This window comes from Scyliorhinus canicula, chromosome 17 (genome assembly GCF_902713615.1).
Source record: "Scyliorhinus canicula chromosome 17, sScyCan1.1, whole genome shotgun sequence".
NCBI lineage: Eukaryota > Metazoa > Chordata > Chondrichthyes > Carcharhiniformes > Scyliorhinidae > Scyliorhinus > Scyliorhinus canicula.
The window spans coordinates 41941541-42085719 of record NC_052162.1 but is presented as its reverse complement, the minus strand read 5'-3'; the positions used below and the strand labels follow the sequence as shown (position 1 = coordinate 42085719).

Sequence of the window (144179 nt, the reverse complement as noted above, 5' to 3'; positions counted from 1 at the left end):
GACTTCCCCTTTTTATGATGAGCTGCAGTCCTTCAGGCCTTGCTAAATTTTGCTTTTCTCGCGCAAGTGTTCTGCAAGCTATTTTTGTGCCTGGAGGTTATTTCTAGCTCAAAAAGAGAGGCGTGGGAAGAATGGCTTTGTCAAACATGATTTCCCTTTCATAAACTATGTTGACTGTACTTGAAGGTCCAGAACTATGTGCCCCAGGTCGCACTTTAGCTTGGGACAGCTACCGCCAAGATGGGGAAAGGCCGCTCTGTAAGGCCTTTCAACCAATGTACAACGAGAGGTTGGTAACTGTGTAAAACCCCTCAACTGTGCGTTTAACCCTAACCAGATGTAACTGTATTAGAAACATAGAACAGTACAGCACAGAACAGGCCCTTCGGCCCTCAATGTTGTGCCGAGCCATGATCACCCTACTCAAACCCAAGTATCCACCCTATACCCGTAACCCAACAACCCCCCCCCCCTTAACCTTACTTTTATTAGGACACTACGGGCAATTTAGCATGGCCAATCCACCTAACCTGCACATCTTTGGACTGTGGGAGGAAACCGGAGCACCCGGAGGAAACCCACGCACACAGAGGGAGGACGTGCAGACTCCACACAGACAGTGACCCAGCCGGGAATCGAACCTGGGACCCTGGAGCTGTGAAGCATTTATGCTAACCACCATGCTACCCTAAATTAAAACACCCCTGTATTAAAACACCTCTGACTAATGTATATAGGTTGAACAGAATTGTACTCTCTAACAAAAATATTGAGATGTTCTCATTGAATTGAAGCAGCTCAGAGTGCATCTTGATCTCTGGAGAAAGTAGATAAAGTCGCCATAGCCCCAGATGCCTATACACTGCTTTCCTCTTTGAGAGGGAGTGTGGGAGAGCTGACTGGTGGTGATTTAACCTGAGAATCATGAGGGGTAAGGTGGAGCCTTCATCAGCCAGTTCAGGAATTGAACCCGCACTGTTAGCTTTGAATCACAAACCAGCCGTCCAGCCAACTGAGCCAACATCACAGACGTTCACCAATTTTGCTTGAATTGCCAATTGCAACTCTTTGAGAGTTCATGGTAAATAAAAATTCATGCTCAGGACACATCTTCAGCAAGAAAAGACCATTGATATTATGACTGTCAACCCAGTTTTCCTCAGTAACCCCTTCCGATACCTGCTGATCTGAACCAACACCTACACTGAAGTCACTAAGAACGCGGAGCTTGTCTGACTTTGGCATGAGTAATCAAGGAGTGGAGGTCATTATAGAATTTATCCCTTCATCCCTGTCTCATCTGATGAAGGAGCTGCGCTCCGAAAGCTAGTGACGCCAAACAAACCTGTTGGACTTTAACCTGGTGTTGTAAGACATCTTACTGTTCATCAGGGGTGGTCATGGGAGGGGCAGCATGGTGGTACAGTGGCACCGAGGTCCCAGGTTCGATCCCGGCTCTGGGTCATTGCCCGTTCGAAGTTTGCACATTCTCCCCCAATTTGCGTGGGTTTCGTCCCCACAACCCAAAGATGTGCAGGGTAGATCAATTGGCCACGCTAAATTGCCCCTTAATTGGAAAAAGTGAATTGGGTACTCTAAATTTATAAAAAACAAGGGATGGTCGTGGTAGAGGTGTACACACTGATGAGAGTACTTGCCTGCAGTACATGGGGAGCGTAAGAACCATCAGCCAATCATTATCACCCTTGTCCATGTTACAAGCCCCAATGATGTCTAATGAGCTTGAACTAGGAGTGTGTTGATGGAATTCTGCCAGCTGTGGCCTGCTGACCAGGCACGTGAAGCAGACAATGTTTTGGCCATCTTTTCTAGCCTCTTTCTCATAGGTGGTGAGCATCGTGGTCCTGAAAAGGTTGCTGAGTCACTCAAGGAACTGCCAAGTTCCATTTCTGCTTTTGTCCAGTGAGGACATAATAATAATAATACTTGGTTAAATGATCATTACTCTTCATGAGTAAAAGCGAAAGTTTTTTTTTTTCTTAAAATTTAGATTACCCAATTATTTTTTCCAATTAAGGGGCAATTTAGCATGGCCAATCCACCTACTCTGCACATTTTTGGGTTGTGGGGGCGAAACCCACGCAGACACGGGGAGAATGTGCAAACTCCACACGGACAGTTACCCAGAGCCGGGATCAAACCTGGGACCTCAGCGCCGTGAGGCGGTTGTGCTAACCACTAGGCCACCATGCTGCCCTGTAAAAGCGAAAGTTAATATTAGTTGTCGCACTAGAGGAGTGAAGCAGCAGGGCTGTTATGTATTGTAACCAATGCCTCTCCGCTTATTATGTCACATGATTATGTGGTGACATCATCAGAGGCACTTGGGAGGTTTCCCCTCTCTTCCATTTAGACTGTGAGCAAGCAACACCTCGGTGAATAAAGTCTGACGATTTGGTTAAGGAAACCCACTGTGTGCCATCCTTTTCACTAGTTACAGGTTGCCAACCTGAAAAAGGTACATTTATCCCTGCTATCTGCTTTCTGTTAGCTCACCAATCCTTTGTCCATGTTAATGTTACCCCCACTACTATACCCCTTATTATAGTGAGGAAGAGTTGCAGATCATCAGGCTTACTCTCATCCTGAACCATTATGGAGCATTGAAGAGTCTAGGCAGCTGGAGATTCAGATGCAGTAGGTTACCAGGATTTCTTCTGTTTTTCATCGAATTCTACGTATTTTGCAACAGTGCTGACCCACTAGACCTTTAGATTGGCCTCATCTGTCCAGTCCACCAGAATCAGTCTTCACATGCGAGGATAGACAAATCCATAAGCCGCCAATTATAGGAGATCCAAAAGTTATCATCTGGCTTTGCCTGCCCAAAGTGGTTCACCTTGTGTGGCCATTGTCAAATGCTAACAGTTCAAAGATGTGAAGGTTAAGTTGATTGACCATACTAAAATTAACCATACTAAAATTGCTCCTTAGTGTCCAAAGATGTGGAGGTTAGGTGAGGTTATGGGATAGGGTGTGGGCCTAGGTAGGGTGCTCTTTGAGGGCCGATGCAAACTCGATGGGCCGAATGGCCTCCTTTTAGCGATTCTTTGGACTCTAGCTACTTGAAGCCACAGGTTAGAGTTGGGTGAAGGAGAGGACCAATGCAGGATGAGGCACTCCAAAGAGTACAGAAGGTCCACTTGTGAGAAGGTCTACCTCTCCCCCTTATGCCCCATTATTTGGTTTGATGAAGTAATCCAGAAGATACTGGAGGAGAAGCATCACCTTTTACAGAATTTTCCCCAATGAGAGGCATCATTTATCCAAGTTAGATGCCTACAAGAACATCCACAGGACTGCCTAATCCAAGCTCTGGGAGATGCAAGATGGCTGGATCAGAAAGCAGACGAAGTTCAGTCATTGCGGAGGGGGGGGGGGGGGGGGGGGGGGGCAGTGGCATTGTCACTGGACTAGTTAACAAGAGACCCAGGGTTATGCTCTAGGGACCAGGGTTCAAATTCCACCACTGCAGATGGTGAATTTTGAATTCAATAAAAATCTAATGATGACCATGACACCTTGTTGATTGCTGTAAAAACCCAACTGGTTCACGATTATCCTTTAGGGAAGGAGATCTGTCGTCCTTACCTGGTCACCTGGTGTGACTCCAGACCCAGAGCAATATGGTTGACTCTTAACTGCCCCCTCAAGGGCATCAATTAGGGACGGGGTACAGCCTGTGATGCCCACATCCCATGAATGGAAATATAATATGCAGATCTCAAAGACCAGAAGAGATTCTACGATGTTCTCACATAAGTCTATGGGCCACAGTCTATTAGTTCATTGCCAATTCCTTTATTAATAAATTTAGAGTGCTCAATTATTTATTTTTACAATTAAGGGGCAATTTAGCATGGCCAATCCATCTAACCTGCTCATCTTTGGGTTGTGGGGTGAAACCCATGCAGACACTGGGAGAATGTACAAACTTCACTAAGACCAGAATCAAACCCGGGTCCTCAGCAATATAGGCAGCAGTGCTAACCACTGCACCACCATGCCACCCAGTTCATTGCCAATTTTTGGCACTGATGGGTCAACACTGCCCAAATTCTAGGAAGGTGGACAGAGCAATCAGCTTTCATCCATCAAGAAGCAATCAACAGGTTGCATCAACTGCTCTCGTTATCATCCTCCCAGTCTATTTGAATAAATGGAGATTGCAAGGTGAGGAACCCCAAACCTCCATTTCATTCAAACCTCAATTGGCTATGGGATCCTGTCCCATTTGCAACAGAACCTTCCAGGTATAGGTCAGCATTAGCCGTCATCTACATACCCACTGGAATCTACCAAACACCCAGATGACGAACGTGGTCTTCTTCAGCTCAAAGGACGACTAAGCAAAGCAAAGCAAAGCAGAATTCCATCAAAGGCATGTGAATTTGTTTGAGGCACTCTGATGTTAGAATAATCAGTGTGAAATGCAGCAAGCAGTACATAGAATATTGCAAGTGTCACAGTGACACTTATTGCCAGGCACAAAAAACAATCAGGGGTCAACAATCTGCAGCAGGAGCTCCATGTAGTAGATTCTAGAGATAGAGAAATGTTGAACATGCAAATCACTGCAACATAAATTTGGCCAAATCCCTGAACTGCTTTAATGATTGTACCCCAAATCCCTTTGCTCCTCTAGACTGGTAGTTCTCAAACCTATTTGCTGCAATCAGATCCCCAAATTAGAATGTTCCATGATACTCATAATATGAAAGAACTGCATGTAAAGAGCGTTTTATAACGTGCATCTAATCATTGCCATGAAGATGGTTGTGCCTGCCTCTTGCTGCAGTGCAGTACTGTCATGGGAGTGTCCCTTTAAGAAAGGTTTTTGTTTTATCACATGGCTTCAGTGATGCCATTGTGTGGGTGGAGCTGGGCTGTGGCTCTGAGTTTTACTTCCACTTTGTGTTCGGACTGGTTTGGTTGAAAGAAGTGTCTCTCTACCTTCGTTTTAAAAGCTGTTTCCAGACTGCTCGATAACTTAAAAGAGATAATTGCTTTCTGTAAGGAATTCAAACCTGCTGTTTGAAAAGGGAAACAGAGTATCAATAACAAGTCTTATAACAATAAGGATGCCGTGTGCTGGCTGGGCCACACCTTTGAAAAGGGGTTTCTGGTTTTACTTGGATTTTGTTACTGGAAAAGTTAAGAGGGAATTCATTAAGGGTTATACAGAGATTACTGTAGCTGTGTGGGTTCTTTGTGTTTGTAGTTGATAAAAATTCTTACGGTGTGTGTTTATACAAATATTAACTAAGTTCTTAGAATAAAGCTTGTTTGTTTGATTTGAAGTGCCTAAGAAGTCCGTTGAATAACAACTGAAAGGCAGACTCTTGCGCTCACCGTCGTCCAAATCAATAAACAGTAATAGGTCAGGTGAACTCCATACTATACTTGGGTTTTCTGAACTCTAGCCTAAAACAGTATTTAAAAATAGTTTAAAACTAGAGAAAAAAGGCAGAGTTCACCTGGTGCCACCACCAGCCTCAATAACTGCCGGTCTACCCGGTGATGCTCTCAATGTGGTCTTCCCTCCAAAGGGAGACAGGCAGCCTCTGCCAAGTTACACATGTAGCAGCCACATACTGCTCCCATTGCCCAGCTCAGATCAAATCCGGCTGGCCTCCTGCTCAATTATTTTGAGGAACCCCGAGAAAAACCCAGCTCAGGCCACGCACAATTATGCATCTGCTCAATTATTTTGCAGACTTTTTAAAAGAAATTTAGGAGTGCACAATTTTTTTTCCAATTAAGGGGCAATTTAGCATGGTCAATTCACCTACCCCGCACATCTTTTTTTTGGGTTGTGGGGATGAGACCCACACAGGCACGGGGAGAGTGTGAAAACGCCACATGGACAGTGACCCGGGTCCAGGGTCGAACCCGGGTGCTCAGCGCCATGGGTATTTTCCATTCCTTTAGGTGTAAAAAACAGACCCACAGAATTCCTTGTACTCCAGTTTGAGAACTTCTTCTGCATTCCATTTAGACTCTTGATGAGTTAACCTTAGTTTTAGAAAATATTTTTGGTGTGCAAGCTGTTTGTGTGAAAAATTCCAGGTAGTTCCCTTGAGATGCTGAACTCAAGGAAGGCGCCATTTTGTCTTTGAGTTTCAGAACTATTGTATAATTTCCTGTTTCAAAATTGGATTTAAATGCAATACTTTCAATTTCTATTATTCATGTGTGTATAAATACAACTTATTGTGTACAAAACTGGAGGAAATGGCTAGCAGAGAACATTCAGTCCACTCCAGGCACAATTTGTGCACAGCTTTTGTTAATGCTTTCTTTCCTGAAGATACGGATTAGCTGGAGTATGAGTGTTGACAGTCCTCGAGTATGTCATCTGCCTGTTCTTCATGAGTCAGGCTAGACAGGCGGTGCTTGCCGCCTACTCAAATGAGAAATGGGATCACAGCCAACCCCAGTTCTTTCCTTAACTGACCTTCATATGCTGGCAACACATTGACGAGAGGGCCCAGGAAAGCAATCAGGAGTTGAAACATTCCCCTAAGCACTGAAGCCACCCTAGTTAACGCAGCACACAACAGGCAGAACTTAAATACACGAGAACATTAGAAATAGGAGAAGTAGGCCATTCGGCCCCTTGCAACTATTCTAGCATTCAAATAAGATCATGGCTGATCTGATCACGGCCTCAAACCCGCTTTCCTACCTCCCTCCCAGAATTCTCATTTCAGATTGTAGATTAATATTTGTCTAATACAGCCTTACAGTCTCCATTGTTTGGTGTGGTAGAAAATGTCCATAGATTAATTACCCTCAGATAAATAATCATCCTCATCTCAGTTTTAAATGGAAGACCCTTTATTCAGAAAATGTGGCCCCTGCTTCTGGATCCGCAGGAGAAGAAACATAGATAATAGAAGCAGGAGGAGGCCATTTGGCCCTTCGAGCCTGCTCCACCATTCATTCTGATCATGGCTGATCATCAAGTTCAGTATCCTGATCCCGCCTTCCCCCCATATCCCTGGATCTCTTTAGCCCAAGAGCTATATCCAATTCCTGCTTGAATTTACACAAGGTTTTTGGCCTGAAATACATTGTGGTAGCAAATTCCACAGATTCACAACTCTCTGGATGAAGAAATTTCTCCTCACCTCCTTTCTAAACCCTTGTCCTCAAACTATGATTCCTAATTCTGGACTTTCCGACCATCGGGAACATTCTTTCTGAATGTACCCCGTCTATAATCCTGTCAGAATTTTGTAAGTTTCTATGAGATCCCTTCTCACTCTTCGGAACTCCCGTGTCTGCCTGGGTTTCCTCCGGGTATTCCGGTTTCCTCCCACAGTGCCGTGACGTGCAGGTTAGGTGGATTGGCCATGATAAATTGCCCTTAGTGACCAAAAAAAGGTTAGGTGGGGTTATTGGGTTACGGGGATAGGGTGGAAGTGAGGGCTTAAGTGGGTCAGTGCAGACCCGATGGGCCGAATGGGCTCCTTCTGCACTATGTTCTATCCTCCCTCAGATAATGACACCAAAACTGCACTCAATACTCCAGGTGTGGCCTCACTAGTGCCCTATGCAATTGCAGTAAAACATCTCTATCCCTATACTCGAATCCTCTCGTTATGAAGGACAACATACCATTTGCCTTCTTTACTACATTCTGTACCTGCGCACTTACTTTCAACAACTGATGCACGAGGACACCAAGGCCTTGCTAAGACCTGAGACATCCTGTTAGCATCGATCCTTTCAACTTCCCTCAGAATGTTACATGTCTGAATGAGATCATCTCTCATTCTGTAAACTTCAATCTGCTCAGCCTTTCCTCAAACCAGTCCCTTCAGAGAAATCAGTCAGGTGAACCTTCTGTGAACTGCCTCTAATGCAAGTATATCCCTCCTTAAATAAAGAGGCCAAAGTTCTATGCCATCCTCTAGGGGCAGAATTCTTCCATCGGAGATTAGGTCCCGTGGTTAGGGCATGGAGTGTGGAGTGGTTTCCACTGCAAAGGTTGATGGGAAACCATGTAATATCTTCGGCTCCTAACCTCAGTAATTATGCATCAGTGCGTTTTGCACTATATTCAGTGGTGGGGCAAGCTTGATTGCTCACACCCTACCACCATATTTGGGTGTGATATTTAAAAAGCATCCAACATCACTGACACACTACTGAAGAAAGAAGGTGGTGTACCTCCTAAAGAATTAAGATGGATCGCCAGGAGCACGGTGGTTGGAAGATGGACCTCCTCGATGACACTGAAGCTGGAAAATCCAAGTGATAGATGCTCCCCCTGCCTGCTGATGTGGCGTTCCTGGATCAGAAGCAGCCCCTGACATTCTGCAGGTAAGGCCAGACTTCTACACGCCACGTTGTTCTAGATATGTTCCGGATTGGCATATTTTCCTGCTGGCATCGCGGAGAATCTGGCATGGGAGGGTTGGGGGGGGGAGAGGAGGGGAAGAGGAGGAGGAGGAAGAGATTCCAGGCGGCCCTTCATTTGCATCAGCCACTAGCAGCTTTCCTGATCCTCCATGGCAGGAACCAGTGGAAGATCCCAAGGGAACTTCACACTGGTGTAAAACCGATTTTGTGGTCCCCTATCAAATTCCCCGCCCACCCGCCACTGAACATGCCAGCAGGGGACTGGGAGAATTCCCACCTAGGTGTGGGTTCACCCACAGCACGTACAGGACATTTGTAATCTTTATAATCCACCCGGTTTACAATTAGGAGCACAACAATTACTTGCTGTGCCTGCATGCTAACTGTGATTCATGTACGAGGACACCCTTTGTGCTATCGCATTGTGCAGTCTCTCTCCAATTAAATAATATTCTACTTTTAAGAATTTAGGATCGGGAGTAGGTCATTCGACATTTTGGGCCTACTCAGTCACTCAATAAAAACATGGCTGACCCGGTTATGGTGACTGCCCTATCTCCACATTCCCTCTCCTCCCATATGTCTATATAAAATGCCACCCCGACAGTTGGTGGAATTTGAATTCCATTCACAAGATCTCAAATATAATGTTAGTCGCTGTAATAGTGACAATGAAGGTATCACCGATCATTTTGAGGAAGGAAATCGGACACCCTTGCCTGGCCTGGCCTGGCCTGGCCTACATGTGACTCCAGGTCCACAGCAATGCCTTCTGAATTGCCTTCTAAAATGATCGAATCAAGCAGCTCAGTTCTGGCCTTCTGAACAACACCCACACGTTATGAAAAGAACAAGATTGTGGAAGTGGCTATGATTTTTCCAAAATTCCTTCGATTCCAAAATGATCCTATTGAACTGGAGGCTGGCAAAAGTTTTCTTGGTTTCTTGCAAAGCAACGCGAGAAAAACATTGAAATACAGGCAAGTGATCCATTGTGGGGAAAATGCAGGAATCTATTATTGAGGAATGCACTTGGAAAGGCATGGGATGATGAGAGCATGTCAACATGGTTTAACCAAGGGGGAAGTCTGGTTAGACAAAGTTAGAATTTTTTGAAGATATAATTTGTAGGGCAGATAAGGGAAACAATAGATGTAGTATACCTGTATTTTTAAAAGGCATTTGATAATGTGCCACATGAAAGGCTAATATGCAAGATAAGGGTTCATGGAGTTGGGGATAATATTGTAACATGGGTAGGGGATCGGTTATTGGTAGAAAGTAGAGTGGGTATAAATGGGGCATTTTCCAAGTTGGCAGGCAAAAGTAGCGTGTGCTGCAGGGATCAGTGCTGGGGACTCAGCTATTTACAAATTATACTAATGACTAAGATGACGAGACAGAGATAAATATATGAAAGTTTGCTGATGATACAAAGCAAGATGGAAAGGTAAACTGTGGGGAGGACAGAAGCTGTAAAAGTGATATAGACAGATTAAGTGAGTAACAAGATGGCAAATAAATGTGGGGAAATGTGAAGTTAGTCACGTTGGTTGCAAGAATAAAAAAACAATGTTTCTTTTAAAACAGGTGAGAAGCAAGTGTAAATATTCAAAGAAACTTGGATGTGCTCGTACAAGGAAGTTAGCATGGAGATACAGGAAGAAATTAGGAAAGGCAAATTACATGTTAGCCTTTATTGCAAGAGGATTGGAGAAGAATAAAGAAATCTTGCAACAGTATTACAGGGTTTTGGTGAGATCACATCTGGAATACGGTGCGCAGTTCTGGTCTCCAAATTAAAAGGGACATACTCACATTGGAGGCGGCGCAGAGGAAGTTCACAAGATTGATCCCTGGATGTGGGGGGGGGGGGGGGGGGGGGGGGGGTTGTCATAATGACAGGCCAAGTAAATGGGCTCATATTATCTGGAGTTTAGAAGATTGAGGCAATCACATTGAAACCTTCAAAGTTCTGTAGGGACTGGATTGGTTGGAGGCAAGAGAGATCGTTTCTGCTCGTCAGGGAATCTAAAACTCGAGGGCAGTCTCGGGATAAGGGGCCACTCATTTAGGACTCAGATGAGAAATTGCTTCCCTCAAAGGGTTGTGTATTTTTGGAATTCTCTGCTCCAGAGAGTTGTGGATGCTACATTGTGGAATACATTTAAGACTGGCAGACAAATCTTCCTATCCCCAGCCTTAAATGTATTCCAGGAATTAAGCGATGTTGGGGGGAAAATGGAGTTGAAACTCAAGGTCAGCCATGATCTTATTGAATAGCACAACAGGTTCAATGGGCCACATGGTTTATCTACTCCTGCTCCTTCAATGGTGCTTCCAAGAAAAATTACATTGTAGGAGACCAAGACTGCACCTGGTCCTCCAGATGTGCTCTCACAAAGACCCTGTACAGCTGCAGTAAAAAAAACTTCCCTATTTTTATATTCCAATCCCCTTCCAATAAAATGCCAATATTCCAGTTACTTTCCTTTTTTTTTAAATTCTTTTTCCCAACTAAGGGGCAATTTAGCATGGCCAATTGACCTACTCTGCACATTTTTGAGTTGTAACAAAATCTACGTTTCCCACATTATTCTTTATCTGCCAAAACTTTTGCCCACTCACTTTATCGATCTACTCCTTTGTAGATCATCTCCTCTTGATCTGCCTATCCATGGGTGCCATTGGCAAATTTAGTGACTACGCATTTGGCCCTTCATCCAAGCCATTGATTTCATAGAATTTTCAGTGCAGAAGGAGGTCACTCGGCCCATTGAGTCTACACCGGCTCTTGGAAAGAGCACCCTACCCAAGGTCAACACCACCACCCTATCCCCATAACCCAGTAACCCCACCCAACACTAAGGGCAATTTTGGACACTAAGGGCAATTTATCAGGGCCTATCTACCAAACCTGCACATCTTTGGACTGTGGGAGGAAACCGGAGCACCCGGAGGAAACCCACGCACACACGGGGAGGATGTGCAGACTCCGCACAGACAGTGACCCAAGCCGGAATCGAACCTGGAGCTGTGAAGCAGTTGTGCTATCCACAATGCTACCGTGCTGCCCGGATTTGGATGGATATTGATATTCTTCCTACCAAAGTGCCCAACAATTCCTACATTATAGTCTCTTTGCCAAACTTTTGCCCATCAATATACCTTTGCTGACTCTTCACAACTTCCCACTGATTTCTCAATGGTAGTTTATCCCAACTTTTCCTGCAAATTAGCCAATACTCCACCCATGCCCAATGTATTACCTCCAATGGAATTAGCTGGGGTCATTAGTGTGTTGCTTCTTGTGGGGGTTTGCTGTGCACAAATTGATTATTAGCGATGAGGAAAGACTGAATAAACTGGGATTGTTCTCCCTAGAAAGACGGAGGCTGACCTTATAAAAGTTTATAAAATTATGAGGGGTATAGATAGGGTGAACAGTTGGAGGCTTTCCCAGGGCGGAAATGACAAGTTCAAGATGAGGGGGGGGGATAGGTTCAGTGGAGATGTATAGGGAAGTTTTTTTGTTTTTACACAGAGGTTGGTGGTGGCCTGGAATGCACTGCCAGGTGAGGTGGTTGAGGCAGATATGTTAGTGACCATTAGGACTTATCTGGATAGACACATAAACAGACGGGTATAGAAGGAAACAGCCTGTTGGTCTAGATGGGACACGTGATCAGCACAGGCTGGGAGGGCCGAAGGGCCTGTTCCTGTGCTGTACTGTTCTTTGTTCTTAATTCCTACACAGTACAACAGTGATTACACTTCAAATGCACGGAATTGGTTGTAAAGCATTTGGGACATCATCTGGCACTAATTAAATACAAACCTTTTTCTTATTTACACTTGCTGACCAGTTTTGACCAGAGTCTTATAACCCACTAACAGACTGCAGCCCTGAGAACATCCAGGTGGAGAGTGGCTGTCAAAGGAATCTGTTTAATTGCAGAACAAAGATTTCACTTTTTCAGATTGTGCATTAATGTGCTGAAGTAGTGGGCAGCACGGTGGCACAGTGGTAGCACTGCAGTCTCACGGCGCCGAGGTCCCAGGTTCGATCCCGGCTCTGGATCACTGTCAGTGTGCAGTTTGCAGTTTGCACATTCTCCTCGTGTTTACGTGGGTTTCGCCCCATAACCCAAAGATGTGCAGAGTAGGTGGATTGAACATGCTAAATTGCCCCTTAATTGGAAAAAATGAATTAGGTAATAAATTTTTTTTTTTTTAAATTAATGTGCTTAAGTAAGCAGGTTAACAACTAATTTTAACAACGCACAATTAAATTTTATGCAACTGTGTTAACCATTTTGCTACCAGCAGACATCAAAGTTCCAATATGTTTGAAGCAGTGACGCATTCACTACATTTAACAATGTGAAAACTATTCCCAGTCATTACTCTTCTTACCACATGATGGCGATAACTAGCAACCTTCGCTTTCACAATGTGTTCTTTATGTAAGAGTGTGTTTGAGAAATGTGAACTGCAGGAATTACCAAACCAAAAAAATAGACCAAATGCCCACCTATTCCTTCTGTTAGCCACATAAATACAATCATAATGGAGCTGCTGACTGATGATAACAATTAGAGTCAGAGTCAGAGTCATTACAGCACAGAAAGAAACCATTCAGCCCATCGAGTCAATGATTTCTTGCTGTAGAGCAATCCAGCCAGTTCTATTCCTGTTCTAACCCCGTAGCAAGTTTATTCCCTCATTATTAATCTCTATCAATCAATCAACAACAGACAAATGCACAAATAAACTTTCCTTTCCCCCCCAGGGACCCACTTTTACCCACTGACTGACCTGCGTGACCCACCATTATTGCTTACCTTTAAAGCAACAGGTGAGCCTGTTTAGTCCTCATAATCTCACTGGCTTTGTCAGACAATGTTACATTTCTGCTAAGGACTTCAGCTGATGATTTAAGTTATTGCTGCATCCTTTGAAAACAAATCAAGAGGTTTGTCCTCAAACTTGCCGTGCTTAGTCTTCAAATGCTTTTGTCATTTTTGAGGGTTTTAAACTTTCATTTGCCAGTACTTCTCTACATATAACACACATGGGCCTTGCATCCTGATTTGCATTGGCAAAATTAATTCCATGTTTCAGGAAATCTTTATAATGCTTTGCTCCCGATTTCAGTTTCTTCTCAATAGGTGTTCATCAGAGGCCCTGGAGCTCTGATTGCAGCTCACACCAGCACTGCTTTGTCCTGCCGTGGACCTTCTATAGAAGCTCTATTCAGCAGATTCAATGGGGAGATTCTAGCCTGTTTGTATCTCTGGCCCTCTCTTCCTTTATTACAAAATTATCCATCATCAGTTCTTCACACAGTCCCATAGCTTGCTTGCTTGCAACTACAAAATGGAAGACTCTCTCCTCTGTGATTTCACGCCCAGAGCATGTGACGTCAGTGTATATGGCACGCAGCCTGCTCTCGCTCCTGGTGGGAAGACTCCATCAATTTTTTAAAAAATCTGGTCCTGGGACAGGACACAGACGTCAGGAGGAGATGGTCTGCCCCACTGGGGTCAGGGCCTGTGCACTGCTAGATCCAGCTGAGGCGGCACGCATGTGCAGGGTGGCCGGCATTCTTGAAAGTCGATCGCAGCTGGCGGGCACTTCTTCCTGCGATCGGGACCATCACGACCGATTGCTCCATGACCCTCCCGCCATCCACCCATGGGCTGTGACTGAGTTCAAAAATGACTGGCTTAGGAAATATTAATCCAAAGTCACCTATTCCTCCCAGACATATATACTTAACATGTGTTAGATTACTCGTATGCTGGATCCCCAAATGTTATTTTGTGATGAAATTTGTCTAATTTACATGTGACTAAATTTATGAATCATAACTTCCGACCAGCACTCCCACAACCCAAAAGGATGTGCGGTGTAGTTCAATTGGCAATGCTAAATTGCCCCTTCATTAAAAAAGAATTGGGTCCTCAAATTTATATTCTTAAAAACTTCCAACTAGCATCAGAAAGCAATGGCCGCAGGAATTGAAGACTTTAATGCGCAATTGCCTGGTCTTGACAACTGCACCAAAGTGCCGGAGCTCCTTGGGGTCGGCATCAAAAATGCTCCTGCCAGCCCCAGTGCAGTCCAGCTCAGGCGGATTCAAGGAGGCCATGCCCCCTTTCTTACTGCATTGGTTCCCGTAAAGAGGCTAAAAGGCCCAAAGAAATTGCCAGGCCAGTGAGAAGTGCCCCAGGCAAGTGGGTGTGATTTGGATGAGAGGGTGGGTCGGAGGTCGGGTCAGGAGTTCAGTGTGGGTCCTTATGATAGTTACCCAGAAGAGCGCATTTTCAGCAGTAACTACAAGCATAACCCTGACAGGACTATCCAAAGTTAATATAAAATCCCATTTTGGTTGGTTCCCAGCACAGAGCAAAATCAATCAGAGGAAGAGCTTGGACTTCTGGGTAATTGCTGTGCAAAACCTGTAAAGATCCATGGGGAATTCCATCTTTGGGGAATTCCATCTTTGGGGCACACAAGAGGGAGAATTGCAGAAGTGCTGGGGGAGAAAGGTAGAACTAAATGAGCCCAGACCTCAGGATGGGGGTCCCCAAGTGGTTTTACCCAATTCCTTTAGCTCAAAATCCGGAGACTAATTATATATTTGTTTTCATATTGAGCCATCATTGGGTCATATCTCAGACAAGAAAGGTCTTTCTTTTAAAACAAGATTATGTATCACGAAACATCATAAAACTGAACCCCACAGAAACACCACTGTTATTCGTCCAACTCTAGCTTAGAATGTGCACAGAACACTTCCTGCGCCACTGATTTGGTCTTTTTACGGTTTCCTCTCTTCCCCGCCCCGCCCCACCCTCTCACACCAATTTAGTCTGCTCCCCTGCCCTTTCCCTCATTCTCCCATTCACATTGCAGGGGGGTAAAAAGTATTGGAGGTGATCTTGGAACAATCAGGAAGAGCAGGTGGATAGGTAGGACAGGAAACACTCAAAACTCTTGGAATAGGGAAAAGCTCTGACAGAAGGCAAGTAGGCAAACTGTGAAGAATTGGAGACATGTCTTTCATCACTCTAAAAATCCTGTCCCACCCTCCCCCGCACTGTGGGAATACCCTCAACACACACTGAGTGCAGCGGTTCAAGGTGGCAGTTTACTGCCCACGAGGGCAACAAATGGCCTTTCCAGCAATTTTCCTTCAACTTGTGCAATCTGGCACTACAACTGCACCAGCACTATAACCCAGTATGATAGTTACATCACATCATACACTGATTTGGGATTTGTTCTATTGCAAAGGTCAGCTGTGAAATTGCCCTAATCAGTTGCCAAGTAGCATGGAAACCTGTTGTACATTTGTGTGGGAGTCCGGGTGTGTTGGAGGGGACGAAAATTGGGAGTCAAGTCTGCAATCAGATCAACCATGTTCTTGCTGAACAGAACAGGCTTTGAGCAGCTAAATAAATGGCCTGCTCCTAATTCACAGGTTTGTTCTGTTCATGAAATCATCAATGGCTGCAGCTGTGAAGAAAAAATGGAGGACAGAAGCCAGCAATCATCTGAACAATTGAAACATGTGTTTGTTGTTGAAACAGGTTGGTGCTGTGGTAGAAAGACAGTAGAACTGTGGGACCATAAACATTAGCGAGATTCTCCAATGACCAACAGTGAAATCACGATTGGACGGAGAATCAGTTCCGATGCGGAAATAGTGGAGGGCGCCGATTTGATGCCAAATCACAATTCTTCGTCACCTCGACAGCGGCGCCTATGCATACCTGAACGCACGTACTGTAAACACTGTTTGCAGGTCATTTGTGAGCCTGACGCAGTATTATCTGTGGCCACCGTGATTCTCCTCCTCTGATAGGCTGAGTTCCCGATGGCGATGTTCACTCGTGCTTTTAAAATATAGTGACAATGGCTGCTGAGGGTAGGGTGGGGGGTGGAAAGAGAGATACAGAAAGTGTCCAACACCACCATAGGTCGCTGACAGTTGTGCCGCTGGCTGGAAGGCTTCTGCCAGGGCCAGGTGGGGGGAGGGGGGGTGTAATAGCAAGCAGAAGGGGCTGGTTTAGCTCACTCAGCTAAATCGCTGGCTTTTAAAGCAGACCAAGCAGGCCAACAGCACGGTTCGATTCCCGTACCAGCCTCCCCGGACAGGCGCCGGAATGTGGCGACTAGGGGCTTTTCACAGTAACTTCATTGAAGCCTACTCGTGACAATAAGCGATTTTCATTTTCAGAAGGTTGACCAAGAGGTGAGCTGTGGGGTCAGGGACACAATTGCCACTGACTATCCACTGTGAACTTAGGGTTATGGGTCATGTAGGTGTCCCACCCCCTCAGGGCACCACCATGGGTGCCCTCTGGCCCCAGCTGACCCATCAGCCGAATGGCTGCACTCCAGCACCATCTTGGTGGCTGGAATGTGTGCGTGGGGGAGTGTAATGTGCATGTACGGCTGCAGCTGCTCAGCCACCCAAGTGTCAATCATGGACCCGGCGAATCCCGCACCGCTTTTCATTGGAATCGATTGTGTTCCATACGGCGCCGATGCTTGCCCCTCAACGGTAATGGAATTAGTGCAGATACGGTGCTTTTCTCCTTAAAGTCCACGAATTCTGCGTTGGTGTCAACACACAAGTCTCAGAAATTGAGAATTCCGCCCTAGAATTTAACTAGCATTTGAATCCTGATGAACATGGTTTAAAAAAAAAATCTTGAATGAAACTCAACTAATATGTACTTACAAAAATTTGAACTCATCATGGTACGAGCATAGTAGACCTCATTTATTACAGCAACACCCAGGACTGCCTCGATTGGGTACTTTACAAGGCACATTATACTGAAAATGTGGCTGAGGGAGTAAATGATAGGAATTGTACCGTCACTTCAGCCCGTCTCAACAGCAATTTTGCATGGATAGATTTATTTCAAACAGACGTACTCATTATGTAATTTACCCACATTATACATTCAATAATTTAGATTTCTCACTTATTTTAGAATCTCAAGCTGCTGCGGAATATCTCTGCTCTTCCTAAACTGGAGGCAACTGGAGGCATTTTAGGTAATAAACAACAAAACTCGAAAAGAAGGGAGTAGGGAAAAGGCAGAATAAAAAAATGTTTAAAATCACAGATTTAATCATCTTGTTATAGAATATCCAATATCACAATGAAGGTACTCAAGAAACAGATCACTGTGTTAAAGGATTTTCACTGTTAGTGAATAGGGGTTGATAATTTTAAATTTTTAGAGCTTGCAGCTCCGAAAGATCTTGCAATCACTGAATTCAGCATTTGTGATGTCGAAATGTGTTGCAGTAAAATGAATGTTTTCAGGACGTAATGAATTTGGCGATTGTGGAAGGATTAGGGAATCATTGCAAGAGCATATAAACCAGTTCACTGCGGGGTTCTGGGAGAAACTGGGAGCGTCTATGAAAAAAACACAGACTTACTCTTCCTTAATATACAATTATTGGAGTTAACAGGGTGATGGATGTGCCTCCATCTATTTTCAGACCAAAAGCTTGCAAAGCTTTCAAAATTCAAATTAAAACCAAATTAGGAGAAAGACACTGTTCAATTTTCAGTTGATTACATTGATTATATATGGAACCCAGTGTGTGCGTTTAAACAATCAGCATATTTGAAATTTTGTTTTTTCCCTTCATTCAATTTAAAAAACGAACACCCAACTCATATTATTGCATCTCTCAACAAATACTGAAAGAGGGAAGCCTTCAAATAAAAAAGAAAAATGTATTAAAATAAAAATCAATAACTAAAAAGTGAAATAAATGCATATTTTGTCAACTACAATTTCAATTCTTGAAGGTAAAATCTGTAACCATTTCTTCTCCTCCCTCCCCCTCTCTTCTCCGCCACCCCCCCCTCCCCCAATGCAGTCCCGATCTTCTGAAACGCCTTTAGTTTTCAAGGAAATACACCTTGATTTTTGTTCACATATTCCTACCTCAGAAAATCAGAATTGAACATTTTATGGTCAATCAGTATGGGATGAAAAGCATGAAGTTGTATCCAAAAAGGAATTGTGCAAATGCAGATACTGAAACGGAGAGGGCATACGTAGCAGAAAGGGCACAGCAATCAAGAGAGAGTGAGATGAAGGTGACCTGAACAAAATCCTCGAGAATCAAAATGATTTCATAGAACACATGTTCCCAGTTCAGAGGGTGTCTAGCGTCTATATAAACAAAAAGAGCTGCTAATATATCCAAATAATTCAGTAATTGGGTTATTCCAACCCTCAGCCCCATCTTTAAAATGTAGAATGTGCTACCACAAATAGCAAAGCTGCAATTATACATAGAAACCACCATTCCTTCACTGTGGCTTGACCAAAATCCTAGAATTCCCTCCCCGACAGCTCTGTGGGATGTATCTACACCATATTGACCAGGGTTCAAGACCATATGGACCAGGGTTCAAGAAGACAGCTCACCACCACCTTCTCAAGGGCAACAAGGATTAGACAATAAATGCTGGCAGAGCCAGCACCACCCAGCCACATCCCGTAAAACAAATGAAGGGGCACTTGGATAAGCACAAGGGTGCTGAAGGTTTAGATAAAGAGGTGCGAGAGAAGACTCATGTGGAGCACAGACAATGGCAAAGGAAAGTTGAACTGCATGGCCCACGACCATGTTGTTGACTTTGTAACTACGTAGTAACTATTAAAACATTAGGAAATATAATTTTGAAAAATGTCATTCAAAAAAAAAAAACTTGTTCATACCCATGAGGTCACCATATGGATCCAGCCACTATCCTATTACTAAACATTGAAAGGGAAGCACAATCAAAGCAGCTAGAAGGATTCTTGTTCCGACATACAGTGTAACGCTTCAATGTGATGCCAGCTCAGCAAAGACATCCTACTGCTACTCACCTGAGCAACACCTTGATGTAATCCAGCACCTTCAGGACAAAAGAAAAATGGGGAAAAGTTTTTTTTTAATGCTGAAAAGTTGAAGTTTGATACTGCACATCAATCAGACATACTGTGGGAGTGCAGGCCATGACAAGCAGCTCCATGTTGCCTTGGATCCAACAAAGCAAGAGAAGCCTCAACAACTATGTCCAAGTGCAGCCCATCCCAAACCGAAAAACTGAGAAATGCACTAATCAAATCTATTCGAGATAAATCATTCTAAACTATTTTGCATATCCCTTCCCAGCCCAGCTAGGCACAGACAGCTTAAAGGCCTCGCATGCAACTTCTTGCACAAATCCTCTGCTGCTAATTAGACCATTCGGATTGGGGACCATAGTAGCAGTAGATCTGCATCACCTCTAGAAGCCATTTATTTATGATTTTTTTCTCTGCAAATACTACGTTCTGTTACCAACGGCTGGATTCGCCGGTCCCCCAGCCATGTGTCTGGGCCACACGCCATTCGCTGGTGGCAGGATTCTATCTTCTTGCTGCTTGCCACGCGTTCACTGGCAGTGGGATTCTATTTTCCTGCCGCTTGCCAATTGGATTTCCCACTGTAACCACCAAGCTGCCAATGGACCTGCAAGGAAGTGGGGTGCGCTGTCAGTGGGAAAAGTGAATTGCAATGACTGGAGGATCCCATCCCAAATTTTCACATCACTTTGGTGGTTTCCTCCTGCATGGTGGTCTGCCTGCTGTCCCAGGGACTCCAAGGAAGATTGAACACAACTCTCAAATGCCATCATACCCTCCGGAACAGATGATTTTACCTCTGGATAGCAAGCCAACATCAACACCACTTGCCCGAACTTCGCTGGACGTCAGCTTTGCTTCAGCCCCCAAATCTAGTTCATCTGCTCTCCTATCTATTACAATAATACTCTGACACATAGAATTTGTCCTACAGCACTTGTGACTGCAATGTTACTCTTTCCCTTCTTGGCAATGACCATGTACAGCTCAGGTAAAATGATGTGCCCACCTTACTTTGAACTCTCCCGTCCCAGCATACCTCTGAACTGCAAAGCACTTTGCAGCACCCTTTTTCACAACATCATGATCTTGAACCTTCACTGATGTCCCTGAGCTCTGACACCTCGTGTCCAAATAGCAGCTCAGCTGGGCCCTTTCCCACCATAGTGTGAGGGGTTGTTCTACACTTGGCCACATTTGTCAGGAATGCCACATTGCAATCTTTGCCTCAGCCAGAGAAATCCTTATCATTTTCTTGACAGATTGGGATCCCCACCCGTTTCTCGACAGATTGGGAAGTGGAATGACAAAACCAATTTGCCTGTGGCCATTTAAAGGCCACCCTCGGATGATAAAAGCCTGCATGCAATCGGCAATGGTCTGTGAAGTGAGCTGTGGCCCACTGTGGGAATATAGGGGGAACGGTAGACCATGCCTTGCAAACGTCATGAGTATAGGCTCTCCTGATGGAAGTGGGCCTAATGTCAACTGCTACATCCACCATGGTGCAGGCAGCAAGTGTGCTGGTTCTGGTGGACTGAATCCGATGACGAGTTGAAATCCATGAAGCAGTTTGACAAACTGCTCCACATCTTTTCTCTGTCCTGACCATCATACTTCGGTTCACAGGTTTTGCCTAACAAAAATCACTCCCAAGTGACCTTAATGAGCTAGTGTCGCCTTTTGTGGCATTATAACGTTGCAGTCTTGGAAAACACACTTCTCAATTGTGCACAGTTCATGTATGGCAATGTCAAACTTGGAATGAGCAATTCCAGTTTCCAGCTTGGATTCTGTCCATCTGTGACCTTTCTTTCAATTGCTCTTGTTGTCTTTGCTCTGGGTAGGAGCATGAAGTGCTACAAACCACATGGAACGATTCAGCTTCCTTCGCTAGTGAGGAGTGTTTGATTTTCCTTCTGTAGTCATGGCTAAAGGTGAGTGATGTTTTTCTTTGCAGCAATGTGAACCACCTTGGACTTGTACTTCTGGCATCTCAAAACCCACCTTTTGACTCTGGCACATGGTTTGGAATTGGGAAAATAAATCTTCAAAAGCTTGTGATCAGACAACAATTCCAACCCGAGGGCCTAGAATATCTCCACTCCACACCCATTAGACATCTGCTGGCATAAGCAGATTCTTGGGCCTTCAACATGCATTTGCGCTCCAGAACAGCTCTGAATCCTATTGCACAAGCATTGTTAGTTCATTGGTGCATTCCGATCTAGCATTCCAGGGTTCAAGTACTTGTCAAGTCGCCTTTCAAAAGCTTTAAAGACGGCTTTCTGTTCAAATTTCGATCGTTCATTCTTTCTAACCTCCTTCCACAATGGATCAGGATACACAGCACTCATGATAATTCACAAGACCCAGAAAACTAGAATGTATTGGTTCCCGTGTCTTGGCCATCTCTTCTCATCTTTGGCTGGATTGATTCTGCCACTCGAGGTTATGTCCAGCAAGCATTTGTACCACGTCAGACTGATGCATTCCAGCCAATAATAATTTATTGTTGCAAGTATGAAGTTGTGAAAAGCCCTGAGTCGCCACATTCCGCGCCTGTTCGGGTAAGCTGGTACAGGAATTGAACCCGCGCTGCTGGCCTTGCTCTGCATCACAAACCAGCTCTCTAGCCCACTGAGCTAAACCAGCCTTTACGTCATCTGAGATATTGGATGTTCCTGGGATCCCTTGGATCACTATGATTTTTTGTTGGTAAATCGCTGGAGCTGCATGGTGCCAATTGGCAAAGTCCACAATGAGTGGAAATAGTTATCACCTTCCTGGAATCAGGATGAAACACCAGCTGGCTGCATCTCCATTTTCTAATTTGCAAAATATCTCGTCTGTTGACACCTCTTGAAAGACTGCCAAGCTTCACACTGGTTTTCACAAAAGTCACTTTCAATCTGATGTGCAGCAACCCAAAGGCCATTTTCTCTGTTCAGGAGAAGCGCACCATTCTCCTCTATCACTATGAATCCTGCCTCTACATTTGGATCCTCAGCACTCATTCATAATGAAACATCCAACAGTTTGAGATGGAGTTTTTACATGTGTATGGCTAGAGCTTTTTGACACACTGGAGACATGCACTTGGTTCTCTTCAAGTCTTCAGTTCCTCCCACAGTGCACTTGGCTCTCTTAGTCCTCCGTTCCTCCCAGTGCCGTGTCAATAGTATTTCCGTCACAGTCTGAAACTGCAATAAGGCTCATGGTTTGCAGGTTTTGCCAAGCACCCCTCTATTCAGCTTTGCTTCTGCATTCTTTGGCAAAATGGTTTTTGCCCCTATTTTCTCTGCACACCTTTCCCTTGGTGGCAGCAGGCATGTTTCCCATACTGCCCCAGGTTACCACATTTAAACACTTTCGCTCAGACTTTTGGCTGCTTACATTTACACATACCTGGATTTTGTGCCACTCATTCTCAGCATTTGTTGTGCCTGTGGCAAACGTTGGGATCGAGGTTCATGCTGTTATCTAGCCATTGCTTCCAATGCAGCTGCTATTTTTGTAATTCACCATTGCCTGTTTTCCAGCGGCTTAAACGCGTAATGTAGAACTGATCCATTATTTAGATCTGTCACAACAGGATTGCACCAACCCAACAACGTCGGCCTCAAAGAGGCCACAAATTGGGTGACTGTTTTCCCCTCTTTCTGTCTCATCGTCAGCACACCTTTGGAATGTGGCATTTGGCATCACCACATAAATGTTTCTTCAAATCTTTCACTGCGACATACACCTGCATTGAACACCAAGGCTCCCCCCCCCCCCCCCCCCTCCCCTCACTGTGCATTCCATACCTCCAGTCAGCGCATCCAAAACCACACCGCAACTGTCAGCATTTGCTTCGAACCCCTCCAGTCACGCTTTTCATTTCACACTGACTGCGCTGAGGTCACCTACCAGATCAAATGGCTCAATTCACTGGACTGGAGACATATCAGCTCTGGAAAATGGTGCGACGTGTAGACCTATATCTCAAAATTGATCCTCACCGTCAATGTCACATCTCAGGCTGAAAGAGCAACACTCAAAGCTAAATATTTAATTGCAAGGACAACGCAATTTGATCTGTTGTGTTAACCAACTCTCTAACATCTGCTATACGACCCTCAACAAACCCCTCCCAGGTCAGGTGACCCCGTATGTACTATCTACACATCCGCTGTGACAAATATTTGGTGGGCTAGATCTCCAAATAGTGCCTCCTTGTGCTCCTCTTCATCATCCTATGATAGGAGGTTAAGGGGTTCAATGGGATGCTGTATTTGCTGCCAACAGGCCCCAGTTCAAGCTTGGTGGGGATTGGGGGGTGGAGAGAAGAGGAAGAAAGTTAAATATCTGAGCAAACTAAAAATCCGTGCAGTATGCTCCTCATGGAATCCAAATAATTAAGAGAAACTTATTTCCAAGCTTTGCAAAAATAAAAAAAAGTTTGAACTTGCATACTTTCTTAATCTAATGTACACAGGGTCCATTTACATGCAAACCCAGAAAACATGGCGTCCCTGGTTAAAAGGTGGACAGAATCTGGGATGAATAGAGCAGCTGGGAAGAGAGCAGGCTTTCATGTGATTTTCCCGTCTTAGGACATTTCCTGCATCGCTTTTGCACTCAGCAGTGAAGAAATCTTCCCAAATAACATTCGTCACTCTGCCAGCTTTGAATAAAAAGATACTTCTTACTACTACTACACACAAGCAAATGGGTTTTCAGACTGGAGTCTGAAAGGAGATAAAGTTTATTTTGTTGACCTATACATTTCTGGTCACTGTACACAAAAAAAAGCCTATTTTGCATCAATACACGGTTTCCTTTAGGATATCTAGCCAACACGGATTTGAAAGTTGAAGGATCTCCCAGTTCATATTTGTAACAACGCCCCACCCACATACACACGAAAACCACTTTCCTAAGACAAAAATTTAAAAATATATTAAAAAGGGTGAAAAAAAGCAACCAATACTAATGCAGAAATATGAAAATTTATTGGAGCCGAAAGACCACAAATTGAATACAAACCCCAAAAACAGCAAGTAGTTTGTTACCGAGATCCCATTTGTTAATTGTTAAATAGGGAGTAGATTTCACTAGTGCAGAAAAAATTTACACTGGCCAACTTTCCATTTAAATGTATTTAGAAAATATTCAAACCACTGAGAAGGAGATCAAGCAGCATTTCTCAAAAGAGCTGAAGATCCCCGTTATTATTGACCAAAATTGCCCGTTTTACAGGTCATTGCAATAGACACCATAAAAAGATCAACACTTGAACAATTCTGTCTCCTTAATATAATACTGCACAGTTCTTATAATCAATTACCCTGCAAAATACATAATGCATGGTTACATGATAGTCTGCAACCAATAATCTGGTTACAAAAAATAATTTTGCTCTTCCTACTTTGCATAGTTAAAGTTCAAAGTAACTACATCAAGTACATAATACTATTTAGAAAAAAAGCAACCAACTGCACAAAGAGTGATCTTGGTTGCAAATAAAATAGACAGACATTGTAACACTGAGATAGATTTTTTTTGGCACTTTCATTTCTATATAAAAAAAGAATACGACTTAGCATTAAATGGTAGCCCTTGGCAAGAGAGGTTCAGTTAGGAATAGGAAGCTCAAAAACAGGCTGCATTAGCAATATCTCAAGTGCTTCCGGCCTTAATGTACAGCTGGAAAGAGGATTTTAGTTAAAGTAAATCAAATTTGAAATCTTGACATAAAATTCTTCCTTACTAATTTTGTGGCACTAAGGTATATTACAAATTTGAACATTTTTCCAAACTTAAAACTATTCACATGAAATGCTACTACCCAGTGACAACCTAAAAACCTTGCAGGTGCAGTGGATACTCAAAAAGGAGAAAACCCCCTACAAGCTTAGCAATTTCTTATGAATTTAACATTTTAGTGCAATGTACTCCAGTCATAGCTGAATTCTATATATGCAGCTTGAAAAATTAGAGGCATAGCCTCACTAATTTCAGCCAACTAAGTGAAGTGTGCATATAAAATCTTTTAAAGTGGAACATAAATTACCTCAAAGGAATCCAGGGATCACCCAGACTACTGCCCAATCTTCTACAATATTCAATAAGAATTAGTTTCACAAGAATAGAGGCTTCTCCTCAGACAGATAATGGTTCAATAATCTTTGTAATGGCATAACTCAACTAATCAAAAGTCATTTGGTGTTCTGATGGTCACTTGGCAATAATCACTGACTCAGGAATAGTGAGCAGCAGCCAGATTCTCCCGACTGTGAAAACCAACCCACAGGCTAAAGTGAGACGGCAAACACAACAGTTAAGTATGACCATTCCAGGAGCCACACTTCTTGTGGTGTGGACCATTATCTAGCAACTGCGAGTAAATCTCTCTCTTTCCAACCCCTTCCCCACCCCCCACCCAAAGTTTGGATTTTAAATCCCAAAGTTTAGGAAGATTCTCATATCAAAGATTAGCCAAAATACTAAATTACTCAGAAAGAGTGTGCATAAAGGAAAAGGCTTCGAGAAGATTCTAGTTGCGTCATGGAGAAAAATGGCAATCTTTCTGAACTTCATAACCAAAGACTACATTTCTGCTACACTCTGAAACAACAATTTAATACATCTCTGTTGCTGATCTGCACAAGCTATATATTAATAAAAAAAAAAGGGTTTCTCGGCAACTCCTAATTTAAACCAAATTCATTCCCATGTAGTGGCTTACGCAGGTCACAGGAAATGGGGATTTACATGGATTCAAATTCGTCAATCCGCTGCTTGGTGTTGCCCTGTCGAATCTGTCTCAGGGTTTTGTATTTGTCTCGTCCTGCTTTCATGTTCTCTGCATGTAGCAGGTCATTCCGTGTTTTCTTGGTCTCATCGCGTGCCTGGGCCAGCTCAGAAGTCAATGCCTATGGATAAAGTACCATTTCAGTCATCAGAAAAGATTGTTGTAGGCAAGTTGCCCAGATAGAATTTCTAGCTGACCCCCAGTGCAAAATTAACGGAGCCACTCTCGGATACTTCTGACCATTGACCTCCCTGGATCAGTCTTGTGGCGAGGGAGACTTTACCCATCTACACAGCTCAGAGTCGCTGATTACAACAATAAACAAATTCAAATATTCAAGATAAAATTTATACAGAAAAATAAAATATATCCCAAATATTAAATTGGGCAGTAGCACTGGCCCAAATCTTAGATGCTCCTCCCCATTTGGGTGTGCTCAATCATGACATTTTCCTGACCAGAATTCAACACCAGTTAAGCAAGAATCCAAACAATCCACTTTGCATCTAATTCACTCATACTTGATTTCAAGCTGCCTTCATGACAATGGAGCTTTAAGCTCAAAAACACAGACTTTGGAGGAAACTCCTTGTAACATTTTCACCTACATGTGTCCAATTCAGGGCTTGGATCGATCCAAGACACTGTTCCAGTCATAGAGAGGATCATATAATCGAATAAAGATGAGGATAGGGATCAGGGCAAATAGAAATCTGCAGTTTGGTCAAAGAGGTAAAAATAAAAGCTACTGATATGCTATGCTAGCTTCATTACAAGCATATACACGTCGGAATTTATGTAGTGCCCAATTTTGGCCACCCTACCTTATAAATACATTGACTTGGGAGAATTCAGCAATGATTCACTGAAGGAACAACGATAGTGATTGGGTAAATTGGGCCATGTTCGTTAAAAGGCAAGATTCTAATTGGAGGGACTTAAAATAATAGAATGGAAAGGACAGATGGCATATTGCTTTTCCTTGTAGTAGGGCTCTCTAGAACAAAAAGGACAACCATAAATTGATCGAAAATAAAGAAAATTTTCAAACCAAAGTGGTGTGTACGCAAATATTGTACAAAAATAGGAAAACTAAAGATGCAAAATCAAGTGCTTAAAAAAGGCAAATACTTCATTGGGAAGTGCAATGAAAATGTCAGAACAGGCCAGGTAAGAACAGCCCATGATAGAATAGCCTTCTGCTGTTCTGGTGTTCATAAGAGGGTAGTGCTAATAACAATAATTTGAGCTGTTAAACTTGAATCCCAACTGTACGTCAGATTGGTAAATGTACATACCTGTAGCTGCTTCTGTACACGTTGGTTTTTCTCTGCCTCAGTCAACCTCTCTTCCTCACTGCGATCTTGAACGGTTCCCTCTGAAATGAGTTCAGCACTAGCCTCTGCACTATTCTCATCATGCTCGTCGGCATGTTCATTCTCTGCTTGCAGGATGGTCACTTGGATGGGTGGAGCTGTTGTGGCTAATTTAAGTTCCTCTTTGGTCTTTTCCAGATCTTTTTGTGCTACGGCAGCCTGCACAACAGTGCATAATTGCAATTACTACTACATCCTACTCAATGAGCTTTCATCATACCAATAATAAAGCCATAGTCACAAACATTACAATTTTGTTCTGTACAGTTTCTGATCAAAGCAATGACAAAACGCGTTTTTTTTGTGGTGGCAGGCAAGTTAATTTGCTTGATTAGGTTGCCCGAAAGCAAGAGACACTAATAAAGTGGAACGGAAAACTGAAATATTGGCCGAAAACTAGTTTTTAAGGCGCATGGACCTGACATGTTTGGTGTAAGGTGTTGAGTGGCCTTGGAATAATACAAACTTGCAAAGTGGAAGCTAAAAGCGCCAAGACTTGATCTGCAAATGGGAGTGAGATTGTGTCAGATCATGACTTTTGTGCAGTGCACATTGAAAATAGAAAATAGAAAAAGGGAGAAGGGCATCTGGCCCTTCAAACCTGCTCTGACATTCATTATGATCATGGCTGATCATCAAGTTCAATACCTGATCACACCTTTCTCTCCTCCCACCCCTCCCCACCGCCATATAGCCCAATTTCACCTCAACCACTTTGTGGTAGTGAATTCGACACATTCGTCACTCCTTGGTGAAAAGATTTCTCAAGTACTCACAGCTGTATTGTAAAAAATATACCTTAAAAAGACCACCTGTCCTGCCCAACGAGAGAAAATTAGTTGATTCATAATCCAAGTAAACTTGTGACAGCCTCCCATGAGATTCAAGCCAAAAAGACATAAGCCAGAAACAACAACTGAAGCAGTTGAGTCAGCACCATGATGCAGCCAATAAACACCCACTGAAGAAAATTGACACTAATGTTAAATGAGTTGGTATTAATAAGAATTTTCTGAAAACTCACTGGGACAAATGGAAGAGCTGATGTTTAATTGCACCATCCTCTGGCATCAATCAGCATGGCAGCAAATGGGTAGAATGTGGTGGGGCTATTGAAGAGCCCACCATCTGTTGAATCCTTTTCGTTCTCACCTCGCATCCCACATAGCCAATTCATTTCACCCTACAGTAAAATTGCATTGCATGCTCGCTGCCTCAACTGAACCATTGCCCCTCAAGGAGGGGCAGTTCCTACACTGTCAATATCCAGTTTCAGTGTGAAGACTGAAACAAAGCAACTAATCTAACAATGAATTTTTTTTTTTTGACTATGATATGCAATGAACAGTTTGCAAGGCCCAGTTTTCCAAAAGATGTGCAGGTTGATGGGGTTACAGGGATAGGGGAGTGGACAGAGGCAGTGCAGACTCATGGACCAAATGGCCTCCCTTCTGCACTGTAGGGATTCGATGGATCACTTTGTTTCAATTTCATGGTTTTAAAAGATAATATTTGGGGATTCTAGCTTTAAATTTAGAGTAAACGAAGGGTCATCCTGTTCTGAAAGCAAGCCTGGATGGTTTGATTGTTAAGAGAGCAAAAGAGGGATTTGATTTTACCGAGGAGGTGGCAAAAGGCACTTGCGAGACCGTAGCAGCAGTCCGAGTTAACCAAGAGTGCAGCCTAGTCTCCTAAAGCCCCTCGCAGTCTCTGGGTTTATAAGGAGTACAGCCTAGATGGAAAGCCCCACGTGCAGTTATAGGTATCTGGCTGTAAGCAGCTGCGCAGTACACTGTCCATTTACTTCCAACATTGAAGGGAGTTGGGATGAAAATTAGTGCATTGCTACCTGGATGCAAATTAATGTGTTTCATGCTGTCGTGGGGAGGTGGGTCAAGCCATTTGTTATTTTCAGATCAGGTTACCAGGCTTGAGGAAGGTGGTCACTTGAAGTTACTCCTCGGCAAAACAGGATGCCATTGGGAACAACTATGGTCTGCTTGCCAAAAAGACCATAATTTGCAATGGGTGAAGATCAAGTTGCCTACAAAAAGTGTGATTATTTTAATAATTTGATATAATAATATAATAACAATCTTTATTGTCACAAGTAGGCTTACTGCAGTGAAGTTACTGTGAAAAAAGGGGCAGCACGGTGGCACAGTGGTTAGCATTGCTGCCTACGACGCCGAGGACCCGGGTTCAAGGCCCTGGGTCACTCTCCGTGTGGAGTTTGCACATTCTCCCCGTGTCTGCGTGGTTTTCAGCCCCACAACCCAAAGATGTGCAGGGTAGGTGGATTGGCCCCTTAATTGGAAAAAATAATTGGGTACTCTAAGTTTATTAAAAAAACGTTACTGCACAAAGCCCCTAGTTGCCACTGTTCGGGTACACGGAGGGAGAATTCAGAACGTTCAAATTACCCAACAGCATGTCTTTCGGGACTTGTGGGAGGAAACTGGAGCACCTGGAGGAAACCCATGCAGACACGGGAGAACGTGCAGACTCCGCACAGACAGTGACCCAAGCCAGGAATCGAATGTGGGACCCTGGAGCTGTGAAGCAACAGTGCTAACCACAGTGCTACCGTGCATAGTTAAGACCCGATTAATTGGAAGTTTAAATTTCTTTCTAAACATCAACAGTCTATGGGAGGTTGTTAACAAACTATTCTAGTGAAAACAGCCCATTTACCATTGACTTTTGTAGTATTAACTTTGTAATCGCCAAATCTAGATTGCAGCTAAATTACCTTCTAGTTTGTGTTCAGGACCCCTCTCAATCACGCAGCAATTCAAGAGGCAATGTGACTATGGAGGCCTCCAAATTCACTCAAAACATTTCTCCAGCAGGGAGCATTGTATTGGGATTGGAATTGGGAGTCTTGGCTGTTACGTCCCTGCTGCTCTATTGCAAGGCTATACCCACACTGCAGTTCTAGTGCAGTTCCTGCAGGAGAGGCAGGAACATACTATTTTTCACAAAAAAGGAAATCATGTACCACTTGCAAGGACAAGGCAGGAAAGCCAAACAATCCAGAAATAGAATCACAGTCATATCCTTATAAGGGAAGAACAAATTATTGTCTTCAAGTATTCTCTCTCATAGACCCACCTGAAGGTGGCGGACCAGGTCCGTCTGAGGAAAGGGTGGGTGGGGCAGGTTTTCCACTCAGGGCTAGACTCGAAGAACCGGCGGGTGGCGATCATGGTGGGGAAGAGGGTGGCGTTCGAGGTTGTGGCTGATAGTGGCGGCAGATATGTGATGGTGAGCGGTAAGCTGCAGGGGGAGAGGGCAGTGTTGGTTAATGTGTACGCCCCAAATTGGGATGATGCTGGTTTCAAGAGGCGTATGTTGGGCCGCATTCCTGGACTGGAGGTGGGGGGGCTTGATCATTTGGGGGGGGGGGGGGGGGGGGGGGGGGGGGAGACACGACTTCAATACGGTGCTGGATCCCCTACTGGATCGTTCTAGTTCAAGGACAGGCAGGAGGCCAGCTGCGGCCAAGGTGTTGAGGGGGTTTATGGACCAGATGGGAGGAGTGGATCCCTGGAGGTTTGTGAGGCCGAGGGCTCGGGAGTACTCTTTTTTTTCTCCCATGTGCACAGGGTTTATTCCCGCATTGATTTCTTTGTTTTGAGCAGGGGACTGGTCCCAAGGGTGGAGGAGGCCGAATATTCGGCTATCGAGATTTCGGACCATGCTCCGCATTGGGTGGATCTGGAGATGGGGGAGGTGCGGGACCAGCGCCCGCTTTGGCGTCTGGACGTGGGGTTGTTGGCTGATGAGGAGGTGTGTAGGAGGGTTCGGGGATGTATTGAGAGGTACCTCGAGGTCAATGATACTGGGGAGGTCCAGGTGGGGATGGTGTGGGAGGCTCTGAAGGCAGTGATTGGGGGGAGCTGATCTCCATCCGAGCCCATAGGGAGAGGAGGGAGAGGGAGAGACTGGTGGAGTTGAGTGTGGATAGGAGGTAGGCGGAGGCCCCGGAGGAGGGATTGCTGGGGAAACGGCGTAGCTTGCAGGCCAAGTTTGATTTAGTGACCACCAGAAAGGCGGAGACACAGTGGAGGAAGGCGCAGGGAATGGTCTACGAGTATGGAGAAAAGGTGAGCAGGATGCTGGCGCACCAGCTGCGTAAGTGGGACGCGGCTAGAGAGATTGGTGGAGTGCAGGATAGAGATGGGAATGTGGTGCGGCAGGGGGCAGAGGTCAATGAGGTCTTTAGGGACTTCTATAGGGAACTGTACCGGTCGGAGCCGCCGGCGGTGGGAGGGGGAATGGAGAGTTTTTTGGACAGGCTCCGATTTCCAAGGGTGCAGGAGGAGCAGGTGGAGGGACTGGGGGCGCCGATCGAGTTGGAGGAGCTGGTCAGTGGGATTGGCCACATGCAGTTGGGGAAGGCGCCGGGACCGAATGGGTTCCCGGTTAAATTTTATAAGATATATGCGGACCTGCTGGGCCCCCTGTTGGTCAGGACCTTCAACGAGGCATTGGGGGGGGGGGGGGGGGGGGGGGGTGTTCTGCCCCCGACGATGTCTCGGGCACTAATCTCCCTGATCCTGAAGCGTGATAAGGACCCCTTGCAGTGCGGTTCATACAGGCAGATTTCACTGCTGTATGTAGACGCCAAGTTGCTGGCGAAGATCTTGGCCACTAGAATAGAGGACTGTGTGCCGGGGGTGATACATGAAGATCAGACGGGTTTTGTGAAGGGGAGGCAGCTGAACACTAACGTGCGACGGCTGCTAAATGTGATAATGATGCCGGCAGCAGAAGGAGAGGCGGAGATTGTGGTGGCATTGGATGCGGAGAAGGCCTTTGACAGGGTTGAGTGCGGGTACTTGTGGGAGGTGTTGGAGAGGTTTGGGTTTGGGGTGAGGTTCATTAAATGGGGGAGGTTGCTGTACGAGGCCCCGATGGCGAGTGTAGCGGCAAATGGGAGGAGGTCCGAGTACTTCAGGCTCCACCGTGGGACGAGGCAGGGGTGCCCCCGTCCCCCTTGCTTTTTGCGCTGGCAATAGAGCCTCTTGCCATGGCTCTCAGGGAGTCGAGGAGGTGGAGAGGTTTGGTGCGAGGTGGGGAGGAGCACCGAGTGTCACTGTATGCGGACGACTTGCTGTTGTATGTAGCAGACCCGGTGGGGGGAATGCCGGAGGTGATGGAGATTCTTGCTGAGTTCGGGAGTTTCTCGGGATATAAATTGAACCTGGGCAAGAGTGAGCTGTTTGTCGTACACTCGGGAGATCAGGAGGAGGGGATTGGTAGGCTCCCGCTAAAGAGGGCAGTGAGGAGTTTTAGGTACCTGGGGGTTCAGGTGGCTAGGAACTGGGGGACTCTGCACAAGCTCAATTTTACTAGGTTGGTGGAGCAGATGAAGTAGGAATTTAAAAGGTGGGACATGCTGCTGTCGTCGTTGGCGGGTAGAGTACAGTCCGTTAAAATGACGGTGCTCCCGAGGTTTTTGTTTTTGTTTCAGTGCCTCCCTATTTTCGTTCCAAGGGCCTTTTTTAGGAGGGTGAACAGCAGCATTCTGGGATTTGTTTGGGCGCACGGGACTCCGAGGGTAAGGAGGGTCTTTTTGGAGCGGGACAGGGATAGAGGGTGGCTGGCGCTGCCCAACCTCTCTGGCTACTATTGGGCGGCTAATGTCTTGATGGTACGCAAGTGGGTAATGGAGGGGGAGGGGACAGCATGGAAAAAGGATGGAGATGGCGTCCTGTGGAGGCACGAGCCTGAAGGCACTGGTAACGGCTCCGTTGCCGCTCCCTCCAACGAGGTACACCACGAGCCCGGTGGTGGCGGCCACCCTCAAAATTTGGGGGCAGTGGAGGCGACACGGTGGGGGGGGGCTCGGTGGAGGCCCCGCTGCGGGGGAACCACCGGTTTGTCCCAGGGAACATGGATGGTGAGTTCCTGGGGTGGCACAGGGCGGGCATTAGGGAGTTGGGAGACCTGTTTATTGACGGGAGGTTCACGAGCCTTGGTGAACTGGAGGAGAAGTTTGAGCTCCCCCCGGGGAATATGTTCAGATACCTTCAGGTCAAGGCGTTTTCTAGGCGACAGGTGGAGGGGTTCCCTTTGCTGCCCCCGCAGGGGGGTAAGGGATAGGGTGCTTTTGGGGGTGTGGGTCGGGGATGGGAAGGTGTCTGACATCTACCAGGTAATGCAGGAGGTGGGGGAGGCGTCGGTAGAGGAGCTGAAGGCTAAGTGGGAGGTGGAACTGGGGGAGCAGATTGAAGAGGGGACATGGGCGGACGCCCTGGAGAGGGTGAACTCCTCCTCTTCATGTGCGAGGCTTAGTCTCATCCAGTTCAAGGTGCTGCACCAGGCCCACATGTCCGGATCTAGGATGAGTAGGTTCTTTGGGGGCGAAGACAGGTGTGTCAGGTGTTCGGGGCATCCAGCGAACCATGCCCATATGTTCTGGGCATGCCCGGCACTGGAGGAGTTCTGGAAGGGGGTGGCGGGGACGGTGTCGAGGGTGGAGGGATCCAGGGTCAAGCCAGGCTGGAAACTCGCGATATTTGGGGTTGGGGTGGAGCCGGGAGTGCAGGAGTCGAAAGAGGCCGATGTCTTGGCCTTTGCGTCCCTAGTAGCCCGGCGGAGGATCTTGCTGCAGTGGAAAGATGCGAGACCTCAGTGTGGAGACCTGGATTAACGACATGGCGGGATTCATTAGGTTGGAGAGGGTCAAGTTCGCCCTGAGGGGGTCGGTACAAGGGTTCTTTAGGAGGTGGCAGCCTTTCCTCAACTTTCTGGCTCAACGATAAAGGTACTAGGTCAGCAGCAGCAGCAACCCGGGGGGGGGGGGGGTTTAGGGGGATAGTGTTTAATTTATTTTGTTGTTTATTGGGGTGGGGTGGGGGTTGTTATATGCGTTGTTACGGGTGCCGGGGGTGGTTATTATTTTGTTATGTTGATATATATTTTTCAAAAATTCCAATAAAAATTTTTTTTTTTTTTTTTTTAAAGTATTCTCTCTCATTTAAAATCTTTAATAGCTCACAAACCAAACCTATATTGAAGTCACAATTGGCACATAATTGGACTGACATTTAATATTAAAACTGCTCAAGCCAACATTTAAAATGGGAAACCCCTATATTAATATCACATTCCACTAACTGTTTAATGATAACTCAAAAGATGATAAAGAGGTAGGGGGAGGGGGGGAAATAAAAAAACTCAAATGGTTCCTGCTGGAAAGAACCTATGTGTAGGCATCGCAACAAGGAGATAAAAACAGTGCTGGATAAACTCAGCAGTTCTGGCAGCAGCTGTGGAGAGAGAAGCAGAGTTAACGTTTCAAATCCACATGACTCTTCACAGAGCTGAACAGGGATAGAAATGTAGTGCAACAAGATGAGATTTGGTAGCTCTGCGATACTTTCCATGGTCAATCAGCACCTGCACCCAAGAACTATGTTTGAGCATGCTCTGTTTGTTCACATGGAACGGTAACTCAGCAACAGAGAGGAATCAGGAAAAATGTACAAGCATCCGGGTATTCTGATCCCTCCATCATATAGCCTTACCTTCTGCTGCCACTCAGTGGCCTCCTCTTCCTTCTTCTTCTTGGTTTCCTCTAATAGATTTATTTTGGAAGTGAGATGTTCAAGTTCAGCAGACTACGAAGAAAAAGATAATTGCCCATCAAAATGGAAGGAGTAAACTTCATAAACCAAATTTGCTTCAGTCTTAAGATTTTTTTATTTTTATTTTTAAAAAGGAGCCCTAATGTTACATCAAAATTAGTGTTTTGGAAACTAGAAGAAAATTTAAACATCCGGGGTCGAGTTAATGCTTAGGGCTCAATCTGCAATCAGAACCCTTAAACCACTTGTTTGGAGAAAGGTTTTTTGGCCAGAGTTCCTGCTTGCTCACTCATTTGCATACCACTGAACAAAATCTGCTGAGCTAGCACATTCAGCATTTGGCAATGTAATTTTTCTTCTAGTTTGCTTTTGATATACTTAAAAGAATAGTAACCTAGAGCAATTTGATTATACAGCTGAAAAGGATTTACCACCAAAAATGTCCAGTCCAAACAGGACTCTAAATTATAGATTTTAAAATTACAAATGACTAAAAATAAGCAGCTATACACGATCATCTTCTAGTTATTATAGAATCCCTACAGTGCAGGAGACCATTTGGCCCATCACTCTGCACCGACCCTCTGAAAGAGCACCCTACATAGAGCAAAGTTTATTAAAAAGCTTTAAAAACGGCGCAGTAGTTAGCACTGCTACCTCATGGCGCCGAGGATCCGGGTTTGATCCCGGCCCCGCATCACTGTCCGTGTGGAATTTACACATTCTCCCTGCGTCTATGCGGGTCTCACCCCCACAACCCAAAGATGTGCAGGGTAGGTGGATTGGCCACGTTAAATTGTCGCTTCATTGGGAAAAAACACTTTAAAAAGTCCTTCTGCCCAAAAGATCTGGCATGCCTATAAAGACTCACAAATAGGTACAATTAGTTTGACTCCAGTGGTGTTTAATTTAATATGGGGCATGCAAATTGCAAGCATGATTATTTTTATAGTGCGAAGGTTCACAGAAGCTTGAATTGCACTGTGATTTTTTTGTGCTGGTTTTGGGAAAAGTGCACTGGAAAATCCCAGCACCATCTTGCTCCAAGCCACAATTTCATTTTTGTAATGATCAGGATCAATATTTAGCACAGAAGTCTCATGATGAAACTGGAAAAAACAAAGTCACATTGATCACAGAAGATGCTCCTTTGGTGCTGGTGGCTGAGGTACACATCAGGGTAAAATCAAACGCACATTACTCAGCATTTAACTGCTACACCTATTTTTGCAACGTTTAATAGATAGATGTTTACAGCATGGAGTACCTGAAATGGCATGTTCCATTGCATAGCATTTTTCACCTTGTTTTGGAAATAAAGTCACAGCAAAATGTTTGATCGCACAATTAACATATAAATGCAAACAAAATTCACAGTACAACAGATTTTTTTTTGTAGGGGTTAGACTCAGTTAACAGTAAAGACAAAGGCCTGGATTTGCCAAGGACTGGGAAAATCTCATCCAACGTCCATGGACCTGTGGCTGGACACAGATCTCCCCCCAATTCCCACCATGGATGGGACCCGAAAATCCCAGCCCAAAAGCAGAGTCATGGCAGCATGTTTTAGCAATCATAGAATCTACAGTGCAGGAGGCCATTTGGCCCATCGGGTCTGCACTGGCCCTTAGGAAAGAGCACCCCACTCCTCCACCCTATATCCGTAACCCCACCTAAGCTTTTTGGACACCAAGGGCAATTTATCATGGCCAATCCACCTAACCTGCACGCCTTTGGACTGTGGGAGGAAACCGGAGCACCCGGAGGAAACCCACGCAGACACGGGGAGAACATGCCGACTCTGCACAGACAGTGACCCAAGTCAGGAATCAAACCTGGGACCCAGGAGCTGTGAAGCAACTGTGCTAACCACTGTGCCACCGTGCTGCCCAAGCTGTATGCACTACACAGCAGAATAGAAATGTCAAACATAAAAATGAATCAACTTGCTTATAATGCTGCCTGCTTTGTCTAGTAAAGCATCACACTGCTGTTAACATACCAGCCGTAAAATGATAATGCCTCAACTGTGTGGTACTGCCACCTCAATAGATACAATTCCATCCAGCAAGTTCCAAACCAGCTCTGGATAGAAAAATTAATGTTGAGCCTTTGGAACACAAAGCACTTTAATGGGGCATTGTCTCTCAGTATTCATCAGTACTGGATGGCAGCACCATCATTAAAAGCTAACGGGGGGGCAGGGGGAAAAGGAGGAATAGACATGGGGATGGAATCCTTTATCAGAACTCAAAAATTAATTCCATCTGGAATTCCAAATATCCAAAAGTAGTTTCAATCCTGTATTGTTGTATGCAATTTTATTTCCAATACAGATTTTCATTTTTTGCTGAAGAATTATTGGGGAAATTTTCCAGATTCAAAAGGCAGGAGAAAGAAGTTTGAGACTGGGGATGTTACAGGTATCAGAGTCCTGCCACTTCCCACACCCAGGGCAGAGCAGTGCCTTCAACGAGAGGCTGACATGCACACTGATATTAGGCAAGGGACCAGACCTCCCATCATGTGGTTGGTCAGTTGAGTGACCATGCAGGACACCGGAGGATAAAACTACAAGCCTTCAACTTGGGACCCCCTCCGCTCCGCCCACACATTCCTTAGACTGTGGGATGATAATAAGCAAAACAAAAAAGAGCCAGAACTGTGCATGTTGGCAGAAATCGAGAGTCTAGAACCTTGAGCTATTGGACTGAAATTCCTTACTAAGCATATTTATAAAGAAATCGAAGTTCCCTTTGATAGTAGCAGTGAAACTATTTACCAGTTCCTCCTGATTTTTAATCTGATTTTTGGACTGCTCAAATAAGGCAGCCTTGGTTTCCTCTGCAGACCTACGCTCTTGTTCCAGTCGTTCAGCCTCCTCCTGGGCTGTTTTCCTCTCTTGATCCAGCTCCAGTGCTTTGCGAGTTTGTTCTTCCAGTTCTGGAAGATAACATGGAAGCAGCATGTTACAATTTTCCCAGTATAATAATTCTCGTGCTCATCAAGCATTCTGCCCACAAAAGCTGATTTTCTGCCAAGACGTTGTAAATGCTTACCCCTGCTGCTGCAGAGGGGAAGGCAGGCAAGGGGTTTGGGTCTCCTGAACCTGATGTATTACTACTGGGCGGCGAATGTGGAGAAGGTGCAGAGCTGGATCAGAGGGGTTGATTCCCAGTGGGTCAGAATAGAGGCGCGTTTGTGCAGGGGGTCGGGATTGAAAGCACTAGCAACAGCGCCGCTCCCAATAGCCCTGCGGAAATACTCAGGAGTCCGGTAATAATAGCTTCATTGAGAATTTGGAGGCAGTTTTGCCAACACTTCGGATTGGGGGCAGGGTCAAGGGAAATGCCCATTTGGGGGAAACCACAGATTTGAGCCAGGGAGGTGGGATGGAAATTTTCAGAAATGGGAGGAGAAGGGGATTAAGACATTGAAAGATGTGTTTCTTGGGGGTCGGTTTGCAGAATTGAAGGAGCTGAGAGCAAAGTATGGGCTGGAGCAGGGGGATATGTTTAGATAAATGCAGGTTCGAGATTTTCCACAAAGGTGCCTGGTGGAGCTGGCCTCCACATTGCTGGAGGAGGTGCTGACGACAGGGGGACTGGACAAGGGGATAGTGCCAGCGGTTTACAGGGATATTTTGGAAGAGGAGATACACTGGAACGATCAAAGCAAAGTGGGAGGAAGAGTTGGGCGAGGATATGGAGGAGGGGTTCTGGTGTGAGGTGCTCCGGAGAGTGAATGCCTCCAGGCGCGAGGTTGGGGCTGATACAGCTGAAGGTGGTATACATAGCGAGGATGAGCCAATTCTTTGAAGGAGTAGAAGATGTGTGAACGTTGCCGGGGGGGTGGGGTCTAATCACATTCATATGTTTTGGTCCTATCCAAAGCTAGAGGATTACTGGAAGGAGGTTTTTAGGGCAATTTCTAAAGTGATGCACGCAAAACTGGACCTCGGACCAGAGAGGCCATATTTGGGGTGTCGGACCAGCCAGGGTTGGAAACGGGTGCGGAGGCAGATGTTGTAGCCTTCGCCTCGTTGATCGCCCAAATGCAGATCCTGATAGGTTGGAGAGCAACCTCTCTACCCTGTGCCCTGGCGTGGCGGGGGTACCTGTTGGAATTCTTGACTCTTAAGAAGGTTAAGTTTGAACTGAGGGGGAAGGATGGAGGGGTTCTACAATTGATGGGCATTATTCTTTATGCACTTTCAGGAACTGGATAACATCGAACATTAGTTGGGGAAGGTGGGGGAAGGGGGACCGTGTGTATTAATGGCGACTATGGGTGATCCCCAATTCCTTTTTATCATTTCTGTTAACATGCGGGCTAATGTTTGGGGTTTGGTGAGAGGATGGGATCGTTGTTATTGATATGGGGATTGACATATTTGTTACTGATTGTTGTTTATGGTTGGTGGGTGTAAATTTGGGAGAAAATGTGAAAAAGGAGGAGAATAAAAATATTTTTTATTTTTTTTTAAAGTAAGTGCTTACCCCATCCATGTCTATAGTCACAGGCCACCAATGACCATTAGGTAGCACCCTTGCCTTCTATTAGCTTCCCTTACTCGGGAGTTAAGAGGGCAAGATTACATATTGTTGCTGACTTTTTTTTTTTAAATTGCCCCATCTTCCCCCCCCCCCCCCCCCCCCCCCCCCCCCCCCCTCCCCTCATGACTCAGCTTACCAAAAATCAGCCTTCTAGCCCCTGTGGCAACCACTTGGCCTTTCACTACTTTCTGCTTATCGAGGTGCAACTGCTCAATCAAAAATAAAATCTAACATTCATTGCCAATGCGCTATTTAAAAATCACCCTGCTCTGGCTCTGCTGCATTTTCCACCTTTCCTGCCCCACTGTTTATTTCTTGCCCATTTATATCATACCGCCCTAAATCAGCCCCACCTTTTCAAACAATGGCAGCCTTGTCAGCGATTGACCATTCAGCCTTTATTGCATTACACCGATGATCCACAAATTCATAAACAATCCAGCCCTCAGCCTGGGACACTGCAGTGTATTTCTTTTAAAAGGCAGAATAGTTCTCTTTTTAAAAAGCCACATGGCCAGCTTTCAAAAATTATTAAAAATAGAAAGTATTGCAGCCACACAAAACAAACCCCCCCCCCCCCCCCCACACATGAAAGAAAACAATGTTATTGCCTACAGCTGGACAGTTCCACTTCACTAGTTTGAAAAACAAAATTTAAAATATTTGACTGTGTGGTCTCTAACCCACCTCCCCCAATGGGGCCCTTTCTTGTGATTATTTGCCCACTCTGTTTCAGGCAGGGATGCTGAAGTCAAAGAAGATTCCCCTTCACAGCAGAAATAAATTCCAATCAGGTCTGCTGAACAGAGCAAAGTAGAAACCCTAGCCAGTTTTTAAACCTCTAATCATAGGAAGGGCAACAGCATGTCTGCAATTGCCTTGGCTGACCAGTTAACTAAGGTGCCAGAGGACCAACCTATTCAATAAGGCTCCATTACGGAGTTGCTGAGTTTCCAGAAAAGCCCCATGCAAATGTGCTCCTGGACTCATGTACAATGAAAGCTGGAGGCAAGTGGAATAGCAGAGTACATGCCCAGGGCTCTCTTTTTCCAGAAGGTCCATGACACAGTCGCTCTGTCAGCAACACCATGGAGTAACCTTCCAGTGAAGCTCTGGGAGGCCACAAGAAAGAATATTAAAGAGCAGTATAGATCACAATTTGTTTTTAAAAATAAATAAATTTAGAGTATCCAATTCTTTTTCTCTCCTCTCCCCATCCCCCCCCCCAACTCAATTAAGGGCAATTTAGCGTGGCCAATCGACCTACCCTGCACATCTTTGGGTTGGGGGGGGGGGGGGGGGGCAGCTGAGACTCACACAGACATGGGGAGAATGTGCAAACTCCACACGGACAGTGACCCGGGGCCAGGATGGAACCCAGGTCCTCGGCGCCTTCTAATCAGGTTATTAAAATAGATTTGACTAAGTGAGGAGGTTAAATGTGACTGGATGGAAGATAGGGAGGTGTTGGGACTCGAGTATAAATTCTACCCCTCCTCCCAAATTCAATATATTGACCAACTTTGTTCTCCACAAAATTTAACTTCTCCCAGGAGATCAAATTATTGGACAGGAGAAATATTGTTGCATCATGATTATTTGAGTCTTTTTCATGTTTATAAAGTATAATATTTCCCAGAAAGGCCATTCATTCCCATGTAGGGAATATGATATCCTATATAATTACAAATCAGTGCTGAAGAATAGGTTTGTCCCTCTACTAGGAATGCAATAGGATGAGAAGCTTCTTCAAGGAATACTTACGGCTCAGAGTCTTTCCTTCATTCTAACTCATTAAATAATCAACATCAAGACAACAACAGAAGCATGTTGCCCATTCAGATCAATTTGCTCCTCTATCAATCAATGTACCTCTTTGGGCTTTTTGAGTCTGTTCTTCGATCTGCTTCAGCCTCTCCATCAATTCATCCTTTTCACGTTCTATATTCTCTCTCTCTTTCTCCGCTTGCTCTCTCTTCTTTCTCTCATTTTCTAGCTGTGCTCTAGAGACAACAAACACTTTTAGAAAACAACTTTTAAAATTAAATTTTAATCAAAACGGAATGTCAAATAAAAGCAGATATCTCTTCTCTTTCCTCCCTTTCTCTATCCCTCCCCCCCACCAAAAAAAAAACCATTGGATGCCGAGAGCCACTGGCTGCCAGTGGTATCTTCCGGTCCTGCCAAAGTCTATGGGCTTTGCATGGCTCACCCGCCCCATTGCCGGGGAACCCATTGCAACGGAGTTGACTTTGGCAGGATTGGAAGATCCCAATGGTGGGAAGGGCTGGAAAATCCTGCTTATGATTTTTGAAAACCCCAGCTCTTGGTAATTGGGAAGGGAGGGGGAAGTAAATTTGTTTTTGTTTTTTTTTTTTAAATATAAATACAGTGCCTTCTTCACCAGCTTAAATGCATCAATCAGTTCTCCAGAATTAATTTATCTTGGTAGTGCAGCAAGTTATGCAGGTAGAAGTAGCAGCCATTTCAAATCATAGATATTTTATAACCATAACTCTGTTGAAGGAGTAGCAATAGCCACAATACAGCTTGCCAAAGTTCCTTGTTCCTTAATGGCATATTTTGGATCATCCGGTTAAAAAGACAGCAGGACCTTAGTTGCGTGTTTAATTTGAAGAATGGGATACATACAAGAATCTCCAAAGCACACCAAAAAATTTTGCAAAGAGTCCTGTCGCATTGCCCAATGTGGATATTGCAATGTCAGACAGTGGGAAGCTCCTCCAGAGGAATGTGCGTGCAGTCAATGAAATAGAATACACCAACATTATTTTTAACTTCCACGATTAAAGCCTACAGATTGAAAATCACTACTGCTTCAAATCAGAAAACATTCCTGACCTTTCCAGCTGTTTCTGATGTTTTTCTTCTCTAGCCTGAGCCTTCATCTGCTGGACTTCAATGGTATCTGGCTTACGTCTGCGCATATACAGTTCATGGTTCCCCATGCACAATGCCAGGATACGTTTGTTAATGCGGAGACGAGGTGCATAGAATATGAAATCCTATGAAGGTAGAATTAATTACAAAACAGACTGCATCATGCATAAATCAGAGAGCACAAACCCATATCACTACCCTCCACTTTATCCTGTGTTACTCCCCAGCCTCTCAACTAGGAAAACTGCATGAACAAAGGTAGACCTTTCAACATTTGAAGGCCTGGATTTTACATGCCCCTGCCAATCAGGTTTCCAGCAGAAGAGCACGTAAAATATAATGGCAGCCTGGCTCACCACCTTACTATACACCCTTAATTCAATCCCCATAATACACTAGATGGGCAGGCAGCCAACAGACTTTTTGAATGAATAATTGCTGTTTAGCAAGCCTATTGACCGAATAATATGATGCCCAGGCCATAATATGGTGGCGTGCACAGTCAGGAGGGAGTGGTTCATTCTTTTAAAGCCTGCAGGAAAAAAAGGCAGGAGGGAAGGAGTACCGTTCCCACTTTCCTTGTGCGCTGCCTGTCCGACAAACCCAACCCCCCACCTCTTTGTGCTTCAAGATCCCTCGCACTCTAAAACTAGCCTTTCCTAGGCAGCCATGATCCTCTTTGGGCTTCTTTCTGCAGTGCTCACTAATGAGCTCTGGCACTATTCGGATTGAGGGAGATGCTGACCAATCAGATTGGCCTGCAACGCCCGAAGGCAGGACTTCCTCCCACTGAAGGGCAGAAGTCCCACTGTTGAACAGTTTAGCCTGCCCATTGCCAAAACTGTTGCCAGTGACCGCTATTTAGAACACAATGTAATTGCCGATTGTGGCAAAAACCCACGTGGTTCACTAATGTCCTTTAGAGAAGGAAATCTGCCGTCCTTACCTGGTCTGGCCTCCATGTGTCCAGACCCACAGCAATGTGGCTGACTCTTAACTGCCCCCTCAACGGCAATAAATGCTCACCAGCCCACGACACCCACACCGCATGAACAAATAAACAAAACATCCTTGTCGGATGGCCTGATTTATATTACAAGAGCACTTGTAGCTAAAGCTATAAACAATTTATCAACATTAACTGTGGGTCAAATATATACAAAACAGATAAATAACAGTATGAACATGCACAAGCAACTGCTCTTCCAGCCCCCTCGTCCATGTGAAGTCACCTGACTAACATTCACTTACATACTATTTTTTATTTTTTTTATTTTTTTTTATAAATTTAGAATACCCAATTTTCTTTTCCCAATTAAGGGGTAATTCAGTGTGGCCAATCCACCTAACCTGCACATCTTTGGGTTGTGGGGGTGAAACCTACGCAGACACGGGGAGAATGTGCAAACTCCACACGGACAGTGACCCAGGGCCGGGATTCGAACCCGGGTCCTCAGCGCTGTAGGCAGCAATGCTAACCCTGTGCCACTGTGCTGCCTGTTCACTTACATACTAAAGAGACTCCTTGTGGTCAGTCAGTGAATTACAACACAACCATGATGCCACTGCAACAAGTACTCTTTCATTCTTGAGGGGTATTGGGTTCCATTATCAACTGAAGTCACATTTCAGCTACAGTGCTCTGGTAGGGCTACATCCAGACTCCTAAACTAAGAGCAATTGACTCCAGGATAAAGACCGATACCGTAAGCTGAAGGTGATGGGATTAGTTTGCAGGTGAAGCTCAACTGGCCTATTTTTTGATGCAACATACTTACTGGTGCTTTTTTATCAATCGGTTTGATAATAAATTTCTTGTCGTTAAACGAAATGTTTCGGATTTCACTCCATGGGAACCCAATCTTGGGTGTCAACCTTAAAAATAGAAATATTCCAGTTCAACAACCACAAAAAGGATACCCACACTTCCCAGTCCTCACAGTACATTCAAAATATTTTCCTGCCTCCATCATCTGCCCCACTTCCTTCACTGTAAACTCAGCAGCTTCCACATAGGTTAAAGCACAGCCCCAGTGTAATAAGTGTGGGCCTCACGGTAGCAGTGGGCCTCACGGTAGCATGGTGGTTAGCATCAATGCTTCACAGCTCCAGGGTCCCAGGTTCGATTCCCGGCTGGGTCACTGTCTGTGTGGAGTCTGCACGTCCTCCCCGTGTGTGCGTGGGTTTCCTCCGGGTGCTCCGGTTTCCTCCCACAGTCCAAAGATGTGCGGGTTAGGTGGATTGGCCATGCTAAATTGCCCGTAGTGTAAGGTTAATGGGGGGATTGTTGGGATACGAGTTACGTGGGTTTAAGTGGGGTGATCATTGCTCGGCACAACATCGAGGACCGAAGGGCCTGTTCTGTGCTGTACTGTTCTATGTTCTATGTTCTAAGTCATTAAGATTAGATTCTAGGCTCAATTGCTGGTTTTATGTTGCGTTAACCAATTGCAGTCAAAGCAGCAATTAGAACTTTATAATTTATTCATGGGACCTTGGAATTTGGTGCAGATGTGGGGGACTGAGAAAGGAAGAAACAAAACTCGCTGGCAAGGTTCCCGCCTTAAATTGCCATGGGTAAATGGCAGGTGAGGGCAGGATTGGTCTTGGTTGTGGTGTACAGTTCATAGGTCAATATACCAGCTAGCCACCTGTCTAAGTTAATAGATAACAAACCCCTGACCAGCCACAGGCATGACTGTGCCAACAGCTGTTTTGTCTTATGCAAAGTTTTAAAATACAGATAAACGCACTTCCATGTATACATTTACTCAAGAAACATCTACCACATGCTAAAATTTTCTGTCACTTTTCATTGAGCTCTGCAATGATTATAATCAGTGCAGCTTCCAACAGTTTGAGTGGTATTTGCTGAGATGTGGACGCACACAAGGTTTAGATTATTAGAATGCTTGGATGTTGCTTGCCCATTGCCATGATGTTCCCTGTTGGAGGTGCTTATTATGGTTAGCTTACTTACTTCTACTGATCTGGATCAGTTATTCTAATAAGTCAGGCTGAATGACTGACTGCGTCCATTACTCTTAATTAAAAAACTTCTGTGCACTGATGCTGCAGGGGGTCCATGGATCGAAATGACGATGCTCATTACTCCTAATTAAATGTGAATCCGGATTTTTAGCTAATCATTTGTGGCTAGTTTTGCAACCGCAGGGTTTAACGTCGAGGGCAGTACAGCGGCCCACGGGTGTTAAAAATGTACTTATCTGCCTCTATTTTATCACCCATTTGCTTATATTACAGACAGCATTCCACATGGAGGCATTTACCGATCATCATGTTCATAGATGTTCAATCCAAGAGCGTCGACTCCAAGCCACAGCTCCGAGCCTTTTTTGTTTTTGATGTTGAAGTAGTTAACACCGTACATTTCAAGATCTTGAGCAATCTTCAGATATTCCATCATGGCATCCTCCCTATTAATGACAGTAGGCATCAATATTAAATTCCATTAAATGTTTAAATACCAGTTTTAAAAGACAAGAGGATGAAGCGACAAAAAACATTTTTTTTTTTTAATTTTTAAAATTTGAATGCCACTGGCTTGGCCAGCTTTATTACCCATCCCCAATTGCTGTTGAGAATGTGGTAATGAGGAGTCATCTTCTTGAACCGTTGCAGTCCATGTGGTGTAGGTACACCCACCGTGCTATTAGAAAGCAGTTCCAGAATTGAAGGAACGGAAATAAAAAGGCACGATCTAATGGCCACATTACGCCCGAAAGTCAGCACTGTGCAACATGGCCACTAGATGCCGGGAGATCCCGTTCCTAGGATCTACCCGGTTATGCCTCATGAGATATAACGCGATCTCGCGAGACGTCACGATGCGAATCGCAATCACTTTTTGGCAAATCTGTATGTTAGAGCGAGACAATTAGTCTCACTTTAAAATGCAGGTTCTGGAGGGAACAGAGACATTGGTATCTAATCCCTGTGCCTCAGACCCCGGGCAAGCGCCATTCAGTACTGGACCCACAAACAGGGACCAGATAGAACGGCACTTGTGGGGGTCTCCTAGGGGATTGGAGGCCCATCAGGTGCATGCCCTTTGGACAGGATGGTACCCTGGCACTGCTGGTGCCACCCAGGCACTACCAAGGTTCCAAGCTGGCATTTTTACACTGACAGGGATCGGGCCCAGGTGTGCATGTGAGGTGGGATGAGGCGAGGTGACCCACCCACCCCCCCTCCCCACCAAAGGACCCTGGAAGGTAAGAGAGAGATTGGAAAAAATGACATCCCAATCTTGCTGCACTGAGGAATTCTGGTGAGCGGGGCTCCTCAGTGCAGGAAATGGGACAAAGTGCTGCTTTGAGTGTTGTTGGAGCTGCACCCATCCTTATGCAGGCAAGTGGGAAGTATTCCATCACAATCGGAGTCAAGAGGTGGAGTTACTCACTGCACAAATTCCCTGCCTCTGACTTGCTCTTATAGCCACAGCATTTATAGGTCTTGTGCAGTCCAGTTCCTGGTCAATGGCAAATCCCAGGATGGTGATAGCGGGAGAATTCAAAGATAGCAAAGTCATTGAATGTCCAGTGGAGGTGACACATTGTCTCTTGTTGGGAATGGGCATGTGCCACAAATTTATGGCACCAATGTTTCTTGCCATTTGCCAGCCCAGGACATTGCCAGAAGTTAAAGCTTATGGACAGGGACTGCTACAGAGAAAGAGAGTGAGAGTGTGAGTCTTTTTCCTCCTCTCTCACCTTCGCCACCACTCGCACTCCCCCCCCCCCTCAGTATTTTCTCCTCCTCCTCCCCCCGACCCTCAGCATTTTCTCCTCCACCACCCCAGTCTAATTATGTAATCTGATTCAAACCAAAACCTATAAGACAAAACATTTGCAAGTTGCTTTTTTAGTGAAATTAACAGTGGGAAACATGAACAGGACAACAGAAAATGATACTGCTGACTTAAAAGAAATCCAATGCTATGAGGACATTTCGGCTTCCTAGATATCTCCCTAGTTCTCATCATAGGATCTGCTGAAATTAATTTTTCACACAGCTCACATCTTTTCAATGAGTCTCATTGGCAATAATTATAATCCAAATTAAGCACAAAATATTTGGTTCCGTCATGAGCAACAATTTAATTTTGATTTAAATTAATTTGGCCAATATAATTTAAAGAAAGGAAGATGTATATAATAGAAACCATACTTATTTGCACTGGCTCTTATACTCACTCGGGTCCGGAGCTTGAAAAATCAAAAATTTAAACCCGTAAAAATAAAGTACACACAATATGCTTGCATTATAATGAATGCAGAATAAAATTGCCCAGAACTCATTTCAGAAGTTTAAAATGAGTGTATTGGGAAGCACAGCAGCCACAAGGAGGCGGCCAAATTACAGCTTACTAAAAACCAGAACAATGAACTGAATTAGGTTCATTTCTGTAATGGTATCAGTAATCTAAATAAAAGGCATACTTCAGCAATTTGCAAGTTTTAATGGTCTTCTCCTGACGTTGACAAATGTAACCATCATAAACATAACCACCATAAACAAGACATGGATGACGGAGTGAATACCTGGGTATTCCAAATCCAACATAGATGAAATCGATAGCTTGGACAGCCTTATTCAATGCAAAACTAATCTTGACTTTTTCCAAAAGTATTGGTTTGTGATCAACTTGGACACTATACTGGTGAAATATAGGGTGCATTTTGAAGATGGAGATGAAGGCATACAAGGCCTACATTTCCCCACTCAAAACTGCAGGGCGACCTTCTAGCACACCACACAATATGGTCCGGCCTCTTCGTCACTCTCTCCACACAATCCATCAACAAGCCAAGTTACATCTGTCACTAAAAGCAGTCACAGCATGCAAGTCAGCCATCTCTTGTGCTGCTAATACTGTGGGTGTCAATGCAAACAGTTGGTATTTTGGTCCTAAACAAAGATACACTTGACGTTGAAGAATTGCCACTCAGTCAATATTAGAATTTCAGATGGAAAGAACACCCAGTTCATTGTTGAGTGACCAAATTTGTTTTTGTAAGACTAACCGTAAATTACTCCAGTTTGGTTAAAAAGATGGAACTTCCCTACAAAAGCATTGCACTGACAACTCCTGGTATACCTGATCATCCCTCGGTGCTCTTCATGCCAGATCTGGATCCGATCCTCCCATTGCTCTTTGTTTAACTTGTGTTGTTCCAGGACACTGAAGGGAGGAAGGAATAGTTGCACCATTAAAAACCGTATAAAAACAGATTCCCAGAGGAAAGTCATCTTAAATAAGTTGGGTTATATCCATATGGATATGCCTAGTGACTGATTATTTAAAACTGAAAAAGCACCAGTGCAGCTGTATTCCTACGTTTATCTCATTACATTCGTCAGTTTAGCAGTCATACTTGGAGATCGATAGCTGCACTTTCAATTGAAGTTGTACATTTGAAAATGCAATACCACTCTGCAAATTAATAAACCAAATCTGTTCATAGGATTAGATATCAATTTTTTGAAGCATTAAGCCACTACATCAACCTGCAAAGTGTTTAGGTGATGCCAAGCTAAATGTACTTTGACTGCAAGAGGTAGGGTTAACCCCAGGCAGGTGGAGTTCCACAGTCGAAGTCTTGGGGAAAAAAAGCGGAGTGAGCAGGAGGCTCGTGCATTTATTTCAACGGAGGCAAGACTGTGGTGCGAAGGGAGTTGCGCACACTACAGGCTATCTGCAGCTTCTCCTCTGCTTTCTCCCAGGTAGAGTTTAAGCGTGGGGAGGGGGGGGGGAAAGAGAAGAGGAGGAAACAAACAATCACCCTGAACTATTTCAGCACTGCCTTGCAGCCATGTTCCAAGTATTAGAAAAACTCCCAATAAATGTTATTTGTTTCTTGAAATAGTACAGATCCTACCTGCCAGAAACAGTTTAGCAGTCATACATTTTCCAGCATTTTCTCTTTTGCTGCCAGAACCAGTACGCCTAAATTTAGGAAATGGGAGAGGTGGACTCATACAGGAGACTTTCAGTCTGAACATATTTTGTGTCCCTATAACTAGCAGGGTAAGTTTGCGCAATCTGAATTTTAGTTCTAAGCGGAAACAAAATAGGCCCTTAATTCAGCACCAAAGACCATAGGACAACCAGTCTGTGGACTAAACAAGTGGAACTGAATAGTTTGGATATGGGTCCATATATCACAAACCCCCCACTCTAACATTATAAAAACTGCCTAAATGTCTTAAGATTCTACAAAATGGCTAGTGGGGGCCAGTAATATAATGGGGAAGAAGGTGGTATTGAGATACAATAATAATAATAATCTTTATTAGTGCCACAAATAAGCTTGCATGAACTGCAATGAAATTACTGTGAAAATCCCCGAGTCGTATGCCGTCAAGACCAAAGAGAGAGTTTTATTCTGTGGGATATCGGACCTGGGAGTTTTTGGGAGACAGGAAAAAAAAAAAAGTGTTCCAGTCCCCAACACCACCCACAAACAGAAGACATAAACACAAACTAGTATATATAAAAAAACAAACTAGTAATTAAAATATCACCTGCGTCTCCAGGCACTGAAAGAAGAGTGGATATTTAACTCATTAAAAATCTACTCAACAAGATTGGATTACTAAAATATACCCAGGTTAACAATTTAATGCAAGAATTAAGACTAAAAACGGATCAGAGAAAGGCAATACAACTTGGATTGTATCTAACTGCCTGGACATTTGACTATTTTGCACGTGGGAAAGAAAGATTCATAGAACGTACAGTGCAGAAGGAGGCCATTCGGCCCATCGAGTCTGCACCAGCTCTTGGAAAGAACATCCCACACATCCCCTTGGCCCAGTAACCCCACCTAACTCAATGGCAATTTAGCATGGACAATCCACCCAACCTGCACATCTTTGGACTATGGGAGGAAACTGGAGCACCTGGAGGAAATCCACGCAGATACGGGGAGAATGTGCAGACTCCGCACAGACAGTGACCCAATCCAGGAATCGAACCTGGGACCCTGGAGCTGTGAAGCAACTGTGCTAACCATTGTACTACCGTGGTTTCTCTCCACAAGCCAGGCAATGTGATTAAGACACAGAAAATAACCAGAGACTACAATTGGGACAACCAAACCAGGCAGCCTATACAAGAGATAGAGATGACTGGCTCAGCTAAAATATACAAGTATACAATGCAGATAGTTAATAACTACCAGTCCTTTTGCTATGAAATGGGAGAGTAAAGTGGGCAAATGCAAAATGAGGAAAGTGTTCACTATGACAAAAGGCATAAGAAATAGGCCAACATCAAAATAATTCAACTTTACCAAGATGTAACTTAAATAATCTATATCTATTTCAATACGATGCATCAACATTTCCAATCGCTCTCTACCCCTGACACAGAGACCAATCACATCTCTGCCTATCATATATACCATCAGATATATATATTTCAGTATTGGTCTCGAGATTGGGATCAGGAGTAGGCCCGATCATTAATCCTTTGCTCCATCACTGCTATGGCATCAAACTTTTAACTGCTGCCCTGGCAGAGATTTAATATAGCTTCCAAAACAAAACTTAGGACCTTTGTGCCCATGGCTCTTTACTATGCCGACATTATTAAATCAGAAATTTCATTTTAGTTAATAGCCTGCAAGTTGATTGTTAAAAGTCAAATTATTAACAAAGCAAAACATTGGCCTCTCACATAGAATCCCTGAACTGTGGGGCTCATTCACCATTGAATCACATTGTGGCAATGTAAAAACTTAATTATGACATTTTTAGGTAGCTCCATTTTGGTTTGCCTACTTAATTTAATCTATCTACCTACAACTCTTCTAAACGGCTCAGGTAAAATAATTGTGGCCATTATTGTAAAGCAAAAGAAAGACATTTACCGCTGTGGAAGTAGACGGTCATTTGACAAATAGCCCACTTTGTGGGCATCTTTATTGAAATCTCCATATTTGACCTGCACAGCATAAGAAGCCAATAGTACTGCAGTCTCTGGGGGGCAGTAGATGTCATCGTTCAGAATGCCCTCTTTCACTTGCAGAAAGAAGAGGCGCTGCGTTATCTCCTGAATGAGTTCCTCAGATACATCTTCTGGAAAGAATTTTGCTCTGAACTTGAAAAGCAGTGGAGATTCTTTTCGAACATCTTGCTGAGTTACCTAAAACACACAAAATCACAACTTAATGTATCTCAAGTCTGTGCGGAAATGTAGATGATCAAAAACAAGTACCGGTACATTAGCCCAATTTGAATAATTTCACTTGGAATATTGGTCATCTACTCTGCTTCCATGCGCAGATGGACCACAAGGACTGAAGTCCTCGACAATTCTTTTAGGCAACAGGACTGAACTCGACCATGATTTTGTGCTTGGATATACGGTCCTTGAACATTAAAAAACTGCAATGATGTGACTTTGACAAAGTACAGGATGGTTGCAAGTGCCAAACTATAATCGTTTAAAAAAAAAAGTATTAGATATAAAGCCCATTAAGTTCATTTGTATTTCAGATCGAGAGCTATAACCTTCAGAAAATAAACTATATTGCACCTTCACACACCCCTGCAATAGGCCAGGTGATGCTTATTAAAGGAGGAAAAAGGTTTTAAATGGGAGCGTTTTAATGGGCTATTCTTTCAGAATTGCCAACACAGTGGGTTTAAAAAGTGATAGCAGAGGCGTCGCAGATGTGCTTCGTGACAAAAGTGGAAAAAGTTATAAAGCACATCATTGCAATGTTTCAAAAACTGTTTGCAAGAATGAATCCCTTTGTGCATGGCAAATATAGCAGCCATTCCTGGCTGGTAATGGTCCAAAAATAGCAATGAGGAGAATGAATAATAGCAAAGACAACAGGAGTACTTTCTGCTCTTATTTGAATGACATCACTGAATCTCAACTTCCACCTGAATGATCAGACAGGATCTTGGCATTAGACAGTCAGTAGCTTGATGCCCCACCAAGGTGGCGCACCTGACAAAGCAGTATTTTCAATTATTTTGTGGGATATGGGCATTGCTGGCAAGGCTAGCATTAGCTGCCCAACTCCAATTGCCCTCAAGAAGCTGGTGGAGAGCCACCTTCTGGAAGAGCTGCTGTTCATCTGGTGCAGGGTACATTGACAATGGCAATTTTTTAAAGTCATAATGGCATGGCTTAAGGTGGGGGGGGGGGGGGGGGGGGGAGGAGCTTGTACATGATGGCGTTTCCAGGGTTCTTTTTTAAATAGATATACTATGTAAACATTAAAAGTACTCGACTGACCAGATTTCAAAGGCACAAAATGATTTTGCTTTGCCCAACCTGAAAACAATATGCAAGACAGATTCAGAGTCAGAATAATGAATACACATGCTTTAAATAGCAACAGCAAGACAGTTCTTCTAACTAATTGTATTTCTTTTACTTGCTGGCTCTCAAAGCTGAGACACCAACTGCTCTTTTGCATTTCATCCAAAACATTGCACTGCCAGTCATTGCACAATGCAGGTCAGTGTGGTGTCTGCATGCCATTTTCAACTATACTAGGGCAGTATAGGATTTAATTTATTAGGTCTTGGCAAACAAGTGACTGGAGCTTGTGCAGCATAGGAACCCCCCCCCCCCCCCCCCCCAAAATGAGAAAAATGCACACAGAAGACATGCTCCAGAAACAGGCCAATCCGGTTTAGAGGAATTGCCCTCTTGACCACGAGGATTCTTCAAAGTCACTCCAATTCGGACTTAACCCTGCTGAGTGTCACATTTGCCCTACAGTTATAATATTCCTTCATTCGTGCATAAATGTGAATCATGCAAAAAGAAATTACCTACAGGTCTCATATTGATGTTGCACAGTCTCTTGTTTAGTTTAATGTACAAGCTGTCCAAAAAAATGTGTTAAGCACTTCAGCTACACAACCAGGATCAGCCAACCTAGTTTAGCTGGCAGAACAGGTCTCAAGGCGGCCAAAGTGAGTGCCAATGATAATAATGTTTCGGTGGTAGCCTGAACCGGAACGGAAAAGGCCCAGGCAACTAGGTCAATCAGAAAATAATGAGCGGGTGGGTGTCAAGTTTGGATTTTATAATTTCTAAAATCTTGTTTTGAGGAAAAGAAAGCACAAGTCAGTGTCTCAAGAGGGGTCTACAGGGAGAAAGAGGTTAAATAACCAATTTAAACATAGGCCTACTGGTAGGCCTGTGTTATCCTCACAGTGGCTCAAGTTATCTTAACAATAAATTTAAATCTGAAATCACATAGGATAGACTTTCTTCAATGCATGCAGTCTGGCTCCAAAGGACCATCTCTTAGATCTCCCTTCTTAAAATCCAATGGTGCCAGCCAACTGTCTGTTTTAACATCTAGCTCTCACGCATATTGGAAAATATTGGCCTGGATCTTGTGGCCAGTGCAAGCGAAGAGGCCTACACTGCTGACTGCATTTAAAATTACATTCTTGCTTTGTTCATAGGCTACAACAGGAACGTCTCTCCTTGCTGGAGCATGAATACACCAGTGAGGCCGAGTGACAAGGCACGCTCCAGCAAAGTCTCCTTTTGACATCGCACAAAGTGAAGACACCCCCTTTGAGGTCTGCCTTCAGCTCAATGATAACTGCTCTTAAATCATTTTAAATGTTTCCTTTAATTTCACTCTCAGTTCTAGCTGCCCTCCCCAACAGCCCAGATAGCGCTCACCGCCAGCACGCTCATTTCCCACCCAACTCTTCTTCGACAATGACAGGATGGAGGAGATGGGCGTGGAGCAGGGCCAGGAGTGGGAATGCTTTGACACGTCTCCTGGCTTCATGGGCTGTGCTCCTAGCAGCAGCCCTAAATAAATATGGAGGCAAGTACCAGGCAAACAGCCCAAGTCTCCACACTAACAAGTCCTGGCAAGACAGTCAGTATGCACTCCCCAAGAGCCCATTCTAGCAAACCACAATGTCTGGATTCAATCACAATTCAGCTTCCCAGAAGCTGCACCTCGACTGCAGCCGCAATAGCCATAAATAACTCAGTCGCCACCATTGGGGCTGCAAGATCCAGGCCACTAGGTAAATAAATGGACTTGCTGACTTTAATAACACTGACATTTTTTTTTAAAATAAAAAATAAATAAATAAATAAATAAATAAAGTAAACCACCCCCTCAGATCTTCTCCTTTGGCTCAGCACCCTATTGGTCTTTTTTTAACCTCAAGTACCAGAAGATTTATTTCAAATTTTAAAAAGCTGTTACATAAAAACATATTGTGGTGGAGTATTTTTTATTATTTTTTTATTAGTTCCTGGGATGTGGGTGTCGCTGGCTGGACCAGCATTTGTTGCCCATCCCTAATTGCCCTGGAGTGGCTTGCTACACCATTTCAGCGGAGGGTTGTTAAGAGTTAACTGCATTGCTTTGTGGGTCCGGAGTCACATGTAGGCCAGAGCAGGTAAGGACTTCAGAATTCCTTCCCTAAAAAAGAACATTGGTGAAACAGATGGGTTGTTATGACAATTGGCAATGGTTTCATGGTCATTTGACTTCCAGATTTAATTCAAATTTTACCATCTGCCATGGTGGGATTCGAACCTGGGACCCCAGAGCATTACCCTGGGTCTCTGGGGTCTAGTGACAATACCACTACGCCACCGCCTCCCCAAAATCAAAAACAAAGTGTTAAAAATGTATCCTTTACATTTACTTACAATTTACTCACTTATCCCCTGATTATTAGCAAGCAATGACAACTCTTCTATGTGGCACTTGCAAAGCATATTTAGTAACAGACCTTTTTGTTGAGTTTCAGCCAGGTAGAGAAGCCCTTTGTATCTTGATACTGAAGTCCAAAGAACCAGACCTCACGAAGCCCAATGGTCTTCACAACCTAAGGAAGAACACAAACAGGGGCATCAGAGCAAGAGAAAAAAAAAACTATTCAATCACAAGGAAAAAAATGCCTTCTTTACACAAGTACAAAAAAAGGAAACTTGGGAAATAGCAGATATTGAATAGCACTGCACTGAATGTTTGTTGCATTTTTGGGATGGTGTGGTGGTGGGACTGAGGGACAGCATTGCAGGGACAGAAAACCACCCAAAGCTATTTTGGTTCATTTTAAACAATCATAAAAAGAAATCCCCATATAGAATCCCCACAGGGCAGAAGGCGGCCATTCGTCCCATCGAGTCTGCACCGACCCTCCAAATGTGCACTTCACCAACCCTGTAACCCAACCTCCACATCTTTGGACACGAGGGGCAATTTAGCATGGGCAATCCATCCTAACTTGCACATTTTTGGACTGTGCACCTCTTTGGACTGTGGGAGAAAAAAAACCAGAGCACCCAGAGGAAACCCACGCAGACACGGGGAGAACGTACAAACTCCAGGCGCAGTGGCCCACGGCTTGAATCGAACCAAGGTTCCTGGCTCTGAGGCAGCAGTGCTACCCACTGTGGCACTGTGTACCCACCAGGTAGCTCATTCAGGATGGAAGCATTTCTTTCGATTGGTGTCACACCTAGCTAAATTAAAAACTTGGGAAAGTCGCAAGCGTTTTGCTTATGATGTTGAAATCTAGACTGTACCCACACGTCACATTTAAAACTGATATTTCACAAAATATTAAAGAGTGCTGGATTAAGTGTTGAAAATATCTGATCTCCATTTAGATCATGTAATTTACTTTTACCTTAAATTTAAACTGGATGCGTAAAATGTCTATGCAAACAAATTAATTCTGCATCAAATGTTCTCCCAAATGTTCTCCCCGTCTGCACAGGGGTTTAGTAAAACTACTACCAGCACAACCTGCTTAACCTTCCCGAGATTGATTCCAGAGATAAGGCATTATATGCATTGAACAGTTGTGGCCTATACTCTCAAGTTTAGAAGGATGAGAGGAGATCTAATCGAGGTAGACAAGATGATAAAGAGAATGACAAATAAAGAGAATGACAAATTAGACAGAGGATATTTCCTCTTGTGGGGCAATCTAAAAGAAGAGGCCATCATTTTAGGATAAGGGGTGAGGAGAAATTATTTCTTTCAAGGGCGGTAAATTTGTGGAATTCATTACCCAAGTGCGGTAGATGCCAGGATGAGTGTAAATTTGACAGATTTTTAATTAGTAATGGGTTGGAGGGATATAGAGAATGGGCAGGAAAGTAGAGTTGAAGTCAAGATGACATCAGCCATGATCTTATTGAATGGTGGAAAAGGCTTGAGGGGTTGAAATGCCTATTCCTAGTTCTCATGTTCTTAACAAAGGAATACATGCTAACAGGAGTTCAACGGTCTTTCACATGGCTAAGGCACAGATTATCACACAGCCTAAAAAGTTATGGAATATTGGGTGTAAGGAAATTGTAATTTTTAAATGTACAACAGGCACGAGAAAAGGTTGGTTTTGATAGCTTTGTCAAGTAATCTTGGAGTTGCAGGTCGAAGTTGAAATGATTCCCTGACTTCTTAAACATGTGCCTAATGTGCACAAATGATGGCTGAATAAATTGGAGCTTAGAGATAGGCTGAATAAATTGGAGCTCAGAGATAGGTGATGCAAGATCGAAGCCACTCCATCTTGTTTTCATGGTTTTGCTTTCAGACAGAGCAATTCATTATTCTGCCATTAACACTTCACTCTGGACCAACGTGTGGTTTCTTTGCTACAACCATTACCACTTCCGTTGCCTTTTGATCAAGAGGATCTTTTAATTATTTAATCAATCAGCCAGACCTTCCCCTTTTGCAGATCCACTCCCTATCAATCTCAATTTTTCTTCAGAACTGAAGGGAGAGTCATAGAAACAGAGAATCCAATGCAGAAGGAAGCCATTCGGCCCATCGAGTCCGCACCAACCCTCTGAAAGAGCACCCTGCCGAGGCCCACTCCCCGCTCTATCCCTGTAACCCCACCTAACCTACACATCCTTGCACTGTGGGAGGAAACCGGAGTACCAGGAAGAAACCCACAGACACTGGAAGAATGCGCAAACTCCAGACGGTCACCCAAGGCCGGAACGGAGCCCGGGTCCCTGGGGCTGTGTGAGGCAGCAATAATAATCATTGTGCCACTCTCACATTAGACTTAGAAACGTTAATGCTATCGCCACAGATGCTACCATGCTTGCTGAGTATTTCAAGCACATTTTCACGAGATTCCCAGCATTCACTTTTATTTTAGTGCACGCTTAGACCCAAATTGTTTTATGCTAATTTATTGTTCAGATGTATTCGAGTAAGATCCATTCGAGTTCAGCCAGCACTTCAGATATAATTAGACTTATTCCATCCCCAAGATGTCCTTAAAAAGTTAAACGATAGTATTCAGCAAACCAGTCAATGCAGACAATCGCCCAATCTGAAAATCTTCAAAAGGTTACAGCCAAGAATAGTGGGAAGATGCAAGTGTTATAATGAAGTAAACCATTAGTTTAGTTATTCATTTACAAAGAGACAATGGTCAATACAAACTCTCAGATCCTTTCTTTCGTAAACACAACCAGATTAAATAGATTAGAAAATGAAATGACAGACCATTCTTTTGTTCACAAATTAGAACATGGAAGAATTGCAAGCAGCATACGTAAATAATAGCTCCACAAATTCAGCGGAATAAAGAATGTTAGGAAATAAAGTCTAAACCACGAAAAATGCCATGCACCAGTATACAAAGTGTATTGCTATGTCATCTAAATAAACAATTCATCATGGGTGTACCAAATGCTTGTTTGGTCATGGTTTGTTTCACCATTGACAGCTACAGGATTTGTGTCCTAGTGTTCTACAGTTCAATAAAACTCGACAGACATTAATATATTTGAAAGGGTGAAAATCAAAAAACTAAGCTGCAAGACTTTTCACTGTTTCAAATGTTTAAAGATTCTTTGTACAATTAGGAAGTGTACACCCATGTTGCTTACATTTTGCTAACAATTTACAAATTGAGAGGTGCCTTTAATAAAAAGAAAAAAAGGGACAAAATACACCAGAAGACAAGTTTGTCGAATGGCCAGGAAATTTAGGGGAAAATACATTTTAATATCGACCAGTGAGACACAGAAGAATAATGGAGTCACCTGGCTCAATAGCAAGGAGTTTGAATCAGAGGGGAAAACAGTGACCTGGGGTACGGATATTAAAAATCATTTTTTTTTTTTTTTTAAATGAAGCAACACATGTTAATGAGGACACAGAAAAAGCAAACAAAGTATGTGTTCATTTTAAAAGAGGAAAGCATTGAAAAGCAGGAAAGTCATGCATAAACTGGAACTTTATAGCTCTGAAGAGCAGCCATACGAAACGTTACCCAATTTCTCTCTCCACAGATGCTGCGAGACATCCTGAGGTTTCTCAGCATGTTCTGTTTTTAATTAGATTTTGCTTTTCTCTTAAATGAACCTTGGTTAAGCTACACTCACTGAATTTTAGTCTCTGTATTATAAATAGTAAGAAGTCTTACAACACCAGGTAAAGTCCAATAGGTTTGTTTCGAACACTAGCTTATTCCGGAGCGCAGCTCCTTCATCTTTCACCCGAGGAAGGAGCTGTGCTCTGAAAGCTCGTGATTCAAAACAAACCTGTTGGGACTTTAACCTGGTGTTGCAAGACTTCTTACTGTGCCCACCCCAGTCCAACACCGGCATCTCCACATCATATTATAAAGAGGACAGAGGGGTACTGGAGAGAGGGCACAAGAACGATCTGGAGATTATTTAAACATTTTTTGGGACACTTACCATCTCAACTCCAGCTTTTCCTCCTTGTATCACCTGCACTCACAATTTAGCAATGAATATTTAATTGATGCTATTCGGTTTAAAATGGCGGCTGGAATCTCATCATCTTGGCCTGCCACCCATTTGGGAATATTTCAGGTTTGGAACCCAACTCTGCACAGCACGCCAGGCAGCTGCTCTTAAACAAAGCAAACTGGAATCCCACCTTGACCAATTTGGAGGCATGGGGCTGGGGGGAAGCAGGGTGTTATGAAAATAACACACCCAGCCTTTTAAGAAAAAGGACAGATTTCAAGTTAAAGGAATCACAAGATGGGTCAGAAGGCTCACTAGCATTCTTGGCCTGTCATGCCCACATGAATGGAGAGAGATGTGGGAAGGTTGAGCCCTGGATCTCTTGCTCTTACTTGGGAGGCCTCGCTTGAAGCAGGTGGGACTGTAAAAGGTGAGCTCACCGAGGGGAAGAGGTGATATGTACATGTGCATATCTGCATACAACTGTACATAGTTGCACCAATGTATATAACAGTACCAATGTATATAGCTAATGATCAATACATGTAGTGACAGTCATGACCTCCTGCCGTAGATGGAACCAGACACCACATGGAGACAAACATATACCGGGGGACGGACGACCCGCAGGCAGTTGGTAGCAGGACGGACAATGAGCATCGTATCTCACCGTAGCTCCTTAGTAAAAGACACAATTGGCTGTATGTAGAATTGTTGGTTACCTTTCTACGTGTCAAGAATAAATACTTCTTTCAACCATACACTCGTTCTGTGTGCGTCTCCATGATCAGGGGAGCCATAGACACAACAGAAGGGAACCACCTTTTTAAACAAGCAGCTGCAGATAGAAGTGGCTAAGAAAGCAGCAGGAGAGTGTGCTCCCTCCACCCTGGAAACAGCACATCAAGAGGGCATGGCAGGTAGAGTGGCAAAATATTCTCCGGTGACAAGGCCTACACCGACCAGCCCAGCATTCTTCGCATAGCACACCTCAGTTCAGCATACCTTGAAAGTCCACTCATTCCCCTTTCTGTAGGCATCTTGCATCCCTATCGAAGCAGCCTAAACTGGCTTACCTGCAGCTCTCACACACATGTCTCAGTCACCTCAAATATAGTGTCCTTCCCTCCTATACGCACAAAACTTACCAGTCCTCTCTGCTTCTCTCCTTAAGAGAACACACAATTTGGCAAGAGACATAGGAGAGGGAGGTAGGCCTTCCAGGCAACAGGCATATTGCCAGTCACAGCACATGTTGATGTGGTCTATTGTGGTCTTCACAGCAGAGGACCAGGGTTTGATCTGGTCTGTGGTCCTCATGGCACCTAGGACCTGGGTTCGATCGCGGCCCACTGCCCGCGTGGAGTTTTCACATTCTCCCCATGTCTGTGTGGATCTTCCCCCCCCCACCCCAAAAGATGTGCATGGCAAGTGGACTAACAACACTAAATTGCCCCTTAATTTAAAAAAAGGGGGGGAAATTTAAAAATAAACAGGGTTCAAGGCTGGAAAATCCAGGAATCAGAGCAAAGGACTACATAATTGGCATAACTACTACTATATTACCTCATGTGTTTATTGGACGGATCAAAAGGGAGTTCCCACTCACCTTCAATGCCATCCCAGGGAATCTAGAAGGGAGTGCCATGTTTGAATGTTGCCATTATGGGACTTGTCCCCAAACCTGCCTCCAACAGCCCGAGAAAATGCTGCCCTGTAATGTGATAGGACAAGCATCACCCAGTTCACAGAATACATATACCAAAAGAGGGTGTGACGCCAAATACAATCTGCAGAATTATAAATGGCTACATAGAAGACTGGAGAGTGCAAAACTAGGCCAGTGGGGTAAATGCAGATAAAGCACATTTCAATTCATGCAAGAGACTAAAACAAGAAGTCAAGGCCAGGATTCTCCAAACTCCCGGCCAGGTGTTGACGCCGGCGTAAACACTTTGAGTGGTGTACGCCGGCATCTACAGGTCTCCTGGCCCAGCAATTCACTGGTCTTCAGGGGGCCAGCACGGTGCCGAGTACTGTGAACTGCTCCGTCTCCGGGCCACCCTGCACCGGCACATGGTTGCCGTCTCCGCGCCAGCGAGGAGCAACAAGTCGGGGACCTTACAGCGGGCCGTGCGGAAGGAGGTAGGCCCCCTCCAGATCGCGGCCGCCCACCGATCGGAAGCCCTCGATCACAGGCCTGGACCCTGTGGAAGCCTCCCTCAGAGTCAGATCCCTCTTCCCCCCCTGACCTCCACCAGGACGTCCACCGCGGCCAGGGGTCTGACCACCCACTGGGTGGTACCAGGTGGAACCACGCCGGCAGGACTCGGCCCGTCGCCCGCAGATACACTGCAGGAGCCTTTTCCAGCGGCCCCCGACCAGCGGCGTGGTTGATGCAGATTCCCCGGCCGCCGGAGAATCGCGCCCCAGCGTTGGGACAAATGGAGTCACGATTATAAAGTTGGATAAAGATGCGGAAGGAAGTTCAAATGCAGCAAACACCAAACCAGTTGGGCCAAAAGAGCCAGTTTCTGTACTGCAGATTTGGTGCACACCTGCTGCAGATTTGGTGCAATGTTCTTGATATTGTACAAATCAGAATAATGAACAATTCTTTTGCTTTTTATTTCTGGTCTGGTTTCAGTGTGGAAGAAAGCCATTCAGCCCAGAGTCTGCACTTACCCTTCCCAAGAGAAGCCTACCTCAGCCCACGCCCTCGTCCTCTCCCCATAACCCCACACCCTCATCCTATCCCCATAACCCCACCTAACCTTTGAACACAAAAGGGACAATTAAGCATGGTCAATCCACCCAACCCGCACAGCTTTGGACCGTGAGAGGAAACCAGAGCACGTGGAGAAAACCCACACAGACATGGGGAGAATGTGCAAATGCCACACAGACAATCGGCAAAAGGTCAGAATGAAGCCTGGTCCCTGGTGCTGTGAGGCAGCAGTGCTAACCACTGTGCCATCATGCCAGTACTGGTGTGTGGGGGGGTTGGAGTTTAAGTTACTAAAAGAAAAAGGGAAACGCCACCAAGAATGCTGCTGGAAAACTATAGGCCCCATTGCAGCACAGCCATTTTGCATTGGGGACACATTAGCTTGCATAAGCTACCTTTTACAACTCCTTCAACCAATTTCATTTTTAGAAATGCTATGGATCTTTGGAAATCAGGAGAAAAAAAAATAAGAAACATTTCAGCTATTTATCTTGTGGGGGAAGTGAATGAAAGCTTATTGAAACTGCAATATGCACATTTCAGCTTGTACTTTATATCCAATGTTCTCTTTGTCTCCTTGCCTAACATTTACAGTTACCATCCATCCCAGCTCTATAAATTAACCAGCACGGGCAGCAACTTCATTCTTATTGAGGCCCCAATGTCCCTCCAAGCTATACATACTTCACAGCTGGTAGCATAGCGGTTAGCACAGTTGCTTCACAGCTCCAGGGTCCCAGGTTCGATTGCCCGGCAGGAGTCTGCATGCTCTCCCAGTGTCTGCGTGGGTTTTCTCCGAGTGCTCCGGTTTCCTCCCACAGTCCAAAGATGTGCGGGTTAGGTAGATTGGCCATGCTAAATTGCCCTTAGGTGTTTAAAAAATGTTAAGTGTGTGTTTACTGGGTTATGGGGATAGGGTAGATACGTGGGCTTCAGTCGGGTGCTCTTTGTAAGGGCCAGTGCAGACTTGATGGGCCGAATGGCCTCCTTCTGCACTGTAAATTCTAGGATTCTAACTGGCATACCTGCAGGTTTCCATGCCTTCATTAAGCTGCATGGTTGGTCAGCAACATGCCATACTTTTTTGATGGGCCCAAGTGGCACATGTAATTTCACGTGTAGTGGAACTGACCACAAGCACCTTTTTGTGTTTGGTGGGTCTATTTGCCACATTCCTGGTAACTAACCACCGATACATTAAACAGTCCAGCGTCTCAATGGGCTGTTGGATTGGCATGCTATAAGCTTTGGTAAGCCTCCTGTTCTTCCTCTGCCAACAAAAAGTAGACATCTTAAAAATGTTAAATTCATACCAGGATGCAGGTGCAATATTACAGGCCAGTTGAGTGAGGGAGGGGGCAGGGCACGGAAGAGGCAACAGCAATGTGCTGAAATTTATTAGCCGCCCAAAAGGAAATGTTCACACATTTTTATCTTAAAATGGTATTTACTTCTGACTTCAGATTCCACTCTCGACTCAAATATGTAAAGCATTAAATGCTCAAATTCAATAGAATGTGATAAAGTCTTGAACAGTGTAATCACATTTCGCCAATCAACCTCAGAACAGCAAGTAAGTTCACCACATACCACCCCCGCCCCACAACTTCTGCCCCACAGATCATTACATTTGCACACCCACTAATGCTTGCTGTGCTCACATAAGGCATTGAATCATTGAGCAAACTGGAGGAACTGAAAAATTAAAAAGTAACCAGTACTTAAGTGTTACTCCACTCGAAGGAGTTAATGAGCTGTGCTTTGAACACTCAAGTCTCAGGCTTTTATTTACAACAGCGTCATTCACACGGTTTCACGGCAATCTAATCAACGCCGAAATGCAATGATCTACACAAGCCTACCATCTCATTCAGACATAACACAAGAGACTGGAATGTCTGTGGTCACTTTGGCAGGACATTACTAATATTCTTGGCTGAGGTAGCCAAAATGTACACGGCCATATATGGCCACATTCAATCTTTTGGGTTTACAGCACACTCCTGAGCATAAAGGCAGGAAATGGTTAGCTGCTGTGCATGAGGGGTACTTCTTGGTTTAGTCATCTGGACAGAAAGATGCAGTGTCTCAAATGGTCTGTTAGGTACATGTTGATCTGGAGACCTGGCAACTTAATTCAACTTCAACAATCCAACACCCATGTAACAATGGAGCAAAATTGCTCTTTTCATGCTGATGACAGTGCTGGCTTAAGAACTATGACCTGCAATATATTACATAGCATGCCCAGGCTTGTGTGAAATTTGAATAAGAGTCAACCAACACAGTATATTTAGGTCACAGCTCTTTCTGCCATTTTGATCAGTAAATAAATTGTCACAAGTATCTTCCACAAGCTGGTTTTGTGACTTAGCGCACAACTGTCAATGCGCTAACTTTGAAAAACATTATGAAATGAAAGGATTTTCGAAAGAAAATAGTATAAACTATTTGAACTAGTTTAAAGGACCCTCAAGTTGCCCCATTAATAAAACATTACCACCAGAACTGAATCTACATTTGTGCCACCAGATGCTTGAAATCAGGCATTGTCAAACTTGGGGGCGCGACCCGCGGGTGGGTCGTGGAATCATCTGTTGCTGCGCTCCCGATCGTGCAAATCAGTGCGCAACAGCCGGCTTTTAATAATGGCAGCTGCAAGCGGCCTTCAAAATGGCCAGGAACAGATGAAAAAAAATATTCGGCCGCATTGCGCAGGCGTGTCCGATCATGCGCACCGATAAGTGGGCATGCAGTGCGGCCGCATTTTTTAAAAAAAACAAAAAACGGTCGCAGCCTTTTCTACCCCCCAAGTCGGGGGGCCAGAGGGACCCAAAACCATTTCCTCCATTTTTGTCAGCAACAAACAAGGCAAGAGAAAATGGTGGGTCGCGCAGGTCGGTTGGTAAAAATAGGTCCCCGGGAAAAAAGTTTGAAAAACACTTTTATGTGGTTCAAGCAGGAACTGTATAATTATATTTTATCTAGTGACACTTAGCCCAGGTGACATTTATTTTTATCTGAAACAGGATTTGGGGTGGGGTAAAGAATTTCCCACTGGGACTCTACTAAATAGTGCTTAAATGTTGCACCATGTTATTAAATAGAATCCATCTATTCCAGTATTAAGTTCACAGTGGGTAAACACTCCGCGTGAACCAATTTATTCCACCACCCCCTTCCCCCGCCCTCTTAACTTCACATCAGCATTTAAATATAGGCTGAAGTCATCAACCTACGCACGTCAGCTCAGGTTAAAAAGTGCTACTTTTTTTACCCTATGCAAAAGTAGAATTAAGGCACTCATCCTAGCAAAGTGGTTCCTGCTTCAAGCAAAAAGGCTATTCAACCTAAGCTCGGTCACACCCAACATTTTCTAGTTAGTGGTAATGTTGGGAGAATCCTGGGTATTTCTACTCCCCTTCCACACAATGTTTAAACTAGGAGTGAGGTGCACCAGCTTTACTATACCATCCTGGCCAAGATCAGCTAACTCAGCACCAAATCTAGAACCTTCATTCGGTGTGGCTTGTGACCATCTTCATTAACTGGGCAACGAAGAGGCACAAAACCAGTCACTAACAGCTCTTCAAACATCAATTATTATACACTTTGTAACGACCAAGAGGAGACATTTAGCATTTCAATAATCATTACCCATTGATAACCAAAACCCAAAATAACTGGACAATCTCAGCAGGTCTGATGGCATCTGTGGAGGGGGAAGGAAGCTAACGCTTGGAGTCTGGATGGCTCTTTGTCAAAGCTGAAGTTAATGAGAAATAGGGTCAGATTCCTGCTGTTGTTGGCCGGGGGGGGGGGGGGGGGGGGGAAAAGAGAGGGAGGGGAAAGAGAAAGAGAGCAGTGGGGCTGGAAAAAGAGGGCCAGCGATAGGTGGAGATTAACAAGAATGTTGTGGACAGAAAGAAAAAGGGAATGAAAATGGGTGTGATTAAGGCCAGGAAGAGTGCCGATTGTGGCATATTAAAAAAAAGAGATTAGAATGTGTTAATGGACAATCTGGGACAGGGAACAGATGGGCTCAAGTGGGGTGGGGAACAATGGAAGAAAAAGGAAATAAATTGGGGTGAAGGTGGAGGAGAAGAGTTCAAAGTCGGAAGTTGTTGAAAATGTTCAGTCCAGAAGGCTACAACGTGCCTAAAATTGGAAGACGAGGGGCTGTTCCTCCAGTTTGCACTGGGCTTCACCGAAATACTACCGTAGGCCCACGCCGAATGTGAACAGGCCCAGGATGGACATGTGGACTTGAGAGCAGAAGGGAGAGTTGAAATGGCAAGTGACAGGAAGCTCTGGATCCTGCTTACAGATGGACCAGAGGTGTTCTGCAATGCAGTCACCCAGTCTGTGTTTAGTCTCTCCATAGATCGCATTGGGAGCAGGAAATGCAATAGACCAGATTGAAGGAGGTGCACGTGAAGCACTGCCTCACTTGAAAATAGTGTTTAGACCCTTGGATGTGAGCATGGAGAAAGGCGCTGGTGTTATACCTTCCGTGATTGCATGGGAAGGTGCCATGGGAAGAGAGCGAGTTGTTGGAGGATGTGGAGGAGTGGACCAGGGTACCCTGGAGGGAATGGTCCCTGTGAAATGCTGACGGGGGAGTGAGCAGATGTGTTTGGTGGTGGCACCATGCTGAAATTGGCAGAGGATGATTCTTTAAATCGGGAGGTTGGTAGGGTGGAAAGAGAAAACAAGGGGGACCCTTTCCTGGCTCTGGGAGAGGGGAGCGAGGGTAGAGATACGGGAGATGGGTCAGAGACAGCTGAGAGCCCTGTCGACCACAGTGGATGGGAAACCACGACTAAAGAAGAATGAAGACATGTCAGCAGCACGGTCTTAGAAAGTGGCATCATCAGAACAGATGTGACAGAGTTGAAGGAACAGGGAGAGTGGGAATGAATTATTGATTTGTCACATGTACCAAAGTACAGTGAAAAGTATTTTTATGTGGCCAAGGGAATTTTCACAGTAGACAAAAAGAATAATCGATAACGTAAATCAACAAATAAATAATTGGTTACAGTGTGGAACAAACCAATACATGATACGCAGCCTGGGGTGCTGTGAATAGTGTTTTACAAGGGATGAAGTCCTTACAGGACGTGTATAAATTGTTAAGTGCAAGGACAAGTTCAGCCAGACGGAGGAATATGGTGGTGGATGGGGATTATTCAGGCCTCTGTTGGTGGGGAATGGAGGTATATAGAGGAATCAAGTATCCATGGTAAAGAGGCGGCGGCGGAAAGTCAGGGTTGAACTGAGCGAGTGCAGCACGCTCAGAAAGCAACACAGATTAGAGTAGATGACAGAAGCAGAGAAACTGAGACGGTCAATGTCACGCTGACAGTTCTGAATGAAAAGATCAAGAGCAGACAGTCACCCAAAGTGGGAATCGAACCCGGGTCCTTTGTAGTGACAGCCACTGTTTGATAACCACTGTCTGCAACAATTTTGTCTTTTTTTTTTAAAAAGCATGTTTTTGCAGCAGTTGACACAGTCATGGAAGAAATAAACGCTGAGAAATTAGGTACACTGCACAAGTCATATTTAGTTTGCAGGGTTCCAGCTTTGAACAGAAAAAAAGCAATTGAATGCAACTGTTAGCTTCAGTGGGGGAGTAAAATAGGCAGTATGATTAGGTGCTAACCTTTCTTTTCCTTTGAAGCTAACCTGAAACTGCTCACTTATGCCCCTTCCACTGTTAAAAGGCCTGTTGCATCAAGCCCAAATTGAGGCTTCTTGGAGAGGCGGGTACATTCAAAAGGAAAGAAAGTGAACACATTAAAAGGACAAGAGAAGTGGTGCTGTAGTGGTATCGCCACTGGACAAATAATCCAGAGGCCCAGGTCTGAATCCCACCTTGGCAGAGGGTAGAATTTGAATTCAATAAAAATCTAAAATTCAAAGTCTAATGACAAATAAGCCATTGCTTGTTTGTTCATAAAACCCCATCCAGTTCAAGGGCCATTAGGGATGAACAATTGCTGGCCTTGCCAGTGATGCCCCCAACTTTTGAAAGAATAAATTTAAAGAACATGTTACTGTGAAACAAGTAATTTTCTTTAAACTCCTTTCAAAAGGTTAAACATTCCGGTGACCTTGGGGGGAGGGGGGGGGGGGGGGGGGGGGGGGGACAACAAAGTTAGATCACTGTCACTTGCATTGCTCGTTCAGTGGCAGAATTCCCACCTGCCACGTGGGAGGCCTGGGTTTGATTATCGGCCAATGAAAGGCAACTTCTTTGGAGTTTGCACATTCTCACAGTATGCGTTTCCTCCTGGTGCTCCGGTTTCCTGTTTCCTCCCACAGTCTAAAGATGTTCAGATTAGGTGGATTGGCCATGCTAAATTTTCCCTTGGGGTTATGGGGATAGGGGAGGGGGAGAGGGGGAGAGAGAAAGTGTACAACAGGCAATTACCCCCATGGAGAAAGAGTGGACATGGTATCAGCAGAGGAAAATGTACAAGAGCTACTAACAAAATGAAGGCTTGAGGGAGGGTGCAGATAAGATTTGAAAGAATGGTTCCAGGAATGAGACTTTGAAAAAAGGTTGAGAGGGTTGAAGAGTAGATGGAAAATAAAATTGGTGGAAGCGTATAGAACCAGAGGCCACAAATTTTAAATGATTGGCAATAAACCCAAGGTGGCGTGAGGAAAAACCTGCTTCAAAAACACGGCAAGTAGTTGCAACCTGGGTGCACTACCCAAGAGTATGAGGCATTCTAAAGGAAATTGGATAAGCATCAAAAAAAATTACAGTGCTATAATGAAAAGACCATGGGAGTAGCACAAATGACTCCTGCTGAGAAACAGTACAGGCCAAACGGTGCATTACACCAGCTTTCTCACGCCACAAAACATTAAACTAACTATCAATTTCCTTCTCAAACGTACTAACTAATACCGTTATCCTGAGCAGCCTGTGCAATACGTGTCACAATTTCCAACAAAGAGACAGCCAACTTCAACAGTAAGAGCATTTCTGCAATAGAACAGCTTGTAAATTTATTTGCATGAGATCAAGAATTAGTCCGTTACTCTGCGTAACACAGTCCCAAGTATACAGGAAGTTCTCACATCCGGCCCTTGACTGAAGCACAGGGCAGGAGAAAAAACCCATTGCTGGCTTAATCGCCTTCTACATTGTCATAACATGCTGCAGCATTGTATCCGATTGAGTGCTGTATCCACAGGCTGCTGAAATGCCTTAAGGGTTTTTTGACAAGCTTTTTAAAAAATGAAAACAAAATGGCAAGCATGAAAATTGGCAGAGCGGATCATTAAAATTGTGCTGGTACCATGACTTGGGGAACGTCAACTCTAAAGAGTAACAACCCCCAATGAAGCTAGCTAATATAATTAGCACCTTTTACAAAACCCATGGCATGATAAAGATGCAAAGAAAGAATGCAGTCACAATTCAATCGTATCAAAAGAGTTGTGGTCTGCTCAAATGGCAAGAAATGCAGACCATGGGCTGCAGTCATTTTACCTACATGTTCTGCAGATGGAAGTTGCGCTGCAACAAGTATCTCACTCATAATTCAGGTCACTAGCCCTACCCAATACTGGCTACATTTAAAAAAAAATCTGGAAACTCTCCAAACAAGTTATGAACATTAAAAATCTTCTCCTCCGGATCCATATATGACCCAACATAATTCCTAATGATCAATATACCTCACCTCTGCTCCCTCTAAAAAATTAACTTGGAAGTACGATCTAATGTTAAAATATCGAGGTCTCTTTAGAACATAGAACAGTACAGCACAGAACAGGCCCTTCGGCCCTCGATGTTGTGCCGAGCAATAATCACCCTACTCAAACCCACGTATCCACACTATGCCCGTAACCCAACAACACCCCCCTTAACCTTACTTTTTAGGACACTACGGGCAATTTAGCATGGCCAATCCACCTAACCTGCACATCTTTGGAATGTGGGAGGAAACCGGAGCACCCGGAGGAAACCCACGCACACACGGGGAGGACGTGCAGACTCCACACAGACAGTGACCCAGCCGGGAATCGAACCTAGGACCCTGGAGCTGTGAAGCATTTATGCTAACCACTATGCTACCGTGCTGCCGTGTACCACTTTAGGTACCACTTTGCAATCAAATAATGCTCAGCTTACCAAGCACACTGGTTTCATATGAAAAAGAGATGTTTTGCATTTAACATAGCCCTATTTTGACTTCTGGTAATGTAATGTGGGAGCTGATGAAAGGTGGCTCCTGCTAGGGTCCTCTCTTTTTTTAAAAAACCTCTTTTGCCCATTTTTTTGGGGAGATTTTTTGTTTATACCCAACTGGCCGAACTGGGTAAGGACTAGTCAACGGAGCTATGTCAAAATATTTCATCCAAAAAGCTCACTGGAAAGAAACCCCAGACTAGTAGTCTGGTGAGGAAGGAAATCGGAGGGAGACACGATGGAGGGGGTGGCCACACCCATCACAGTAGACACGCTAGCTGTGGTGATGGAACAGGAACTAGAGAAAAGTTTGGGATGCAGATGGACAGAGTTGGATTGGCATGGAAAAGAGTTCTTCAAAAAATTGAGGCGAGATTGGACCTGATCAGAGAGTAGCTGGTTAAGACGTCGAAGGCTGTGAAGGAGTACGGCAAAATGCTGAAGGGTATGGACGCTGTATCGAGGTGCAAGGGGCAGTTCATCTCTCTGGAAGCAGAGATACTGCCTGTGGAGAGTAACAAAGTCCTGAAGGCAAATGTTAAGGACTTGGAAAACAGGTTGAGGCAATGGAATGAAATGAAAATCGCTTATTGTCACGAGTAGGCTTCAAATGAAGTTACTGTGAAAAGCCCCTAGTTGCCACATCCCGGCACCTGTTAGGGGAGGCTGTTACGGGAATCAAACCATGCTGCTGGCTTGCCCTGGTCTGCTTTCAAAGCCAGCGATTTAGCCCAGTGAGCTAAACAGCCCCTTTAAGGATGGTGGGGTTGCCGGAGCCGGTGGAGGTCTCAAGGTCAACCAAGTACTTCTTGGGAGATTATTCTGGCGTCAGAGAGTTAACACTGACATGGGGACATTGCCTCATCTGTTAGCTGGGGCTGGGATCTAGGATCTGGCAATGAATGCAGAATTCATCACGGTGGGCTGACTTGGGAAAAGGGAGGGGGGTAAAAGAGACGAGAGAGTCACTCCCGACAAGGCTAGTCACCTTGTGCAGGGCCTGAGAAAATTTAAAAGAATTTGGAGGCTGGTATGGTGCTTTTACAGGAGACCCATTTGAGAGGGCAGGACCAGACCAGGCTCTGAAGGCCTGGGTGAGCCAGGTTGCTTTGATAGCAGGCCAATTTTAATCAATAAGAGGATCTGCTTCCAGGTAGGGAAGGTTTTGGCTGATCAGAGGGGCACATTGGAAGAAAGTCGGTGGTCTCAGTAAGTGTGTATGTGAGAGTGTGTTTGTGCACCCCGGCGGTGGTGTTTTGTTTATTATCCCCCGGTACACAAGGTGTACTCAAGGATAGACTTTTGTCACGTATAGGACTCTTCACTGTTGCATATTCCGCCTTCTTCACCCTGGAGGTTATTTGTGACCATGCTCCTCATTTGGTAGATAGATGTTACGAGGCTGGCCGGACACATGGGGTGGAGGGGAGATCATATCATTTAAGGTACACATGGACAGGGAGACTAGGAAGTAGTGCCAGAACTTTGATGATGAGATCGTGGGAGTGGACCATACGCGAGCGGGTATTTTTTGTTCATTTGTTCAGCACTTCAGAGAAGGGAGCCAGGCTAGGGATACTACCTTTCCGCCTAGCTGGGTCTAGATTTTGGTATATGGGAGTCCCGGTGACTCGAGATTGGGCTCGGCAATTTGAATTATACTAGCCCAGTGAGCACGGTCAAAGTTGACCTGCAAAAAGTGGGACAGCTTCACATTGAACCATGTCCGCCAAGGACACTCAAATCAAGTGAACATCTTGCCAAGATTCTTATTTCTATTTCAGTGTCCTCTTCTACCAAAGTCCTTTTTCCAGGGGTTGGGTGGCTTATATTATGCTTCATATGGACAGGAAATACGCTGTCAAATCTGATATTTTATTATTAGGCTGCTATTGCGGAGAAGGTGTGGGGACCCAGAGTCTTCCTGTGTGCGGATGGAGTCTGGGTTATGAAGATGTCTAGTTTGGGGGCACTGCTTATCTTCCATTTCGTCCGACAACATACTTGTCAAACCCGGTGGTGGTCTCCACTTAAAAGTATGGCAGTAACACAAGGTGAACATTTCACGATGGGATAAGGGTCAAGGCTGGCCCTACCCGTGTTAGCCACCTGTTCACGCCAGCAAGGTTAGATGCTAGGTCTGGGGTGTGGGAGGGGAAAGGGCTACAGAGAGTATATGATCTATTACCGGAGGGGTGGTTGTTAGCCTGGAAGAATTGAAAGAGATTTGGACATCGTTAGGTACTTCCAAATACAAAACTTTGCTAAACAGATGTTCCCACCATTCCTGGTGGCGCCGCCATCTTCCATGCTGGACAGGGTCCGCTCTTGTTTGGGGTCGCAAGAGGGCAGTATGTCCGGCATGTATGTATGGACAGATTTTGGGGGAGGATTCAGTCTCGGTAATTGTCCGGGGGGGGGGGGGGTTGCACAGATTCGTTGATTGTTCCTTTTGGTTTACAGTTGCTGTTATTGTTTGTATTTTAGTATAAATGACAAAAGTTTAAATGTAGCCTATTATTTGTGAAATCCTGACAATATAGGAAAAAGGAAATGTATGGAAGCAATTTAACAAAAGGACTGTTGTGGTAGCTATTTTGCTGTGGCACATCCCATCAAGCATCACGTGGATCAGTCTCCTATGAGGAGTTATATTCAGATAGTCATAGATGTTTACTGCTTGAAAACAGGCCCTTCAGCCCAACTTGTCCATGCCACCCAGTTTTTAAACCACTAAGCTACTCTCAATTGCCCAAATTTGGCCCATATTCCTCTATTCCCACCTTTTCCATATAACTGTCTAAATGCTTTTTAAAAGACAAAGTTGTACCTGCCTCTACCAGCTCGTTCCAGCCTCACCACCCTCTGGGAAAAAAATTGACTCGCCTTAAACCAAGACCCTCTAATTTTAGATTCCCCTACCTTTGGGAACAGATGTTGACTATCTACCTTATCTGTGCCCCTCATTATTTTTTAGACCTCTACAAGATCACCACTAAGCCTCCTATGCTCCAGGGGGGAAAAAAAGTCCCAGTCTATCCAGCCTCCCCTTATAACTCAAACCATCAAGTCCCGGTAGCATCTGAGTAAATCTTTTCTGCACTCTTTCTAGTTTAATATATTTTTTATAATAGGGTGACCAGAACTGTACACAGTATTCCAAGTGTGGCCTTACTAATGACCTCTACAACTTGAGCAAGATGTCCCATCTCCTGTATTCAATTTCTGACCGATGAAACGACGCATGCAGATTCGCTTCTTCACCTCCCTGTCCACCTGTGACACCACTTTCAAGGAGCTATGAACCTATCCTCTTAAAGATCTTTTTTTAAAAAGATAATTCTTTTAGGGCAGCACGGTGGCCTAGTGGTTAGCACAACCGCCTCACGGCGCTGAGGTCCCAGGTTCGATCCCGGCTCTGGGTCACTGTCCGTGTGGAGTTTGCACATTCTCCCCATGTCTGCGTGGGTTTCGCCCCCACAACCCAAAAATGTGCAGAGTAGGTGGATTGGCCACGCTAAATTGCCCCTTAATTGGAAAAAATAATTGGGTAATCTAAATTTTTTTTTAAATGATCATTCTTTTAAAGATGTGGTGGAGTGGTGCTTCAGCAGAGAAGAACATTTGAAGTACTGTCACATATCCTGGTCATTGTGTCAACACACTGAAGTATACATTAGAATTTCAAGTAATAATAAACTGCCAATTTCCCCAATCCGTAAATGTACAGCTACAGAACCAGGGTGCAGCATAGGGTACCAGCGATTTAGGTGATTAGATGAAGCCAGTTGGATTGATATGGTTCAACATACCTGATCGAAGAGCTGCTTGCCAGTGGTGTTGGGTTGGATTGCAAACTCCAGCTCTGCGTCCATGGTGGTAACCCGAACATTGATCTGTTGAAATAAAAGAGCCACTTCCATTAGGTCTAAAATGAACAAGGTGAGCAACAGTTAAAGGAAGCTGGACACAGTCTATTTCTTAATAACTTTCCTAAAGCCAATATCTTGGTGTTAGAAAAAAAAAATCACATTTCAGCACAAGAAAAAGATCCCAAGATGAGAATAAACCCCAAGAGATCGACTTGCTGGAGTACAGTTACTGGGCATAGACTCCAATAAACTTACCAAAAAACGGCCACACTCTGGATTTTCAAACTACGATCTCCAGACATTTGGTGCTAGATTCAATGCTTCCGCACCGGCAGATTTGAAATAAAGTGGGAGACACCCCATATATTTCTGCAATTCATCAAGGCACCCCATGAATATATTCATGCACTAATTGGATGGTAGCTGACACTGTCCTTTTGAAAGTGTGTTCAGAGTTGCAACATAAAAAAAGGCTTAGACAACAGCACACTAGTTAATTATCTAGCCTTCTCCCATCACAGATGTCAGTATTTAGTCAACTCAATCCACTCCAAATGAGACATCAGGAATAGCTGATGGTACTGATTATGGCAAAGGTTATGGGTCTTGGCAACTGTATTGGAGACTTCTGCTCCAGAACTAGCTGTGGTCCTAATCAAGCTGCTCCAATACAGCAGCAACACTGGCTTCTACCCAATGTGGAAAATTGCCCAGATGTCCACACAAGAAAAAAAAAACAGGACAAATCCAAACCAACCAATCACTGCCCCAAACTACTCCCAATCATCAAAGGGGATGGAATGTTTCACCAATAATTCGAACAAACACCAGTTACTGAACAGCAAGCTGTGTGTGGATGCTCAGCTTGGGTTGCACCTTGTTACAGTCTGGATCCAAAAGCAAATACTACAGAAGATGGAAATCTGAAATAACAGTATCTGAGGAGAGAAAACAGTTAATTGGTTCAAGTTGTGTAACTTCTCTTGAGCTCTGAAGGGTCACACGGACTCAAAACATCAGCATCTATGGAGAGGGAGAAAGAGTTAACAGACCCGATGGATTAAAAACAGCTAAATGCCCAAGAGGAGGCGACTGTGACTACACTTAACATTAATACAGAATTTGACCAAATGTGATATCAAGGATCTCTTGCAAAACTGGATTAAATAGGATGAGGGAGGGGGAGAAGGATTTGAGGCATACCCATCATAAAAGGAAGATGCTTCTGGTTGTTACAAGCCATGATAGCTCAGGAATGCACGAGTTCCTGAGGGTAGCCCCAAAATCAATTGCCTTCCAAGAAGGGAGGCCATTCATTGATGATTGTTCAGTATCATTCGTGACTCCTCAGATAGCTGGTGTCGAAATGCAGCAAGGCCTATACAACATTCAGACTTGGGCTGATGTGTGATGCAAATGTTACTTGCCACTCAAGGGAGAATCTGACCATCCCCTTAGACATTAAAATCACATATCACTGCTCGATCCTCCCACCACCACCATGGGGCATTACCATTGGCCAGGCATAGAACCGCACCAGCCATACAAATACTGTGACTACAAAAAGGTCAGAGGTTGGGAATCATGCGATGAATAACCCACCTCCTGACTCCCCAAAGTCCATCCAATTTGTACAACGCAGAACTTGAATGTGATGGAATACTCTTACTCACCTCGATAGGTGCAGCTCAAAGCAGGTGCAGCTCAAAGCAGCCCAGTATGCAGGACAAAGCAGCCTACTTATTAATACCCAGTCTACCAACCTCCCCCCTCCGCCACCAAGACAGTGGCTGCTGTACCTCATGCAAAATGCACTGCAAGAACTCGACCCAGCCTCCTTCGATAGCAACTTCAAATCATGAAAGAAAGGGCAAGGGTAGCGATACACGGGAACACCACCAATACCTTCAAACCACATACCATCCTAGTTTGGAACTGTATCACATTTACTTCACTGTAACTGAGCTCTTCATAACACCATTGTAGGTGTTCCTACACCAGCAAGAAAATGGCACACCACCATCTTAAAAAGGGCAATTCGGGAAGGGCAATAAATGTTAACCTTGCCAGTGACTCTCTTGCAAGAGCTTGGAAGTAAACAAATTTAATAGGGGCCCCAAATCAGGGGTAGGACAGCCAACTAGGTTCTCTTTCCCTCCCCCCCCCCCCCCCCCCCCAAGGCACAGCGATGGACAGACTTTAACCTTTTAACTGCAGCAAACATATCTAAATTGGCTTTCACTCTGCTGCAGAAATACCTTTCTAGATTAACTCCTGCAGGTTGGCAGGTTGATCAAGTGCAAATCTGGTGAGAAATTGGTAATCAGTGCCCATCATTGGTCAGCTCCTTCCTCCAGGTTTAGTTAGTAAAATCAACAGTCCTAGTAAAGCCATGGCCATTTATACAGTGCAATCATCACAACATTTGGATTTTTCCTTAATTCTTTAATAAGATAGGGGCATCACTGGCCTGGCGAACACCGGCTGCCCATCCCCAATTGCCCTTGAACCGAGTGACTTGTTTGGCCATATCAAAAATACAGTTAAGAATCAGCCACATTGTCCTGTGTCTGGAGTCAGGCCACACCAGGCAAGGATGAAGGAAAACAGATTTCCTTCCTTGAAAACGGGACATTAGTAAGCAAAATGGGTTTTTACCAAAATCGACGTTAATGGTCACCATTACAGACTAGTTTTCAATTCCAGATATCAAATCGAGCAGTTGCCATGGTGGGATTTGAACCCATTTCCTAAGATCAGTAGCCCAGGCCTCTGCCATCATCGCCCCCCCCCCCCCCCCCCCCCCCAATAGCACACAAACACACCCACCCCACCCCCTGTGCTTTCAGCATCAGTGCAGTGATGTTATGATATTATGCCATGATGTGGAGATGCCGGCGTTGGACTGGGGTGAGCACACCTGAACATTCACCTGAAGAAGGAGCCGTGCTCCGAAAGCTCGTGTTTGAAACAAACCTGTTGGACTTTAACCTGGTGTTGTAAGACTTCTTACTATGATATTATGCAACCCCCACACCCTGGGCTTTCACTGTCAGCGCAATGATATTATGCACTTGACAAATTCAAACAGTTTCATAGTGTTTAATGTCCATTTACGACAATTCGGAGAGATTCAATGTCAAACAATGTCAAATTCCTAGAGCAGGTCTTGGGTGTGATTTACTGTGCACAACAGGAGTTTAATATTTAAAATTGTCACAAGACTGCAAAATCTGAACACTTCAATTAACTTGGAATTTTAGCTTCCTAGGTGGTTCAACATAGATTAAATTGAAGTGTAAAAAAAAAAATCCGAGCTAAACAACCATTGTTAGATTTTGCTATGAAGCTCCCAAGTCAAAAAAAATACATTCCTATACACTTGGGAATCTGATGATGTTTTTACCAACTTACTACGACAACATGGCATTAAAAGACACCAATAATCAAAATTTGCAACAAGCTATACAGTACTGTCAAGTATTTGCATTGCCCAAGTCAAAGTTCACAAGGTTAACTGCAACATTTCTAACAGGTCAAGGACCTCACTGATCTATATCTAGTTGGTCTAAAAAGGAACAAATAAATATTAGATAATACCAAGGGTCATATTGTATTCTTTACAAAAGCAAAAAAGTGATTTAAAAACTCAGGTGTACTAGAACTTTAAATATCCAACAAATTTTCCTGACTCACTGAATTCTCCCCCTTGCCACAACATCTACACTGACCACCTGGCTGAAGCACAATTCTGAAATGCAATCAACCTCCCAGTTAAAGGGCAGCACGGCGGTGCAGCGGTTAGCACTGCTGCCTCACAGCACTGAGGTCCCGGGTTCGATCCTGACCCCGGGTCACTGTCCGTCTGGAGTTTGCACATTCTCTCAGTGTCTGCGTGGGTCTCACCTGCACAACCCAAAGATGTGCAGGCTAGGTGGTTTGGCCAAGCTAAATTGCCCCTTAATTGGGGAAAAAAAATTTGGGGCTCTAAAAAAATCTCCCTCAGTTCAAGTGTGAAGCTCAAAACTGGATAAAGAGTCTGACATAGTTGTTAGATATTGTAGGCCATCTCAGCATCTACAATTTTACCAGCAAAGTCTCACAAACAGAAAAAACAGGTTTTAAAAAAAAAAACAGCCAGTTAAACTTGGAAGGAGGGATGACTAGCTAGGACACCAGGAAACCTTGTTACTCTCAGGAGATCGAGGATTACCTGAAAGCGATCACACCAGTTTAGTATGTCACCTATTTGTGCAACCCCGACTGACAGAAAAATCTGAGCACACAAATCAGAACTAGGTAAAATGATGGGACAATTTGGGAATTCTTCCCCTTGCACCCAAACACACTCCACGTCAGCATTGTTCAGTTAGTTAAGTGTTGCCGGTTTTAAAATGCAATCACAATAGTCTCATTGGAAAGTACTGATAAGAGCCTACAGTATCATGGAAAACTGCACATTAAAGAAACCCTGGGCAGCAGGGTAGCATGGTGGTTAGCATAAATGCTTCACAGCTCCAGGGTCCCAGGTTCGATTCCCGGCTGGATCACTGTCTGTGAGGAGTCTGCACGTCCTCCCCCTGTGTGCGTGGGTTTCCTCCGGGTGCTCCGGTTTCCTCCCACAGTCCAAAGATGTGCGGGTTAGGTGGATTGGCCATGCTAAATTGCCCGTAGTGTCCTAATTAAAGTAAGGTTAAGGGGGGGTTGTTGGGTTACAAGTATAGGGTGGATACGTGTGTTTGAGTAGGGTGATCATGGCTCGGCACAACATTGAGGGCCGAAGGGCCTGTTCTGTGCTGTACTGTTCTATGTTCTATGTTCTAAACCCTTAGTTCAGCAAGACTTCATTTTGTTTTTGGCAATTTGATAGCATCACTAAATTGGCTACAGCAACCTTGTAGAAAAACAGCCAACTAAATTTGCCCAGTAAACCAGTAAACTTAAATTGGGAATTTAAGTTCCGTCAGGAGAGAATGGCAACTGTTGTGCTCACAGTTAGGTAATAGGAAAACAATAACAGTCAAAATGCTGAACCAGTACAATAGGCAAAAAACAGTAAATTCTTCATCAGAAAGAATGCCCGTCTGCACAAAACATATCTGTCCATAGGTTCAGGGAGCAGAATTGCTCCAATGCCCTGTTGGAATTGCAGGAAACAACCGCATCAGCCATTTACACCATTTCTCTAGTGTTTCTGATCTTCCTCAAAAGTTACAGCTGGAGATGATCTCTAGAAATACGAGGGGAAAATACTGGCAATGTCAAGCTAAACCGCTGCAGTGCAGCCCAGTCACAGTTGTTGGGAAAAGTGTAGGTGAAGTAGGTACTGGCAGTGTGAAGTAATGGAAGGTAGAGATGTTGGGTGTGATCTAACGGACTCTGCCAGGAGGCTGATAAATACGCTCGTACCCTGGCATGCCCAATACCACCTGGGCCCCAGACATGGCAGCCATTCATAGACTACTTCGAGGAAAATTGAGCATCCGCAGTAAGGTTGGGGGGGGGGGGGAGGAGAAGAGAGAGAGAGAGAGAGCGCGAGAGGAAAATAGGAGGCATGGCAAATGTTACAACAGGACCGAGAACTTAGTTTATAGGCAGCTAGGGAATAGAGCGGGGGAGAAGGGGGAATGTTGTTCTTGAGGCTGTCTTTTTCTTTCTTTGCCTGTGTCGGCCCGCAAGGTTGTTTAAGAGAGGTTAATGTGTTGAACTGTGAAAATTACACTATGCTTCAATAAAATATTTTCTTAAAAAAAAAACACCTGGGCACTGGCACTCCCAGGGTAGCAGTGCCAAAGTTGCATCTTTCCCATGCCAGGCATCGGGCCTGGGGGTTCCCTGCCCGGGGAAGGAGGGGGGGGGGGGGGGGCCTCAAGAGGCCCACAAATGAAGCAGAGTCCAGTTTAATAGCAGGGCTGCTCTCTGTACTGCAAGCACCGGGAAACACCCCACAAAAAGCACAAATCCAATGGTGCATGACTTACTGGAAAACACAAGAAATTTTGAGTAACATGTACCAGCGAAAGCTAAAGGCAGCATCAAGCAGCTACCCAATCAGCTTGGCAAAACCAAGAAAAACTCTGGCTCCAAAATCAGTAGACAACAGGGGTGACTCATTTCCATTCTCCCCCCCCCCCCCCCCCCCCCAATGGACAGATCAGGCAGTTATCAGTTCCCAAATAATTAGTCTCACAATTAATTGTTGGATGGTGCGGGGAAAGATTAAATTCCTACCAAACATAGGCAGGATAGCAAAGTCTTCATTTTCACATTCCAAACACCTGCAAGAGAGGTCAAAGTGGACATCTGCCCAGCTCAATATGCTGCCACGTTTTGCTTTGCATTATTAGTTTCCATCTACAAAAGGTTATGAGGAAGTCACTTCGTCGGCTCATGTTTAAAACAGGAAATGAAACAGCATTTCTGCAGTTCATCAAACTGCAGAAAAAGATAAGGTAGGGGGAAAATACTCCCAAATGTTTTTGATCCCTTGTAGACATGATGTGGAGATGCCGGCGTTGGACTGGGGTGAGCATAGTAAGAAGTCTTACAACACCAGGTAAAGTCCAACAGGTTTGTTACAAACACTAGCTTTCGGAGCACGGCTCCTTCCTCAGGTGAATGAAGAGGTATGTTCCAGAAACATATAAATATAGGCAAATTCAAAGATGCCAGACAATGCTTAGAATGCGAGCATTTGCAGGTAATCAAGTCTTTACAGATCCAGGGATAGGGGTAACCCCAGGTTAAAGAGGTGTGAATTCACAGAGAAGGACTTTGATAGGGTTGAGTGGGAGGTGCTGGAAAGGTTTGGGGAGGGGTTTGTCAGAAGGGTGAGGCTGTTATAGGAGGTCCCGATGGCTAGCGTGGCCACGAATAGGAGGAGATCGGAGTTCTTCCGGTTATATCCCTTGAGCCCCTGCTCTTTTGCGTTGGCGATCGAACCCCTGGCCGTGGCGTTGAGGGAGTCGAGGAACTGGAGGGGACTGGTGCGGGGTGGGGAGGAGCACAGAGTGTCACTTTATGCAGATGACCTATTGTTATATGTGGCGGACCCGGTGGGGGGGAATGCCGGAGGTGAAGAAGATGCTCAGGGAATTTGGGGACTTCTCAGGGTACAAGCTCAACCTGGGGAAGAGCGAGCTGTTCGTCGTGCACCCGGGGGATCAGGAGGAGGGGATTGGTAGGCTCCCACTAAAAAGGGCGGAGAGGAGCTTTAGGTACCTGGGAGTCCAGGTGGCCAGGAGCTGGGGGGCCCTACACAAACTTAACCTTACAAGGCTGTTGGAGCAAATGGAGGAGGAGTTTAAAAGATGGGACGTGTTGCCGCTCTCGCTGGCGGGCAGGGTGCAGTCAGTCAAAATGACGGTGCTCCAGAGGTTTTTGTTCCTGTTCCAGTGCCTCCCCATCCTTATCCCGAAGGCCTTTTTTAGGAGGGTCAACAGGAGCATTACGGGGTTTGTGTAGGCGCATGGGACCCAGAGGGTGAGAAGGGTGTTTTTGGAGCGGGGCAGGGATATGGGGGGGGGGGGGGCTGGCGCTGCCCAACCTCTGTGGGTACTATTGGGCTGCCAACGCAGCGATGGTGCGTAAGTGGGTAAAGGACAGGGAAGGGGCAGCATGGAAGCGGATGGAGATGGCGTCCTGTGTGGGCACGAGCCTGGAGGCGCTGGTAACGGGGCCGCTGCCGCTCCCTCCAACAAAGTATACCACGAGCCCGGTGGTGGCGGCTACCCTCAGAATTTGGGGGCAATGGAGACGGCACAGGGGGGGGGGGGGGGGGGGGGGGTGGGGGGTCTCGACGGGGTCCCCAATACAGGGGAACCACTGGTTTGTTCCAGGGAGAATTGATGGCGGGTTCCTGAGTTGGCACAGGGCAGGTGTTAAGAGGTTGAGGGACCCGTTTGTAGACGGGAAGTAGCCTGGGTGAGTTAGAGGGGAAGTTCGGGCTCCCCCCGGAAACATCTTTAGGTATATGCAGGTAAGGGCGTTTGCCAGACGGCAGGTGGCGGAGTTCCCCCTGTTGCCCCCACATGGGGTCCAGGACAGGGTGCTCTCGAGGGTGTGGATTGTACCAAGTGATGCAGGAGGTAGACGAGGCCTCGGTGGAGGAGCTGAAGGGTAAATGGGAAGTGGAGCTGGGCGAGGAGATTGAGGGGGGGGGGGGGGGGGGGGAGAACGTGGGCGTATGCTCTGGAAAGAGTAAACTCCTCCCCTTCTTGTGCGAGGCTTAGCCTCGTACAGTTCAAGGTGCTACATAGGGCTCATATGACCGGGACGAGGATGAGTAGGTTCTTTGGGGGAGAGGACAGGTGTTCTAGGTGCTCGGGGAGCCCAGCGAACCATGCCCATATGTTCTGGGCATGCCCAGCGCTTGGGAAATTTTGGAAGGGGGTAGCAAGCACGGTGTCGAGGGTGGTAGGATCCAGGGTCAATCCAGGCTGGGGACTCGCAATATTTGGGGTTGCAGTGGAGCCGGGAGTGCAGGAGGCGAAAGAGTTCTGGCCTTGGCGTTCCTAGTAGCCCAGCGGAGGATTCTTCTTCAGTGGAAAGATGCGAGACCCCCAAGCGTGGAGGCCTGGATCAATGATATGGTGGGGTTTATCAAATTGGAGGGTGAAATTTGCCCTGAGGGGCAGGGGTTTTTCAGGCGGTGGCAGCCGTTCCTAGATTTCCTGGCAGAACGGTAGGGAAAAAGGCCAGCAGCAGCTGCAGCAGCCCAGGGGGGGGGGGTCGTTTCTGTGGGTTGAGTTGCAGGAACGTGTATATGTGTTCTTTGTTTATGACGGGCGTTAATCTATTTCTTCTTTTTTGTATTTTTGGGGGGGGGGGGGGGGGGGGGGTTGCTCTTTTTTGTTTTCTCAGTTGTTAATATTTTCCGTTATTGATATTGTGAAAATCTGAATAAAATTTTTTTTTTTTTTTAGGAAAGTGGTGTGAATTGTTGCTAGCCAGGACAATTGGACAGGATTTCGCAAGCCCAGGCCAGATGGTGGAGGATGAATGTAATGCGACATGAATCCCATGTCCCGGTTGAGGCTGCACTCATGTATGCAGAACTTGGCCCGGCAATTCTGCGTTGTTGCGCGTCCTGAAGGCCGCCTTGGAGAACACTTACCCGGAGATCAGAGGCAGAATGTCCTTGATTGCTGAAGTGTTCCCCGGCTGGACGGGAACATTCCTGCTTGGTGATTGTCGCGCAATGTCCATTCATTCGTTGTCGCAGCGTCTGCATAGACTCGCCAATGTACCACACTTCAGGACATCCTTTCCTGCAGCGTATGAGGTAGACAGCGTTGACTGGTAGATAACGTTGGCTGAGTCACACGAGTATGTACTGCGTACCTGATGAGTGGTGTTCTCACGTGTAATGGTGGTATCCATGTCGATGACCTGGCACGTCTTGCCATCAAACCGAGAAACCTCAAACAAACCATTGTTTGCAGCAAACTACCCAGCCTTCAGAACAGCGACCACGACACCACACAATCCTGCCAATCTCTGCAAGACGTGCCAGATCATCGACATGGATACCACTATTACACGCGAGAACACCACCCACCAGGTACACGATACATATTGTGATTGTAACAAACCTGTTGGACTTTAACCTGGTGTTGTAAGACTTCTTACCTTGTAGATAATTACCTACAATGTGGAAGGGAGAAAATTCTAACCCCCATCTACGGATCAAGATATTCATTAAAACTGACCCCCTGACCTGCCCACCATCCTAGTGCACAAAGTCAAAATTTCAAATTGTTATTAAGCTTTTAAAACTGAAAAAACACCCTTATCTGATACAAAGGACCCCAGTTTATGTAGTTATGCATGCCGTTTTACCAAGCAGTACAACTCCGTTGGATAGACAGCTGGTCCGTGATGCAGAGTGAGGCCAGCAGCGCAGGTTCAATTCCCGTACCGGCTGATGTTTTTATAAGGCCCATCTTCAACCTCACTCCTCGCCCAAGGTGTGGTGATCCTCAGGTTAGATTACCACCAGTCAGCTCTCCCCCTCGAAAGGGGAAAGCAGCCTATGGTCGTCTGGGACTATGGAAACTTTACTTTTACATAGTTACTCCTATTTTTTTCAATACACGAGTTAGTTGACCTGAACCTGGTATCACCAATCCAATGTGTTCAGAGAGGGTGCAAAGCATTCTATCATTACACATTCACTCTGTCCACCACTGGTACAAAGTTGCAACAGCGTGTACCTTCTACAAATTGAATTGAATCAGCCCACCAGGTTCCTTCAAAAGCGCCTGCCAAAGGATAAGGGCAGCAGATACCTAGGAACATCACCTGCAAGTTTCCCGCCAAGCCACACATCATCCAGAATTGGAACTAAAATTGCCATTCACTGTCACTGGGTCAAAATCCTAGAACTTCCTCCTGAACAGCAGTGCAAGTATACATATTTGATGGACTGATGTCAAGGTAGCTCACGACTATCAAGTGTCATTAGGGATGGGAAACAAATGCTAGTCTCGTCAGCGAACCCCACATCCCATGATAAATTCCACAGTTAAATTGTCTGCTAACAGAATACACTCTGGGCCAAGATGCTGAAGAACAGTTTTCAGATTAATGGAAGGGGGGGGGGGGGGGGGGGATTCAAAGTATTTCATTACTGGTTGCCAATTCAATATTCCACCATGGACATAAAGCAGAGACTCCAAGAACACTTTTGAAGTACTATTCAACTTTACCCAACTGTGCCCCACCTGAAAATATCCACAAATACAGAAAAGGCTCCCCCCACTCCTTTGTCCCAAATGCAACCCGCAGTCTACTACAGGATAAAGAAAAATAAATTTAGAGTACACAATTCATATTTTTCCCCCAATTAAGGGGCAATTTAGCATGGTCAATGGGGCAGCACTAAGTGGCTAGCACTGTGGCTTCACAGCACCATGGTCCCAGGTTCGATTCCCTGCTGGGTAACAGAGTGTGCGGAGTCTGCACGTTCTCCCCGCATCTGCGTGGGTTTCCTCCCACAAGTCCAAAGACGTGCAGGTTAGGTGGATTGGCCATGATAAATTGCCCTTCGTGACCAATAAGGTCAGGTGGGGTTATTAGGTTACGGGGATAGGGTGGAAGTGAGGGTTTAAGTGGGTCGGTGCAGACTCGATGGGCCGAATGGCCTCCTTCTGCACTGTACGTTCTATACACCTACCCTGCACAATCTTCGGGCTATGGGACGAGACCCAAACAGTCACTGGAGAATGTGCAAACTGCACACGGGCAATGACCCACCAGGATCGAACCCGGGTGCCCCAGCGCATAAAGTAACTTCTTAATCAGAAAGGTAACATAGTCAAGTATATCTGCAGGAGGAAGTCAACATTTGCATTGTTGGCTTTCAGCGAGTGTTTTTAAAAAAAAAAGTATTGTGACTCTCTCTGCCCCCTCCCTGCACATCAGTAAATGAATGGATTTTGAATAGGCTGCTTATCAGGCCTCTTGAAAATTCTTTGCATACTCAAATATCTTACGCCCCCCCCCCCCCCCCCCCCCCCCCACCCCCCCCCCCCCCCCCCATAATACTGATGTGTTAATCACCAGCCTCAAGCAATTCACAGAACACCTAGAAACTGCAGTAAAGCTTCACACTCAAGAACCAACGAATCCTTCAGGCAAGGGCTTGCCAAGTGTTTCATGCTTCAACTTTTTAAAAAGTGCTCAAATTAAAGAAAACATCCAAGGAATTTGCCAGACAAGGGGCCAGAATCACCCACATAGTCGTGTGATGGTAGTTCATACGACAATCATCCATGACAATGTCAGCACTTCCTTTTAAAAAATATCTTCCAGCACTTGTTTTGCCATTTACAAAGAAAAACATGCAATCTGGTGGTTTTCTTCGCCATCTCTTTCCCTCCCTATTTCCCCACCACCAAGCCAATAAAACAGTGGTATTGCTTCATTCAATCAAGGAATTGATGAGAGCCACGTGACTTCTGGGTGGGGAGCCAGTGTGTGGGCACAAGAAATGGAACTTCTGCTTTGTTGTTCCTGTGGTGGTGTATTTAGAGCCGGCCATTTATAGTAGAAGGAAGTTCAATCGGCCAAAATAAATACTCGCTGGAACAGAAGCAAAAAAAAAATACAAATGCACAAAAGGTCCATTAGCATTGGTAGCAAAGGAAGAGGGGATAAAGTGTTTCAGTAAGTGGTTAAATGAAGAGTAGAGAATTAGAATAATAACCAATCTGTTCTCTTGAATGCCGATGAGACAGCTGAGCATTTCCAATGTTTTATTTCAACTACCAATGCTTTTCGCACAGTGGAGATGGCTGGAATTTGAACTATAGTATACCTAGTATGACAAGGTTCTTGCTTCTTACTGCTACTAAAAGCACACTAGATGAATAGTAGACCATTTTAAGCTCTTCTGTCCAGCATTGACAAATAACCCAATCACTGTCCAATGTAATTTGAAGAGCACTGGTACTTGCAGATAGATGCTGGAAGAGGATTGAAATTGTTTTTCTTGTACCTATTGCAGCCACAGTACAACAGGTCCTGACAACCCACCATCAAAATGCCAAAGCTGAGGTTGGAGATGAATGCACAAAACCTAGTAAAACATGCATGCACACGTGCAGATTAAGAACCATTTGTGCTCAAATTTGACCCTAGACAACAGTAGCTCCAGTTGAAATGGTCACCTAAAGGCAGGGATGCTAAAGGAAAATTCCCCTCCCATTAAAATGTCCTCCAAGATCCAACAGTGACCATTACCCAGAAACTGAACTGGACCAGCCATGTAGGTACTGTGGCTACACAAGCAGGTCAGAGGCCATTACTCCTGCAGGAACTCTCCTCTAGAATCCCCAAAGGCCATCCACCACCTAGAAGGCACAAGTCAGGAGAGCGATGGAATAACTTCACTTATCTGGATGGGTGCAGCTCCAAAAACACAAGTAGTTCAACACAAAGCAGTCTGCTTGGTTGGTACCCCATCCACAAATATTTCATCACCACCGGATGCTCAATGGTAGCACGGTGTCCCTCTACAAGATGCAGTGTAGGAACTCAAGGCTCCTTAGACAACACCTCCCAAACCCATGACTAATACCACCTAGAAGATCTAAGGCAACAGACAGCAGATGCATGGGAACACCACCACCTGCAAGTTCCCCTCTAAGCCACTCACTATCTGGACTTGGAAATAAATCAACAGTCCTGGGTTACAGTCTTTGAACTTCCTTTCGAACAGCACTGTGGGTGTATGTACACCACATGGACTGCAGCAGTTCAAGACGGCAGCTCACCACCACCACCTTGTCAAGGGCAATAAACCCTAGCCTAGATAGCAACGCCTACACCACATGAAAAATGGCAAGGCCTTAGGGCAGCACGGTTGCCTAGTGGTTAGCACAGCAGCCTCACGGCGCCGAGGTCCCAGGTTCGATCCTGGCTCTGGGTCACTGTCCGTGTGGAGTTTGCACATTCTCCCCGTGTCTGCGTGGGTTTCGCCCCCACAACCCAAAAATGTGCAGAGTAGGTAGATTGGCCACACTAAATTGCCCCCTTAATTGGAAAAAATAATTGGATAATCTAAAATTAAAAAAGAAAAATGGCAAGGCCCATATGATTCACATTTCCATGGAAATAGAAATCCTTCCCCCTCTCAAAATCCCAAGATATCCCTGAAACTAGATTAGTCTGCCAGGATCTAGGAGAAGAACAGCTTATAGGCAGCAGGACACATTTGGATTACCTGGTCCTGAGCATAACCACAACTGCTCACCCACAGATATCAGACAAACTTTATGCAAATAGGTCAGGTAAATTTCACTCAATTTAAATGCAATTAGATTGAGAACATGATTGAACTTTATTAGCTGTGGGTAACTCTGCCGCCATCTACCCTGTCCCATCCACAAGTTATCATTTTTTTTTTAAAGTCCCAATTTTTCATAATCACATTTCTATTTCCCAGCAGCAGGTCATATGCGTTACATCTTCAATACTCTTCCCTAAAATGGTCCACAAGAAAGGATCCTTCTAAGATTTCAGGGACCCAGCGTTAGATTTCTACTGTCTGAATAATTTGTGGGTGCTGCTTTCGGTAAATGGGTGAATTCCACTCTTGGGCTAAGTACAATGACAGGCAGTTCTGGTAGCACCATTCCTGCTGAACTCATGCCCGACTCAGCACTTGCAGCCTCATTTATGCATGAGCAAGCGCCTCTCCGAATAAGCAGCCAATTTGTCTGGCAAGCATTATACCTCTCCTCGGTACAAATCAAGGGCGATACACCAGTGTTTCAGTGGGTAGCCCTCATCCCCCAGCAACCATCCATGCAGGCGTTGTTGCAATAGACATTCTCACCCTTCAGCTCATCAGTGAGGCACCAAAGCCCCACATGGACCACACTCCACCTCAAGTCTACATGCATCCCCTTCCTTTTGACCTCGCCAGGGTCCAGCTTCCTTCCCCTCGGTCTTCCATTGTTCACCAGCCTCATCCAGTCCCTTGCACCTTTGCCTGCCATCGTGCCTCCCCTCACTCTTCACCCATCCTGGCCCTTCTTCCACACACTGCCCCCCACCATCTACATTCGCACCCCCTCCTCACCTTGCACCCCACTGCCAGTGAAACTTTGGTCTGTGGGAGTGGAGGATCCACGAGTATAGTCCTACAGCATAGCATGAAGTTGGAGGGCACGGACTACCCCCCTCCCTCTCATCTTGCTTCCCACTCCCAGTCGAACTTTGCATCTATTAGAGTGGAGGGTCCAGCAGAGAATGGAGTAGGAGGGCACAAAACAGTCAGCCCCAGCAGAGTCGCATTTGGTGCAACAGGAACAGCATAGCACTATGGTAGGTAGACTATGCATGTTGCACTCATCTCAAAGTCTTGAGCAAACGGAGGTCTGCTTGTTCACAAATGGGTTTGATGCTGACCAGATTTCCCACTGGCATGATGCAAGATTGGAAGGCCTCAAGAGGTTTCAGTGAGCAGCTATTTTAATGAGCATTCACATCAGGAAAACCAACCTGCCATTAGCTAACTGTTACACTGGCAGATTCCCATTGGATTCTCCAATCCTTTCAGCCACCAAACTCCAGAGGCAGGATGGGAGAATTCAGTCTCATTATTCTTCTTGTACAGCAATAAGCCTACATATACTTACATGAGGAGTATAAAGTTACTGACTTCATATTACACCCACTGATATGGAATAGTATCTGCTAGTTTAGCCAATTTCCTTAATATTCCTTTTGCAAGCTTCTTTTGGCCTTCGACAGAAACAAGTTTTCTCTAGCTTGGCATAAACCAATTTCAAAACCACTTCAGGGCTATATCGGAATATGGAAAGCAAGCAATGGTGACCTCAGGACTGAACCCTTTGTGCTAAAATTACCCACTTGCTACTTTGTTTTCTCTCTTCAACCAGTCTTGAATGCAAATTTCTATCCTCATCTCAAATCCATATCCAAGAATCTTCAAACGGTCACTTAATTTCGCCCATCGTCGTCTATTATCTTCACAAACAAGCAATTCGATGAGGTGTATTTAGCATGACTTTTTATTGAAATCGATACAAGCTAGTTCCAACCACTTCTCCTTCCACTTGAAACCCCAAACTTCATCCTCCAAAATATAATGGGTTAAATTAATTTGCATGGATTCAGACGAAAGGATATTTGCGACTTTCAGTCCTAATAGTGCAAACAGAGGCCTGAAAGTATTCAGGGACCCGGACCCTTTAGGTTGCATCCTATCATACACTAGTGCTAGGACTTGCTTAATAACTTAGCTAAAAACCTGGTTGCTTTATAAACACTCAACATGCTCCCAACCAGTTCAGAATTCACCTCTGAGATTTATTTCTTCAATGGAGCACATCTAGCTAGCATTTTCTGGTTAAATAAGAAAGGTCAATTCCCACCTTTCTAGTTGGGCCTTTTTGCTCTTAAACAAACAAACAAACAAACATTCTCATTTTCTGTTTATACCCAACTCTTATTCTTTTCCTTAGTGTTATGTTTGATTAACAGGCAGTACTGAACATACTTCTACATTTCTTTTACCCCCAGAAAGCATAATTGTGTTTCAAGAAAAAAAAAATTAAACATGCCAGAATGTAGGAAGTTTGGTCCGGTATTCCCAGAAGAGAACAAGCTTGCAGACCAGCTCAAGTCTCAAATTAAAGTCACATGAAAGGGCTTGCAATTTTTGTGAGGATTATGTTTAATTAAAACCATGCCCCATTTTGGCTTTGATTAAACACACCATTCATGCCGACAAATCCAATCCAACAGGAGGATTCTACTAGATACAAACTTAGGTTACAACCAAATGGCCTATAGCATAACTGCAGGAAACTGTCATGGTTACAGAGAAAGATTATTAAAACTCAAGAAGCTCGGTGAAGGATCATGGAAGTATGAATTTGTATTGATTTAAGAAAGTTAAATTCAACAGAACTAATGGAGCAAGCACCTTTATCAACTGCACATGAAGCTAACAATATAAAAAATAAGCCTTACATAAGCTTTACATATTTGTTTATTAAGTGGCACTTAAGGTGCAGCATTCCAGTCCATAATTAATTACTTTTATGCAATTTAAAAGATGTGAGAGCGTGCCCCATCAACACGGTAGCTTCACAGCTCCAGGGTCTCTGGTTCGATTCCCGGCTTGGGTCACTGTCGGTTCAGATTCTGCACGCTCTCCCGTGTCTGTGTGGGTTTCCTCCCGCAGTCCAAAGATGTGAAGGTTAGGTGAATTGGTTATGCTAATTTGCTTTTAATGTCCAAAACGGTGGGGTGGGGTTACTGGGGATAAGGTGGAGGTCTGGGCTTCTGTCGGGTGCCCTTTCCAAGGGTCGGTGCAGACTTGATGGGCTGAATGGCTCTGCACTGTAAATTCTATGATGACCATTAGTAGTGGAAATTACTTTTAGGCAACATCCTATGTTAAATACAATTCTCACTTCATCATTTCCCTTATTACTATTCCAAAAATCAGCGTTATCAAGTACTCTATTCTATAGATACTTGACTTCTCTCCACCAGTGAAGGAAGTTTCGAACTAGTAATAAGAATAACTGGCCTTAAAGACACCTCTGCTTACTGACAAGAATCGGGCACGTGCTGAGAAGAGTTGAGCAAGTTTGAATATTTCTTTTAATGTCGATCAGCGAAAAAGGCAAGATGGCTTCAATTTTAATGTGCAGCATTGTACCAGTTAAGTAAAACTGTAATAATGCACTTTTCATTAGTGAACAAGGATTTATTTACAAGGATCTACAGCAGCAGCAGCATATCTTCAGCGAGACCTGGAACGCCTCTGCCCAAGACAACTCCTCTCCCGGGGTGATTCTCCAGAGGCCCGATTGATCAGACAGGCCAGGTGACCCTTACTCTATAATGCTGTCCTTAAAAAGAGATAATTGCCAAAGAAACATTGATTGGAACACCCGAAAGGAAATTGGTGCATTCTCACTTGCTGGATCATTGAAAATTAATGACAGGCACACAATGCAATCACAAAAACGGTCACTGAAATATTTGGAGGATATATTAAATCAAATTAATACATTTGCTGATTTTTGTCCCACAGCCATGATCAATGTGGTCAGGACCAACGTGACAAATGGTGCCAGTAGGCAAAATGCACACCACAATTTGGCACCAGTTCCCCCCATCTTGCATGGTCAGGATCAACGTGACAAATAATAAAAGTAAATTACTGCGGATGCTGGAATCCGAAACCAAAGCTTTGACAAAGGGTCATCTGGACTTGGAAATGTTAGTTATTTTCTCTCCTTACAGATGCTGCCAGACCTGCCGAGATTTTCCAGCATTTTCTGTCTTGGCCAATGTGACAAATGGTGCCAGTAGACAAAATGCACACCAAGTTTTTGGCACCAGTTCCCCCTATCCTGAAAAGGAAAATTAATAGGAGGTCCAGCAGCAAAAAACATAATCCAATCAGGATCTGACTTCTAAAATGATCCATAGTGCAATTTATATATTCACTGGTCAAAATAAGCATACCAGTGGACAGTCTCAGACATGGATAAACCTGCTATATTACCATGCACCCTATTTCCCACTCTTATTTTTCTTATTAAAAAAAGATCCCTCTTCTCCCCCCTTTCCTGGTTCTGCAGAAGGCACGCACTCCCACTTGGTGGAGTTTTACAGTCCTCCGTCATGATGTATTGGCTTTAGTTTAGCAAAAGTACAGCAGCTCAGCAAATGCAGTGTGGCAACATACTTCAGTAACCCAAGGGTTGTATATCCTATTATGTTTAAATCAGAATGCTTATGAATGTCCAATGTAATTGGGGGAGCTTTGTACAATTCAATATGGTGCAACATTTCTCAAGAACCAGAAATCTCATAATTGAGACTATTTATAGCTACCCAATACAAAGAACAAAACAGCACAGGAACAGCCCTTCAAGCCTGTACCAGTCATGATACCAACCTTTGCCAAAACCCTCAGCACTTCCCGATGCCGTATCCCTAGTTGCACATCCTATCCATGTGTTTGTCAAGATGCCTTTTGAATGCCGTTAATGTATCTGCTTCCACAGCCTCCCTTGGCAACGCGTTCTAGGCACTCACCACCCTCTGCGTAAAAAGACCCGCCTCTCACAAACCTATGCCCCCTGGTGATTGACCCCTCTACCCTGGGAAAGAGTGCCTGCCCAAATCTCTTCGACCTTGGATCACCCCTAACCTCCTTTCTAATGAAAACAGTCAAGAGTCTATTCGGCCTCTCCACATAGCCAACACTATGGAGGCTTTTATTCAGCACATTCAACACAACACTGAAGAGGAAGGCAGGAATAAACCAAACAACATTCACAAACAAAGTTACATTTGATAAAGACCATTCACTGCATCTAAACATTGAACCTACTAGTCCTGCATTTCATTATCCAATTCAGAGATTATTCCAGACATTGACCAGCGTGTAAAGAAAAATTAAATCATGGCAGGTTTGCAGCACAGGGACATCCGGCGACGCGGGCGGGAGGCAGCCGCACACTGGAGGGCTCCTGCTCGCGAATAGGAATTTCGGAGTTTTAACGCCTGGTCCCGGGGGCAATGGAGGCTGAAAAGGCTGTAAGAAGGCACAGGGAGGAGAAATGCCCAAGTTTGGGAGAAAAACGGCAGTGAAAAAAAAAGGGGCTTAACGAAAGTCAGTTGGCGAGTGAAAAAGTTAGCACAGGAACTGCAAGGAAAGTGGAGGCTGGGGCACCAGGGGAGGCCGCATTGTTCACAGCAGAAGAAATGACCACAGTGATGGCTGTGGAACTTCAAAAACAGTTCACAAAAGACATGGAAGCAATGAAGGAGGAGATGGGGGCGGTATTGAAAGTGCTGGTGGAGGAGGTGATTTGCCCCGGTGAGGGCGGCGGTAGCACAGCGGCAGATTTGCGGGAGCATGGTGAGACACTGAAGGAAGTGGAAGAGGCATTATCGCAGCACAGACATCAACTCACCTCGATGGGGAAGGAGTTGTGGAGGGTGATCGAGACCAATAAAGGTCTGCGATCCAAAATGGAAGACCTGGAAAACAGACCCAGGCAACAGAATCGGAGGATTGTGGGTCTGCCCGAAGGGGTGGAAGCCTGAGGCCGATGGAGTATTTTGCCACGATGTTGGCGAAGCTATTGGGGGAGGGGGACGATTCTTCCCGATACGAACTGAATCGGGCTCATCGTTGGTGGAGGCCCATACCAAAGGTGAGTGAGCCGCCAAGAGTAGTAACCGGCTAGCGTGGCGGCCCCTGCCAAGAGTAGTAACTCTGTTTTTGTAGGTATAGCGTGAAGGAGAAAGTTCTGTGCTGGGCAAAGCAGAAGTGGGTGGTGCAGTGGGCTGGAGCTGGTATATGCATATACCCAGGGCTTTACGGTGCAGCTGGCGAGGAGGCGGGCTGCCTTCAGCCAGGTGAAGAAGGCCCTGTACATCAGAAAGGTGCCGTGTGGCATAGTATATCCAGCTAAGTGGAGGGTGACCTACAAATCCAAGGACTTTTATTTTGGGACGGCGGAAGCGGCGGAGTTTGCAAGGGCAGAAGGAAGGCAGCAGAATTGAGAAATAGTCGTTTATCGATGTAGCCTCATGTAACTGCGTGTTGGTGTATGCACTAAATGAGTCGACACTGTATATATTTGGACAAGGGAAGAGATGGGACTTTCATTTGCAATGATGATCTTTGGGGCTTGGGTGTGTATGCGGGGATTGTGCGCTAAAATAGATTTCTTGGTTTTCCTGGGACTGAGCAAAGGGGAAGGAGACCCGGAAAGGGCCCACCACGCTGGCCAGTTTAAGCCGGCCAGTGAACGGGAGTGAGAGGGTGAGGGTGAGAAGAGGGGCTGCGGCCATCGGAGCCTGGTAGAAAAGGTTTTCGGCGAGTCTAGCAGAGGTGAAAAGTTGGGGGGGGAAAGGAGTTTACAAGGGGAAGTGGAGGGGTGCCATTCACAGTACTCTTTTCGGGGATTGAATGGCATTGAATATTGGGGGGGGGGGGGGGGGGGGGGTTTGTTTAGGGGTGGACTGTATAGGTCACTGGTGAACATAGGTGATTCCCGATTCCTTTTTCTTTTTCCCACCTTGGGAGGGTTGGTTTTATTTGATGCTTATGTTGTCAGGTGGGTCATTGTTTGGGGTGGTGAGATGATGGGATTGTTGCTGTTGATAAGGGGATTGACATTGTATTCGTTATCATTTACTGCTTGTTGGTGGGGTGTAAATTCTGATGAAAAAAAAAGGGAAATTGGAGAATAAAATATTTATAAAATAGGTTTGAGCACAGGAAGCTGCCAGCTCTCCATCGCACCCAGCCTGCACCGACCAAACGAAAGCCCACTCAGCCTAATCCAACTTTCCAGCATTTGGGGTGGGTTTTACTGACCAACCTGCCACGTGTTTTTTGGCCATGAAGGCAGCCCGTCAGCAGGATTTACTGGTCCCTCCCGTCATTGTCAACGGGATATTCCGTTGAGTCCACTCCCTTGTTGCCGGCAAATCCATGTGCAGTCAAGGGACCGGAATATCCCACTGGCATGAACTGCTGGTAAATCCTGCCCCGGGTCTGTCGCTCTACTGGTTTTGGCATTTCATGTGCACACCCATCAAAATACCTTGGACAAGGATTTCTGATCTATCACCCGTTGAGGTAGTGAGCAGACCCCTGCTGCCTTCTGGGTAAAAATAAAATCTTTCCTCATCCATGTTGCTTCGTCACAGACCTCTCTGCCAAGATAAATAGGCCTTCCGATCCATGGTATCCTAGCCCCTCAATTTTACATCCCTTGAGTCCCCTCTGTTCCAAGGAGAACTTGGCTAATATATGAAAGAATTCCAGGTCTTCTTCACCCCCTTAGCAACCCATCCTGCTACCTTCAGGGATTTTGGGACATTCATTCTCAAGGCCCCTCAATTCCTATGCACTAACTTTTTTTTATGGAGAAGGTAATTTGGGGTGTAACACCGGAACTTATGTCACCTTGCCCTACTCTTGCAATTTAAAAAAAATCCAGATGTCTTTCCCCCCCATTACCTTTAGTGTTACATACTTGTACTAGATTACCTCTGATATCCCAAAGTTCCCTCATCTTCCCTCCTATTTCACCGATTTTGAAACTAGGGTGAAGAATTTTCCCATCATCACTCACCTGTGATTTTCCCCCCAATTGGCCAGAGGAAGGGCTCACTGTGCAACAAATAATGGCAGGTTCACCAAGATGGAGGACCAATAGAAGCCTTTCCACCTCAAAAACAGCAGCAGTCAGCCTGCCAGAATCAGTAGAGCTACAGACCCTGGCGAGGAAGAACGGTCTCCTTTTTCGAAATGGTAAATAAGTTTTTATTTTGGACTTTGCAGCTGGGCCAAAATTCTGGGTGATCCTCCCCTCCAGGAGTAGCCTGTGGATCCAGGTGAAGCCAGGAGGCCCTCCCAAGCTTGCCTGGGAGCCTGGTCTGCAATTAGGAGTCAGGTACACTGTTGATTCCGCTAGAAACTTGGGAGGCCAACTGGAAAATTCCAGTCAGTCAGTCTCCAACAATAGGCCTGGAACTAGTTTAATTGGCATCACCCTCCATCCTGCTTCTGGAGGCTGATTCCTCACTGCACTTGTACAGAAACTTGGTCAGAGGCCACCCAACCTAAAATCCTCAAAAAAAAAAGGATATTATTGCCATAGAGGAAGTGTAGCAAAAAGGTTCACCAGGCTGCTCTGGGGATGGTGGGATTATGAAGAGTGTTTTGATAAACTGGGCTGGTATTGTCCTGAACCTTTGAAGGAGGAGAGGTGATCTCACGTAAACCTACAAATTACTTCAAGGAAAAAGAAAGAGAGTAGAATCTAGAATAATGGGGCACAATTTCTAAATTTGGGGGTGATGCCACTTAGAGCAGAGATGAGAAATGTCTTTACACAGAGGATTGGAATTCTCTACCCAAGAGTGTGTTCTGGAAGCTCAGTTATTGAGTATGTTTAAAGCAGACAGATTTCACAACACCACAAGGATTATGGGGATAGTGGGTATAAAAGGCAATCAGCCATGATTGTATTGAAAGACGCCCAATCAGCCATGATTGTATTGAACAACGCACAATCAGCCATGATTGTATTGAATGACACAGCAGGCCGAATGGTCTACTCCCATTCCTAGGTTCTGGTAAGACAAATGAGGTACAACTTTCTGTACATGGTTGGCAACCATCACACTTTTAGCTAAAAGCAAAATACTGCAGAAGCTAGAAATCAGAAAATGCTCATTTGCTGAGCGAGACAGTTAATGTGTTGGGTTGAATAGGTCTCTTCTGCAGAAGGTTTTGGTTACATTGTTCACTATTCTGCTGGTTTTGTCAAGGTCACAGAGACTCCGAGGTCCTCCATTTCTTTGCCATTCAGGATTACGTGGGTTGATTATTTTGTTTCTGATCATGTCTCTGCTCAACTGCATCTACCATTGTCTGATTAATTTGCATACTTCCCACAGGTCAGAAATCTGTGAAATCAGGCTCATCTAAAGAAGGGAAATTATTCAGGTATACCTTAAGAAGCTGGTTGTAAGTTCACTTGGGTAAGGTGCGATGCTAGCCATTAAAACCGAAAGCTCCCATGGTCGTGTGGGTAAAGATACCACCCACATTTGTGTTGACTCACACACCTCTGGAGCATTGATACCATAAAAGTGTTTTTGTAAAGCGGGATGATGCAAAATGGGTCGCCAAAAGGTCTTCAAAAATGATCCTAAGATCGCCCAACCCTCCCTCTTTCTTCCCCCCCCCCCCCCCCCCCCACCCCATTTTCTCCTTGGGTGAATTCTGGCTACAGTGCAGTGTGTGGCCACATGAAGCTGATGTAGAGGCCAGTGCCATGCATTTTCTGCCTCCTTGGGTCACTGTTATCGTCACCGTCACTGACGCAGCCACTCCAGTTTCTGCAGCAGCTGATCAGCCAGGTTAGTCAACATCTGCAACTGAAGAGTTTAAAAGAAAAAAATCTGCACAAAAGCAGTGATTTGTACTCATTTTCCAGGCCTACATCTCCCATCCAAAACCAAGTGACTGCTGATTGGAATAGGTTTCCACGATACAGGATTGAGCAGATCATTTCTGTTCATCCTGTAGGGATCTCCCCACCTTTCAATTGGTCCATTGTCACAAAGCTGATTTATGTTTGCCCCATTCTGAACTTGGTTCTGGGAACTCCATCCATCCCAGTCAGGGCGGAAATACGTCTGTTCACGTACAGGTCATAAGAAGCAAGGTGTCAATGATCACACAGAGTCTGACTTCAGGGTTAACGTTTTGAATCGGATGCATGTTTAATGTCTGCCACTGTTACCATTGTCAATTAATCTTGAATTTTTGATACCATTAACGTCGTCAGTGTTGGTTCAATATGGTGTTAAAATGGGTCACTGGAAAAAAAAAGTTAGAAAAACACTGCCTTTTTATCATAGTATTTAGTGCAGAAGGAGGCCATTCGGCCCATCGAGTCTGCACCGGCTCTTGGAAAGAGCACCCTACCCAGTCAACACCTCCACCCTATCCCCATAACCCAGCAACCCCACCCAACACTAAGGGCAATTTTGGACACTAAGGGCAATTTATCATGGCCAATCCACCTAACCTGCACATCTTTGGACTGTGGGAGGAAACCGGAGCACCCGGAGGAAACCCACGCACACACTGGGAGGATGTGCAGACTCTGCACAGACAGTGACCCAAGCCGGAATCGAACCTGGGACCCTGGAGCTGTGAAGCAATTGTGCTATCCACAATGCTACCGTGCTGCCCGTGAATGCTTATTCTCAAAATGTTTTGCTAGTGAATAGCTTGAATAACTATCTTAAAATTAACTGATGGAAACGAAACTGGTTTAATATCAACATTTTGTCTCAAAAATCCATCAGTATAACTATGAGCCTACTTCTTTGAAATCACTAGATCAGATCATTGTCTGACTCACATCCTGTAAAGAGACAGACATATTTAAAAATTATATCCAAAAAAGGTCACTAAGCCACCTGACACAAAAAGTGTCTAGTTACAGGAAGGCAGAGCACCACATTTACTGCAGCTTTGGGTGGGACACTACACTGTCACGGGAAATCCCAAAATAATTTTGGCCATTGGAAGTTATGAAATTAACAAGGGTGGGGAGGGGAAGAAAATTCAAGGATCCGAAATGCTGATAATAGCATAATCGAAGAAAAAGGAGTCAGCTTGGTCATTTCAGCCACAATTAAGGCAGATGAAAACACAGCCCAAAATGTTCTGGCAAATTGTTAATCTCAAACCTCATCTACTTACTTGAGTGTATGGTGATAGAGGAAGAGGGTGGTGGTGTCTGGAACCCATTGGCTGAAAAGTATAAAGTCAGTAAACTAATTGCTTTTGGATGCACTTAAAGCAGCAGGTGTGTGTGGAGTTTGAATGTTCTCCTAGGTGTCTGCATGGGTTTCCTCCGGGTGCTCCAGACTTCTCCCACAGTCCAAAGATGTGAAGGCTAAGTGAATTGGCCATGCTAGTATTGCCCAATGGTTAAGTAGGGTTACATGAATTGCATCTAGGTAGGGTGCTCTATCAGAGCAGGGGCCAGGACCGGTGTAGGCTTGATGGGCTGAATGGCCTCCTAAGGATTCTATGACATGCACAAATACCTGAAAATTGGGATTAGGCTGGACAGCTCTTTCTCAGCCAGCACACACATAGACAGAAGATCTCGGTTTCTGGAAATCTCATGGCAAAAGCTGAACATTTCTCCATGTATTTTAGCAAAATTTTATTTTCCAAATACAAAAAGAGCGCAAGATGAGAGAGCGCAAGATGAGATACTGGAAGACTTCACTTTTACACAAACATATCAACAAAATAGCTCAAAAGACTGTTCGTGTATGGGAACTAGATACGGACTTATTTTGTGAACATTAAAGTCAAACATAGCAAATGCATAAATTGTCCCTCTCACCAAAATGCCAATATTCTCTGGAATTGTGAGGGACTTGATTCCAAAGTATTTTTTTAATTCATTCATGGATGTGCCCATCCCTAATTGCCCTTTATGTGAATGGCTTGTTAGGCCATTTTAAGTATCAATCATATTGTTGTGGATCTGGAGTCACAAAGGATGACCGACTTCCTTCCCAACCAGATTCAATGGAATCAAGTCTAATGATCATAAAGCCAGATTTTCTTTTTTGAGAAACGGAATTGAAATTTCTCGTTGTGGTGAGATTTGAACTCGGGTCCTCAAGAGCATTACCCTGCATCTCTGGATTACTAGTGTAATGACAAACCCACTACAAAAATCACTGCCATCCTCTAGAATTGGAATGTTACCTTACTGGAGAGAAACTGGGTTGATCTTGCCTCCCAAGATTATCCACCAACTTCTTATTCACTCGCAACAGCACGAATTTTAGTCAAAATAAAATTCCACAACTAGGAAGATAGCCAGGGTCCACAAATGCAACGGATGTGCCCAGTGGGTTACTGGAGGAACACTTGCCATACAAATTGGGGAGGTGTTGGCATTGTCACTGGACTAGTAAACCAGACACCCCAGTGTAATGCTCTGGAAGCCTGGGTTCGAATCCTGCCACTGCAGGTGGTGAAATTTGAATTCTGCAAAAAATCTGGAATTAAAAGTTTAATGATGCCCATGAAGCCAATGTCGATTGTTGTAAAAAACCCATCTGGTTCACGGATGTCCTGTAGGGAAAAGAAGTCTGCCATCCTTACCTGGTCTGGCCTACATGTGACTCCAGACCCACTGCTCACTTTATGTGGTTGACTCTTAACTGCCCCTTCAAGGGCAATTAGGGATGGACAATAAATGCTGGCACAGCTTGCGATATCCATGTCCCACGAACGAATAAAAAAAATATACAAGATGGAGGTTAACCTGCTTTAGTAGAATGTCGTGTCTTTGAAATAAAACAAAGCCTAAAGTTGGTTACAGTTAGATAATTTAAAATCAAGCTTGAAGCCAAGTCTGATGTAATTAATGAAGGAAAAATAAAATAAAAACAAATCACCCACATTCCGATGGCTAACTTTTGTGTGGTTGTATCAAGCCATGTTTAGACCCTAGATACGCAAATGTCAACCATTGCTAAATGTCAAGTACTGCCTGCCACCACTGTTGCAAAGGATGGGATTGTGCCACAGAATGCTCCAAAACAGTTGGACCATTGTAGCCACCTAGGGTGGCCACGTCCCGATTCCAAAATGGACATTCGCAAAGAATACAGGAAAAATTGGACAGTGCTAGAAAAACAAGCAGGTGCAAAGTTTGCCTGTGGATTGGAACTTGCAGAGCCCAGACAGAACTGAAACTACAAGCCATTAAGCATAGTAATGAGCTATCTCCAGGGACAAAAGAGAACATTTAAACAAACAATCAGTACCAGGGCAGACTCCCCGGCGCCAGTGGGGACTAAAACAAAGGCAGGCCAACGGTTACCTAGGGCCCGCCCAGCGATTGAGGAACAAGCCCGTTATTGGAGAGAATCGATACAAACGATTGGGATATGGTCCAATTAATTGGGACCAAGTCCAGGGTCCGCCCAGATGGGCGCAAAACCCTTTAGGGTATAAAACAGAGTCCCGAAGGTCAGAACGCTCTCAAGAACTCTTGAACTCATCTTCACCTTGGCATTTGGCTCTCAGCGACGAGAGGCCCGCCAAGCAAGTCTAAGGTCAACGCACGCTACATGATAGGTGCTCCTAGCTACTATTCTATACCAGTTCGAAGCCAGCAGTATCAGAACCAGACAACGGCCATTGTTCCTCTGACTGAGTGGGCGCCCAAAGCCAAGTATAGTCTTTTAGTAGTAGTTATAGTTTAGTGAGTAGAGTTTGTGCATGAGCAATAATTGACTGTGTGTGTAAATAAATGTGCATTGATTTCAAACTTACTAACTGGTGTATCGAGTCATTGATCAGTATTCGGTTTTGAGCCTTGTGGTGGTATCAGAAAGATACCTGGCGACTCTTGAGCAAAGGTAATTAAAACAGAGCAAATTAAGGAAAGCATAACGAGCAACACCGTGCCATACTACCATCCCTCATGGAAGTCCACCAGGCAGAGGTCTGCGCAATGTCCCAAGGGATCTGAAGGAAAGGGAGTTGGCAGATCTTACCAGATGGTTCTCTGAGCAGGTTGTCAAAGTCATCTGGCAGGAAGTCTCATTGTCAGAACTTTCAAGCACCAAGATATAACTTAGCTGTTGGGGGGAGACAAAGCCCTCCCTCTGCTTCAGGTCTTTTGCAAATGTCTAGAGTCTCACCCAGTCATGTTGCCCGCAGGTGGCTGCGGGCAAGAGACCGTGGCTGGGGTGGGAAGAGACCATTGGTCACCTTCTTCTGCAATGTACCTTTGCAAAGTGGATGCAGTTGTTATTGTCGAGGTTCATCCCCAGCAGCTCATGCAGGATTCTGTCCTCCACAGGGTATTACCACAGATCGATGAACAGGCACATGTGCACACCACTCTCCCAACTTCAACTGGGAGGATCAACAACTCTGCAAAAGAGGCTCTTGGCCTCCCCAAAAATTGATTGGTTGATTTGACTTCCGACTAAATGTTGCAGATTGGCGCAATCTGATGTTGTCTGACGTTGGATGTACTTTTGCAAATATCAAGGGTGTTGAAATTAGACAAGACAAATTTTGCTGCACTTGTATAATTTTAGTTAAAAAAGTCTCGTAATGAATATTTACAAATTATTTCACAAACAAAGTGCAATGTTGGAAAAAGCTCTTTCTGCTAATTATCTCCTTTCTCCTGAAGGACAAGATATACAAACTCGAAAATCAATTCCCGGAACTATGCAGTTTTTAAAATCAGTTACATTCAGTATTTTTTAAAAAGCTGATCTGTGCTGTTTTGTTTACACTTGCTTTGGCTTTTTTGTTTATTGCAGTTGACTTTGAACATTCTCCCCTTTGGCGAATTGACTGCACATTACAGCAAATTGAGAAGTTCCACTTGCAAGGCCAACTTTCACCATTTAGTAATGTGGACCCAGAGAGTCCAGTTCTTAAAATGATTGAAAAGAGCAGCAACAACTAACCTTTTAAAATTTGGGCTGCCTGAGAATCAGTTGCAAAATACTGGTGTATTGTGATAAAACATCTAGCTTACCCAGGTGTAAATTTATAACTCAGGCAGAATTACCAGCAACGTTTAAAACAGGCTTTCATAAATGCTAGACTTCAAGATTACAAAAGAAATGTGAATCGTTTTGAAACGCTTACATGTTCATAGTTTACAGAACACCGTCAACTGATGCGGAGCATTAATAACCAAATTCAGCATACTAAAGGTTACAAGTAGCAGAACTTCCGTAAAGAGATTGCAGCTCAACTCCAGAATTACTGATGTTTGCAAATACCCATCAGCTCCTGAGATTGTCCTTGGTTGTATACATACTTTACCAGAAGCAATAATAATGCTGCTATGCTGAAAATTCCCCAACAGCCCACTGACAAAATTAAAAACAGTTCATGATTATTGCTCTGCAGATTGTCACTGTGCAACTTGTCTTGATCTGTTGGGACATGGTAATGTTCTACAAATTCCTTCTACTTCCTTGCAGGAGGCTTAACCTTCTGGCACTCATACAAAAACAAGGCAAAACATGCCAGGCTGTACAGAGCTGAAACTAGAATATTCAAGAAGCAGATGGAAGGACAACATAACAAAGCAGAGTAAAAATGGTTAAGGTATACACACTAAAAAAAGAACAACATTAAAATGAGAAGATCGACTTCTAAAGGGAAGCTCAGGTCAGTAAGCAAGGGAAGTTGCAAAACATATGGTACTAGATGGCAGAACAGCTGCCTCAGCCAGATGGCAAATCCATTACAACATATGCAGCGCTAACAATTGAATCTCTTGTAAGAACATTTGTGATGATTTAGAAACCTAGGATACACAGCTTCAGTGGTTAAATAGAAACTTGTTCCCAGCTTTCAATGAAGTGCTGTATTGTACTGAGCTATAGGCTAGCTCTCAGTACATTGATTTTGTTCCAGTTTCATAGATGGCATTAGCCAATGTGAAAACTTCATGCAGTGCTACAGAACACAGGAGAAAGAGATCATACAACTTCAACTTTGCAGATGGCTATGGATCCAACAAGGCGTTGCCTTTGCTGTAGAAGATGTGAGTCAAGGCTAATTTTTCTCCCTCTCCCTGGGCATGCACATGGGGGAATGAAGGGGAGGCTTGAATAAAAAGCAATTTACATAATTTCAGTTTTGCAGCAAAGCAGTTGGATAAACCGTATTGCATTGTACTTTAGTCTATCCACATGTGAGCCTCAGCTTACCAAGTCACAGGTCTTGGGCCTCTAAACAAAAACTTTGTTACTTCTGTGACAGTTTGCACAGATCACATAATCGGCAAAACATAGGAATAACCAACCCATTTCTATTTGAATCTACTCGACACAACAGCAGCCAAGTAGCCTTGGTACAGAAAATAATTCTCAAAGCGGGAACTGATTTGATGGGAATATTTTGATCACACTTGAAGAATTAAAGAACGCTGATGAACTCTCATTTACCTCTTCCCCATCTGCTGATTTGTTCCACTGACCATTCCACATTAATGGATGGATGGATGGATACCAAACCTTCCACTGGCAAGTAATTAAACCAAATATTCAATGAGCTCTGCAAGCTTTGCATATTGCAAGTTACAACCAATCCTAGACAACTAATTTCAACCCACTGATTTGAAACAGTGTTTATTTAATACCTCTAATGTATTAACATTCCTGAGAGTTACCTTGAGGTGGGATATCAAAAAGAATATGCATTGAGTCAGAGAGATTAGGCAAGAAACCAGTGTGGGTTTTAAAATGCATTTTAAAAAGAAGAGGTAGACAGATATAGACGGTTTGAGGAAGAAATTATAGAGCTTCAGGTCTCAGCATCTAGGATTGGCAATAGAGGAGTGATTAAAGTCAGGATGTGCTGAAGGCCAAGGTGTTGAAAAAGTGCAGAAATAAATGTTTGTACGTTATATAGAGACAAGGCAGACAAAGCCATGGTGGAAACTAATGGAGAGAGTGAATATGCTCAAGAATGGATAGGAAATAAGAGTGGAGAGAGCAGATGAGTTTGCTATAATCTTCCTTACATACAGTGGAGGTGCCAGAGAATTGGAGCGGTAAAAATGTCACCAGTCAAGAAAAGGTGAATGGACATTCCAAGTTAAACAGACCAGCCTGTGATCAGTGGTGGGCAAGGTTTTAGAAGCAATAATCAATTTCTAAGGAGAGTCAGCACAGATCTGTCAAAAGCAAACTGTGCTCAATTAATCCAGCTGAGTTTTTTTGCTGAAGAAACAAATGAAGGAAGGGAGCATGACAGGAAGGTGGATGGGACTACAGGTGTGATTTAACGGGCAAAAACCAGTCTTGTCTTGGGCAGGTATGGCAGGCTTGCAGTGCCAAGAACGACCTCACTATCAAACAGGACGGTCGTTATTTATTTCTCTCTCCACCGCCCCACAACCATGGCTTCCAGACTCTCCCCCTGCCCCCCCTCCCAACATAGCTCACCTCTTTTGATGGGGGGTCCTTCAGAAGCCCTTCACTCCAGCTCTTGGGGAAAGTCATCCCTGAAACCTATCGCTGGCACAGGTAACTGACAGCTGGGCACTGCTAGCCCGACTCCATGGCAGTGCTGCACCTGGGTGGCAGGACTACCAGAATACAATGCTGCCCTAAGCCCGACCACCCAGGCGCCTCCAATGGTCTGGGAGACACCACCACCCCCCACGTGCTGTTATGCCTGGCCCACGTTTATGTGGACCAGTGCTAAACGGTGACAGAGCGAGGTCTCCCAGACATGCGCCTTAGTTCCCAGGCCTCAGGAGAATTGGGGACAGACATATTTAAATGAGTCATGGCTGACAAATATATTAATCTGAATCTCACCCAGCAAGGGAGATCCAGATCGCAATGAAGATCTTGTTGCGATCTAGAGAGCCATTCAGAGCGTCGCAAATCTCACAAGAGGCCTGAAGATTTAAACGCCTCATTGCATCACCAGGTAGATCACGAGGAGGCCATTGGATTGCACTCTAAATAGCTGTCTGTATAGAATAGAATCACTGCAATGCAGAAAGAAGCCGTTGAGCCCATTGAGTTTGTACAACCCTTCGAATGAGCACTCTACCCATGCCACTGCCCCCATCTCTGTAACCCCATAACACCTCCCCTCAACACAAGGGGCAATTTAGCATAGTCAATCCACCTAACCTGCACATCTTTGGACTGTGGGAGGAAACCGGAGCACCCGAACAAAACCCATGCAGACACTGGGAGGTGTACAAATCTCTCAAGAGCAGATAAGGGTATAGAGAGGAGAGATCAGTATAGAGAGGCGAGATCAGTGGAGTGTGACTGACCATGACAAAATGGGACTACATGAGTCCCAGCAAAAGCAAGTGAGAGGAATTCTCCTCTAACTGGAATCATATTTGGCACAAAAGGAAGATGGAGGTGGTTGCTGGAAACCAATCATCTCAGCCCAGGAGATGTTCCTCCGGTATCTTAAGGTCAGCAATCGTTAGCTGCTTCATCAATAACCTCAAAGGCAGATCATGTAACCATCTCCCCTGGACAAAGCATGATCTGCAAACCATTATCTTTTTGCAGAAAAATACTTTTCACTGTACCTCGGTACACGTGACAATGAGCCAATCCATCGCTGAATCTCCCACTGTCAATATACAGGGGATTATCATTGACCAGAAATTGAACTGGAGTGGCCATATGCAAGAGTATTATTAGATGCTGGGAATTCAGAAGTACATCACCTCCTGTCTCCCCAAAACTTGTCCAAGGTACAAGTCTGGAGTTTGATTAAATACTCAGTGTGAGAGAGAGAGTGAGAGAGAGAGTGAGAGTGTGAGTGTGTGTGAGAGTGAGTCTCCAACCACATACAAGAAGCTCGACAACATCAGAACAAAAGCAGTCCCGACTATTAGCACCCCATCCACCACTGACACATCTTAGCAGCAGTGTGTACTATCTACAGGATGCACTGCAGCAACTCACCAAGGCTCTTCTGACAACACCTTCCAAACCTGTGGCCTCCACCTAGGACAGGGGCAGATGCATGGGCCTTCCAGCTGCACACCATCTGGGCTTGGAACTGTACTACTACTCCTTCATTGTCACTGGGCCAAAATCTTGGAACTCCCTTCCTACAAGCATTAAGTTAGCTCCATCTATGCTGCACTGCAGAATGCAGCTTGCTAACACCAAATATTAGCTTTTCCAGTTGTAGAATGTTGAGGGTTTCTGAAAATCACCAATACCAATGATTTCCAGGTAGTTTATTTCGCTCAACAGCTATATGCAAAACCTGCACTCTGCTTGCACAAACCTGGACTCTGCTTGCACTCCCAAGCTCCTGCCACATGACCTCTTTGTAGACATCATCATTTTACCACTCAGTCTACAGTAGTGAAACTCATCACAAAAAACACTGATATGTCAAATTGAGACAGAGGGTCAGTGTCAACTTGAATTGAAAATTGTTTGAAGGGCAAAAAACAATATAGTGGTAGATGACTGGAAGATGGTAGACTGTGGCATTTCCCAAGTGCCAGTGCTGAGATCACTGAGTAAATGACTTGTAATTACTCTAGATTAAGGACTTGGCTCTTGGAACATGTTAAAATTTCCAAACTGCTGATACCCAAGTTGGAAGTGGAGCAAGAATGAGGATGATAGAACAACTGACTGCAACAGTGCATGGATGGGTTGGCAGAATATGCAGACCAAGAAGTGAGGTGATGCACCATGGCTGAAGGAATAGGAAAGGCAACTATAGACCAATAATGGCACAGTTCTATGGAGTGTGCAGGGGCAGAGGGACCCTTGGGTTCATGCAAATAAATCTTTGAAGGAAGGACATATAGTTAACAAGGGATATGGGATCTTGAACCTCATGCATAGAGGCACAGAATACAAAATGGTTACGCTGAACCTTTATAAAGCCCTTGTTCGACCACAACTGGTCTGGTCTCCTTTAACTGGTTTAAGGGAGATGTGTGTGGAAAGTTTTTTTGTTTTTTTTACGCAGAGGGTGGTGGGTGCCTGGAACACTAGAGGCGGGCACGATTGCATCATTTAAGATGCATCCAGACAGATATATGAACTGGCAGGGAACAGAGGGAAGTAGACCTTGGAAAATAGGGGACAGGTTTAGATAAAGGATCTGGATCGGTGCAGGCTGGGAGAGCCGAAGGGCCTGTTCCTGTGCTGTAATTTTTTTTGTTCTTTGTTCTTGGTGTATTGTATCCAGTTCTGATCACTACACTCAGTTAAAATGCAGTGGAGATGTACCAGGATGGCTCCAGGGATGAGGAATTTAAGCTACAAAAAGTTATGTTGGAGAAGCTGGGCTTGTTCTCCTTCAGATTTGGAAAGGGGGGGGGGGGGGGGCGGTGTGATTCACCGATATGGAAGCCAAGTGTTCGCGCCGTCAAGTTTCACGACGGCACGAACAGGGCCCAGGCATGACCTATTCTGCCCCTCCCCCCCCCAACCCCCGGACCGTTCCTGCAGAATTCCTGCCGGCAGCGACCAGGAGTAAATGGTGCCGGCGGGACTCTTTTCATATCGGGGTGGCCGCTCGGCCCATCTAGGCCGGAGAATCAGCAGCCCCGCCGATTCCAGTGGCCGGTGCCACGCCAAACGGCGCCGATTCTCCGCACCTCGGAGAATCGCGCCCCAGCGTCGGGGCGCAGTGGCGGTGATTCTCTGGCGCGGGGTCGGAGCATCACCCCCAAGATTTGTCAGAGGTTATGATTAAGTTGGGCAATGAAAAGCTGTACCAACTGACTAATTGTACAAGGACTAACGGACATCGATGTAAAGGTTTTGAGCAAGAGATGAAGTAGGATGAGGGGAAGAATGTGATTTACAGAACGAGCGGGAATAACAGGGAATTTACTGTTTGGGAGTGGAAATTGGATGGGCACTTGCATGGGAATAGAGGGAAAATGGAGACGGACTGGATTGCTTCACAATGAGCTGATACTAGATGGGCCAAATGGCTTTTGTCTGCACATTTACTCCATGTTAATACCCATTTCTGATTCAGTAGAATCACCAAGTTATTAATTTGTTTCGCCCTTTATTGTTTTTTTTTTTTTTTTTAATTGTTACCTCTGCTGGGAACCGGAAGCATGTGGATGCATGCTAACAGTACTGAGGTCAACTATAGTCCCCTTGCAGTTCAAGAGCTGCTGACACATCTTGCTCCCTGCACCGCCCCCCCCCCCCCCCCCCCCCCACCCACCCCCTCCCAGTTATGATCACATTAGGAAGAGGTACCAAAATTTGATCCAAAATGAGTAGATCCCAAAAACCATGCTGCACATATTATTAACCCGGTTAGTTAGAAAACAACTAATCACATTCAAGATGGTGCAGGCACTCAACAACCCCACCCCCTGCAATCCTCACAGAAAGGCATGAAATACATATCCTAAAATTTATATTGAAGTCTCTTACTCTTTTGGCTGTGGATTTTAAGATTGGGCACTTGAGTGTTTTGAATGTCGTGTAACAACTCAAGCAGTAATCACAATTCATCCTCTCAAAATTGTTCCCATCACCAGTGACAGATTTGTAGCCATCATTATTTCTACTATTCAAGAGTACAATAATGTTCACAGGTACAATATATTTAGTTACATGCTTCATAATTCACCTGGGCATGAAAAGTGACAAACTCAATATCATATTATTCCTTGCAACATCTAGTATTTTACATTTCTACCTAAAACGTGTGAAAATGTAGTTCCTACGAGTCTACCATAATAGGTACAGGATTTATACATAAAGTATCCGATTGGCTGAAAGTCCCCACTTTAATTTGGAAAGATTGTAAACTTATCAGAATTACTGCATTTCATCAGTTTACACGTTACCCACCCCACCCCTGTTCGGATAAACAAACATCCCCCATTGTGTTTGAAGTGCTAAGGACCAACATCTAATCTCTCAGTTGCAAATGCTGCATTGGCCTCATCGGAACATGCAATAAACTCCTGCTGACCCCATAGTTTTCCAGCTGTGCTGAGTCATCTAGTTGTACAGCCAAAGTAGTCAAGCAATTTGATAGGAAGAAGCAAGTAGTAATGTTCAGGATGTGCACACACAATAGATGCCACTTCAAAAAGTAGCAAAATTACAAAACAGGGGCCTAGCAGGAAAGGAAGAGGGCAAGGACATAAGTACACGTGCATGCTACTAATTCAAGTTATTTTGGGATAGGGTCATTGCAAATTGATCAGTCACTTTTTCTATTTGCAAAAGGTAGCCCTGGAGGCCAGGATTTGCACTTTTCGCGAACAGATGCAAGATGAAACAAAACAATCCATTTTCTTCAGCACCTCAATAATCTTCACCTTCCACAAAATTGAAACCTTCTTCTGTATTACTTTAAGGAAATTGTTCTGTACTACCTTAAGGAAATTATACATTTACTGTGATAACTCACAAAGGATGTTATAAATATCTTTAACCTTCAAATAATGGAAAATGCTAAATATGTGTATCACAGATTAAGGCCATCTCCATTTTGGTGGGCGCAAGGTTATTGCTACTGGTTTCTAGTGCATAGATCATACAGCCAGTTCTGGACTGAATGGGAATTCCTAGTACCAATATTCATATCTTAGCAATTATGTTTGGATTTATTTCTCCATTGATTCACTGCATGGGGTGGGGGGGGAGGGTGGTCACTTATTGCACACTCCAATTGCCAAAAGGTAGGCAGATTTGAACTTACTCCCACAGCACAGAGTTAAGTAGGGATATCCCATATATTTCCAAGCAACAGTAGTTTGTAATATCAAGATGAAGGTACCCATGGTTGCAGCCTTTTTTTTAGGGGGGGGTGGCGGCACAGGAGCAGACTCCTATTTATTTATTTTTTATAAATTTAGAGTACCCAATTAAGGGGCAAATTAGCATGGCCAATTCACCAACCCTGCACATCTTTGGGTTGTGGGGGTGAAACCCACGCAGACACAGGGAGAATGTGCAAACTCCACACGGACAGTGACCCAGGGTCCTCAGTGCCATAGGCAGCAATGCTAACCAATGTGCCACCGTGCTGCCCTAGACTCCTATCTATGGACCACAACTTTGCCTTCAACACCATAATCCCAGCCAAGCTCATATCAAAGCTCCAAAACCTAGGACTTGGCTCCCCACTCTGCAACTGGATCCTCGATTTTCTGACCAACAGACCACAATCAGTAAAAATGAACACCAACACCTCCTCCACAATAGTCCTCAATACCAGGGCCCCGCAAGGCTGTGTACTTAGCCCGCTACTCTACTCCCTGCGCACGGCAAAATTTGGTTCCAATTCCATCTACAGGTTTACTGACGATACGACCATACTGGACTGGATCTCGAATAATGACAAGTCAGAATACAGGAGGGAGATTGAGAACCTAGTGGAGTAGTGCAGCGACAATCTCTCCCTCAATGCCAGCAAAACTAAAGAGTTGGTCATTGACTTCAGGAAGCAAAGTACTGTACACACCCCTGTCAGCATCAACGGGGTCGAGGTGGAGATGGTTAGCAGTTTCAAATTCCTAGGGGTGCACATCTCGAAAAATCTATCCTGGTCCACCCACATCGACGCTACCACCAAGAAAGCACAACAACGCCTATACTTCCTCAGGAAACTAAAGAAATTCGGCACGTTCACATTGACTCATCAATTTTTACAGATGCACCATAGAAAGCATCCTATCTAGCTGCAGCACAGCCTGGTAAAGCAGCTACTCGGCCCAGGACTGCAAGAAACTTCAGAGTCGTGAACACCACCCAGTCCATCACACGAACCTGCCTCCCATCCATTGACTTCATTTACACCTCCCGCTGCCTGGGGAAAGTGGGTAGCATAATCAGAAGACCCCTCCCACGCGGCTTACTCAGTCTTCCAATTTCTTCCATCGGGCAGGAGATACAGAAGTCTGAGAACACGCAGAGACTCAAAAACAGCTTCTTCCCGCTGTTACCAGACTCCTGACCACATTAACACTACACCCTGTATGCTTCATCCGATGCCAGTGCTTACGTAGTTACATTGTATACTTTGTGTTGCCCTATTATTTATTTTCTTTAATCCCTTTTCTTCCCATATACTTAATGATGTGTTGAGCTGCTCGCAGAAAAACACTTTTCACTGTACCTCGGTACACATGACAATAAATAAATCCAATCCAATCCAATCCAATCCAATCCAAGAAAGGCCTGGGTGTGTATGAGCATAGATCATTGAAGACACTAGTTAGACCTCAACTGGAGCGCTGTGTACACTATAGAAAGGATGTGAATGCATTGGAGAGTGTGCAGAGGTTTATAAGAATGGTTCAGGGATGAGAAACGTCAGTTATGAGAATAGATTGGAGAGGTTTTAGGAAAAATGAAGGCCAAGCGGAGATTTGATAGCGATGCTCAAAATCATGAGGGGACTGGACAGAGTAGATAGGGAGAAACTGTTCCCCGTCATAAAGGGTCAGGAACAAGAGGGCACAGATTTAAAGTGATTTGCAAAAGAAGCAACAAAAAAAAAAAATGCAGTGGGGTGGGGGAAAGAGAGAATTTCACAACCAGTAGTTTCGGTCTGGAAAGCACTGCCTGCAAGTGAGGTGGAGGTGGGTTCAATTGAGGCATTCAAGAGAGCATTAGCTGATTATTTTTGAATATAAACAATTTGCAATGGAATGGCAAACTAATGATGTTCATTTGGAGAGCCAGTGCAGACAGAATGGGCCAAATGGCCTCCTTCTACAATGTAACAATTCTGTGAAACACACTTAACATTGCACTTGCATAACAAAAGCATCTTCAATCTGCACCACCATTCATTATAGTTCTCGATGATGACCAACAGGATAGAACGGGTAGCAGAATTTTGGTACAAACTGAAGTTCACGGGAGGCTGGAAAATGACGTCGCAGTCAATAGAGAGAACCACAGAAAACCTCCAGTACAAAAGGAGGCCCTCTGGCCTAGAGTCTGCACCGACCCTCAAAGAGCACACTACCCAGGGCCACTCCCCTGTAACCCTATCTAACCTGCACATCTTTGGAGACCAAGGGTCAATTTATCATGGCAAATTCACCTAATCTGCAGATCTTCCGGCTGAGGAAGGAAACCCATGCAGCCACAGGGAGAAAGTGCACATTTCGCACAGTCACCTAATGGTGGAATTGAACCTGGGTCCCTGGCACTGTGAGGCAGCGTTTGAAGATAGCAAAAGGTGTGCTTGATGGGTTTTGGCAGATGTGGAGACTGATAATATTTAGAGCAGCCTTTTTAAATGGAGAAGGTATGAAGTCAAAATTCAGTTCTGGTTCAAACAAAACAGAGATTGTAATTCTAATACACTAATGAATATCCGTTGGCTACAATTTCAATGTTACAGCATTAGAGGAAAATAGGATTAGTACATTCCTTTCTGTTTTGTTAATATCTTTGGCGCTTAAAAAACCCAGATGAAGACCCACCACCCAAAGCAGAAGTTAATGAGCTACCATTTACATTCTGTGCAGAACTAGATCGCAAATCATTAAGACTTCAACATGCATCTTAAAATTAGTCTCAGAAAATAGACCAAACATTAAAAAATGTCTCCCAACTCACCTAATGCATGGGGTTTAAACCAAGTACTTGTATTAATCAGCTTGGAATTTTTACATCTTTTTTTACACCTTTTTAAAAAATGAGGTTTTGCATCTTTATTCTACTATTGCTGTACCTTCCCGGAGAGAAATGTAGTTCCTTTACTTAAAAAAAAAGGCCTTGATCTCATTTAGAAAAAACACAAAAAGGTCAGCTTCACTACACAATACATTCTGCAGCAATTGTGCCATTTATGGCTCCAAAAGATGACGTCACTTTTGAACCGACGGATTTACACCAAGGATCTGCTTCAAAACAAGTTTTTTTTTTAAAAAATAAACCAACAATGTTTCATATAATGCATTTTGCTTCTGCACTGCTTGTAGCTTCAAAGTGATAGTGAACTGTATTCGAAATGTCCATGATTTTAAGCCAAGTAAACAAAATGTTCATTTACAATTAACTATCTAGAACTCTCATTATGACAAGAAATCTGCAGGTCCCTGTATATTCCTAATATAACCAAAATGTTTACTGCAACAATAACATGGTTTCTTTTTAAGCAACTTTCAAAAGATTGTGATAGCTAAGGCACCACCCTCCTTCACCTGCAGCCCCACCCCATCACAATTTTAATTGGTCAATCATCAAGTCATGCTAACATTTTACTTCTGCTGGTTAAGTCAAACAGCAATTGCTTGAAATTTATATTACTAGACAAAAACCATAATCGACTAACGGTTAATTCCACACTATGCACAAATGTAGTTCCGTAACCAGTTATGATAACATGGATGGTCATTGATCTCCTTGCTCCTAAAATATAGTCATCTTTCACCCAACGTACAATGTCCAACTGCTTACATTGTAGATAAGCCTTCTGAACTAAGCAGTTATTCGCAACTAAGTAAAAACAAAAACGGTGTTGTCTGCAAATTTTTTGCCTTGCCCTCCGATACATGAACAAGGCAGATGTCAGAGAGGCCCACCTAGATACGAAGCAGGTTAATGGGGGGAAAAGGTAAACGCAAGATTGGGGCTATTACTGTTAGGAGGTTAAAGATTACAAGGAAAAAAAAAATCAATGTTATTCAGGCTATCAAGTTTGCACCACGTTTCTCCACACAAACAGCCCAATTAGTTTCCGATAATTAAAGGATTTTCCCATTAGCAAGTGGAAAATTTATCGATTTTGCTTTCACATCAAGTTTTCAAGGTCACTAGTGTAATTTTGACTCATAGTAGCACCCGCAATAGAATTATAGAACAGTTACAGCAGAGTTACAGCACAGAAGGCAGCCATTTGGCCAGTGTCTTTGCCATCTCTCTGAAAGTGTGACTTAACTAGCACTGCAGTCCAACCATTTCCCCCCCATAGCCCTGTAAATCCCCAATGTAGTCCATGCCTTTAGACATAGGCCATTCGGCCCATCTAGTCTGCACCGGCCCTTGGAAAGAGCACCTTACATAAGCCCACACTGCCACTCTATCCCCGTAACCAGTAACCCCACCTAACCTTGTTGGATACCAAGGTCAATATAGCGGGGCCAATCCACCTCACCTGAACATCTTTGGACTGTGGGAGAGAAATGGAGCAGCCGAGGGAAACCCACGCAGACACGGGGAGAAAGTGCAAACTCCACACAGCCAGTGACTCAAGCCGGGAATCGAACCTGGGGCCCTGGAACTGTGAAGCAACTGTGCTAACCAATGTGCTATCGTGCTGCTCTCAGTATCCTCAGAAATTATCCAATTCCGTGTGGAAAGCAATGATTGAATCACCTCCACTACACCCAGTGCATTTAGGATCAAGACTGGAGTCAGGAAATAGGGGGTTGAATGCTGAATACAGGGTTAAAGGCAGGATTCTTGGAAGTGTGGAGGAACAGAGTGATCTTGGAGTCCACGTACATAGATCCCTCAAAGTTGCCACCCAGGTTGATAGGGTTGTTAAGAAGGCGTATGGTGTGTTGGCTTTCATTAACAGGGGGATTGAGTTTAACAGCCGCAACGTTTTGCTGCAGCTTTATAAAACCCTGGTTAGACCACACTTGTATTGTGTCCAGTCCTGGCCACCTCATTGGAGAGGGTGCAGAGGAGATTTATCAGGATGCTGCCTGGACTGGTGGGCATGTCTTATGAAGAATGGTTGGGGGAGCTAGGACTCTTCTCACTGGAGCAAAGGAGGAAGAGAGGTGACTGGATAGAAGTGTACATGGTGAGAGGTGTACAAGGTGATGAAGCACGGATAGAGGGGATAGCCAGAGACTTTTCTCCAGGACGAAAATGGCTGTCACGAGGGGACATAATTTAAGGTGATTGGAGGAAGGTATAGGGGAGAGGTCAGGAGGTAGGTTCTTTATACAGAGAGAGTGTTGGGTGCATGGAATGCACTGCCAGCAAAGGTGGTGGAGTCAGAGTCATTAGGGACATTTAAGCGACTCTTAGACAGGCACATGGACAGCAGTAAATTGAAGGGGTGTCGGTTAGGTTGATCTTGATTAGGATAAATGGTCGGCACAACATTGTGGACCGAAGGGCCTGTACTGTTCTATGTTCTAATTTCATTCCAAGGCTGGAAAGTCTAGACTGAAACTTCAATTTACGACTGAAGGATTTTCACCTCACAGGTAATAAATACAAATACATCAAATAAATATCCTATCCACCTATTCAGATGGATGTAAAAGATCCTAGGCTATTTAAGGCACACAGGTGGAATTTTCCATCACACTGATGTCTGAAACCAATAAAAAAAACAAACAGGGCAATTGGGGTTTTCTTGGAATCATAGTCATCTATAAATTACTGCCACTAGTCTGCATAGTGGGTGACCAAAATATTTGTTTAAACATCCCAAATCTATGCATAATTCATGTGAAAAGGTGCAATTGCAAGCCCCCACCACCTCCTTTCCCGACGTAGAAGTAGGCCATTCAGCCTATCGAGTGTTCCACCATTCAATGAAACTATGACTGATCTGATATCAACTCCACTTTCCCACCTTTTCACCATAAGCCTCGATTCCCTTACTGTTTAAAAATCTGTCTATCAGCCTTGAACATGCTTAATAACCCAGCTCTCTGCACCAAGTAATTCCACAGATTCACTCCCCTCAAAAGAAATTCCTCTTAATCTCTATTTATTAAAATGGGAGACCTCCTACCTTTGATTTTGCCCTCTGACCGGAGACTCTCCCATAAGAAAAATGAAATGAAAATGAAAATGAAAAGAATAAACAATCTTTCAGCATTTATCCTGTTAAGCCCTGAAATTCCTATATGTCCCATTAAGGTCACCTCTCATTCTTCCAAACTCGGGCTCAAACTTCTCAACCTCTCCCCGTAAAAGAAAATCCCTCCATACCAAGATTAATTTACTGAACCTTCTCTGGACTGCCTCCATGCCAGCATATCAGCCCTTGGACAAGGAGACAAAAACTGTTCACAGTATTCCAAGCATGGATAGTATCTTGAATCATTTTAGCAAGACCTCCCCACCTTTATACTCTATTCCCTTCACCATTATCTACTGAACTTGCAAGCTAGCTTTTTTGTGACTTATGGACGAGGATCCCTAAACCTCCCTGTGCTGCAGTTTTTTTTGGCAGTCTTTTTCCATTTAAATAATATTCAGCTTCTTTATTCTTCCTACCAAAGTGCATAACTTCACATTTTCCTATATTATACTTGACCTGCCAAATTCTGCAAGAAAGGTTTCCCAACCTCCCCAATAGCAGCGGCATCCTCGTTGTTGGAGGCAGTGCTGTCAGCGGGAGGGCTGGAGAGGGGGGTTGTTTTAGCAATCTATGGGAGGATCCTGGAGGAGGATGGGAGGATCCTGGAGGAGGAAAGGTGTCTATGGAAGGGATTAAAGCCAAGTGGGAGCAGAAGGGCAAACGTCTGTAACAGGGTGCACCTCACAAAGTCAAGGATGAGTCGGCTGCTCGAGGGGGTGGAGATGTCTGGGTGTGATATGGGAGGGGCTCATGTTCATATGTTTTGGTCCTGGACGAAGCGAGCAAGTTTTTGGAGGACGGTATTTAGCACAATCTCGGGGGTGTTGCATATGGATGCGGAGCGTGGTCCCCTAGAAGCCATATTCACGGCTTCGGACCGGCCCGAGTTGCAGGTGGGAGCAGATGTTGCTAATCGCTCACAGGCAGGTCCTGTTGAGGTGGAGGTCAGCTTCTCCACCCTGTGCCTCGGCCTAGAGGAGGGGACCTGCTGGAGTTTTTCCAACCTGGGGATGGTGAAGTTTGGACGGGGGGGGAGGGGGGAGGGGGGAGGGGGGAGGGGGGAGGGGGGAGGCGCGCAAAGGAGAGGTTTGTTCATTATGCACTTTCGGGAGTTTGTTACCATTGATTGTGAGGGGGGTTGTCGTCTCTTTTATATATTGCTGGTGAGGGCAGCACGGTGGCTCAGTGGGTTAGCACTGCAGTCTCACGGCGCTGAGGTCCCAGGTTCGATCCCGGCTCTGGGTCACTGTCCGTGTGGAGTTTGAACATTCTCCCCGTGTTTGCGTGGGTTTCGCCCCCACAACCCAAAGATGTGCAAGGTAGGTGGATTGAACACGCTAAATTGCCCCTTAATTGGAAAAAATTAATTGGGTACTCTAAATTTAAAAAAATATATATATATATTGCTGGTGTGGTTTTTGTTTCTCACTTGTATGGTGACAATGACGAAAATATAATGAATATAGTTTCTCACTTGCCAAGTTTTTGGCTATTCACCTATCCTGTCTACGTCCCTCTGTAGTCTGTCATCCTCAACAGCTACCTTACCACCTAACCCACAAACCTGGCAAAAGTGCATTCATTTCCCTCGTTCAAGTCATTAATATATATTGTAAATAATTGCGACGCCAGCATGGATCACTGACACTCCACTAGTTACAGGTTGCCATCCTTAAAATGCTCCTCTTATCCCAACTCTATCGAGCAGTTTGCCAATAGTCTAGCCCTGCTAATATACTATAATGTATAATAATCTTTGTCACAAGCAGGCTTTCTGTACCCACAACACCACAGGTTCTTATTGGAACGCTTTTTGCAAATTCAAGCAAATTACATCCACCGTGTTAGCACCTCAAAAGAATTCTAAAATCGGTCATGCAGGATTTCCCCTTCATTAAGCCATGCTGACGCTGCTGGATTATATTACACATGTCCAAGTCCTCTGCTATTACATCCTTTATAGTGGATTTGAACATTTTTCGAATTAGAGGTTAAGCTAAATGGCTGAAAGTTACTGTTTTTTTCCTCTCCCTCCCTTTGAATGAATATGGGTGTTGCATTTGTAGTTTTCCAATCCTCTGGAACTTTTCCAGAATTTAAAAGTCTTGGAAGATTAACATCAGTGAATCCACTATCTCTGCAGCTACTTCCTTTAACATCCTGGAATACAACTCGGCAACTTTGAACAGCACTGGATCTTTTCCTCATAATTCAGACATTGACATGAGCCACTTTAGCGTTATCAATCTCCTAGCTCCATTAAAATTTGAAGTAAATCCTGCTACCTGTTTGGATCTCCTGTTCCATATGGTCATCAGCCAAGCTTTGAAAAAAATACAAGAATTGCTGAGCAGAGAAAATAGCAAGAACTAAGATGGATCAAATGGGATAGTGGTTGGCACTACTGCCGCATTGGGACCGATGACCCAGGTTCGATCCCAGCCCCAGGTCACTGTCCACGTGCAGTATGCACACACTCCCCATGTCTATGTGGGTCTCACCCCCACAATCCAAAGATTTGCAGAATAGGTGGATTGGCCACAATAAATTGCTCCTCAATTGGAATTTTTAAACACCGGGTGTCATTTTCGGTCATGCTGCCCCGATAAGCAGCTGAAGCTGCACAGCGTGCCCTGTGAAAGCCGGGAGACCCTACTCCCGGGATCCACCCACCTCATGAGATTCAACACAACTCTCGAGATGTTGAGGGGAGACTCCTACCCATCTGTTTTTTGGCAAATCTGCATATTAGAGCGAGGCGGTAGCCTTACTCTAACGTGCAGATTCCCACGGTACCAGAGCCTTGGGGATTCAATCCCTGGTAATGTCATGCTGGCACTGCCAAGATGCCCAGGTGGCACAGGGTGCCAGGTTGGCACTGCCAAGCTGGCATTTCTTTTGCCCACACACGATTGGGGACCCTCATGTTGTGTTTTGGGGAGGGGGGGGGGGGGGGGGGAGACAGTGGTGTAAGAGGCTAGGGATCTTTGTGGGCTTCTGAGATCGGGACGCCAGATATCTTGCTACAACGGGGAGTTCCGGAAAGCAGAGTTCCACGTTGTAAAAAAAAAAAGGGGGCTATGTACAGCCTCGACCCTGTGTTCCCCATTTAGGCCCCTTATTTAATGCTACTCGATTGAATAGCCACGTGTTTCTTGGCACTGCGGGTGCTGGGAAATGAAAGGCTAAACAGCTCATGAGGGACTTTGCTCCCTTTTGGGAAGATCATGTCTACAGTATGGACTAAATAGAGCAAATTTGTTATTTTGAGACATTATGGCAAGCAGTTTGCTGATCTCCCAGAGCTTCACATCTTCAAAAGCTGCTAGGAACTGGACAAATGTCACATTTTTATTCTCTATTTTTCCTTAACTGTGAGGTTTGATCTGAAGTATGTGTGTGTTATGGGATAGGATAGTCACAAGGAATTGAGGGTAGATGTTGCACCATCAGATGCACAGTAAAATGCATCCACCCAATTGTCAAATTAAAGTGCATCTTTTTTGCAAGTTTGTTCACAAGCTCAATTGGAAATTCACCCAATTACATTCTCCCATCAAATAACAACATATACCCATGAACAGGTTATAAATGACCTGCATTTTATTTTTAATTAGAAGTGCAATCTAGCATTTGCATTCAGAGGTGTTCCCCAAGGCTATTATATTTCAGAATTTTAGCTCATCAAGAACTTATTGCTATCAGCAGCTCTCTGCATCCAGGAAGCTAAGTTTTTTCCACTCGGTTTATTAATTTTCTCCAGTACCAAGATGACCAGCATGCCAACAAACCTGTCATTCAAGTCTTTGCCACCCCTACGAATCTATGATGGAACTCAATTAAAGTGCCGGCTTCCAGCAAGCATGGCATTCAAAAGGAAAAGCTTGTTTGAACCAACAAAGCTGACCTCCATGAAAAAGGTTTATTGTTTTCCATTAGTGCCAAGTGCAGGCTTTCAAGATATCTGGTCAGCATGCTTAATCCATGATGTGTAATATTACTTTATCCGATGTTATTAGTGTTTGTAACCCACGATCAGTCAGTTTGGTTGGTCAGTGAGAGGAAATATCCAGTCCACTGGTAGAGCACAATTGAAAATGTGTCGTTGTTTGGATTTAGTGCAGCATGAGTATTGCCGATTCCTGTCCTGCAAGAATCAGCTGATGGAAGCTCCACATTGGTAGCGGTCCCAATTGAAAAGTGTCCAGACGCAAAATCATTCATTTAAGTCACCCAGCAAAGTAGTTTTAAAAAGAAAACGGATATTCCCTGCTACTAGCCTCACCAAACGCAAGTTTACTTTGCGGTACCATCAGCTACCTGCAATTGGAGTCAGTACCCCAGCACGCCTAGAATCTGCCTGCGCATACTTGTTGGTCAAGTGCTTTGAGCAGTCTATAACTTAAATGACTTTCGGTTTTGGAAGCTTCATGCCAAGTAACTTGATTAATCGACTTAATCTTTTAAGCCCATGTGGGCAAACATTAAAAGCTTGACAAAAGTTAAGAACTAGTAACAGCAACTGTAGAATTTTTTTTTTTTTTTTTTTTTTTAAATCATTATCTCCAAGGAAGAAATTATTTACCAACTGAATTTTTGATCCCTTTGCACAGTTTTGTTTCTAAAAAAAAAAAAGGGACGTTATCTCGCCCTGGAGAACCCCACTTGGAAAAATATTTGCTCGACAAAGCAAAAATGTGAGTACGGCAAAATTCTATAAACAGGAGGCAATTTAGAGCAGTGCTGTGAGATTCCAGTGTAATTGGGCAACAAAGCAGAAGGAAAGCCCTATAATTAAGTACCACAACATTGGCTTATTTGCAATATCTGGGATGGTGCTAGGGTGCAACTGGGAACTAAATAATGTCCACAATATTGTAATCTGGTCAAACTGTTGGAGGCACATTAGCACAGTGGTTAACACTGTTGCTTCACAGCACCAGGGACCCGGGTTTGATTCCCAGCTTAGGTCACGGTCTGTGCTGGTTAGGCGAATTGGACAGTGCGGATTTTCCCTCAGTGTACGCGAACAGGCGCCGGAGTGCGGCGACTAGCGGCTTTTCACAATAACTTCATTGCAGTGTTGATGTAAGCCTACTTGTGACACTAATGAAGAATATTAGACACTGTCCCAACTAAATATGCTCAAGTACAACACTAGGTATGCCAATGACAAGATATGGATATTTTGCCATAAGCAGGGCTACTTTATCCTTTGTACTATAAGCACTTATGCAGAAGGAAAATTGCAGAAAAAGAAAAAAAAAACAAAACAACATCTTGGGGTTTACTGCTGGCCAGAAGCTGAACTGGACTTGCTATATAAACACTGTGGATACAAGAGCAGATCAGAGGCTGAAAATACTGCAGCACATAACTCAGCTCCCGACTCCCAAAGCCTGTCCACAATCTACAAGGCACATGTCAGGAGTGTGATGGGAATACTCACCACTTGTCTAAATGAGTGCAGCTCCAACACCTTCAGCGAGGCACTATAAAGAACACAGTTGGCTGCTTGACTGACACCCCATCCGCCACTGATGCACAGCAGCAGCAAGGATCCTTTGATGACATCTTCCAAACTCTTATCATCCAAAAGGATGAGGGTAGATGACACACGAGACCACCACTATCTGCAAGTCACTGGGACTTACTGGCTGCATTCCCCAGTTCAGCCAAAAGATTTTGGACCTGAAACATTAATGCGGTTTCTGTCGCCATAGATGCTGCCACAACTGTAGCATTTTGCTTCTCTTGCTGATTGGATATGGGAATCTGGATATGGGAATGTGACTAGTACCACAGATCTTATAACCTAGAAAAAAAAATTGTACCAATGCTGTTAGGGTAGAACAATTTCCAAAGCAATCTTCAGTAACTGCAATGTGTACTGATCAAATACTGTCCAAGGCAACTATGGGTCACCTCAGCAAAGTTTAGACCTTTGTCTGACAGCTTATAACCCAGCCCCGCTATAAAGTGAGCAATATAGAAGTTTTCCAGTCCCGTACTACCCCTTTTGTGCTCCAGGAGATAAATTATGACTGGCCTTGCATTCCATCAAAATCACTTAATAAAGCACAGACCATAAAGCATTGACCATTACAGAGTGGATGGTTCCTTCTCTGTAGAGACTCAATTTGATGGCAGCCTGTCCAACAGTCCTGGTTGAGTTCTCCGATCCATGATAGGAATTGTTGTCAGCATTCCAGCTGGTGACTCCTGTTGAACCTGGGAGTACAGAATGCTACAAGTTTACAGGGAGATGGGTTGGAGTAAACGAGTGTAGAGAAATTGAGAAAGCATACATCACAGTTCTCAATAAAATGTTTGGAAGAATACTGATGATAAAATATCCATTGAACAGGGCTAAAATTCCTGGCCAAAGAAGTGGGGAGACAATGGAAGAAGAGCTCAGTGTCATGCCGAGCTCAAAATTCAATGAGGTATGGGGATGAATTGGAGACTTTGCCAGAGGACAAATATTTCAGAGAGCAGAGATCAATGAATACACAGTAACGGGCGAGATTTGAGGAGGAACAGACTTGGAGGGATGGGATGGGGAGGAAAGGTCAGAGGGCTATTGAAAGGAAGATAAAATGCTTTTTGTTAAAGCACCGAATGAGGCAAAGGAGGAAATGAAACTGTGGATCAGGACAGCTTTGAAACAAAGTGAGCCGAAGGGAAGAGATCAAATGTATAAATGCAAGTGCAGGATGCAGCAAGATCAGCAGTTGGAGGAACTCTGAATATTTAGAATATATCTGTAATCGTCCACATATCCGAAATGCGCAGGTGAAAGTTCAGCTAAGTAGCAATATGTTGGAGCCAGAGCTACTTTCCAAGGAAGTACGCTTTTGTAGATTCCGGATCAAATACGAAAAGGGAAATAGAAAACAGCATTTTGTTTTTGTGTTTGTAAACAGTTTCCTGTTAACGACAAAACAAGGTGTGCAGTGGCAAAAAGTACTAAACAAGGAGAGATTGTGCAAAAAGCACCTCTTATGATCAACACTGGCAGAACAATTTTTCAAACATATATATTTCACAGGAAAGCACAGTTATCATCCATTTGGCCCGTATTAAAAGCAGGAAGCTATAATCAAAGTTAAGAAAGCTACTGTGGACAGACAAGCGTAACTTCTGTGAAACAAGTGGAAATGTGTCCCCACTGCCAGAAGTGTAATATAATACTTCCTAAAGTGTATTAGAATGCTTTATAGATGCAATTAAAATGCCAAGCGAAAAACTGACTTCACAATCTGCAAAGTTCGCCGAGGAAACAAGTCAATTTTTGTTCACTTCACAGTTTAATTGGTCATACAAGGGTGCATTACATGATATAAAACAACTTTCTTTGTGAAGTAGCACATCATCCATGTGAAGATCCTGGTAGCAATTAAATATTCATGACTTTTTCAAGATTTACATTAGAAAATACCTCAGCACAACTTTCCCGCAACAAGCAACTCGAATGGCAACATAAAGCGAAATTATGAAACTCTTCAAGTTTGACACCTCGTCTTTGTTGAGCTAGTTAATTTCAGTCAGCAATGGCACAAGTACCAAATTGGCTCAGCATCGGTGCCAGGAACTGCAACAATGACAGGGACTGCATTCAAACACTAACCAGAAGCCTCTCCTCGGATGTGCAGAGATTTAAACATCAGACCAGCCTGGTGAAAAAGAACTTCCTCCCATGCTATATTAAAAAAAAGCCTGCTATCACCTTCCAATTTCAACTCGTTTGCAGTTAAAATTGGGCGCTTCAGGTGTTAAGGCTCAAACGTAGCAGCAGTAACTCTGGAAAAGCAGCCAAATAATGCAGTCAGAACTTTTAGGAACAAACTATTGTGGAGAAAAAAAACTCAATGGAATGCTCAGCAGTTTAAAATAGATGACTTTGAAATCATCTCTTAAAATATAGTAACAATTTTTCAGTTTTACATTTGGGCGTGTCACAAATGCAAAAGTATCATTTACATGCTAAATATAGAGCCCACCCAACAAGTTGTTGGGGGGGGGGGGGGGGGGGGAAAGAGTAGGGAGGAGTGCGTCTCTCACATCTGCAGTCAATGAAACCCCCCCCCCCCCCCCCCCCCAATCCCATTTTCAGCTTGGCAGAGAAAATAGAGCATTTGGAAATGTTTTGTCCCAAATGGATGGTACAGCTACAAGGTTACAAATACTCCATGTTCCATAGGCTGGTGGGAGTGAAGGGAGTAAATGGATACAAATGTTCTACCCTCATATTCATGATCAAAAACAAATTAAGAGCTCAATTTGAATATTTTCTTTCTTAAAAAGGAGGAAAGAGAAGTAGAAAATGTAGAGAGGTGACAGAAGGGAATTGAAGAACTTTGGGCCTGGGCCGCTAAAGGCTTGACTGCCCATGGTAGAGCAATGAAAATCAGGGGCGGGATGCTCCGCCCCACCACATTTCTGCCTCACCACACTGGCGGGATGCTCGTTACACCAGCCGGTCAATGCGGTTTCCCCATTGTGGGGCAGCCCCCCACAGTCGGGAAACCGATGGACACTGGCAAAACGGAGCATCCCGCCCCAGGTGTTCCAAGAGGGCAGAATTAAATGACTGCAGATTGGTGGATTGAGGGGCAGGAGGGCATTACAGGAGATGGAAGTAGTTACTTAGCAGAAATCATTGGGGACCACACTTAGCAGAAATCATTGGGGACCAGGACTTGGTACAAGGACACAAGTGCGCAATTGGTCAAGAGTACATTGGAATATCCAAGAGGTTACAGGGCATGCATGAGAATTTCAGCAGCAGCAAAAGAGCAGAGTCAGGGAAGAGTCAGGTAATACGAATGGTTGACATCAGCAGTCTCGGGTGACAGCAAGGATGTGTTTGAAAGCTCACCTCGGGGTCAAAGATGGCACCAATGTTACGAACAGTCTGGTTCAGCCTCAAGACGGTTGCCAGGGAGAGGGATGGAATTAATAGTTAAATAAGATAATGGCTTCAGTCTTCACATTTAGTTGGGAGGCAATATTTGGTCATCCGGTACCGGATATAGGACAAACAGGACAAATAATAACAAATGGAGGAGTTAGCAACAATGGAGGAGTCAAGAAAGGTGGTGGTGAAGTAGAGCTGGGTGGCATCAGCAGACATAATGTCACCCAAGGGAAGCATGTGGAGAGCTTGGAAGGTATCCAAGGACAGCTCCTTAGGGACAGCACGTTTATGGTGCAGATGCAGAATGAGACGCATTGAAAATGATATTCCGACTACAATTAGGTAAAAATAAGACCAGGCGAGTACAATCTCACTCAACTGGAGAAACAGGATGTGGTCAATCATGTTAAAGGCTGCAGACATAGCGAAGGAACAGTTTATGGTAAGAGTAATTTTGATGGTATGATAAGAGACCAGATTAGAAACAAACGAGGAGACGGCTATGGACTCAAGAGGAAAGGCATTCTGGGGATGGGCGATAGTTTACAAGGAGCTGCACAAAAAAAAATGAATCGGGACTCCAACTGTGTTGAAGTCTTCAAGCTCCAAGTACAAGACTGTTCAAACGAGCAGCTCCAAACTCCGAAAAAAAAATTGGTAATGTCAGCCAATCACCAAGTGAACTTCAATTGAAGTTATAATGTGATGAGGATTTTCAAGAGACAACATGTTCACAAGACCGATTTGTACTGAAGTTCCTCTGGAGCCTTATTCAATAAACGTACTGCCCTGACTTGGTACAGAGCCAGTTTCCAACCTACATCAGCTAATTTTAGCCATTGGAAATGCATGCTCAACATCAAGGCATACACAAGAGTGGCCTCGTGGGTGAGGCAGCACACATTATCTATGGAACAGCACCCAGTGTGAACAAGAATACCAAATTTCCTGTGAAACAAAATGAGATCCATGAATTTAAAAAAAGGGACGTGAACACACAATGTGAGGTGACAGCAGCAATCGATGATGTCAGCAGAGCACAGGGCAGTGACAGAGATAGCAAACACATTCCAGAGTGGAGCAGCACAAAAAGCTCAAGACTCACAATAGCCTTCTTAAAAAGGAACCAATGCACTGCAAGTTTATTGTCATTCAGGATTGCCAGGTGAAAAAATGTTTTCCAACACATTGTTTAACAATGGAATTTGAATTAAAATGCAGACGGCACAAGAGTAGAAATTGAGAAATGCAAACTTCCATCTTCTTAAACAACCCATATTATTCCTTGCCACCACCCAGATCTTGTCTCTAAAAATAAACGACTTCCCAACTTTCGAATTGCAAGTGAGCTGCTTTTTAAAGTTTTCTTTCGTTTTACCCATAAACATCCACAAGATAGTTTCCGTGACCTTTTCCCGCCAATTAAATCGTGATAAAAGCAGATGCACCTAAAAGGACGCCAAGATTATAAACTTGCATTAGTTCAAATTAGTTTCGTCATTGACCTTATTTAGTAGGAAATTCAGAAGTTCACAAGAACGCCCAACCGTTGCCAGTTTTTAAGACCAAAAATAAATAAATTCTGGGTGGGTGCTTCACGAGAAATTGCCTGTCAGCGTTGAAGTGGGACTTGACTAAACTAACTAGCTTGCCGCGAGGGCGGGGAGGGAGGAGAGCAGGGGTGAATGATTATGCGGAGTTAAACCCAGATAAAAACAGGCCATTGTCCTCAAGCTGCGGCCTTACAGCGCAAGGCAGCAGCCAAACTGCCAAATAAGGTTCTTCCATTGCCCACTAGATTACTTTTAGGAAAGAATCCCATACATGACGCATTGCAGGAAGCTTTGAGTCATTTTAGTTAGTTCCGTCATAAATTGAACAACATCCAAATATCAAAGACATTAAGAGAGTGTTTAAAATGTTTTATTTTTTAAAAAAAGCGACGTCCAGATAGCAAGCAGCACATTTGCAACAACGAAAAAAAAAAACAAAATTCAAACTTGTTGTTGCTCCTCCCCTGCCCCTTGACCAAAAAAAAAATGATGATTCAAGTGGGTGGACAAGAAACTGGAACAACCGTTACCAATTTCGTTTCCAGAAAAGCTGTCAGGAGTTTGAGCGAGTTACAAAGTAACAGGGCGGTTCAGCGCTCCGCTCCATCCGAGAGGCAGGCCTGGGATTTGGCAGTGAACCCACTGCCACTGACCCGAGTGCATTCCCTCACTCCGCAGCCGGAGCTGTCTCCTGGACATCAGAGCAGCCACACTCCAAACCATCCTCATCGTCAGCAGTAGCTTGAGCGGAAATTGAAGTTTCAATATCGTTACAGACAGGAGGAGGAGGAGGCCAGAGAAGAAGCTATAAAATCTTTTTTTTTGCTCAAAATAAGAGACCATGCCAAAAAAAAATCCGCAACAAAAAAAAAAGCAGTCACTCCAATAACCCCAGTTATAAATGACTTTTTCAAAAGTAAGATGAAAGGTTCACTCCTCCAGGAGGCAGAAATTACGCCGCGTTTATACAAATGCGGATGGATGTCAGATGGTCTGCTTACCGTTTTCGGCATGTTGTTTTCTTTGCAGGCGTCCTGTTACTTTCAGTTTGAAACGCTGCTCGAATGACCAGTTTTTCTTCTCTTTTTTTCCCCCCCTCTCGCCCCCGGCCACGAATTGCCGGTTTGTGTGTTGAAATCAGAGGCTTCTTCTGCCCATCGGCTTCTGGCCGGCCCCTGCTGCGATTCAGATTGGCAATCAGCACACACGAATCAAACACGCGCCCTTCAATGCGGCTGGATAGCACAAAAAAAATAAAATAAAAGGAGCCTTGAGCTATATTCTCTGCACGCTGCTGAACGTCTCCACTTGTATTTAGTATTGAACCACAGCCCCAACTTCCTGCTAACGGAACTTCAATGTCTGAATCTGACACCACACCCAGGAAAACGTTCACATTTTAAGTGATGAGGAAACAGACCCCGCCTCGCAATGTTGTAATAAATAGGCTTCTGGGTTACAACTGTTTGATACATAAGTAGACATTGTCTGAAACGTTTTTTCGTGCTTTATATTTGCCTTCAGCAACCTCTAATCTTAAAGAGAGATAAAAATATATTGTTGAATCAATTAACACATTAATGGGGAACTCTTGGAGCCATTTCTCAATAAACGAGGTGGGAGTTCTCAAAAGTATCAATGGTACTATTTTTTCCTAATGAATTGGAGAAGGAACTTAATGTTCCTAAGATTTGGGCGTTAGCAGTCCGAGGAAATAGGTGGAAATTATCACCCATGATCGTCCAGTCAGCTCTGACAGAGAGTCATCAGCCTCGGAACGGTAGCTCGGTTCTTTCCCCACAGATGCTGCCAGACCTGCTTGGGATTTTCCAGCCATTTCTGTTTTCGTTTCAGATTCCGACACCCGCAGTAATTTGCTTTTACCCATGTACTGTGGATGGATTAAACTAAATAGGGCAAATGGCCTTCACTCTATTGTCAAATTCTTGAAATCTTTTTTCGAAGACACCAACCTGATGGACTGAATGGCCTCTGTTCAGCAACCATTCCACGGGCTATCAGATTTACAAACAATATTTGAGGAACAGCCATGTTAGTGTTGGCACAGTGATAAGGCATTGTATCCCAACCACTTATAAGTAATGTAATTTAAAGTTTGAGTAAAACTTATTTGCTGGCTATCTCCCATCATGCCCCTCTCCAAGCTCATCTTGACCATGAGTCATTTTTTGAAAATATTTTTAATCAAGTTTTTGATATTTTAACATTTTAAGCACACAACATAGCAAAGAAAAAAAAACACAACTCCCCCCCCCCCCCCATAGCCTCAATCAAGCACCCCACTTTGCACCCCACCGCCCCCTTCCTCCTTAACAGCTAATGGGAACCAGCTCCTTGAAATGTAGTATAAACAAACCCCATCTCTTGTGGAACCCCTCACTCTCCTCCTCAAAGCAAATTTTACCTTTTCCAGATACAAAATCTCCCATTAAATCCCCCAGCCACACCGAGGCACAAGGTGGAACAACTGACCTCCACCTCAACAGGACCTGCCCGCGAGCGATCAGCGAGGCAAAGGCTAAAACGTCTGCCCCCGCTACCGACATCTCTAATATGGTCTCCGGCAGACTGGGCTCCAAATCTACGTGCAAGACCGCTGACATGTTGCTGAAGAACGACATCCAAAATTTCTCCAACTTACGGCAGGACCAGACCATATGCACATGATTGGACAGGCCCTTCCCACTCCACTCACAAGTATTCTACATGCCTTCAAACAGCGAGCTCATCCTCAACTTCGTCAGGTGCATTGTATGTAGCTGTATCAACTTTTAGCTGTATCAACCCCACACATATGAGTTTGAGGCATTCACCCTCCGCAGAACCTCACTGCACAACCCCTCCTTCAGCACCATCCCCAGTTCCTCCTCTCACTTGGCCTTAACTCCCTCCAGAGATGCCATATTCTTCTCCCAAATTCTCCCATAGATCACTGAGATGACCCCCTTCTCCAGCCCCATCTCCAGCAGCACCCCCTCCAACGATGAGGAGCGTGGTTCCACCGGAAAAGTCGGAAAGATCTTTTTCCCAAATCCCGCACCTGCATATATCTGAAAATCTCCCCCATTGGATCCCAAACTTGTCCCCCAACTCCTCCAAACTCACAAACCATCTTTCATCTCCATTACCGTCGTTCCTCCCATCCCCGAAACCTAGCATTCATCCTCTCTGGCTGAAGCCCATGGCTCCCTCGGATTAGCATCAATTTCGGTCCTGCCCCTAACCTAAAGTGTTGTCGAAGTTGCCTCCATATTTTCATCGTGACCCACCGGATTTCCACAAATATTTGTCCATGGGACCCTCTTGCTTGCTCTCTTGACCAAAGTTCTGCTAAACTAGTAACCACCCAACTTCAATTCCTGGCTTGCAAATTAGCTGATATTGTAAATATCCTGAGCTGGTGGTATTTGTCCGTATTCTTGCCACGGGTGTGCTGTACAGTAGTTTCACTCACAAAGTGAATCCTGGCCTGAACCCAAACTGTTCCACTACCTCTGTGAGGTACCTCCATTCAACCCTATTGAAGGCCTTCACTGCATCTATGGAGATGATCACCTCTGGTGTCTCTCTGCCGGGTGGGGTCATGATCGCGTTCAGCAGGCGCCTGATGTTCGCTGTTAGCTGTCTGCCCTTGACAATGCCTGTCTGGTCCTCTGTGACTACCTTTGGCATGCAGCTCTCCAGTCGCCTTGCCAGGGCCATCACCAGTACTTAGGCGGCAGTGTTTAGGAGTGAGATGGATTTGTGTGACCCGCATTCAGTCAGGTCTTTGTTCTTATTTGGGATCAGTGATATCGAGCCCTGTGCCAGCGTGGACGGAAGGTCCCTCTCAATAGAGAGTCATTAAACATCTCCCGCACATGCGGGGCCAGTGCTGGTGCAAATTTTTCTCTAAGTCCTCCGGGAACTTGTCTGGGACCAGTGCTAACCCTGCCTGAATGGAATTGATCTATGACTTCCCCCAGTTCTAATGGTGCTTTTATGTGCTTTGTGTTCTTATACTAGTATAATGCAATGTAATTTCTGAGTTATTATGTGGGTTACAACATGAAGACTGATTACTTGTTTGGAGTACCAGAGGAACTGTACCTAGTCAGACCAATTGCTTTTGGAGAAGAGAAAATGAATCAAATTAATAATTGCAAAGATTTTTTTTTTGTAAATTTTTTAAATTGGGTTTTTGAACAAAGTATATTTCCCGTTATGTACATAGAATAAGAAATATATATATACATTTAGAAGAGAAGGGCACACCCAAGCATACAAAAAAAAGTAATAATAAAAAATAAAATAAAAAATAAAATAGAATAACTGGTAGGGTATTGTGCACCAGCTCGACAGCAGCAACTCTGTACAACTGGCAAAATTATTTACAACACATAAGTAGGCAACTGTTTATTGGGGGGGGGGGGGGGGGGGGGGGGGGGGGGGGGGGGGGTGGAGACTGGGGAGGTAAATATACATTTGGGTGCCGGAGAAACAATTACATTGGGCAATACTCGAATGGGTTTGGTGTTGGTGTTGTCACTTGCTTCTCCCGGGCGGATCTTGCTGCAGTTGTCGTCACGCACTCACCTCCGCTTCAGCCGTTCCTCCCATCTTTCGCCTGTATTCTCCTTGTTCTCAGTTCCTGGAGATGCCAAGTTTGTTATCATATCCCGTGGCCTCCTTCCAGCTGTCATTTCCATGCCTCCCCCCCACCTCCCAGGTTCTCCTCTCTTGCTCCCTATCCCTTCCCTCTCCCCCCCCTCCCCACTTCCGCCCCCTCCCCCCCCCCCCCCCCCCCCCCCCCCCCCCCCCCCCCCCCCCCCCTCCTGTGGTTCGCCTTTCTTTCCTCTTAGGTTTAGCTGTTCCCCCCTCCTCAACTGCAAATATTTTAATCTGGACTTCTTAGAATCTGAAATCACTCTATTAAATCTTTGAAAATAATATTCAATGTTTTGTAGAAAAACAATCAATGACAGTAAATTTGTGCACAATTGTCCCTTATCAAGAATCTTTATCATGTCAAATCTTCATTGTACGTAAAGGTCATGTGGAGGCCAATGCACTGCATCTCTCTGCCTTACCAGCCATGACTATTTGAGGCCCAGTAGCAGGAATTTCCTTCCCTTGACCTGACTCCTGTTTATCATTTTCCATATAAGTAGCGTAAGGGAGTTTTATCCTTTACAAGCTGCCAAAAATTACAAGGTTGGATAAAATTAGGTCTCTTCTCATATGACTCCATTATTCTACAGCTCACATTACATCATATCATTAAATCATAATAAAAACCAAAAGTACTGGAAATACTCAGCAGCCCTGGGAGCATTGGTGGAGAGAGTGGCTCAGGTCTTCTGGTTTCTGGATTGTGAGAGGCAGGCCATTTGCCCCAAGATACACTTCGGGACCGTGACCATATAATATCCTCTACCCTGGCATGGGCGAATGGCCAGCAGGCAAGGTGACCAACCCCGCCTGGGAGGCGATGGCAGTGATAATGGGCACCAGCTCTCTGCATAACAGGAAGGGGATGCAATGTAGGAAGAAGATGAATGACCTTCTTCGTGCAGCTAGATAAGTCTGCCTTCTGTTGTGTTCGCCCTCACCTCTTGACACACACATCACACTCCCACAGTGATCTCACTCCCAGCCACCTCTTGGGGTCCCAATGCTCAGCCTGCGACCATCCGCTCCCTCCACATTATCCTCCCATGGTCTTCTCTCCACCCAGTCACCTTCCATGCGTACCAGTCTTCATTACCATCTGACCTGGAACGAGTCCTACCTACATTTTCCTCATCTGTCTCATTGCAGGACAAACCTGAGGACAATAGACATGAGCGGGCACATCCATCGGTTGTAATGCCCGAGCTGAAGACTCTCACCCATTTGAAGAAAGAGTTGGCCGGGGAGGAGCAGGACCACACCTATGCTGACGGTGAAGTGGGGGCAAGAGGCAAAAGTGAGAATACTCAACACATCCAATCACGGTGTCATGCTCATGTCAGGTCAGTTTCTTCTATCTTTATGCCCTTGCCCTGGACTAATGCCATCTCCCTTCCCTTGCAGGTGAATCAGTCAAGCAGCCCAGACTATTCTCTCACCCCCTGGAAACCACATACCCAAGCAGCCTGAGGGAAACATCTCAGGGTGATAAGCATTGAAGAGGCATCACAGCTGTCACCCACACACTTCGCCAGCACAGATACTCACACCTGTGGGAATAACGAGTCGGCAGGCTTCTGGGTCATTCACTGGTGATCACCATAGAGCTGAAGATCCACAGCAGGCAGAGGCAGGCGTGTTTCAGGGATCTGGCACTCAGAAGCATGCTGGAGCCCAGGACTCTGCTGAGGCCCAGTCAGATGACAATGCCCTGGGTTTGGCCATCTAGAGCTGCTGGAAGTACAAAGGCAGAGTTGGGAACATCAAGAAGGGATGTCAGAATCCCTCCTGTACTACAAGGCTAACTAGGAACTCCAATTGCCTTCTGTCCGAGGAGATGGTGCCCTCACTCCGAAGCAACATGCCAATACTGCGAGGGTGACGACTGCTGTGGAGACTAGTTGATGCAGGACATGTGCTCCATGGTGTGGGATGTCGACTCCATGGTTTCGGTCATGCATTCCATTGCTGAGAGCATGACTTCCATGGCGCGGGGCTTCAACTGCATTGTACAGGCACATGGGAATCTATGAGTGTCAACACCAGAGAATGGCGGAGTTTCTGGATCTCATGCCAGCTGCCCCTCTATCCCATAGAGGAGCCCAGGGGCCCCCATGCACCCATAGGGAAGAGGATCATCAGATGCACAGCCCGGAGACTTCCATCCAAGAAACCCTGGGGGTTGTCAGACCATCTGACTCCCCACTCTCTGTGACTGACAGACCTGAAACCCCACACAGCGAATAGGGTAACATGACAACACTCATGCTGTCCGAAGGCAGGCCCGGACCCTTTAGGTTCCAGTCGTTCAGAGTTTGCCCTCCAAGGTCATCACAGGCAACTGGGCATGGCAGTCAGTCTGCCACCTTACCCTCAGCTGTGGATCCTGGGGAGACACCTAGACGTAGTGGTAGAGCGAGGAAGGTTAAGAAAATATAGTCTCAGTGTCACGGGTGAATTTAAGCCCGAGTAGAAATTATTCACCTGTGTTAGTATTGTTGGAACCAACAATTCTACGGACACGTGCTTGTAGGATTAGAATAGCGGTTTTAATATACTCACAACAGAGCCAGCCTATTAGCCATTGAACTTTCGGTGAACTGGCCGGCTGACCATGTGGCACTGATCTTTATACAGCAGCTTCCGGGGGGAGGAGTCCTGGGCAGAGCCAAGGGAGAAGCCCCGTACAACTCGAGCATTCCCAGAGCTACTCCCCCTGGAGGACAGGTAGTGCAACTGCACTTACAATATAGACACATGTATATACAGGTTATAATTCGGTGTGAATCACATTCACCACATTCACCCACTGTGAAAAAAAATTGAGTCCAGCGGGGATGGTGGCTCACAGAGTTAGTCTGTCCGGTGGATGAATTGTTCTTTTCGCTCTGCGGAGCACCGGGGTTGCAGCCTCTTGTGGTGGCTGGGTGGGTGTTGAGAGCTGGGGTACGATGGCAGATTCCGGGGCGGGCCTCGTCCGAACTTTATACACCTCTGGCTCGACCAGAGAATGGGGGCGCTGGGGCGGGCTGGTTCTCGCGCGTGGAACCGGTGGGGTGAGCTTACGGAATCGGGGGCGCGAGGGGGCGGCAGCATAGGAAACGGGGTAAGAGGTTCCTCAGCGGGGGTAGGGGGGGCTGGATCCAGCGGCTGCCAGGTCTCGAAGGGATACTGTGTCCTGGTGGCCGTCCGGGAACTCCACGCATGCGTACTGGGGGTTGGAATGGAGGAGGCGCACCTTTTCAACAAGGGGGTCAATTTTGTGCCCCCTGACATGCTTCCTCAGGAGGACCAGGCATGGTGTCCTCAGCCATGCCGGAAGTGAGACTCCCGTGGTAGTGCCCCTAGAAAAAATGAAGAGTCGCTCGTGAGGGGTTTGATTTGTAGCTGGACAGAGGAGGGATCTGATTGTGTGGAGCGCGTCTGGGAGGACTTCTTGCCATTGGGAGACTTGGAGTTTTCTAGACTGGAGGGTCAGTAGGACGGACTTCCAGACCGTCGCGTTCTCCCTCTCCACCTGCCCGTTCCCCCTAGGTTTGTAACTGGTAGTCCTACTCGAGGCGATGCCCTTGTCGAGCAGGTACTGACGCAGCTCGTCGCTCATATAGGACGAACCCCGGTCACTGTGCACGTAGCTGGGAAACCGAACAGGGTGAAGACACTATGCAGGGCCCTAATGACTGTGTGGGAGGTCATATCAGGGCATGGAATGGCAAAAGGGAATCGGGAGAACTCGTCGATAATGTTGAGGAAATAAATGTTCTTGTTAGTGGGGGGGGGGGGGAGTGGCCCTTTGAAATCGATCGGAAGGCGTTCAAAGGGCCGAGAAGCCTTGACCAGGTGGGCCCTGTCTGGTCTATAGAAGTGCAGTTTGCACTCTGCACAGATCGGGCAGTCCTTGGTGACCGCTTTTACCTCCTCGTTGGAGAAAGGCAGATTTCGGGCTCTGATGTAATGGGCGAGCCGGGTGACCCCTGGATGGCAGAGGTCAACGTGGATAGCTTTCAGACGGTTGATCTGCGCGCTGGCGCATGTCCCGCGGGATAGGGCATCCGATGGCTCGTTGAGCTTCCCCGGTCGATATTTAATATCGTAACTATAGGTGGAGAGTTCGATCCTCCACCGAAGGATTTTATCATTTTTTATTTTGCCCCTTTGCGAGTTGTCAAACATAAAGGCAACCGATCGTTGGTCAGTGATGAGGGTGAACCTCGTACCTGCAAGGTAGTGCCTCCAGTGACGAACAGCCTCCACGATGGCTTGTGCTTCCTTCTCGACTGAGGAGTGTCGGAGTTCTGAAGCGGATAGGGTACGGGAGAAAAATGCAACGGGCCTCCCTGCCTGATTTAAAGTGGCTGCTAGAGCTACCTCTGAGGCGTCGCTCTCAACCTGAAAGGGAGTGGATTCATCCACCGCCCGCATGGCTGCTTTGGCGATGTCCTCCTTGATGCAGCTGAGGCCTGGCGCGCCTCAGCTGACAGGGGAAATCGTGTGGCCTTAAAGAGTGGGCGGGCTTTGTCCACATATTGAGGGACCCACTGGGCGTAGTATGAGAAGAACCCCAAGCACCGTTTGAGGGCCTTGGGGCATGCGGTCCGGGTCTGAGCCCAGGACTCCATTCTCCACGACGTAGCCGAGGATGGCCAGTCTGTTTGTGCGGAAAACGCATTTCTCCTTGTTATAAGTGAGATTTAATTTCTGTGCCGCTTGGAGAAAACGGTGGAGGTTGGCGTCGTGGTCCTTCTGGTCATAGCCGCAGATGGTAACATTGTCCAGATACGAAAACGTGGCCCGCAGCCCGTACTGGTCTACCATTCGGTCCATTGCTCGTTGGAACACCGAAACCCTGTTAGTGACGCCGAAAGGGACCCGGAGGAAATGGAAGAGGCGGCCATCGGCCTCGAATGCTGTGTAGTGGCGGTCCTCCGGGCGGATTGGGAGCTTGTGGTATGCAGACATCAGATCCACTGTGGAAAATAGCCGATATTGGGCGATCTGATTGACAATGTCTGCAATTCTGGGGAGGGGATACGCGTCTAGGAGCGTAAAGCGATTTATGGTCTGGCTATAGTCGACGGCCATGCAAAATTTTCCCCCGGTCTTGACGACCACCACCTGAGCTCTCCAGGGACTATTACTGGCCTCTATGATCCCCTCACTGAGCAGCCATCGGACCTCCGATCGGATAAAGACCCTATCCTCTAGGCTGTATCGCCTGCTGTGAGTAGCTACTGGCTTGCAATCTGGAGTGAGATTGGCGAAGAGCGGAGGGGGGGAGATGCGCAGCGTGGTTAGGCTGCAGATAGTGACTCGGGGCAGGGGCCCGCCGAAGCTGAGGGTGAGGCTCTTGAAGTTGCACTGGAAATCCAGGCCTAATAAGAGTGGCTCGCAGAGGTCGGGCAGGACATAACGTTTAAATTTAGAATAACTAGCGCCTCGAATTGTGAGCGTAGCAACGGTGCGTCCTTGGATTTGGACTGAGTGGGAGCCCGAAGCGAGGGCGATAGTTTAGCTCACCGGAAAAATAGAAAGTGAACAGCGTCTTACCAGCTCTGGATGTATAAAGCTCTCGGTGCTCCCAGAGTCAAAGAGGCATGGCGTGCTGTACCCGTTGATCTGGACCTCCGCCATCGAACTTCGTAGGTGCTTGGGGCGGGATTGATCCAGGGTGACTGTGCTGAGTTGCGGGTAGTCGGCGGCTCGATCAGCTGTGCTGGAGTGGCCCCGTGATGACTGCCCTCTGAGTTCGTAGTCGTCGAGGTGAGTTTCAGTGTTTGAAGGGGATGGATCCCAAGATGGCCGCCCCCATGAGTCGCACATGGCCGGCCACATGGAGGAGGATTGCCAAGATTGCCGCCCCCATGTCGGGTGGGGGCGGAGTCGGCATACAGGCTGCAGCATTTCGGGGCCTGCAGGCCTGTGAATTCAGGGAACGAGTGCTTTGAGCCGTGGGAGGGTTAGAGGCTGGGGCTTTCTTCGCCAGACACTCTCTAGCATAGCGTCCTTTTCGCCCGCAGCTGCTGCAGGTTGCGTTACGGGCCGGGCAGTGCTGTCGCGGGTGCTGGCTATGGCCACAGAAATGGCAGGCTGGAGCAGCCGAGTAGCTGGCTGGGGCTGCAGAGTAACTGGCTTTGGCAGCGCGGTAGCTGGTGGGCCGTGCGGCACAGGCTTGGGGGGACTGTTGCTCGAGGGTCCACGATGAGGTCGTGGGGTCCGCGGGAAACGAGGTGAGACTGCGGAAGGAAATTTCCATAGTGGTAGCAGCCTCCACAGTAGTGTCTAAGTCTTGGGCCCCCTTTTCTAGCAGTCTTTGGCGAATATAGTTAGACTTAAGGCCCGCCACGAAAACGTCCCGCACAGCAAGCTCCCTATGTTCAGCCACGGTAACGGCTTGATAATTACAGTCATTGGAAAGATTGTTCAATTCCCTTACAAACTCGGCAAGCGTTTCTGTAGGCCGCTGACGGTGGGTCGTAAACACGTGGAGTGCATAAACCTCGTTAATGGGCCTAACGTACATTTTGTCCAATATTGCCAGCGCTGCGGTGTAAGAACCGGCCGGATTCAGCTGTGTGGAGATTCTGTGGCTTACCCTCGCGTGCAGTAGGCTGAGTTTTTGTTCCTCCGTTGTTCCGGCGGTGCTGGCTTCTGCCAGGTAGGCTTTAAAACATCTCAGCCAGTGGGAAAAAATTTCCTTAGCCTCTGCATCCTCTGGGTCGAGTTCTAGGCGTCCGGGCTTGAGGGCTGCTTCCATGATTTCTTTGACTGTTTCCTGAGTATATTAAATTGTTGGAACCAACAATTCTACGGACACGTGCTTGTAGCATTAGAATAGCGGTTTTAATATACTCACAACAGAGCCAGCCTATTAGCCATTGAACCTTCGGTGAACTGGCCGGCTGACCATGTGGCACTGATGTTTATACAGCAGCTTCCGTGGGAGGAGTCCTGGGCAGAGCCAAGGGAGAAGCCCCGTACAACTCGAGCATTCCCAGAGCTACTCCCCCTGGAGGACAGGTAGTGCAACTGCACTTACAATATAGACACATGTATATACAGATTATAATTCGGTGTGAATCACATTCACCAGAAGTATGATTAAATGTATTAAAAGTCACGTCATGCATCCTGAAAGTGCCTCCCCACCCTCATTTCATTGTGGCATGCACAGCCAACCCCCATGTAATGCTCTAACTCCTCCATCTGCCGTGAGAGGATGGAAGCTCAATGGTGTTTCCTCTTCCCCCACCACACTGTGACGACGCAGTCATGCCAATGTGATCTTGGTAATGTCCCCTCTGCTCCCAGGGCAACACACAGGCCTTTCACCTGTTGCAGCATTCATTCAGCCATCGGCTCAAAGCTTGCAAGAGTCTGTCTACCTGCTCAATAAGTGCTGATGTAAACCAAGACCCCTAACCTGGGAGGAGGCAGTAGCAGCTGAGATGTATCATTCAACATCTCATAGCCCCCAGATCACACTGTTCAGTAGCAGGTCACACTCAGGTGTCTGTCAGACAGAAGTCAGACAATCGCTGAGAATAAGAGAAGCATTGCTCTGTCCTCACTGCAAGTCAGCATCATTCTCCTGCATTGTCTGGTCATACCACTTTCGCACCCTGCCCAAGAAAGGAGCAATTAACACGATGACCAACCCACTGGCAGCACACAAGTGAGATGGTCTCACACCCGATGGGGGGACATTTCTGGCCACCTTACTCAAGCTCCTGCCAAAGCAAGAGCCTATCAGGGTGTCACTCACCCATTCGGTCTTTGGCTATAACCCAAGGTCTTTTCTTCACCTCCTCCAGTGCTTCTCGACATCCTCCTCATCTGAGGAATTGTGGCTCCTTGCCCCATTGAAGTGACAGGTTGTGGAGTACGCAGCATAGCACAATGATGCACAATATCCATGGGACTGTACTGGAGGGCGCCCCCTTGGATACCTTGGACTAGAGCGTGGTCAATTCCTGCTCCACTTACTAGAGTTGCAACATAATTGAAATTAACAATTCATTCTTAGAAAGTATCATCTGGTTAAAAAAGTCTCTGGTTTTTGCGTGCCCAATAACTACAGTCACCAGGTTTGTAAGTTTAAGCACAATTAATTTTTATTAATAACAATAACTGTGAGTAAATAGGAAGCAAATACAACCGGTCAACTATTATCTAATTGCTAACCCCCCCCTTCTTTAACTAGCCCCCCACCCTCTACACACACGCACAAGACAGAAAAACACAGAGGGAAAGAGGGGTACGAAGAAAAATAAAAAGGATAAAAGTCTCTGTTTCAGATGGATGCCTTCCAGTACACCATTCTTCAGTCTAGGCTTTCAGTTCAATGTTTTTGCTTTTGGTCTGTAATGGTTTTCACTGTCGATTTATCCAGGTCTCAAAAATCTCTCTGCATGTTCAGAAAATAGCAATTCGGCAACATTTCTGGAGAAAGAGGGAGAGCGAAGGAGCGAGGGAGAGAGAGAGAGACAACAGCTCACAGCTTCTTCTCTCAGCTTCTCTCTGCGCGTGTCCGCCAATCGGTAGCCCCCGTTCGTGGGCCTGGGTGTCGTGGAGGCCACCCCAGAGTCTGATCCCCTCGCCCCCACACCAGGATGGCCACCGCGGCTATGGGTCCGAGCTGTCGCCAGGTGGTACTATATGTGAACCACGCTGGCGGGACTCGGTGGGAACTCGGCCGGTCGACCGCGGTAAATCGTCGTGGGGGCCTCTTTCTACGACCCCCGACCGGTGCCACATCGACCGCGTGCGCGTGGCTGCAGCCGATTCTCCGGTCGCAGAGGATCGCGTCCCGGCATCGGAGCGGCGTGGCGGGAATTTTCAGCGCCAACAGCGATTCTCTGATACACAGATGTGTAAATTTGGTGATAAAAAGTTTAATTGAGTGAAGTAGAAATACTTTTGACACTCCCTTTTGGAATTTTGGCATTCAACAAGACTCCATAGCTGGAGCTTCGAGTGACACTTTTAACATCCTATCAGTGCTCAAAAAGAGTAGCATAAGGTTGATCCTGATAGTAGCTTATGCTTGTCTCCATGATTAAGCCATGCATGTCTAAGTACACATGTACCCTCTCCCTTGTTGGTACTTGCATTGAAAACAATGAACAAAACTTTAATTGGCAGCAGGAGACAGGTTCAAGTGTGAGCAGAGGGTTAAATACTCCAGCATGTTGGATGGATTTTAGGTACCAACCAACTTGTTTGACCATGTCATGAACACATCTTCCTGGGCCATTAAGTCCTGTGGGAGGGAACGTGATCACAGAGCTTCTAGCTAAAAGGCAGAGATGCTACCCATTGCACCACAAGTCCTCATGGTGTCATTTTACTGCAGGATAAGTTTGGCAATTAGTTACTTTGAGACAAAAGTGTTCCACCACCAATCTCAGCACATTGAAACATGAAATTCATGGCGCAATATATAGGCATTCAGGCGAATAGACCAGAGCCAATCTTTACATACTTTTAGAAGCTTTTATTTATAAGTGATACAAATTCTAAACATGCAACTCCTCACCCAACAACTGTAGTTAAATTCTGCTCCGTTTTATAATCCCCAGTACATGGCCACCACCTGCATACAATTAACAGCTCAGTTCAGGATGTCAGTTTTCACTGATAGCATAGTGATACGGCCTTGGATTGGATTGTCCACTTTCAAGATTGACTTCAGTGCTTTGTTTAATGGTCACCTGAGAGTGTAAATGCACCCTATAGTCTGCAATCTCCCTCTTCAGTTTCAATGTGCGTATGCACTACTTTTAGCATGCTGATTAATACTTGTGTGTTAAATTCCTGTTCACACTATTTCAGCAATGCCTTCAATCCGTTCAAAATGATGTATTAATTGGTATGTTAAAAATAATCCTGGTGGAATTATTCTACTTCTCTCTGTTTTATCACTACTATCGTGGCCATTGCTCTTCTGACTTTTCTTTCTTATTTTCTCTAAACTCTAAATAATCTTCCTCCGCTTTGCAATTTACTGTGCCAGTCTTGTGACTCATTGCACAGCACCCAACGCAATTCATTTATTCCCAGGTTCTCAAAATCATGGAACTCTTCGCCTCCTTTGATCATTCTTTTCACCTACAGACTTTTAAATCACAAACTTGACATCATCTAATCACTACATTCTAATTAATATTGTCTTATTTAACTCTTATCAATCTGGCTAAAATCAGAACATAAAAACCTGGGATCTTGCTTTCTCAAATCATAAACAGGTATTTACAGACGTATTTAGTCATAAAATAATATTCTGTTATTGTTCTCGCAAACTGTTCACTGCCACGCATCCTGCTTGTGTCAGGAAAGCAGGAAAATTTAAACCATCGTCATCTCTACAGCCCTTGTAAATGCTTCTCCATCATCCAAAAGGCTACCATTTTTAAACAGGACACTTCCTGTTATTGTCATTTTAAAAGGTGCCAACATATCATTTCCAGCTTTTAAACTACAAATGCAGACATGGACCTTATCACAGACAAAACATTTCCTTTCTAAATTGGAAGACATGTATAGACTATTGCATCTGAAGCACAACATGTGCATCAGTTGCAAGTTCCAGCAAGACGCACTGTGAATTTTATATTTATATCACCATTTGAAACATATGTTCCTGCATTAAGTACATTTTGAAGTGGTTCACCGATTTATTTTATGAGTAGAAATTGTGGATTTCAGTCTATTTCAGCTGCTAAATTTAGTAGCCATACACTTTAGACCTTCAATTAGAAGGATTTTTTCTACTAATTTTAACAAACATGCACTGTCTAATTAGAGATTTTTAAAAACTTTTAATAATATAAATGTTTCAAGCAAAGGAGATTTCTGACTGATATAGCCCATACCCTATATTGATTCATTAACTCCTCTGTAATCTGCTTCCTAAGTGTTGGTGTTTCTTCACTTTAAGGTCAATCTCTTTTAAGTCACTCCCAGAGGAGTTAAGGATATGGCGTTGCTTTTACTTCAATGATCTGTTCAGTTACAATTCAATCTTACTGTACTTTAATTTAAATATGATTTACAGCATTCCTATAAAGCTTTAGGCATAACATCTTATTTTTTTGTACATCCCCAAAATGCTAAAATCAAGGCTCATCAAATATTCTCCTGATGTAATTAATTTGTCCCAAGCAACTATGAAGGTCCTGGCCACTGCAAGGTTTTCTTTCTCACACAATCGAGAGACTCTGAAAGCCTGGACATATGCATGACAGCTATCAACAACTGACGTTGCCAGGAAGGGAATGATTTTAACTTTATACATAATTGGTGGAACTGGGCAGGCAGTTAAAATCATTCAAGTTACTTTTCCTCCTGGCAGGCCCTACAAGCAGGCTGGTTCAGATTGTCAACTTCACTATTGAGCCGGCAGCGAGGAGATTCACCTCTCGAACTTGTAGAGTGTTTTTTTAAAAATATATATTTTTATGAGAGTTTTTCCATTTTTACAAGTAGTGCAACAAATCCTCAGGATTGGTACAGCCACAGCCTAAGTGCCTCACCGTACATGAATATCGAAAAAGACAGGAGAACAACAAAACAGTTGGTTCAGCTTAATCATTAAACTTGGTGCCCCTGTATGTACCAACAGATAAGCTACAGAATGAGGGAGAAGAGGACAAAGCCATGAAAACATGGTCAAACGGCACACAGCTTCACTGGTTTAGCTCACTGGGCTAAATCGCTGGCTTTTAAAGCAGGCCAGCAGCACGGTTCGATTCCCGTACCAGCCTCCCCGAACAGGCGCCGGAATGTGGCGACTAGGGGCTTTTCACAGTAACTTCGTTGAAGCCTACTCGTGACAATAAGCGATTTTCATTTCATTTCATGTAGGAATGCTTGTACAGCCAATGAAAGTATAGAATAAGATTTTTGTGCCATGTTTGGGCATACACCAAAACGTATCTCCCCCAATTCCAATTAAACCAAAGGCATAAATAACACATTATAACGTCTTTACCATGGATATAAGACCTGTCTGCACTTTGCAGGAGTCAGTCAATCATTTCTTAAACGCAAAATAATGAAAACAAACAGAAAAGAATTGTGGAGACTTTAGTTCCAAGAGAATATTTTATAAAACAACAATCCCCCAAAATCCAGCACAGTACAGAGTGATCGTTGTTCCACACATTTATACAGAGAAGACCAGTAAATATTCATACACTTGGTTCAGTTTGTAATCGTTGCAGTCGGCGTCTCCCCTTCCACTGACAATGACAGGATAAAAAGATACTACCAAGAGCAGAGAATTTCAGGATAACAGGATGCCAGGATATAGCCATGAGCACATTGCCCTATGGCACACATCCCCCAGCATAAGGCAAAAAAGGAAAGAGCTGCACATTCAAAACCTAACTCAGCCTTCCAAGACATCCAGATCAGGAAGGAACATCTCAAGCAAAGGGAAATAACAGGACACCGCCCCCAATACCTGACGTGGCCCGGCATTGCACACTCTC

General features: G+C 45.0%; 1 protein-coding gene across 1 annotated transcript; it reads right to left on the bottom strand.

Moving 5' to 3' along the window:
• Positions 1–24312: 24312 nt before the first annotated feature.
• On the bottom strand, positions 24313–128407 carry msna (moesin a). Its single transcript, XM_038774582.1, has 13 exons — positions 128019–128407; positions 74064–74147; positions 55342–55437; positions 51465–51739; positions 48689–48772; positions 45858–46004; positions 44346–44442; positions 42529–42692; positions 41539–41669; positions 37893–38053; positions 35051–35143; positions 27435–27671; positions 24313–26257 (listed from the first exon to the last, which is right to left on the bottom strand). Exons 1-13 carry the CDS (start codon positions 128028–128030, stop codon positions 26093–26095), a joined length of 1746 nt encoding a protein of 581 aa, XP_038630510.1. The 5' UTR covers positions 128031–128407; the 3' UTR covers positions 24313–26092.
• Positions 128408–144179: the final 15772 nt, after the last annotated feature.

Excerpts from the sequence above, each read along its gene's own strand:
- msna (XM_038774582.1), bottom strand. Across the intron at positions 38,054-41,538 it reads GACTCAAAAAGCCCAAAGAG|AACTGGAAGAACAAACTCGC; the intron begins GTACATTGATTG and ends GTTATCTTCCAG. Across the intron at positions 26,258-27,434 it reads GTGTACAGAAGCAGCTACAG|GCATTGACTTCTGAGCTGGC; the intron begins GTATGTACATTT and ends CTTTATCCATAG.